The following is a 144,179-nucleotide window of genomic DNA, read 5'->3' on the forward strand; positions in this document are numbered from 1 at the left end:
GCATTATTAACCCCAAGCTTCCATAAGTGGGTCAAAAATGGTCAGCATTTATTTCCTATGAATTTTTATGGGAACCTTTGCCTCTTATCAACCGTGAATATCTGTAATACATATTTTGTAGACCACAAAGAGTGTAACCTTTAAGAAGAAGTTACTGGTTCATCTTCAGTGATCAGGGGGAGGTTCAAACTTCTACAGTACATGCCAGACAAGCCCGTCAAGTATGACATAAAGATCAGATCAGAATCTGGGGGAAACATTGTCAGATTCAAAAAGACAAGATGCAACATTATCACAGACAACTTTTTCTGCAGTGTGTCTCTTGCGCATTGTCTTCTGGAGACACTGTTGTGGAGACTCTACTATAGAACAAGGCAGACATCCCTCCTATGATGAGGGTTAGGGTTAGCTTGGATTCAGCGGCAGCATTACCATGGTCAGCTATGTCAAAAAGAAAGGAATAGCTGCTGTACTTCTGAGCACGATGTATCACAACAAATGGTAGATGAAATACCAGAAAGGAAAAAATAACATCCTACAACAAGACCAAAGGATGTAGACACCATGGACCAGATGGTTTACACTTACACCTGCAAGTGTAAAACATAGAGGAGGCCTTTGATGCTGTGGTACATCTTGGCATTGCCACCTTGAATGCCTACACCTTTCACAGCTCACCACCCTGAACTCAAAAACAGTATCACCAGTACATGATAGGTCTTCCTCACTGAGCTCTCAAAAGAGGGTTGCCAAACCACATATGATCCTGATCCAAACCAACCCTGATCATGAACCAATGGGAAGGTACGTGGTGACCAAAGACACAACTCAGCCACAGGAAAAAGCAGACAGGACAGACTAAAGACAGCAAGATTTCAGATCCAAGTAATCAAGCTCGTAAAGTAGGCAGCCGGTGTGGGAAATGCAATGTATATGTGAGCGGGGATTACAGCCAGATACAGGTAGTTTGTCACAATTCCATACAGCGAGGAGACAAGGCACGAAAAGAGAGAGGAAGTTTTTGTTTCACACACATGCATATACTCTCTCTCTCATACACATGCACACAATATGAATGTTGACATTTTTCTATTGGTGTTGTGTAATTTTTTCTTTCCTAATTTTGTTTTCAAAATGTTAAAAGTATTAAAAAAGTGAAAAATATTAAATATTTAAAAGATTAAATATAAAATATATTATATAAATATAATACAAAATATAATACAAATGATTATTCTTAAGCAAAATGACAAAAGTAGCATAAAAACTCATGGGTCATTTTTGACCCACTTATTGGAAGAGTGTAGGTGTCACGGACCCGGTTCCGGGGACTCGGGGTCCGTGAACAGTGTGGACCATTATTATTATTATTATTATTATTATTATTATTATTATTATTATTATTATTATTGTATTGGATGTATGTTTGCTGCACTGCGCTCTTGTGTTCCATGCTGGTGTGTGTACGGGTGGGTGTCTGCGGGTGTGGCTGAAGGATGATGGACAGCCACCTGCAGGCCTGATGGGCGTGGCCCTGCCGGCTGCCGGTCATGCCTAGGTTCTCACACACCTGCTCGTCGGGAGAGCTACTTAACAGTGCGATTGAGCTTCCTCTGGTGCAGGATTGTTGAGTTAGACTCCATGTCAGTGTTTAAAGTGCTGTTCAGTGTATGCCTGCTGGAGTTGGTGCCATAACGGCTATGTCTGTTGTTTTTCCTCAGGAGGACAGCGGAACACAGGACTGCAAGACACACGGGGGTGCGAAGGCACAGGGTCAGAGAGCACGAGATACCGGCACTTAGGAGAAGACACGTCACGGGAGTCGAGGGAGCACTTTGGAGATTTATTGTGTGGTGTACATTTACCTCACTGTAAATAAACCCACTGCTCATTCCACTAAGTCCAGCGTTTGGGTCCTTTCTCCAACATCCCCCACGGTCTGCCAGCCAGACCGTGACAGTAGGGTTCAGTCACTCATGCATTTAAGGCAGAGGTGTTGAACTCCAGGCCTCGAAGGCCAGTGTCCTGCAGGTTTTAGATATCACCCTGTTTCAGCACACCTGAATCAAATGATTAGATCATTATCAGGCTTCTGGAGAACTTCAAGACATGTTGAGGAGGTAACTTAGCCGTTTAAATCAGCTGTGTTGGATCAAGGACTCATCTAAAACATGCAGGACCTCGATGCCTGGAGCTTGAAACTGTGATTTAAGGGGTTAATATGATGTGGTCTGACGGATGACATATTTGTAGTACAACTGATCAGACCGGTTGCCTGCGACAAGTTGTGAAAATGAGCTTGGAGTAATAAACCATGTTTATAACTTTTTAGAATCAGGTTTTAAGACACAAACCTGATTCTATTCTAATTTAATTTATCTTACATATAGAGTTTCTCTGTCTGTAGACAGAGAGAGTTTTACAAATGCATTTCACTGCTCAGTGCTCGATTTATTAATACTGAAACTTATCAAAAGCACACTCAAAAGTGCTTCTGGCAATTAGGACAGACTGCTTTGTCTTGATTCTAATGCTAGATATTTTATGTAGATAGTTTTTGCAGTGTAAATTTGGTCAGAGTCAAATGTGAGGAATTAATGTCAATTTGTGTTTTCCTTTGCAACATGTGCTAAAGCTAGACAATGATTTGTTAATTTTATCAGGTAATATGATTTCCAGCCAAAATGTTCTGCAGCTTCAATAATATACCAGTGGGGGTAGTCCCCCCCCCCCCCCCTTTCAGTGCAGCTCATCTTCTCTAGAGCCAAAGAAAGTGAATTCTGCTGACCATATTTTAAGTTTGAACCACTTCTTATCCAGCTTTTGACAAGTGTGGTGAGAGCATGATGATACCTCACAGAGTAAGTTCAGGGAAATCCACTATGTTTAGCTTAACGGTGGATTTTCTGCACAGCAATGCTCGTGGGCAATTCCCCCCCCCCCCATTCTCATCTTTTAAACTGGTGGAATTTAAATAGAGTTTAATCATTTAAAAATGCAACATTTGCAAAAGAAACAACACATTCTGTTGAAAAAATGGACCACGTTAGTCAAAGTGAATGATTCAAGGAATTATTCCCATTAACTTTCAATTAATTTTCAGTAGACCCAACGATATTTCAGCACTGATACACACCTAGAAACATTTACCACTGGTGATGATGGTTTCGAATTGCTTTTTATATTAATTAACTCCATACAAAGTTCACTATTTCTTCACACAGGTTTTTAAGGTATCTAAATAATCAAACCTTTTAACAGCATTGCACTGTACGTGTAGCTGCTATATATGTTCCAGTCATTTCTCAGTTAAAAAAAAGGTTGACGTTCTTTTTAAACCCCAGAAATGTTTTTTTTTCACTTGTAAGCAACACAAACAACAAATGGTACACAGGCAGACTCATAGTGCACATATACTGCATTTACTATAATAACATAAACAACCATCTCCATGTCAAGCTGTCTCCATCGCTGTAATAAGATTCAATTATTTGCCCTCTTGCATGAGCACACAGGAAAACACATGGTCTATTTCTCCTCTGTGCTTTCTTTCATTCAAAGCGACACACACAAACACACACAAACAGAAAGTCTTTGCTAATAGTCAGCTGCTTCCAGTCTGTTTATAATGAGAATCTTTTGTTTTGGCTTGTTCCTCTCTGTGCGGGAAGGGAGGGGCGGGGTCCCCTCAACCTTGACCGGGTGCCTCAGTGCTGCTTTTCAGTTTTGAATAGATAGGAATAGATTACATTCTTCATGGGTATTGAACGGTGGTGAACACAGTATCAGTAGATCATGTGTGGTCTTGTGACAGAAATCATTCTGAATCAGTTTGCAAAGCAAATAATGTTTGCTGGTTAAGAACTGCAATTTATATAATAGATGACAATAAATCTGGAAGAATAGGCTGAAACTCACAGATTAGAAACCAAAATTGTTTTTCTTGTTCTCTTTGGAAGAAAATCTTAATTTATTTTACCCTTCATTCCAAACACAATAAAAGTTCAAACAGATTCATTAAAATATATCCATAGGTGCCAAAATTTTAGCTTAATTCTGTATGCATCTTGAGGTTTGATAACTATGTAAAACATAGTGATACAACCTTAGTGAATCACATAAACAGGCTCAAAGTGAGATGTGTTGTTTCTTATTTAGGATTAATATCTTTCAGATGATTAAACCAGCATTAATCAAGCAACATATTGTGTGTTACATCAGTACTGCAATGATTTTCAAATTGAACTTCAAGCTATTTTAATCTTATAAATCTTCTTTCGGGTCATTGCCGTAATTCTGACAATCACTGTATGTATAAGTAATTCCTGCTGCATTGAGATACACTTAGAGAAAAGGTAAACAGGTTTATATTCTACCCACCAATTCCTTTTCAGGACAAACCTAACTGAAGCTGAAGAGTCAGATATTTTTTTAATGATCTAGAGGGAATTAAATAAAAACTAATATGTAAATATTATTAGGTTTTCCATACATTTATTAAGTCGATAGAAATCTTCATATGTCCCTGCTGGAAAAATAGCCAAATGTGCTGTTAATATTGTTTTTTTTTTTACTGTTGTTTGTTTTCAGGCAACCAATCATATATAACATGGAGTGATTACCCCTCCCAAAACAGAGGAAGTTTCTAATATAGTTAATGTTAGGAAAGTGCATATTTTACCCCAGTCAGGATAATTCCTAAACATCCACAGCCAGCTGGTTTGTAAAAGCTAAACACACAGAGTAAAGAAAATTAAAGTAAATTCAGTTCAATTTTACTTATACAGCACCAAATCACAGCACAACAGCTGCCTCAAGGCGCTATATAAATTCTTCAGAAAAAGAAACTTAAAAGTCGAAAAATAATATGAAACTAGTAAGAAATTATTGATAACAAATGGGCATAAAACCCTGGTCTCTAAAAAGATGAAAGTCTTGTGGATCATGTGTAATTCAATTCAGTTCAGTTCAGTTCAATTCAATTCAATTTTATTTATACAGCGCCAAATCACAACAACAGTCCCCTTAAGGTGCTTTATAACGTAAGGTCGACTCTACAACAATTTCTTGGTTCTAACGTTTGGAGCTGTGATGGAAAGGCGCAGCTTGGCTTCTGATATTCCAGCCAACATATGATTTAAAGTGTGTATATGATGGGGACTGCTTTCTTGGTGTGGTCATGTGTAAAAATCATTTCATGCACAGAGTAGCAACAGCTTAACTCATAAAATATCAAGTGACCCAGTAGTAAACAAGCATCACAGCCACTGAATAATGCCCACAGAGCCAATATGAACTACTGCTTCAATTTTTCTTCAATTTGAATCAATTTGTCCTTGTTGCTCCTTCGGGTAAAAAAGAAGGATGCGAGGCGAGGGTGTAGAGGGTGAGGGAGGTGGTAAGGGTGCTCAACAAACACTCTGAAATCCTTGAGCACACTCCCAGAAGCAGCAAGGGACTACACAGAGAAAAGACGGAAGACATTCATCGGCAGGAAACTCCACAAAAATCTGCTTCTGTTTACTGTCTCTGTAATAATCCGGAAAAGGCCCCAATTAAAAATTTTACAAGGGAAAAAACAATAACAACACCTTGCAAAGGTCCAGAGGCAAATCCCACACTAACCTTAACCCCAAATGCTTGATTAACACTCACTCAGGAACATGTCTTAGAAATAACCTACGTTTTCCTCCTCAAAAGGGAAAATAAATCCACAAATGACCCTAAAAATATTTCGAGGATCCCATAACACGAGTAATACCTGGATCTCAAACACACACTTCCTCACACATTGCATTCATTCAGGTGCACACATATAGAGCTGTATGCATCACTTAAATATGCAGCGACAAGCATGAATGTGAGCATAGAGTAGAAAATCCTAAAATCTAAGCATACACTGAGAGGCACATATATACATACAAATATAGTAGTATATAAATCTACATACATTCAAATTGATGCAATTAATACAAAAAATTTTTTTTTTTACATGGGACTTAAACATTTTCATCATAGTTCTCTGATGAAGATGAGTTAAGGACACGCAATCACCATGCATTAATCAAACCGTATCCAAGGTTGCACGCACTACACGCTGGTAATAACTTAAAAGAATTTTCCAGTTCACACCAAAGTTTGAGAAAAAGTCCTGGAGGTACAACAAATAACAGAATTCTATGAATTCTTCCAATAAAAAAAGAGTGGGCCGCTGCTGCTAACAGCTTCAGAGGTATGTCTGTTTTTAGTGTTAGTTCAGAGAAATAGGGCAGTGACACACCATCAACTGCTTTGTAAATGTCAAATTAAATTAAAGTACAAATCGTCTTGTTTTCCAAACAGAAAAGCACTTTGTCACATGTGCACTAACAAATGCCCCTAGTAAATGTGAGCCCACAAGTGCACTTCTTGCAAAACGCACACAATGACAGAGACATATCCACATATAGAAATATTCAGCTGCATGGATTTCGGCCAGCTTCTACATGCAGGGACACTTATCTCAAGTGATAAAAGTGCAGCAATTTTCTATGAAATCTCCCACCATTTTCTAAGAGTAAAATGGTCCAATTTTCTACTTTTCACATCACAGCTGTTTCTGAAAACCACCCACAGCCCTTCGGCTTTGCTATACATCAATTCGCATGTTTATCTTGTAAAAATACAAAGGTATTGCTACATGTATAGCTTTCAAGATGATGCATGATAGTGATCAATTTGCATATAATTTATATTAATGAGGCTTAGTGTGAGTGCTGATAGCATTTTTATGTTTTCAAAGTTTTGATGAATGAATTAAGCCTTACTTGTAGTATTAGGTGTATATACAGCTGAGGGCTAACAGGCCAAAGTATGCCAGCGCACTTATAGGTAGAGACTCGATTTTACTCTCAGGGGACATGTAAATCAGTACAACTCAACAAGGACCCACACGGAGCTTTGTAGGGATCTGTGTGCTGACAAAGAAAAAGTGAGTGTAACACTAAACTATGGCACAGAAAAGAAATGGAGCAGCAAGAAGCGAGCTTGTACCGCTGTTATATAATTAATATGTCAAGCATAGAACCCAGAGGCCAAAAATAGTGTTTCTGCCCAGCCTGGGGAGTTGTGGCGCAGGGGCGTTATATGAGATGGGAGGAAAGGTCCAAGGCCCAATATAACGGTGGTCTAATAGTGCCAGTCAAGAATTTGTGACATTGAGCAGCCACGTGCAGTGTGTAATCCCTGACACAGTTGGCGGTGCTTTGCTGACATGACATCCAGAGTCAAGAACTGGGAGAAAAGTGCTGATCTGTTCATGCAGTTTCCTCTTGATAGATGAAGTCAAAAGACTTTCTGATGGAACCTTCATTTGTCACCTGCTGTGCATTTTATATAATCATCTGGATGACAAAAATCTTGGCTACAAATTATGGCAGAGTAAAACTTTTTTTTAAAGAAGACAAACCATGGGGCAATATTAAATTACAGCTAGCAGTGCTGGACTCAGCTCTCTCATAGTTGGAAGTCCAAACAATGATTTGAAAAAGAATAAGTCATGTCAGGAATGTCATGATGATCTGAGCCCTAAAGGGTTGTTGGTGTGATTTACATTTTGGTTATCTTGTAGAAAACACAAAGAGCCCTGAACACCACATCTTTGCCTCTTTGTGGAACACAAGGTTGCTTCAAGTTTGACCAAAAAAAAAAAAGCATTTGAAATCCAGAAATAAATTCATTTGAGATCTCAGAGGTGAACAGATAAATAGTTTCTTACACTATTCAGTGAGAGAATGACAGTCACTTTACTCCAACTACATGTAAAACATTCAGCTGAGTGAAAACCAAATAAAATATCACCAAAGTAGATATTTAATAATAAATATTTTCTATACTCTCACAGTTTCCTCTGTTGTGTTGTCTATCTTGCCAGCAAATTATTTTCTCTGTCTTTGATTTTCTTTCTTTTCTTATTTCCTTACCTTGCAGCCTTCTATCTGTCATGGCTCTATGTGTTCCTTTAAATTTCCACTAATTTGCACTTATCATAACACAGCACTCACTCACTGGCAGCTGAAAAGAGCATCAGCTTAATTCCAGTAATGCAAATGTAAAATGCTTTCAGCCGGGTTTATGGAGCATGTGGAATCTTTACCCAGGAGAAAACACTGTAAAATCAACTGTATCCGGTGTGTGACTTATCTCCAGATCAGATCAATGCCCCCCCACTTCAGTCAGCGAGCAAACCAGATTACAAATGAATGAGTAGATGTCAGGAGAGATCATTGTTTGGCTAATCATCTGTCAAGAACTGACATTGATTGAGTTGTCTTTCTCCTTGATTAGGCATGACCCATTTCTACCCCAACCCCCACTTCCTGTCTGCACATACAGTACATCCATACATGTATACACAGACTGTAAAATCAGGGGCATTTACATTAGCATATCCCACAAACCCCTCACAGTCATACACATAGATGCAAACACAAAGAGACATACACATTGGTGCAGAAATACGAGTAAGCGCACCAACACACATACTCAGAAGCATGGGCATTCGACTGGCGATGTACACTTGCAAACCCAACCACCCGCATAAAAAAGGACACACTGGACACACAGATAAGACACCAGTTGTCACGGTGACACCATTCACTCACTTTGTGATGCAATTCCCTGGTCCTCACAGAGTTGAAAAACGGCATCAATCAAACTGCAACATCCAAAACGCCTGGGAGGAAATTCATTCAAACTGTGCTCGACCCCTCTCTCAAGTCTCTAAAAGGCAGTTTACCAAGCCAGTGCCGTCACACAATATTTGGACAGTGGTTGCCAACAGCCACACTGACACACTGCTATGTTAGAGGCCAGGAGACATGTAGGAGGAAGTCAAGAGCATTTCCATGAATGTCTGAAAAATCTTTTTAAATGGTGAAATGGGTTATTTGGTGCTTCTGTTTTTACAAAGACAGATTTGAATGGAAGTCGGTTTGAAACGTTCTCCCAAACTTGTCTTTGTTCATCTTCACACATCTAATTTCATCACTTTTGTGTATTCCAGTGAGTGCGATCAGTGTTTCCAAGGACAGGCCTGAAAGTGTTCCCCTGATTATTTTGAAACTGCAAAGGCTCACAAAAGACTCATAGTTCTTGGAAAGTAACCAAAAGCTAAAGTATTGCCCCCAGATATGCTTAGGTGACACATTTTATAGCCTCATTTTAGGTTTACTGAGCCCATTACATGTCATTCTGTTTTTCAGAGCACTGCTATGTATGGTTATCGTCATAGATCATGGGATAACACAATCCAGAACGTGAAAATGTGTAAGTTAGAAGAAAGAAGTGCACATATGGCCACTTTTCTTCTCACAAAGCATATAGTGTGTATAATGTGATTGTATTTCAATGCGCGTTTATTCTGTACTGGTTCCACTCAAATGGCAATATACAGTGGAACCCCAACTTACGAATACCCCATTTAACTAAAAATTCAAGTTGCGAAGGCACTTAACGGCAATATTTCTGCCTGTGTTACGGCAAAATGCCCGCGTAACAAAATCTGCTGGCTCTGATTGGCTTAACCCAGAATGCCCACAATGTCTTCCGAATCATGTGACAACCCCCTTGGCTTTCGTACTTACGTTTTGCTGTTCCACTTCAAGAACGTATTGTTGTTGCAGTTAACAATTAGCCTATAGCCTATCGTTCACTCAAAAGGCGCGATGGGTGCTTTGACTTACGAAGATTTTCGACTTAAAGACCCGTGGGAACGAATTAATTTCGTAAGTCGGGGTTCCACTGTACTACATTTCCACAGATCTCTCTAATGTTAACATACGCACTTTGCTTTTCTCTTCCCACACAGAAAAATACTTTCTGATTTAACGGCAACAAGAAAAATGTCATTGTCTACAACCTTCCGAAACTGTTACAAATAGAGGCAAGTTAAAAAAGGGGGTAAAAGTTTTCTTTGTAGATAAATAGCCTAATGATCAGTAAACTGCCCACTGGGACTCTGAGGTTTAGTACTCTAACAATATAGTAAAAGATACCTTTCAAGACTGCTTGCAACTCATGTAGTGAAGACAGAAATCAGTAAATCACAGGGAACCAGACTCACTATTAGAATAATGAATCAAAACAGGAATCCAAAACTTACACTAACACTCAGAGTAACAATAAAACCTCAATAGAAACCTAAAGTCAAAGAATTAAAACATCATCAAACATGAAACCATCATATATGATTTATGTTTTCATTTGTTTGTGCTGCAGCATTTGTTTATTTTCATTGACAAAAACCAAACAAACAAACAAAAAAGCGTCAAATATTTCTTGTCATATGCATACTGTTAAAATGGTAGGTGCATATATTAAACATGTAGAATGTTTTAATTTACTAGGTCAGCATGTGTGTAAGTAATAAGTTCACATACTCATAGTAGTAATATTAAACATGGTCATCTCAGACTCACAGCACTAGCTGTGAGCATAGCAGCCTCATCCATCTGTTGTTCAAATCTTATGACTGAAGGGTACAGCCAACATGAAAGCTGAGTCAAAGGAAGAGGATAGGCAGCTACGGGCTGAACAGTGGGTTGCACCAAAGTGCAGGATCACATAAATGAGAACTATTTTTGATGTCTGAATTACACAGAGATACTTTGGCAGAGTCTAGGAATAAAAATGGTTGAAAATTAACAATAACTATACAGAGCATGAAGTCCTTCCATAACAGTGTAATGATTATATACACATAATTATGTGATGGGATACTGGAAGTAACAATTTGGATATTTGCTGACTTAATTCCACAGTTTTATTTATTCTCCACTTTAAAAATGTTTAGCAGCTTTCACTATGTTAATGCTAAACTAAGCTAATACTAAGTCATCATTTTTGTATTAGATTTAAAAACGAAACCATTCTATCGCATAAAAGGTAATTTGGTACTGAACCTGACTGGACGCTGACTTACTTAAACCTGAACCATTGTGAAGCTCTTAAACATCCCAGAGACCGTTTCCTGCATTATCAGCTTAATATGATGGGCACTTTACTTACAGTGTTTATACTTGTTTCTGAATCTCACTGTCAAATATTCACTACTAATTTGTGGTGACCTTAATACTATTTTATTTTCAATGAAGAATCTTCAGTATATTGAAGTTAAGCTACCCCGTGGCTACAACTGCTGAGGTTATCTTACAAACTTGGATTTAGAATCTGGTCCTACCTTTATTTTAGTGTTCTGCAAACATCAGGTATTTGCATCCAGCAACAAATATTTGTATGCTCTGTATCTCTTTGTGCTTTTTCTGTGTCATTTTTTCTGTTGTGAAGATAGCTGACTTGTTAGAGTCATTTAATTTTTATTTATAAATGCTTCACACAACTACCAAGTAACAGTTAACTAACAACTAGTAACTTCCTAAATTCACCATAAATTACTCTATAAAATAAGAATTTTTAAAACTTCCATTAATACACTCACAGATGATGAGCTCATATCTTCATCCTTCTATATTTAAATGTGCATCTAAATACTTTGTTAATCACTCATGTAGACTTTATAAATGATACCATGAAGACTTCATATAAATGAGTTTATTAATCAAGCATAAACATTTATATTTGCATATATAAATTGCATTTAAGCACTTACCTTATTAAATTATCCAGGTCTGCATCTCCATGTTTTTTTTCAACGATTGCAATCTTGTTCTGGCAAAAAGTGCAGTTTTTTACTTTAAACAAACGTGCTCGCCAAATTTCATACAGAAGTTGAAAAAAAAAAACTCAGAAAGTTTATCCCTTTAATTCTTTACCTTTAGGAAAGGATGAAAGGAGTTGATATGTTATCGTAAAATAGTTGATCTTAGATGGTTTAATGCACCATCACTATAATAAGCTCAGGTCTTTGGAGATACAAAAATCCCACAGAGAACTCAAGAGCCGGTCCCAGACTATCATCTATGATTCATCTGGGTAACCAAATGTCAGGTTTATCTTCGATGTACATGAGTGTTGGTCGGGAAATGCTTCTTATCTGCCATTGCTGGTGTTTTTCTCCTCGGTGCAGAGTAACACTCCGTGGGTGCCTGAGGGGAAAAAAATGGGCAGAGGTCACTTTTGTAGTTGGAAGTGTTGTGTTCAAGGACACTTGAGCAGGAAAGCTGCTGGCTCTTATCAATTTCTGAATGAAGCCTCTGTGTTAAATACAAAGATGCATTGTGGTTAATGTGCTGAGCGAGTTTCATGACCCGTTAGTTTTTAAAAGAAGATTAGAACACGCTTCTATATCAAAGATACTCGAAAAGGTGGTGAAATGAATGGATATTTCCTGCAAAATGATTCTCTCCCACATGACCAGGGCTTGTTCTGAGTGTACACGTTGCTGCAGATGCATGTGCTGAAGTTAGAAAGTCACTTTCAGTTTTAGCTTTGTTGTGATATGATAGGACTTTTAATCTGTGGTGAAACAAAGCTCAATATCTCTCTGTCTTTACTTCAAGGCTGACTATGTACTGTACCAGTATTGCTTCTGTAAGCATTGGGTTTGGCTTTGGGACCAGCAATTTATCATCTTTGACTGATGATGACAAACCTTCTTTTAAAGTACTTGTTTGTGTTGCAGTATAGAGTTGCAGAGCAGGCAACTTTACACTGAAAGAATTATTGGCACAAACCATTTAGTTTGACTAAATTTGAAAAGACATTTGACTGATAATACGTACACTTAACAAAGTAAAACAGTATTGAGTTTGTCTTCATGCATGATCTGAATATTATTACCATTAGAAATTAGATTCATTATGCAAATTGCAAATGTTACTGTTCCTCTAAAGAGTGAATTTCCCATGCTGATACAAATATCTCAGAGTGATGCTTCATTTTATATTATATTTACATCAGAACCCCTCAGTTGCCATAGATTCAGCACCCTGGACAGCGATTTTGATGGTCACCATCTAAAAGTTGTTTTTTGTCCAACATGTGTTTTTCTGGACTGTTTTGATTGCTGAGAGACTGTTTGTAGATTTAGTAGCAGCAGTTGTAGTAAAGTAGTGAATAAATAATCAGTCAGTAACATTTTATTGTTTAGTTCGTTGTGGTGGAGCTAGTTTAATTTACTCCATAACCTACAGGTTTGTGTTCACAAAGGAAACCAAAAAGCATCTGAGATTTTTGATTGAAGCTGTATAGACAAAGAGGATATTATTATATGCTATTTATTTACTTTTTTTATATTTTAAAAACAAGACAGCAAGTCTGTGAATTGCTGGTTTAAAATACAGCTCTCACACAAAATCCTGCCAAATAGGAAAACTGAAAGTTGACTGTTGATTCTCTCAGCAGCTCTCACTTGCAAGATCTGGAACTGGTTGCAGGAATATATAAGATAAGCTTTGCAACTCTTTAAAGAAGCAGACACTGAGAAATCTTTATGCTCTGTACTGCAGCAAATCAGCATCTAAATCACCTGCTGTGTAGTCAAATATTTAAGGCTAGTCAATTTCTAAACTATTATTTGATGAAAGAAGTGTGTCATCTTGTGCCACCCACTGGATATTGTAACTGGAGAATATTAGGATATTCACTGTGCAGTGCTCAATGTGGATGCTTGATACTTGCTCTCCAAATAGCTTTAAATATATCCACTGAGTGCAGTGGTTGAGTATTCTGGCCTGTGGTGTAACAGCTCAATGGTCTGACTTCCGTCTGCCCTGCTGCTCTATATCAAGTGTTGAAACACTTGTCTAAATGATAAATGATAGCTGTGAGAGAACTACATGTGAGTAAAGTATGGGTGTGTTTCACAAACCTTTACTCTCAATGAGTGATGCTGGCCAGCTGCCTACACTTGCATTCAGACTGTCAGTGTGGGTTTGCACAAAATCTAATACTGCCTCTGCCAAAGTGCTACAAAACTAATGGATGATGTCTGAAAGTGATACAAGTCAAATTGCTGTTGGCAGACATGCAATAGAAAGAAATAAGCTAGAGTGATGCTTGTATTTGATGCTTCAAAAGGCTTAGAGGCCTAAATGTTTCTATTGAAACTGGCAGAGGTTGATTTCAGTGGTTACAGTAGATAGTCCTTCAGAAAAATCTGAAGATGCATGTTTTACCCTCCCAAATTGCTCAGTCATCACTCATGGGGTGGATCCAAACATTGATTTAATTTTACTTTGTATAAAAATTCTCCAGCAGTATTGCCTACACTATATCTTATATAGACAGGCTTTTTAAAAGGAAGTAATGCATATGATGTTGGATACGGCGTCTTTGTTTCTTCTGACTGATTATCTTATTCGGTAAAACATACTTTACCTTTAACAGAGAACTATAACAAGCTGATACAGAATATGTTAGGGCAGAATGAAATGGAGTAATTTTTAATGTTACATAATAGAAAAATAGCATCCTGTAAAAGGTTAAACTGTTCTACCAGACATGAATATTGATCATCTTGCCCTTTTACTTTTTGGTGAATTATAATTAAAATGAAGCTTTTGTTGTTATTGTATGTTTATCCTAGACTAATTTAATTGCAAGCTGAGGCTGTGCGGCTGCCATTTTTAAAAAATTAACCTCCTCCTCATCAGATAAATATTTCATTAAGCATTTATTCAACCTTATATTACACACTAAGAAAGGTTAAAGTTGAACTAAGACATTGTTTTAGAGTAAAACAGTTTCCCAGTATAACCCCTGACTATAACTGATGTCATTGTTTGTCATATTGTTTTCATTTAGCTTTATTTAAGCTGTTTGATTTCAGGTTGTATTTAATTTTTTGGATTCTGTAACAAATTAACCGATTCTTTTCATTTAGAAACCAATGAAAAGTGACCACAAGCAACAAGAAAGAAAGGTACATTTACATTTTGATAGAATAACTCACTTTTATTTTAGTATATAAGCCAATGGAAAATGTAATGATCCATTCAGGAAAAGTGTGCTTGTACAATCACACACCCTGTGGCTACACATCAACTCATCCTGTGCACTCACTCAGTGCTGCTGTGCACATATTGAACTCCATTTTTTTCACAGGTCAGCACATAGGTTGATACAGCAGAATAAGGCTGTTTCAAAGTGTTGCCATTTTTTGATCCACCTCCTCCTAATCCCCCCTGAGAGCGGACTAGCTGTAACATGGACCATTAGCTAAAGAATGTTGAACATAACCACACCGGTTGTGCCAGGCCAGTCAAATCAAATAACTCCTTTTACAAGCACTGCTTCACAATACGCTCCTTCTTTCAGGCTCACCGCCAGGCTCATGTTGATTCTGTTGGAGCCTTGAGAATGGGGCCACGTTAGACTTGATTTATGCAGTCTTATTGGAATTCCTTTACGACCGAGTGGTGCGCATGAAAAAGGATGAATTCCTCATGAGGGAGTTCTTGACTGATAAGGGGCTATTTGCGATAAAGATCAAGGAGGGCCTGCTGATGATCACGGTGATGTGAGGGAGTCCAACTGGAAAGAGCGGGACGTTACGCAAGACTCAAGAGGTGATGTCTGTCAGAAAGCCATAAAGAGTTTACCCAGAGGGGTGAGGAGCTGCAAGAAGAGCAAGACAAAGCAAGAGGAATAGAGAACAGCCTTGCACCTCGGTAGCTGAGAAATTTGGTTTTAAATTATGGATATCAGTTTAATAATGGCATTATGCAATATGATTGTTTAAAGACTAATGTTACAGCAATGATGTACTGGTGGAAGTACACTTTTTAAAAAAAAATCTTTGAGTAGTTAGCAACAAGTCTTTCAAGTGTTCTTCTTAGTATTTGTAATCACAGTTAATTAAATTTGTAATTAACTAGAATCCCAACATTCTCAAACTCATTTCAAGTATCCAATTGACTGTGCTTACCTCACTATCAGATGCAGCAACAGTGAAACACGGTGGAGTCCAGAATAGAGACTGACAACCAAAAACCACATTTAGCAAGATAATGATACTCAACTGAAGATGAATGCTAATCTCAGTTGGTGTCGTATGCTAGTTTAAAAAAAAATGTTGTGGGTTTGCAGCTTGTTGCTACTTTGCAAAAAATGCTATTGTTTAAGATTTAAACCATTTTAGGGAGTTTAACTGGTCTTTAAGAGGCAGTATTTGGAAATGTGTTAATATATTTTACATTTCTGTTGTCAGTGACAGTCGACGTAATTTAATAAAGGTGACATCTCTTTAAAATTTAGATACTGTCCATCACATATCTAACTTCTTTGTTAAATGTATAGTACCTTGAAACTAGTGGTTTGGAAAAAAATTATACTCAACTGCTTGTGATCGGAGATGAAGATCCAAATATTATATTTTTTGAAATAAATCGGTTGGTACACAGCTAATTATGCCAGGAGGAATGTTGAAAGAGTCGAGACACAGACAGCACATAGATGATCTGGTTGAGAGAGGAGAAGACGAAACGTGTTTCTTAACTTTCATACTTCAGTTACTACACTTTGTTAGCGACTCTAAAATCTTCTGCAGGAAAGTTTATAATGTAACTAGCTTAAGCCTTTACAGCACACTCATTTAAATACTTGGAAATGTTTAATTTCAGCCTGAGGGTATTATAAGCCTTATTTGTTGTTATCGTTTGTTTTGAAATTTTTGTTTATGTTTTTTCATATGTTGCAAATGAAAGTCAATTAAGTTACCATATGGCGGGATTTGAAGTTACGAGTTGATTACTTTCCACATTTGCACAACTGCTGGGATCTGCTAGTATGAAGAGTGATGTAAATTTCATGATCAGATGGGACGTCCGGATGCCTAGGTGGCGGATTTAAAAAAAAGTGAATTGATTACTCGCCCCTTGGGTCTCCAGCTGTCCCTGTCCATATGCATATCTGAGTATATTCAAGACTTTAAGGTTAGGGTTAGTGTTGGAGCTTTGATGACATGATGTTGCTATGTGTGAAGTAGCCTTATCTTCATTGACCAACTGATAGAAATCTGGTTTAGCAGCATCACAGAGAGGGAAGAGAGGTCAATTTGCCTGTGCACTGGCAAAATAGAGTTTCTTGCTGTGATAAAAGGTTTAAACAACGCATGCAATCTGTTGTTCATTCATAAAATGAATGAATACATAAATAAACTATTAGCTACTTAACAATGGCATTGTCACTGGTGTTCAAGGTGTATCCTAGCAAATACTCGCTGTCTACCAAGTCCATTAACACTGATCTATGACTCATTTAAGCATAAAAACACACTTAACTCAAGAAATGATCCACTGTTGTTCCTGCATCTCAGGAAAAGAACAAATGACAAATTCTGTGTTTCTGACAACCTGTTGCAAAAACACATGATTTATTCACCTTTCTTTAGTTGAATACAGAAAAATGCCAAAGTTAATCATTTGAAGGGCACAAAAAAGAGTCCCCTTGCACCAGTAAGGTGATTCCCAAAGTGCTATTAGCCAAAAACTTGCCATATCTGCATATGGTATATAGTATATCTTTAATAATCATCAGAAAGAGTCTCATTGGAAGGATGACTGTCAAATATGGAAGCAGGGAGAAAAGGCTGAGATATGCTAAATTAAACAAGAACTGGACTTAAAATCAGTCACAACAGGGCTTATGCGATGGTATGTTTTGGCGTATACGCTGTTTTTCTATTCATTTTTCAAAACATTTCAATAAATTCCTTTGACTGTTATAGTTATAAACTCTCCAATCCCTTCAATCCTGCGCATTAACTGTTGTTTTAAAAAGTTTTTACTGAAATGACTCAAAAAAGATTTATAACCAACTTCACTTCACTGAAGTGTTGCCAAGCCAGTGAATCCTTTATTTTGTCCTTTAACTGTCTGCCGAGTTTTCAGTAAAATCCTTCTGTAAACTGGCATCTCGCCAAAATAGTCATTATTCCCACAGACCAGCTGGTGTCTGTGATCCCTACAGCCAATGTATGTACTGACAGAAAAAGTTAGTTTTAAATTTGTATTAATTTTCTTAACACAATAAGCAGTTACTTTTTGGGGGGTAAAAAATGCCCCCCAAAACACAGTGTTACAATTTCACCGTGTAAGTCGTGATTTAAAAAAAAAAAAAAAGCAAGCGCACTATATTCTCCATACACACAAAACACAGTTTCATGGTCTCTTCTGGCTATAAATAACAAACATCACCCACAGATGTAGCTCTGGGGATTTACCCTGCTGTCACATGTCAAAATAAATATGTTGGTGAAACTCACCTGTAGCCACAAAGTGTTTATTCAGCTGTATGCCTGTCTGAGAAAATAGTGACATAACAGTCAGTGAGAGTCATGTTAAAGTGTTGACACTGGGGTTGTTACTGCCACATATTTCCTCTCCCTCTCCATTGTGTGTTATCTGATAAAGACAAAACACCATAAAATAACAGAGTTAGAGCTGCTCTAGAGCCATAAGAATTATCTGAATTATACTGAGATAAATGTTTTTTCATATCAACACGTAGTTCTCTGAAAATAGCATGCTTTTCAAATCTGACTGAAAGTCTAGCAATGCATATCAAGAGATTTAAAAAAAAAGAAAAAAGTCTGGATTATCTACCCTACCCTACTGCGACAATGCAACACACAGCAGTGCATCAAACTAAGCCTGATTGAGCCCCATGAGTACACGTCTTGCCACCAGAAGTCTGCTGTCCCTGTTTTACTCCAAGAACAAGGTTTTTCTAAGTGAGGTATGTTGTTTCTTGCCGAAGATCCCATTTCAAGGGTTTTATTAGAGGAATACTCAAATGAGAAGAGCCTCTCTGGAGGGTTTTCTGAGAAGATCTGAGGTATAAGCCAGACCAGACTATTATTTTGCTGGAAGAACAGATATAATGCATTCTTCCCACCAACCAATCACATACAGATGCTTGGCCAGCACCAACTTTCATCATGTTTTAGTCCCTGGGTGCTACTTAAATGTGATTTTTCAACATTCAGGGTACTGCATAAGAATATTGTTTTACTAGAATGTGTTTCTTGATAAGACAGAGAGTACACTTAATCACATGGCGATCAAGTACATTATAGGAGTTCCACTTTTTACCATATGTACTATTTTTAATGTATTTTTTCCCTATTTTCCCAGCAAAATAAAAGAAATGAGGGGTGGTTTAAGACTTTTGCACAGTATTGTACTTTTTGGCATGCAAGTAATCCCACTGTCACACCTGTGGTCTGTGACTGGTGGTGCATTTGCATTTGCACACAGCAGGGTTAGAACTTGGCAGCCTCGAAGAAACATGAAATTTGATTTTGTTTGGATGTAATCATAGTCTTGGTCGTACACACAGACACATACATACACACTTTTTATGACCTTCATATGATTGATGTTTGAATAAAGTTAATCATTTAAGCAAATTCTGTATCTTGCACATCTTTAAATACTATGATTAATGTATATCTTCATCAATAACGGTAGCAGATCCTGAAAACTCAGCATTCAGTGTTACTGTTTCAGTCTTTGTGTGGTTTGTTGGTCCATCACTTTGGACTAGACTGAACTATGTCAACAGTTAATGGAAGAAAGTCATCAATGAATGACTCCTTAATACTAGGTGTTGTTATCTGTGTCACCAAGAGATATAAATTTGCGGATAACCATATTAGTTTTTTAGACAGACAGGGTCACATTAATAGAACGTGACACATTCTGAACAGACATTCAGCCCTTCTAATGATGAAAAGGATAACTGTGGTATTCTCTGGCTCTCAGTTTTAGTTTTTTCAAATCCAGCTGAAAGAAAATGCTTAACTAATGGCACCCTGTCAAGTTTTGAAGTCTCCCTGACAAACAGACCTTCCAGTAAATATCACACCTTCAGCCAAAGAAAAGAAACTAATTACTTGTATAGAGATTTTCTGTAAATAAAAGCTACTCTCTGGGGGAAAATACTCTTTGCTAGGCTTTTTTTCTTCGGTAGTCTTCAGTGTCTTGTATGCTGAGTCACAATTTGTGGCAACACAGATGGCTAACAAGGCAACAAACAGATGTCATCATTTTAAAGTGAACTTAGAAATTAAAGTGAGAGCACGATTCACAGTAAAATAAATATTAAATTCGACAAGGCAAGGCACTCTACCCAGATCTGTGCTTTAAATGAACAAAAATGAGATGAGAGATTGATTTTTACCCTTTGAAATGGCGTGTCAGTCTGTAAATCTCTTTCTGCTGCTTTGAACACACCATCATTGGAACATGATGTAATATTTCAATCAATAAATCAGGGCTTTGCTATACTTTTGGGATCTTGATCTAGCCTCACCTTTTTTGTTTTCATTAAAATGTTACTTAAGCCATTAGATATTACATCAAGTACAGAACAGAGGATGCAAACGAAAGCCAGTCTCGCTGAAGATCCAGACTTTGGAAAAACACCTGCAGCCTCTTGATTAAAGAAATGTTTTTGAGTCTGTGAAGGTTCACAAGGAGCTTGGAAAGAAAAGCGGTCGCTTCTTAAATATTTTTGAGGCTTAAAAGGTCAGCGCATTGCTGAGGATAATTTATCATTCGATTTTTTAAAAATAATATTAATCAACATTTAACTATTTCATCAGTTACCTCTTTGATTCATGTTTTGCAACACTATTAAAGCTAGATATTGTATTTATCTAGACATCAAATTACTATTGCTGAGAACAGAAGCATTGATCACTCTGCTGTCAATGATATTATGGTATTATATAAAAACATTTTTTGTAAGACATTGCGCATATTGGAAATAATAAACGAAGAGACTCAAAATAGTGTGTTATTATTGAGGGAGGACCCAATTGTAGACAGGGAAGCAGACAGGACTAAGGTTAAACAAAAAGCTGGTAAACATGAATACAAAAATCAAGCAAAGGGGAACAGGAGCGACACAAAACTGAAACCTAAACTGTGAAAACTAAACTATGATAAATGTGACAGACATAAACATGATTCTGCCCAGGAACATGCAAGAAACTGTGATGAGGAATAACGAGAACAAGAAACATGAATACGACCTGAGCAGAATCATGAAATACATGGGACTTGACGTGACGGAGGTAACCTGACAAAGACTGAACGAAAACACAGATTAATACACACAGGAGGTGATCGGGGGAAGTGGAACCACAAGGGGAAACAGCTGACTCAAATAGTCATGACGCCACAGGGAAAAGTAAAACTAAGCACAATGAACATAGAAAGACTTTCAAAATAAAACAGGAAACATGGAGAGACATGATCTGAGTGACATGGGACAGAGAGAGGGAGAGAGGGACACAGAGGAGAGAGACAGATGGGAAACCTACATAGACGAGGAAGCACAGAAAACCAAGACTAGACTAATAATAATAATAATAATAATTATAATAATATTAGAACTTAACGTTATCTCATAAGTAACAGAATATAACTCAACTCTACCCTTAACTTAAGAATAGCACATGATTTTAATATAATATTAACAAAAGAAATCAACAATACAAAATAACACAAAACGCTGGGTCACAGATCCAGCCCCTGACAGTTACAGTCAAATGAAGCAGATGTGGACGTGCCAAAATCTGTAGATCTTTGAGTTGCACTTAAGAAGGCTCAAAAATCAAATCAGTCCCCGTAGCACTTTATGTTAAAAAGCTGAATTTTACAGCAGAATTAAACCATTTAGAGAGAAGTAGAAAAAATGATTTTGGTCTTTTATAGCTAATTCCCACCAGATGGTAATTTTGTCACTGCTTTAAATTACATGAAGGTCTAAAGCAGGGGTCCCCAATCCCAGTCCACGAGGGCCGGTGTCCCTGCAGGTTTTAGATGTGTCCTTGATCCATGACAGCTGATTTAAATTGATAAATTACCTTCTCAACATGTCTTGAAGTTCTCCAGAGGCCTGGTAATGAACTAGTCATGCGATTCAGGTGTGTTGACCCAAGGTGAGATCTAAAACCTGCAGGGACACTGGCCCTCGTGGACTGGGATTGGGGACCCCTGGTCTAAAAGTTAAGTAATATTATGAGAGGAACTGCTTTAAATGACTGGTAAGTAGTGGCCTAGTTGGTGGAATATGATTGTATTATTTAACAGATATTATGGCATGCTATGCTGTGTTAGCTAATAATTATCCAAGAAAAAAATGCCCAGAATGCTGAAAGTAAGATTGCTGTAGCAACATCCCTTTTTTATATACAATCTGTGACTATTTTACAGAAAGCTGGGGTTCAGTGACACTGCATGAGAACAAATAATTTCCCTCTCTTGATACCAGATGAGAGCAACGTGTAACTGCAGTCATAAAATCATAGAAGAAGATTAATCATGTCTAATCAGAGTGAGCCTAAAAAAATCTAACTAATGGGTCCCAGATGAAAACTACAGTAAAAAGATTTAAGTTTTAAGTTTAAAGAGAAAAATCAAATCAATTAAAAGTTAAAACGTGAATCAAACTAAGACCAATTTCTGTCATAATTACAAGAAAATTGGCTTTCACCTGGTAACACAGCTCAAACTAATGCAGCAATAGATCACGAACCAGGAAAAACACACATTTATGCCACAGATCGAGTCATTAAATATTTTCCAAAAGATGTCGTATGAAAGAAATCACTGAGGTAATGCATTATGAATATTTTCAGTATACTTTAGTACACTATATTTGAAAAATAGCTGATCTTTGCATGCCTATTCAAGAGCAGCTGAATGCTTTTCTAAAATAACAAACATAGTTCAATGCCCAGCCTTGGCAAGGGGCTATGTGATGTCTATGCTTCTTCCTTTTTCCTCTGGTCCTTTTCCCACTGGCTGTGTTTATGAGAGACTCGTCAAAATGGATTCTTCCACATCTATTTGCAGTATTTACAGGGCAAATCCCGTTGAAACCAGGCATGGAAGCCCAGCACTCGAGTAGCTTGGATGTACCGGCTGATACAAAAATCTTCCATTCATTTTACAGTGAAAAAACAACAACAAACAGAACTACGAGGAAAACAGGGGAAGGGAGGTTGAGAAATTAGAACAGAACAACATACATAATTTACTTTTCCACGAGTGTGCACTGAACGAGCACGCAGCACTGGCTTCAGGTGCAATAGTAACTTGGGACTGAAGGTTTTTTTAACGCTCCATGTTGTATAACATTGAGCAATGATAAAAGTGCATTATAATAAGATGCATCTGTCCTCAAAATGAAGATTAATAAGACAAAGAAATGCTCTAGGAGATGAATGTTTTCTTGATGGAGTAGATTTTAGCATTTTTCCCCCCTCGCAGCCTACTTAAAATTCAGTGTCAAACGGCGCTGCTATTGGCCTATAATTACAACATCAGTCATTATTGATCATTGTCACTTTAATAAACAGCTCTCAACATTTCGAGGAATTTTCCCAAGATAAAACACGCAGCAACAAAGCTGGCCTCTTTGCATTCATCTTGAGGACATGCAGCGAACAGAACTGGCCAAAATAAGGAGCCGTGGCTTTCAGAGCTCTCTAGAATCAACATTCAAATGGTGTTTTTAGAGAAAGGGAGTGCGTAATGTTTGCTTGGCCTCAAGATAGCGCTTCAAGGATACACTACTTTTGTTTGCATTGTTTTGTTGATATGTGTGCGTGAAATAGCTGGCGGGGGAAATGTCAGTGTCATTCCATTATGTATCAAGGCAAAACACTGAAGGATATGAATTCCAGCCTGAAAAAGAAAGGGGAAAAAAATGATTGTGTGCATTCTGCTGTAAGTGCGTGCGCTCATGTTTTGGAATACACAGAAGGGCAAAAGGTTTTTCTGTGCCTCGGTTCTAAGTCTGTCGGTAATTACAGCATCAGTACGTAATAGACACAAGCATGCGAAAGCAAGTTATAGTTTCCAAATCTCACCGAATACGTGTGTTGAGCGATTTGTTTTACAGCAGTAAATTCCTGGTGCCGTGGTTGCTATGAAACTCTGTTGGTTGTCCAAGAGAGACAGAGAATACTGATTTTAGATCTTTTTTTTATGTGTGTGTTATTCTACATTCTCTCTTTTGTGCACTGATGTGGCCGATTCTCTGACATTTTTAAATACTGACTGATAATTGGCAAAATTCTTGCTTTTGTTTACGATATCATCACGTGTGACTGACTGGAGCTCTTGTACGATGAACAATAAAGGTTACAAAACATTTAAAGACAAGTTTAAAGCATTTTTTTATAAAAGGAAGGAAATGTGCGAGTCTGTTTGTTTATCACTAAACTCCCTTTGAGATGAGAGGAAAGCAGTGAACAGCTGCTGCTGGGACTCCTGCTGGGTGACGTTGGTGTTCTCTTTATTTGAATCTCCAGTCCTACCAGCATATGCACAGTGCTACTCCTACCCTTTGGAGGACATCAAAAATAAATACACGAATAAATAAATGACTCAGATAAATTAATTTTCAATTAGAGATATCAAAATTATTTTAAAAAATAGATAAATTCATAAATCGTTAGTTTGAAACTGTGGTGTAATGTTTTCTTTGTATCTCCCCGGTTCCCCGTGGGTACTCCTTCCTCCTACAGTCCAAAGACATGCTTGTTAGGTTAATTGGTGATTCTAAATTGAGTGCAGCTAGGTACAAATGCGAGATTGTCTGTCTCTCTGTATTAACCTTGTGATTGACTGGTGCCTTGTACATGGTGTACCCCATCTCTCGCCCAGTGTCAGCTGGGATAGGCTCTAGTCCCCACTGTAACGCTGAATTAGGAAAGCGATTAAGAAAGTGGAGGAATGACCTTTCTCTTTGCTTTCTCCATTCATTTAACACAAATTCATTATAAAATTTTAGGGTTATCCTTCAAAAGGTGTCATGTGGTCTACTCATGTGGCTTGCCTTCAGCTGGGAAATACCATTGAAGTGAGGCTCTTAGAATCAAGGGGACTATTTATTTTTCATGAAAAGGCTCTGTGTGTTGCAGATTGACGTACATGGACACCAGGATTTGGCCTTTTATCAATCTTGTAATAGAGGGATTCATACAAGCATGGTACAGTGGTTACCACTGCTGCCTCACGGTAAGAAGGTTCCTGGTTCAAACCTGCTGGCTGGGGATTTCCTGTGTGGAGACTGCAGATTTTCTCTGTGACTGCATGGGCTGTCTCTGGGAAATCTGGCTTTCTTTCACCTAAGAAAGGCATGCATGTTCACCTGTTGATTCCAAATTATGACCATGAATTATTCTGTGTTTGTCTTGTGATGGACTGGCTACAGTTACTTAGTGTACCTTCTCAGTCTTGTGACAGCTGGGATAGTTTCCAGCCTCACACCAATGGGACAAGAAGAGAAGGAAATAAAGGAATAGATGAATATAAAAAGGCAAAAGCAAATGAAAGCTAACACCAATTTATGTAGCATTTTATGTCTAAATTGAAGCCTCCATTTATCATTAATATTAAATTTGAGGATCTTACGGCTTATTTTTTTGTTCATTCATTTCTTTTCATTCCTTTCATTATGGGCTTCCAGTAATGTGTATCTTCACATTTGTGGCCGAGGTCTCTTCTCCCTTAAGGTTGTGTGTGTATCCTTGTATGATGTGGACACAGGTGGAGCCCTGTGACTGGTTAATTCAATAAGATTGTTACATCTGGTTTGAACCATCCAGAAGCAATATTTTGGAACAGTGAAAGTGTCATTTTACTAGTGTATGAGCCATTTATTCCATTGGCATCAATTTTAAGAAGATTATGTGGATGGATGATCAGATATTAAAGTTAGTTTTGCTCCTTGTCATTGTTTTCATTGTTTCACTGAAAACAGTGGAAGCAGTAGCAGAAACTGCAGCCACCACCCTGACCACTACTGTCACTGCTTTTAAGGCCATGTATTATGTTCTGCTAAAATGCTGCAGACTCACAACCAAGTAGACAATTTACTTTATTGAAATGAGATATTTAGTCCATTCATACCATACCTGTCCAGCAACTATTTGCCCCTAAATAAGTTAAACAGGAATAGGAAAAGAGAAAAGAGGTTCCTCTGATGGCTGGAACTGGCAATGAGCCATCAGTTAGATCAAGATATACATCCTGCTGCTCATGGGCCAGTAAAGGAGGAGCAATGAGGCAGCAGTGGAGACAAAGACAGAGGCAGCCAGCCAGGGGGAGATGGAGGCTGAGCCAACAAAACACAGGACGTCTGATGATGCAGCTCTTTCAGTTTCCAGAAAAAAGACGTATAAAAGGCTCTTTCTGAAAAACTGCTGATTTGTGAGAAACTTTCAGAGTGCCTTTGACAGTGTGTTTCCACGTTTCAATACTTTTTCTGGCAATATTGCACTTGAGCTTTAATCAAAAGCAGTAGTGTTATGTTTGTTCTCACTTTAAAAAAACAAAAATAAAAAAACAAATAGGTAACAAATGTTCTCATTTGTTAACTTTCAGGAACTTGTTAGTCACTTGAAAAACTCAGGAAAGATCCTGGCATGGAGGTCCACAAGCGCTACACAGAGCTTTGCATACCCACATCTACATATTGTCTATTGTCCATGCAAGCATGTTGTCAGAAACATGCAATCAACTAGTAATCTTGATGTTCATGCTGATTTTCTGCTATAGCTTAGTCCCTGTCCTGGAAAGTCATGGAAAGTCATAATATACAAAGAACTACTTTGTAATGAGCGTTATTGCAGAAAATTCCCGAGGAACCCACCCGAGGGATTAATAAAGTTTTATCTAATTTCTAAAATGTTTTCGTGTTTTTTGTTTTTGAGTCTGGAAATAAGATTACGGTCATCAAGTTTGAAGAACTGCCTACAAGTATCAGCATACTATCTCCATAGTGTTTTCCTTAGCTGAATTACCAAAATCCCTATCTCTGCACAACCAATAAGCAAAATAAGTGAACATCACTGCAGATCTAAATATCCCACATATGAAATGCAACAACAGCGGTGGTGAATGATGATGCCGTGGTTTGCACTGTTACCTAACAGCAACCAGGTACTTGGTTCAAAATTGCAAGCCAGCTGCAGCTCTTCTGAAATGTACATGCATGTATTCCAGTTTCTTTCCAAAGTCCATAAACATGGATGCAAGGTTAACTGATGATTTTAAAATGGTCTGTGAGTGTGAATGTGAGTGGAAGTAATTGTTTGTCTGTCTGTCTCAGTGACCTGAGCAGAATGTATCCTGCCTCTCACCAGTTACAGCTGGGATCGGTTGGAGCCCCACTGAGACAGTGAACTGGACAGTAGCTAAGAAAACTGATGGATGGTTAAACAGGTAATACTGTATGTTACGTTACTACGATATGTGCAGATATATGTAATATGATTACAGTATTGGTTTACTTATTTACTCTGAACACTGCTATCGACGGCATGTTAACATTTGTTTGATATAATTTCTTTATAATTACAAACCTTCAATTACTTAATTTTCCAAACGCTACCAAACACGATTATATGGTTGAAGCAAATACTATGTTTTTGGACTTTTTTGGCCTAGTTTACTTATCATTGTAGTGATTTGTGTTTCTTGGTCTTTGTTTGGTATTGTTTAGTTTCCTTGTACTTTCTAGTTTAATCATTTAATTCTAATTTCTAGTTACCTGTTCGTTTTGTTCCCCTTTGTGTCCTGGTTGTCTTGGTCTCATCTGTGTTCTCCTCAGCCCATCTTGTCTCATTGCTCTCTCACTGTCCCTCACTTTATGTCTCTGTGTTGTATTTCCTGTTTTATTTTGGTAGTCCTGGTCTTGCGTGCATTGTGTTTACTTTTGCGTCACCCCATCTCGTTATGTTTGATTTGTTTCTCCTGTGTTCCCACCTGCTGCCCTTCCCCTCGTAATCCTGTTTAAATCTTCAACCTGCTGTCTCCCTGGGTAAAGTACTAGAGGTAATTTCCTAGTTGTTTATTTCTAGTTTCTGAGTTTTTGTTGGTTAGTGCTTTTGTGTTTGAGGATTTTGTTTTTTCTTCTTTTTGCTACAGCAATAAAGCTGCCTCTTGGAGTTTATTCCCCTGTCTCTGAGTCCTGTGTTTGGGTCCTGCCTTGCCTGCCATACAGCACCATCATAACAGGTATGGTATTTAACTGCTATAGACCAAAATGTTGAATCACTCTCCATGCCGCAGTTTTTTAAATACATGAATCAGCTAGCTGAAATGTCTTAATATGCTTGGATTGCAAGTCATTCTTGGACTCCAAGAATGATAAAGCCTTGAGAAGAGTATGCAGATTCAAAGAAAAGTGATATTTAAGAGATGATCATACATCACTGACTGACTCAGGCTCACAAACATGCCAACAGATCTCCTAGGTTACACACTGCCTGTAGATGAACAGAGTAGAATAAATTTGCACTTGAAGGAGGCTACCTCTGCTGTGGCGTTTATAGGCTAGCAAAATTTCATCTCACTTTTTAGTCTAAAAGTATGGGAACAAGCTAACTGTGCACATCTTACATCTGTATCATGCAGTTTTGACTCAGATGGCAGAAAAATTACCCTGCTTCCATGCATTTATATATATTTTTTCTTTCATGTGAAAGATGTGCCTCTAATTCTTGTGTGACTTGGCAATTGGTAGCTACTCTCAAACTGGAGCTCCATCATTTCAAGGGGCGCTTTGAGGGTGCTTATCTCTAGTATTACAATTTGCTGAATATCCCCCATTGATAATAATGTAATCTGAGATCATTAAATGTGACTTTTTTTTTTTTTAAGGACAGTAATGTGTGGACTTTAAAGTGACTTGAGGAAGAGCATCAAATGCAAGCTATGTAACGAAGTGAGATTAAAATCTCCTGGGCAAAGACCGTACTCACACATACTCGGGTGCAAAATCATTCCTTATTTTTTAAAAATGCAGCAGGTTAAGCTAACATTTAATAAGCTGAAACAATGCAATGAATTAAGTGTAAATTGATTCTTCAGGTCCAACAGCAAATGCTTATAGGAGCAGGTCAGGAATCAGAGGGGACCACATGCAGGATTACAAGCTAGATCAAATAACAAAAAGCAAGGCTTAGTTTCAGCTAATGCAAAATCCAAAAACGTACACTAACAAAATGAACACGAAGCAGGCATCCAAATAACAAGCATGAGTTACCTAAATTTTACACAGGTGTACAGACAGGGCATACTGATAGAGAGGTTTAAACAACAGATGAGAACAAAGGTAGAGCAGACAATCACAAAGGAAAGAAGACAAACCAGGAAGTAAAAATCAAAGATGCACAACCAGGGATGAGAATTGATAAGAATTTATGATCAGTTCAATTCAGTTTATTTATATAGGGCCAAATCACAACAGTTGCCTCAAGATGCTTTATGTTGTAAGGTAAAGACCCAACAAAAACCCCCAACAGTCACATGACCCCCTATGAGCACGCGCTTTGGTGACAGTGGGAAGGAAAAACTCTCTTTTAATAGAAAACGAAAAAAAAAAAAAAACCTCCAGCAGAGGGGAGGGGCGTCCATCTACCTAGTCAAGTCCTAGACATGCTATGGAAGAGAGCCAGAGATGAAGAATAACTAATAATTAAATGCAGAGAGGTGTATAAACACACACTGAATGAAAAAGGTGGCTGAAGAAGAAACAATGCATCATGGGAGTCCCCAGCCTACACCTTTTGCCGTATAACTAAGGGAGGATTTAGGGTCACATGATCCAACCCTGGCCAAATGCTTTATCAAAAAGCAAAGTTTTAAGTCAAATTTTAATAGTAGAGATGGTGTCTGTCTCGTGAATCCAAACTGGAAGCTGGTTCCTCAGAAGAAGGGCCTGAAAGCTGAACGCTCTGCCTCCCATTCTACGCATATTATCGATATTACTTATCGATTCAGCTCCTTATTGCTTCACATTGGGTTCTCATTCACTCTCGTTTGAGAGTCATCACCATATTTAAGCAGCATACGAAAAACATTAATTCGTGTAAATTAATTGCATTCTGTGTGGTCAAATGTTTGTGCATTTTAGAGTTATTTCCCCTTTTTGTTGTGTTCAGTGTTGGGATCATTACTCAAAATTAATGTATTATACACAACCTTTTTTAAAGTAATTCATTACATTACTTAATTAGTCCCTGGAGTAAGTAATTAGTTATACAAATCTTTGCATTACTTTCAGGTTTCTCCGTAAAATGACGTGAAATGCACTTTCTCATAATTACCATTAACTATATAACAGATAGGTTACAGTCCCACGCACCAATACAAATCTGTATTTTAATGAGAACATGCATGTGATCTTCTTTTAGTATTTAAGTATAAACACAAAGCCCACAGCACAAAGCAGAGATGAAAACCAGCACAAAGTGACTTCTACTGTAGAAAAATGGTCGGATAGAAACAGAGGCAGTAGCCTCACTGCTCATCACTGTCTTTGTTACCTGTTCCAGGTCTGGCTGCTGGGCTGGGGTTAGCGTTCACTTAGCTTTAACCTTACTCTGGCTTGCTGGCTAGCTTAGCATTAGCATGCTGTCAGTCCCAGTGCTTGAAAAGAGCCAAAGTTGTGTTAGCCGCATAGTGCTTTTTTTTTTCCTCCCCTGTATCTCTCCTGTTTCCACTTTACCATTACTCTCTTGTCTGTTCATGCAATTAAATATAATAAAATGTCCATATCCATGCTGTAGACTGTAGGCTGCGCCACCAATTACTTTCTCCAGCACACATACCTAAAACAGCTGATTGAAGCGCATTTGGAACCAATAAGCAGAATTGATATGCAAGCAGACTAACATTGCCAAGGAATTGAACTCTATTCACATCCCTAACACAACAAAAACAATTATCACAGTGCATCAAATTGTGAAGACTAAACATGATACCAGAAAAGACACATACATACATACATACAGAGGGAGAAATAATAGTGTTAGAAACACAAGAAAGACACTACCCGATCAAAACAGGAATCAAAATTCAATGAAAATTAGACCATAACATCTATATGTGTGACACAAAACTTGGTTTTATCTCAGCCTGTTTCTGCCCTGCAAAGATAAACCACTCTTTTAATTAATGGCAGTTTAGAAATGTTGTTTAAAAACAGGCCAGCCATGTATTACAGCAGGACAGAGGTTGAATAACATGATAAGAGACGGCCTAATAATCATGTCAGAAGTCTTGACATTCACCTATTTATAGTTCAAAAATTAAAGTCACCAGTTGGAGAGGAAAAAAAGTAACGATAGTGGTAAAACTAAGGTGCAAAAACAAAAAATGGCTGCTGTGTCATTAATTAACTCGGACTATATCCTCTTACCTTGCAGTCCTCATAAAGTGCACATTGTGACCTACAAGCAAATCAGCACTCGTATGCTGGATCAAGTTTTAGTTTAGTCATGAAAATTCTCTGATCAAATTTGCAATTAATCAAATGACCACAAGGCATTGAAAGCAAACTCTGGCCTTATAAAGACAAGGTCACTGTGTGTCCCTGGGAATTTGCATTTCCGTGTACAAAGGCCAGTCATCAATGTGCAGCTATGACGGCAGTGTTTGCATTGTACTGTAGTCTTCATATACAGGCTTCCAACAGTATAAGATTTATTGTCAAGAAGCAACAAAGAAATAATAAACAAACGCAAATTTCCCTGCTTTTTGTGCAAAGTTTAAATGAAGTCAAAATGCTAGTCTTGAGCTATGCAGGAAATTTTCTCATACGTAGACAAAGTCATTATCCATGTAAGTAACTTAACTATTGCCTCACCTGCAAAAATTGAAGTATCTAATTAGCTATTCTTGGTGCAAATCATGATTATCACATTTGTTCCTGAAGTGTTTTCCTACCGTTAGAAAGCAAAGTGAAGTAGCAACTGCCGAGCAAAGAGTAAATGGAGATAGATTGTTACACAGTGTGATAACAGCATCATTATCCTCTGCAACAAATATAGAAAACATCATCTGAGCACAGGCTTGTTTGAATTATTTCCAAGTTGCAAAGTGCTTTGAGGACTGAGATGTGATACCTCGGCATCATTCCTGCTGTTCAGTTTGCAGAAATGCATAGAGGCCCTACTGCATGTACAAATGCAGATTGTTTTTCTTTTTTAGAATATGATGCTGCTTGAAGTAAAATGTCTCACAGGAAATGTTTTAGTGAGTATGTATTAATATCTGCATAGAAATGATCGGTGCACATGAGTGTGCGAATACTTGTCTTTGTTTTAGCTCGTGTTTTTGCTTTTTGACTGACCTAATCGCTTACTGTATCAAAAAATGTTGATTATTTGTCACAACCTACCTGCATCATGGACTAAAATACTTTTGGTTGAAAACCAGGTAAATAGTTATTATATGCGCTCCTCAGAGATGAAATGATGGCTTTTTGGGAAAGTTACTTTTTATGCTCCCGACAAGCTGTCAGCATGTAGCTGCTAACCCTCAGATAGAAAGGAAAATCTGCCAACAAACCTCACCTGGGTGGCCTTTAATATCAGTGAAGAAACAGGAAACTCAAACAAGAGGAGTCATGCTGTAAAAGATCAAATTCAGACATGAATACAGCGGGAGATGAATGACTTTAGGTCCATTAGAAGTTCAGTTCAAAAGTGAAATTTCTGAAATGTAAAGAATGAATTTCTGTGCAGTTACAGTATATAAATTTGAACTTTAAACAGTTCAGAGACCTGGAAGTTAACAGAAATACAAACTCAGTTTTAGTATTTGTGTATAGAATAGAATAGAATTCAACTTTATTGTCATTGCACATGCACAGGTACAGGGCAACGAAATGCAGTATTCAGCTTGCCATCTTTTTTTGCTTGTGGACATTGTTGACATTATGAAAAAATGCAGTCAACCAGTTTCAGTCAGCAAAGTTCAGTTTCAGTTCATCCACACTGTATGTCTCTGTGTTTATGTCAGGACTCTGGAAGAGCAAACTTGAGTCTAGCTAGCTTTTCTACTGGGTAAAATATTCTTCAGCTGGGCTTGTTTGAGTTTCCACCCTAAATTTCCAGACTTCATAGTTTTTGATTCTATCAATAAAACAAGTTAGTCACACCATTGTATAAGCAGCAGCACCCAGTCATTTGAAAAAGTCTTAATGTGGTGTGTTTGACTTTCTCCATATAAATTTTCTATGAAAAAATCCATGCAGGTTGAATTTGAAGTCATCTGAAAATAACACACTTATCGTAAAAACTGCTGTCATTCTCTGCATGTTCTTCTTCAAATTTAATCTTATTTTTTTGATAGGAAAAAAAAACTTTTTATGAGCTCACACTCATCTCGTGCCCACACTCTTTGCTTCAAATTGTCTAAGAAGTGGGTTGTACCTGATAAAACGATACTTGCTCCTGTTGACCCATACTTCTTTTGATCCTACCCATAACTCTGCAGTCCAATTTGCTGCTGTCCTTTCTAGGACTCCATGTGCACACACTGTTCTCTGCCACAGTTCCTTTTTTGTAACTTTAACAATATTCGGTTGAATGGAAGGCTTTTTACTGATCGGGCACATGACTTTCTACTTTGAGCTCATTCCACGTCTTTTTGCAGTTGTTTTTCAGTAACAAGAAGAGCATTCGGACAGTGTGTCTTCATCAAAGACCGATGTCCCTTTTTCGCAGTGTTTCATGAAATTCTGTTTGGTTTTTTTTGGGATCTGTGTAGATGCGTAGATCACATACACACTGACTTTTTCAATCCATTCTCTTCCACTTATACTTGAGGCTTGAGGGGGGTGCTGGAGCCCATCCCATCTACCATACCGCAAGAGGCAGGGTAGACACTGGACAGGCTGCCAATCTGATTCAGGGTAACAGGAAGAGATAGACTACCATTCACATTCAGACCTATGGGCAATTTGGAATCGCCAATTAACCTGTCCCCGGTAACTGCATGTCATTGGACTGTGGAAGGTACCTGAAGAGAACCCACGGAACATGGGGGGAACACGCACTCCACATAGAACTCCACACAGAAAGGGCCTGACCAGATGGAGTCGAACTCTGAAACTTGTGCTGCCCACTGATTTATTTCACAATAAAATGTTTTGTTTATAATTATGCATACTATGCAGTTCTAAGTCTGTTCTTTGAATCAAACAGCAGTATATCCAACCTTTTGTTTTTCCTCTGACAGGAAAAAAAAAGGTATGAACCCTTTTTTTTTTATTCTTTATGCTTTGGGCTTCTTGGTGAGGTTGAAGCAACATGAAATGTAAACCTCATCTATAATAAAACCAAAATATGGGAGCGGGTATTCTAACAGCAAGATGTGTTTTTAAAAAACACTCGTTCCAGCTGCATCCTCAGATGGATAGAGGCGTACTGATATTCTTCCAGCACAATTTATAAACCCCTTTTCTATTCTCATTGCTTTCTCCCACCTTGAATAGCTATTTTGATAAGAAAAACGTCCTCCATAAATCATCTCTTTAGAAACTTATCATCGATCTAACAGGAAGGCTCTCTGATGATCTTCATTTGTTAGTGATCAATGCCAACAGTAACCTTTGACCTCCGGTGCTTCATCAAAACTCCAGCGAACTGCCTTCCACAGATCGAAGCAAGTGTATTGATCTTCACAACGCATCCTCCACAGCCTTGTTCCTGTCATATTGATTTTACCCGTTTACAAGTTTTCATCTGTAAAAGAACTTTTACATTAGCATTCATGATCTTCGGATGTTGGTGTTGTCACAGTTCCTCCTCTCCCACACCATCAGATGTCACATTATAATGAAGCCACAGATTCTTTATAGGGCACCTTTGGTTTGTCTGCTGTTGTTTGGCAGCTATGAAAATGTTCTCTCCCTAATTAGGCTCAGCAGCAAAAGACATTTTCCCCCATATCTTGCCAATTATCTCACATTCAGAGTCAAATGTGTGTTTGCTTAAGCAAGTATTTGCACAAAGTTCTATCATTACGCTGCTTTGCTGATATGAGTTCCATATCAGTCATTATAAGTAAAAGCACTGATTGAATGGAAATTGCATTTCAGTCATTACTTGACTATATTAAGACCTTTTGGCTCTGTTAACTAATCAGTGAATTGCTCATTTGAATTGCAGATGACGCGGTCTCTCAGTGCACTTTTACAGTGAGTGAGCAGACCTGAGACTGAATGAGGTCTCATTATATTTGACTTTATACTGACACACACACATACACAAATACTAAATCCTGATATTCCCAGTTTCTTTCATTAGCTTAATTTGCTGTATGATATTATTGTTTGCTTGTTTTGTTTCATTTGAAATTCATTTGAAAGGCATGAGAGCCGTCACTTGTTTAAGCTCTCGCCTTTCTTTTCGTTAGGCAAAAAGGTGTCGCCGTGTTACAAGACACTGATGATGTACAGCTGACAGTTTTGACACCAAACCAGGAATGCTTGTCATTAACCTGCATCTTCACGGAAGACTGCAGATGCTGCAATATGTTGCACACAGCTGTGATTGGATTGTGTATTATTTGCAAGGATGCATGACTTATGAAAGTTTGACTTTGGGTTGCTACAGTAACGACATGCACTCACAATGAGCTGCGATTCCTTTTTTCCCTCCAGTTATAAACATGGACAGAAGTTGGCATTAACCCTCTTAATCACTAAGTCATGTGCAATTGCACGTTGTCAATAATTTGTTGATTGTCATATCAACCATAATTCCACTATGTAAAACTTTTGTAGTATCAAAAGACAATTTTAAGTTGCGTCCTTGTAAATTTGCTTATTGAAGAGACTGTAAATGTATCTTTTTTTTTTTCCCCTTGCCAGTTAGATCCGTTACAAACACTTGTGCCCAGCTATGTCAGACATCATAACAATCAAGTAAAGTCAGATGAACTGGATATAATGCTGCAACAATCAACATTAATATTTTCTAATGTTGCCTGCACCCGCTAGCCCTGTAGTCGTATTTCTCTGGATTTGCATCATGTTTCATAAAATATGCACCTCTTTCTGGCCAAGCTTTACTGTACCACAAAACAGCGAGATGAACAAACACATACACATAAACCTCCTGCCCTAGCACATGCATGTACACAGTCAACATGACAGGATTGCTGGTGTTTGTCTTGTTAGGGTGGAGAAATGAGCAGCGATAAGGAGCTGTGATCCCCCTGTTTGTTTATGTCTCTATCGCAGCAACCTGACAGCAGTCATACTCTTCAAACAAAGACAGATGGCTTCTAGGAAAGTCGGGAAAACTCTGTCTCCCCCACTCTTTCCTGTATCCCTCGATCTATCTATAGTACTATCTCTCCTCCCATATTTCAGTGCTTTCTGTTTGAATACTTCTGCAAGAAGAGACACTTAACTATAATCTGTCATTTCCTGGAAATCTACCAGTTCCACGTATTGCAATGGAAAACTGAGCTGTTTTTAGGATAAGAATGAAATGAAAACATTTTTAAAAATACTAAAATAAATCGGGGTTTACCGGGAACTCTTAAAGGGTACAGGCCTACCATGAAGTCATCTTTAGCATGAATTCAAAACTTGTTTAAATTTATATTCATTTTTTAATTTACTGGTCCTCCAACCACCATTATAATTATAATGGCTACCCACCAAGTAATGAAACAAAGCTGCTAATCACAATAAGCTGTTTACATCTTGTTATTCTGTTTACAGTTTCTTGATAACTTCATGTAATACAGGAGGAAAATGTAGATTCTGCTAAATTAAGCTATTACAGCATCCTTTATATGAAATCGTCAGCTTTCAGTTTCTTTATAGACAGTTATCGACTGGCACAACATCAAACCTTTATTCAGTGCAGCACAGTACCCTCACTCAAATGGAGTTGCTGATTATGAAGTCAGCTTCGTAACAATGCTTTAAAAACATTATTTGTTACTCAGCTGTGTTCATTTTTACTACTCCAGATTGACTTTACTGGCTCCGAGGCCATTTTTCTTTCTGTTTTATGAACTATTCTATTCATCAGATTGCCTCTTTTCTTTTCACTGTAAAAGACTGAAAACTTCTGCCTCGCTGCGGCTGTGAAAAACTTGCATGACATTTTATGGTTAACGGTCTGTGGGAATTTTTGTCTTTTTTTTTCCCCCCTTGGATTAGAGAAAATCTTTGTGATGAATTAATTTTTACAGCTGTGCCGACTTCGAGACTTTCCATAACCGTTTGAATATTCCATTGAAACATCCACCTACTTTATTTCTATGTGGCAGACTGAAAACTTTACCCTGTCTGCTTCCCTTCCTCTTACATTTACTGATGTCTGCAAAAGTCAGCAGAAATATGAGTTCTCAGTCTAAAAACTTATTCTTGATCCTTAATAAGTGGAGTATTGCCTCTTCTTTCTGACTCCACAGTTTTTCCTTAAACCGTTCAATCTTGCCTGACAGTTGAGAGAAAGAGTCACTTCCTCCACACTGTGAATGATCACGGTCTGAAAACCTGTCATCAGTTTGGCTCCTTCCATAGGTTCACTTACACACTTTACTGTTTGGAGTCAACAGGGACGCTGAATTCCGACGAGACCAGGTAAGGTGGTTTGGGTGAGTATAGACAAGACGCTGGCTCCCTTGTCTCTCTGAAAGGCAGTGGAGCGGCCACTTCTATCTCACACACTAGCAATCTTTCACCCAGCTATCTCATACCTTTCATTTTAGGGTTTATGAACTTTCATGCATGCAAGAGCAACCACAGACACGTGGGAAATAGGAAAGTGAAAGCACCCACTGCCATTTGTGTGCCAGCTCCTTTCAATTTAGATGATTTCATGCTTTTACAGGTACAAAGTACCTGGGAGCATTTACTTAGATTCTATATATTTACATTTACTGTAATTTAGTACATTTTAGAGCTTCTATTGCTTCATTTATCTATATGTTCTTTGAGTTACTCCACCAGTACATTCCAAGAAAAATCATTATATGGTGCTTAGTTGTTTCTCACAATATAAAATGTATGTATTTATATATTACAATAAACATCTCATCATCTATGTCACTTTTTTTCCAAAAGCGCTTTTTCATCTGAATGACACAGTGGATCATTAATAATCTTAGCCATTAGAAATACCAAATTATTATGATGTGAACTGCTTAGTAGGAGGCAGACTCAACTAACACAAGAGACCAGGTAGAAATCTTCAATCTGAGGTTACACCCAGAGATGAGGTGGTGTGTATATATAGATCAACAAAAGTGATGAGGGCTGGTGAAAAGTAAAGATGAGTACCTGATTATAGCGCTTATGCAACAATCAGCTAATTTTGGTTTTTAATATGAAGAGAGGAAGAAGACAGCTGAGCAGTCGGAACCTTATGTGGAGTAGAGATATGAACATTAGTTTTATTTGTGAGGTAAAATGCAAACTGTGTCCAGAACAGAAACCTTTCACTGGATGCATGGATGAACGGATGGATGGATTTCTTGTTTTGTAATTTGTTTTCCAAGGTTTTTGTTTCCTTGCTTGACAGAGCAGAGTGTGGGTGATGAGATGCAGTAGGGCTTTAGGTTGGACTTGAACCCAAGCCAGAGCATCTGCAAGCCAGCTAATTGAGTGAGCCTTCCTTGGTTGCTCCCTTTAAAGTTTGTCTCTACATATACTTGAAGGATATTTCTGATTTATCACAGGTTTATTTTTGTGGAACTGGTTTTTAGTTGTATTGTTAAATGCTAAAAGCAGTGAACTCTGCAATGTTACAACATCCAAACCAGCAGGATGATTCCAAGAGTTATGCCAGGAACAGCAGCAATTCTTAGTGGGGACACAGAGGTCATTGTTGTCATGTTATAAATAATAAAATAAATAAATCATATGAATTTAAGTGACCAGAAACTTAATACCAAATGATAATAAAGTGATATAGTATAACATATTTATAAAAGTAACACATTAATAAGATTAAATTTAAAAAAAAAACTTTTGTTTTTTCATTTTAAGAATTCTTGTTATCTGTTCCACTCACCACTGCCTTGCTCTTTTCACATCTTTCCCTTTTTTCCGCTTTCTTTTTCTTTTTTATCCCAGAAGGAGAACTGCTCTTGTCACTTGTAAACATTTGCACATTAACAGTGCTGTGGTCTAAAGTTTGTCAGCCCCTGGGAGCCCCCCCGCTGGCCTGGGGGCCCAAGCCGTTGCCTGCCTTGCCTGGTGGCAAGCAGTGCCTCTGCCGGGAATGATAATATATTTTAATCACATTATCCGAACCATTTCCTTCAGAAGTAAAGCTGACAGGGAGAGAGAGACAGCACCTAAAATGTTGGACCAAATTTCCTTTTTTATATGCCCCGTATATGATATCACAACTACAGTATGTATGTCCACTGCATTCAAAGCTGACTTAAGGCGTCATCCTGTAAGCTTTATGGATATATTGAGAGCTGGGTATGACTCTGGTCAGATGCAGCACTTGGAACTATTATGAAAGAAATTCTCTAAATTATTGTGAAAGAAATCTTACTGACAGAACACCACGAGGTAAAAAAAAAAAAAAGATCACCTTTTAACTCACTCAATACTTGTACCTACTTTTTCAGAGAAAAGATCTCTTTCCATAAACAGCCTCCAGATATAAAGAGACAAATACATGCACAGTGGTTTACACAACACAATGCACAAGAAATATGGAAGTTTAATTGGAATTCATTTTTCCTGTTTTGGGTTTCCAAACATGCTTAATGATAATGATAATGATTGTTATTTTGTTCATTATTTATAGTTTTAAATGCATATGCATATGCGCATACACCCACAGATGAATGCACACACTGCATTTCAAAATCCAATTAAGCTGGGGCTGTGGGATCTCAGGCTTACATGCCAAATGGCTTTGAGTGTCTGCACATCATCCACCGTGTGAGACAGCTGACAAGATTATGGCCATGAGCGGTGCATTTGTCGTTCGGCCTGATGATAGCATATTATTAGCATGGTAAAAGAGTGCAAATGTGTCCTCCACTATGTGATGGCTGGTGTCACCCATGAAATGAACAATGTGGAAAAGCTTTTTGCGTGTGGTTGATGTGTCAGTGATTTATGTGTTTGCACATTTGTGCATAAATAAGTACACCTCCGTGTGTGTGTGTGTGTGTGTGTGTGTCTGTGCTTGGATTTTATCTGTCTGCTTGCCCCTATGTGACTATGAATGTACATTATAAAAATAAAATTAGATAAAAACTGGCCCTCCTTTTGTGCAGAAAGATTTTAAATGAAGAAAAGGATGAAGAAAAAAATATCATGTGGTTGTTTCAAGGCGTGTTTTGAGCTAAATCATCCAAAACCAAAGAGAAAAAAACTAAAAGCAGCCTCAGTTTTCTATTTTACTTACCACCCTAAACAGCTGTCAGGCTTGCCATGCTGCAGCCTCCTCACTTAACGCTGGCTTGATTTGTCTTTCAGAGCAATATATGAATGTCCGCTAAATTGCAGCTGGGCTTCTGTTTTCCCTGCTGCCAAGTTGTTATGAGAAATGTTTTTTGGCTTGGATTTTTTTTTCTTCAGCTAGGTATTGCAGTTCCCTGTAGATACCACAATAGCCATCTTGGAGTCTAGCATCCCATTTCTAAAATATACTCCTTAAAAAAAGCGTGAAAACACATCAGATCTCATTACTTTCATATATTGTTTTAGTAAGTATCCAAAACATACAAGTTTCATTATATAATTTTTCAAGGGATCTTATATCTGTTTTCACTCTTATATGCTTTTCATACAAGTTTCACACAAGACAGATACAAACTTTATAATTTTTATATATTTCTTTTCCATATGGGATGGACTAGGCAATGGGTTAGGAACAAAAGGATGTCACATTGTTTGAGGGAAATTAAAATTATTAACGTTCAGTGGAGTGAATTAAAAAACACCCCAAAACTCTAGTTAGGCTAGTGTCATTGCAAAGTGTCATTATAAATGTAATTGCAGCTATCAAAAGGGTGCTTAGTAGTTTTTATGTTTGGGCATGTTCCCAATGAGATGGTGAATGATGCTTTGATGATCTCCAAATTCTGGACTAAGGCATCGAGAAGCTTCTGGACAATCTGAGGTGCAAACTGGTGGTGTCAGATGGTCCGAAACATGATGTCTTGTAAGTGTTCTGAGGGATTTAGGTCAGGTGAGCATGGGGGCCTCCAGGAACTGACTGCATACTCCTGCCACATGAGGTTGCATCTCATTGCTGTGCACCAGGAGGAACCCAAGACTGACAGTGGGTCCAGAGATTTCATCATACCTAATGGCAGTAAGGAGTGCCATGATGTAGCCTGTAGAGATCTGTGCATCCCTCCAGACTGTTACTGACCCACCAAACCACAATGCTGAACAATGTTACAGACACCATAACCTTCTCTACAGCTTCTCCAGACCCTTTCATGTCTGTTGCATGTGCTCAGGCTGAACCTGCTCTCATCTGTAAACAGCACAGGGTGGCAATGGTGGCCTGGACAATTCTAGTATTCGGTGGCAGATGACAGTCGGGCTCTATGGTGCTGGGCAGTGAGCACAGGGCCCACTAAAGCATGTCAGGCCCTCAGGTGACCCTCATGAAGTCTTCAAGTTTGAGTTATCCTGCTCTCTGATTAAAATGTGTTGCTTTAAATTTTTTGTGCAATGTATATATAGATTAAACAAAGTGTGTAATATCAGCAGAAGACACAGAAGGAGAAGTTATATTCAACTTCTATACTTAACACTTTATGTATGAACATTATACTGCTGATTCATCAGAATCTGAAAACCAAATTAAAGACAGAGAATATGATGCAGCCACTTAAATGTGTGGAAAGCGAACTGCTGATATTACTACAAAATATTACCAGCTTGCTGATATTAAGTTTTAACTTGACTTCTTTTAACTAATGTTTCTTTACTGGACCCTGAGACAGAAGGTCTCCATTCTCCCATAAACTTGCTGTGACTAATAGTTTATCTGAGTGCAAATGCAATAAACCTCACCTCCCACCTTTTTCTGTAACAGTTGGAATCAGGTCTAGGTTGTCGCTCTAAGTTAAATGCTTCAGACGGAGACTTATTGTAGCATTAATACGCACTGTATTTATCTGTGTCAAGACAAAAGGCAAAAATATTAAAAATTTAACAATGAAAGCATAAAAGTAGTCAACTAGGGATTGTTCCACAACAGGAGAATGCCTTTAAAACCCGTGTGTGTGTGTGTGTGTGTGTGTGTGTGTGTGTGTGTGTGTGTGCTTACTATGTAGCTTTCTACTTTTCCCTCGTGGAGTCACTTTGTAGTTTTTCTTTTCTTTTCTTTTTTTTTATCCACCATAGTGTGCTCCTCTTGCCAATTAGCTGACACTTGTTTTATTATTCCTTTTCAAAACCTCAATCCTAAAAAGTGAAAGAGAGAAAGGAGATAAAAAAAACAAACCTCAGCTTGTCGTTACACCAGAGCATCGCCTCTGCACCTTGTACCCCCAGTTGCAAAACCTCAGGAGGTTCGCTCAGAATAGCTCAATGATCAAAAGGCATGAAAATGACATGTTGTTTACACTGTTTTGGTATGGAATTTTGGAGCACGCGGGGGGGGGGGGGTTCCAAATATTTGGATTGTCTGGAGTGGGAAACATATCAAAAAGTGTCATGGTTTCATGCACAATCAAGTTTTTCTCTCTATGTGTTTGTCACTCAGGCTTGTGTTTTATATGCTGAATGGCCTAGGGTTAATAATTTGCCAGGCCAAACAACTGTATCACAATTTTTGACCCTGTAGGAATAGTAAGGTACTGTTCTTATGGAAAAACGGTTATAAATTCACAAGGCCACATTTTCCAATTGCATTCTCTCTAGCAGGTTTCTACTAAATTAAGGTAATGCAGTTTCACATTCTCATGCTTGTAACTTGTGCTTGGGCTAAGTGGTAACAATATCCATAGCTCAGTTTTTGATAGCAAAAAGTCAAGATTCTGTATTATCTTTCAAAGTAAACTAATGATGAAAAATACCTGTGAAATCTGAAATGTTTCTATAGCATATGTTTAAAGAAATAAAAATGTAGAAATGTAAACTGGTGGCAGCAATTGTAGATGAGGTTGAATTTGGCACCGTGAAAATCAACATTTTCATTTAATAGAACCTAACCAAAACAGAAGTAGACACAAAAGTGGTCTCAGATGAGACTCATACTTCAATTTTTAATTGTTCCCAATCTAAGTGTTCCTAATTAGAAATGTTCATTTGATTTGGTAATTTTCGATGATAAGGACTAATGGCCATTATGTTTAATTGAAAGACTTGGTGTTGTTTTAATGTTAGTGTAAGTGGGTCATAAAATATATATTGTTATAATTACACATATTTGCCTGTCTTTGCTAGATGCTGTAAATGTGTAGTACATGTGTGCCACATGTGTTATAGGCACAGTCTATGCTAGCATGAATAGATAATTCTAGCTAGCTTGGAAATTGGTGGGTTGAGCTAACCCCCTTCCCTACTGTTTGTATTTGGTTGTAGGAGCAGGCAATTTAATTACTTGGAGGTCTTTCTTTCTTTTAACTTTCATTGTCAGGTATGTCAGATTTTTTATTTTATTTTATTTTATGTCGAATATGTTCCATGTAAGTTTGTACTTTATGTTTAATGTAAAAATAAATGCGCCAGTTTCTACAATTCCTCTGTGGGAGAGGAGCCGGTGCGGGCAAGTTAATTACTTGGAGGTCTTTCTTTCTTTTACCATTCATTGTCAGACACAACGCAGGAACACACCGGTTACATTAGCGCATGAACGTGAATAGTTTACTGCTAAACAACATCCACAAAAAGTTCCCACAGCGGTGGAAATGTGACACTCAGTGAGACCTAGCATTTTGAAATATGACACTGGAATCTGAAACCTTTCCGATGTAGGACAGAAAACCTTCCAGTGCAGCACATCAAGACTAACTTTAGCAACTAAGGCTGCTTGCAAAACACTTACTTTAGCTTCCTGACTGTTTACACTCAAAAGTAGTCACTGAAACCTGCTGCTTTAATTCTAAGAACAAGTGGCCACTTAATATTGTTGAAATACCAAAGCTGGATTAATGGCACTAAGCCTGCAATAAGAGGTAAACAATAAATAGCTTTCAGCAGTTCAGCAAAATTAATCCTCTTTAAGAATTGTCCAAAACGAATATGGTCCATATTCACCGTGGTTTACGGCCCATTTCTTATTCAGAACATGGCTTGAAACATAACTGTAGCAAAGCCTATATCTGCATCAGTGTTAATCTGCTAAACTAAACTCCATCATATCGTTTAAAATATAGCCTATCCATTTTCCATCCATTGTTGGATTGTGTACTGTTTATATTTTTATACTCTTCAAAATGTTGCAAAACATGTCTAAGATCAAATTAGTTGATGACCAACGTTAATCTCTAATCACTAAAAAATGACCTCATGAAAGCAAATTCTTACTAAACTCCACCCTTCCTTGTCTCTCAGTGTTGGTATCTGTTGTACAGTCAACGTGGGGGACGCAGCAATGACCTAAAGAGTTGTGGGGTAAACATAAGTTAAGCCGGGCCAATGTTTACATGTAGCTCTGTGGTTTGTTGCAATGTGAGTCCCCTGGGAGTCCTGAGAACAGCCAAGCCAAAGTATAAACAAGAAGTGAGGGGATCTTGGTAAAATAAGCTGATAAACTCAGGTCACATCCTTCCCCCTTTTGTTATCTGGAGTAAGGAAGATGCCTCTTTTTGAAGTGTAGTATCTGAGCATATAAACTATATAAGCACTTGAATTTAATGCTTAACTCAAAAAAGGTAAAAGTGCAAAAATTATAGGTAGCCCATTATAGGCGTAGCATGTAAAAGATAGATGAATAAAAGGATAATAATTTATTCAAAAAAAACTATTAGGGAATATCAAAGAGATGAATAGGGATTTGAGCCTGCAGGACCCACTAATGGAAAATAATGACATTGCAATATGATCCCATCATAACTCAAAATAGAGGTCTCATGTGCTCCAGTGTTTGCAAATCATGAAAACATGAACTTCAGATTGGATTTTAGAAACTTTTTCCATTATCTTCTTTTCATGTAGAAACTTAGCAGCTTCTTAAAAGAACTCCATTTAAGTTTTCTGTAATGTTGTCATTTAAATCAATGTGTTGAATCTCTCTGGTGTTAGACAATCAAGCTTTCAGTATGTTAGGCACTATCTGCTGAGTCATGAGTGTGAATATATCAATACACATGTAGGTTATCTATTAGACTTGCTATGAGTTTGGTAATGTATTTTGTTATATGTTGAACTGTGCCATATTACACTGTAATTAACCTGTGAAAAGCTTAAAAGCTGCTGGTATGACATATGATACACACGGAAAGTGGGATGCTATTTATACACAAAGCTATCTAATCAAGCTCCGATTTTATTTGAGATTCAGAAAAAAAAATTGTTGGTGTATGTACAAATTACTGCAACAATTCAGACCATACTTTGTCTTAGTAAGGTGAAAACATGTTGTTATGACCCGCTGTATCTGCCAACAACGTGTTCAGTACCTCAACAGTATACAGTGACTCATCACTTTTATTTTCTAACACAACAAGCGTTGTTATAAATTAATGTGCAAATGTTCTTTGTCAAAACTGAACACAAAAAGAATGTGGAAAACTAAATATTTACAAAATTATTATCTTACTGTTATCCTTTTCAAAGGTACACAATGTATCGTCTAAAATTTAATAATATAGTTAGCATTACTAGCTTTTGTATGAAACAAATTCATGAAATAAACTCAAACACAGATTACAGCTTAGTCTAAGCCTCCATGACATCACTAAGTAGTTTGTGGACTGTCATTTTAGTCTTGAGTTTAGCGTTAGGGTCATCACCATCATAGTATTATGTAACTGGAAGTATTCGTATTTGAAGGCACGCTAAGATCGCAGCTAAAGCTAGCAAACTTGTTTAGCTAGGTGCAGTGCACAGAATCAGATACCTGGTAATTAATGCTAAGTAACATTCAAATAAAATACTATAATAAGAGACTAGATTAATGAGGTAATACCTATCCTACAAGGTAGGGACCTAATTGCCACACCTTTAATAATGTAGAACTTTAAGCCTTAAAACATGTGTGAGTTATCAAAGGCTACAGGAAGATTAGCTTGAGACATTGAAAATACTTCTTTCTACCCGCCTGTAAACAAGTTCATTTCTGATGTAATGGTGAGCATTTTATCATTGGCATCTATGGGAAATTACTCACTTTTGGCACCAACCTCGAGTGGCTATAAAAGAAGCTGCAAACGTTGTTTCCTTTTTCAGTTTATCATCATCCTAATATTTTTTTAACGAAGATAAGCTGATGTAAATTGTGGATGCAGCATTACTGCTACATTCACTTGACTGTTTTGTTAAGCCAATTCCAGCAGTCACTGTGACTAAATAAGCCTCTAAATTTTCACCAAAGAAATCTAACTGTGAGAAAAATTATTAAGTAAGCAAGTGAGTGAATCATGCAGTAACAAGTTCCATCCTTTCAGTGGAGAGAACAGATGGTTGTGGTAATGTTGAATTACTGCAGAGCAGAGGGACATAGACACTGACCTCAATAGATACTAACACCTGTAACCATGGTAACTGTTCACAAAGCTGGTGACATCAGAAGCAGTTTTTAAACAAGGAATTAAAATGTCACTCAAACTCGAATTGATTTGAAAAACAAAAATAATAAAATAAACCTTTTCAACAGAAAACTGTAATTTAGCCTAAATGGCCACCAGGTGCTAAAATGAATGCAGCTGTTAACTATCTGTTAGGTTCATTTAACATCATCCATGTGCAGAGTAAATCACATACATGTACCTGTTAATCAGCTCCTTTTCATTCAACTCTCTTTACCTGAGGTCACTAGAGACACCATGGAAAGAATGTACAGCATGGAATATGGTAAACTAGGAAGCGAGTGCAGTAAAGTACTGGTATTCTGGAGAGCTGGCCATTGTTAACTCTGATAATAAAAATCTCATAACACAACTGTGTCAAACCACCAAGGGCAGTGAAACTTACAAAGCAGTTGTTATCTGTGTTTTGACCAACCTTTTATGTGTGTTTTAGGTATCTGTTATGTATTGTGCATATGTAACTTTGGACAACCGAAGTAGCTTTTTCAGCTTTCCAACATTGGTGTTACTGATTATTTTACAATCATTTAAAAAAAGCAGAACAAAAATTTCATTTGTGACACATGCATTAACGTACTGTATCCATGCCAAGCTGGCTGCTGTGTTATAATAAGTATCAATGAACTACAGTATATCCTCTCCACTATAGTGTCTTATCATAGTTTATGCATCTTTATATCATGGTAAAGAAGTATAAAAAATGTAATCAGCACAGTCAAGTTCTTTGTCTCCATTATCGCCTATATCAGCACACTCTGTAATGCATCCCTGCTAAATTATTTTCAATATCTACTATTACTAGTTATCTGTTGATTTCTGTTTGCAGGACAAGTCATAATGATTTGAGTTGCTATTATTTTGCAATTATTAACTTTTTAAAAACGAGCCTAACTTTACAGACTGGAGGTTGGCTTGTAATTGGATTTTTAGAGTGATGTTCTTGTATGTGATTGTGTGCGTTGGCGAATTAGGAGTTGTGACAGTTCACATCTGTCTCTCTACCTCTATCTCTTTTTCACACACTCTCAAACACACACACACACACGTCCTCTGTTTCTATATGTGTCCATGAGCACAGGGTCTATACTGTGTGTGTTCGTGCAAGTTTAATATGTGTATATGTGTGTACACAGGCAAGAGATTTTTTATTTTTTTTTGTATATCCAGGGCACATTGTCTGGACAGGGAAAATGAGAATGGATGGGATTGTAATTACTGAATGGAGATATCCACACAGTGTGAAATTAGAAAAGGCTGGGCGAAAACCTCCCACGGGCACAGCCAGTAAAGAGAGAGAAGTTGTCATGGTGATAGGTGAATTCAAACAGGGCTTTGCAAACCTTCGGGGAAAGAGGTGCGAGTGCATACGAGCGAGTTGTTCCTTTGTATGTGTGTGTTGGGTTGCGGTGGTTATTTGGGGTGTGTTTATGGATTCCTTTTGTGAACAAGGAGAAAAAAAGTTGCTGCGACCTTGATGAAGACACGCAAAATGTGATGTTTTCAATTTTTCTACATTCGGACTCACAGTAAGCTTTACCTGAACTGAGCGTGCAGTGTGTTACTTACACAGTTTAGGATTTGAACTGGGATGCAGGGCACATATTATGCTTACTTATCAAAAACTCACCTTTAGAGGTTTAAAAGCTGAGCGACTGACTTTACCCTGAATTAGTAAAACTATGGATGCGCTTCCCTTTGTTGCCTTCCTTTTTTAATGTGCTGAAAAACTGAATTCTAGTGGTTGTTAAGCGGAATAAGCACGTAGATATGCTGTAAATGAATTCATTGTTTTGCTCAAAGACATTCACGGTTACTTTAAGGACACAACAGCACCCTGCTGCCAAACAGGGTGCAACAGCTCTGTCTTCAAGGACACAGTCTGTTGCCAAAACACTGTGTACACTCTTTAAAAAAAGAAAAACTGTATTTTCAGTACAGTGCCGTATCCTTAAAACTATGACATGTTTGCATCTATTTTGCTGCAGTGAAAGCTGGCAAAGAATAGCTTCCACTTCTTGAGCTTCTCCCAGAATTCTTAAATTCCAGGCAGTAGTTTGGCTTTAGAGACAAAACAAAGCATTTAAACAACCATTAAATTCGTATTTTTGTTTATTTAAAAAGCAAGTTGAGTACTGCCTTCTACAAAAGTGGAACCTATAACCTTGTTGAAGATGTTTTATTAATTTTGTTTGTAGTCAAACATTTCATAGCTGTTCTGCGTTGCTGGCAGGCATTAAACATGAATGAATACCATTGCTGTGGATTCAGTTTGTTTCTAAAGAATCATATTCCATAAAGCATTGCACATTGTTCACTGTGTAAATGTGTATCTTATATTGTTCAAACATATTTGTTTTTATGCATTTTACCACTGCTATTTACTGAATACTGCTCTTGAAATTAGTCTGGGGAAAAAATTATGTCATCATTGACCATACGGAAGGGCTGGAAGTAATTACAATGAGGATTTTAATTTAATTCATAGTCTAGGACTCTCTCTGGGACAATTTTAGATATTTCTTAATTAAAAACTGGGCAACATTTTATAATATGATACAATGTGATATTTTAAACACTGACATTTACCAGTTTCCATTAATTATTTATTCCTTTTTTAAAATCCTTTTGTGATCATGTAATTGATAAACTTCCAAGCAGATTACTGTGACAAATACTTGTTTCAATTTTAATATAGATTGCACAGATGAATATCACACTACCAAACAAATTAGGGGCTCACTTTTTACAAAACAGCTGAAAAACATTTGTCTTCTCTTCATTTTCAGATAAAAGGTGGTAACCAAAAAATAGGAAATTCTCAAATAACAGCATGCGTTGTTGTATATTTGGGTAAATGAATGCAATAAGGTAAATAACTTAAAAGAGAGGAGCAATTAGTCTCTTTTTTTTATATATATATCCTGAAAAGGTTGAAATAAAAAAAACAGAACAATTAAATCACACAACATCCCTCTTCACCTCTCAAAAATAGCTCTCATTCACAGATTCATTGATGCAGCTGCTAATCACGCTTTCACGTTGCATTGTTTCACAGAAGAATCCCAATACTTACTTTGTTTTTTGCGTCTTTAGGTCAGGTGAAAGGATTTTAAAACAACACAGGAGCAGATAAATAAACACCAAGTGCTTGTTCTATATTAACATTATGTAATATATTCAGAAATAAAATGACAGGCTGATGATAGAAGCATTAAAGGTTCGGTTCACTAACAAGCTAGCATTGTGGGTATGTGGCCATGGTGGTATGTTGGAGAAGATACCAGTGTGGGATGCGCTGAAAGCACTGAAACCAAGCCATCTATTTCACATGCCACGACTGTATTACGTAACCAGAAGCAGGAGACAGGGAGGAGTAGATTCCTTTGTCATAGTTCAAAGTGCACAGTGAAAAGATAATGGCCTCCTTTTATCAGTAGGCCATAGTAATGAGCTTGTTCATCACTTACGGGAGGAGAGCGTAGGGGAAGGGAAGGATGGGTGGGAGGTCAGAGGGTTGGCGGGTGGTTGCATGGAGTGGGGGCTGAGGAATGCCCATCCATCAGGCGCCATACCCAGAGTCTGGCTAGAGACCCAGCCCCCTCAAACCTCCAGACCTGTTCATCACCGTCTGTACAAGTGAAGAGAAAACTACCACATTATATATGGAGGAACAAAAGTGCCATAATGGTATTGCTTTCAACAAATATGTAGTCTGTTCTCTTTTTTTCAAATAAAAAAACAGCCCCAAATATAATAAATTCACGAAATTGTGACATGGGATCTATTCAGTAGAGTTTTAAAACACTCAACTTAAAAAAACCTTCTAGACTAATGTTTTTTAAGTGGACATGCCTGTATTACATATTTTAGAGACTGCTCTGAGGGCACTCTTCACCTTTGCAATGTAGAAAATTGAGTTTCCTAAAGTAGAATTTTAATACAAACCACTCTTTCTGCCTAAGTTAACCAAACAATGAATAAAACAAAAGCAAACAGAGAATGAAAATGAAACTTAAGTTTACATGTAGCATGAAAAAAGCCTTGAAAACATTTGTCTTGAGTTCCACATGGAACAAGTTTTTGTCAGGCTGTTTTCACTTTCATAAGGAATTTTGTAGTGTTTTTAAAAAACATAAAAGCTTATGTTGATAAGCATTGATTTTTTTTCATTGATTCATTCATTGTTTGATATATTTGTCCTGGCCGTCTTCCACCCATCCATCCATCCATCCATCCATTTGCTTATCTAATTCAGGGTCGTGGGGTGGTTTGGCGCCTATCCCAGCTGTCATAGGATGGAAGGCAGGGTAAAGCCCAATGACAGCTAGGATACGGATACAGCAAGTGGTGGTAAGAAGGTTATGGTTTTGAGTCCGCTACCCAACCATGGTAGTAAGTTACTAGCCGTAAGTGTGAATCTTATCTGTCATCATCACAGGCTATGTATCTGTAGTAACATACAAACTACTTTGTGTACTATTGTTGTCATTGTACCTGACAGTCAGTTTCCTAGTCCTCCAGTCTTCCAACTCTAATTTCCCAAAGCAGAGTAATATGGTGAAGATATTAGATTGATTTGTTTTCATATATATCAGTAAAGACAAATTTTGTAAGCAGATTTTGAGCAGGAATCTTGCAGACATCTACATCTACTTGTCACAACATCAGTTTCAGTGCAGCAAACCTGTTTGCTGGGTATTCAGAGCTTAAGGACACTCCCAATGGATTTCGTCACTTGAAGGACAGTCCAGACTATCCAGTCCTGTTTAAACCTGATCATAAGATCAAACAGGTTTACTGCCATGCAGGAGATTTGTGTTAAATACTGAATGTATATATATATTGCTTCATTTAGTTGTCCTGACTTGCTTGTGTATGTCTTTTGCTTTTTCTGCACATCATGTTCACTGATGTGCCCTTAGGAGTTACTGATGTCATATTCTAATGAAAGCATCCAGCACAAATAATCATAATCAGTTCAGCCTTCCAAAAGACTCTCTAATTAGCAACATGATTTAATCAAAGTATCAGCCAAAAAGAGTATTTACTACATAATGTTTTTTTAAAGAGTGAATAGTTTCAGCAATGAACACAACAAAATAACCGAACAAACCTTGTATGTTGATTTTTGCTTAAGTCTATTAATGTAACTCTTATTAAATCAATGGATTTCCATTAAAATTTCTTGCAAGTGTCATACAAAATAAGAAAGACTTGGTCTCAGCTCTTTGTCTGATTATTACAACCAGATGAAAGGTTTCCAGGTGGCAAAGACTTGACAGACTACCATCCCAATGTGGGGTCGCTGACCTCCACTTTCCTTCTGGTTCAAGAAGCAACCCCCCTCAGCCCCACAGGACATACAGCTTGTAGCTTAGAAGAGGGGGAGGAATATGCATGGATGTGTATGTATACATATGTGCATGAGGTGAAGCCTTGCTCTAGGGAAGAGCTTGTTCTCCTGGTTGACCTTGAATATTCTCATTCATTTCACTGATAGCTGTGAATATGAATGCATCCTTGACTGCACTTTGCTAAGGTTGAAACTAACCGCAACTAACCTGCCTGATCTAACCTGATACAGGTTCTGTAAGGTGCATAAATTTGGTGTTAAATAAATATTTATCAGATCCTTAAAATTCCCAGTAGGTATTGAGAGTGAACATAAGAAGCATCTGAGTGCACAGTTAATGACTCTAAATCTAAAAGGAGTATATGTGCTCATTTAGAGAAATCTGGCCTTGAATTACTAAAGTCTGCTTTGCAAATCGTCTCACTAATAAATGTAATTTGTATGTCTCTTTATTCTTTGCATTCACTGTATTTTGTTATGGTTTATTGCTGAGAACCAAAGCAAGTGTAGCGCAGAGTTTGAAGTATTTTACATTAAGATTTCAGGTAACATTAAATGACATTTGATGGCTATTAGTTCAGTTCAGTTCAATTTTATTTATATATACTATTGAATATTTATATATTCAATATCGCACTCAATAACGCTCTGCTCCAGCATTCTGCCATCAAAAGAACACTGTTTACTTGTTGCCTGTATAAAAGAAACCACATGCCCTCTAATGTTAACATTCATCCATTTTATATTTCAGTTTAACAGCCATGTATGATTGATGTAGCAGTCCATTTTAGCACACTGTAAATCCTACCAGTTATCCTCCTTACCCCACAGTGAAAAGCATGTCCACCAGTGACAGTCTAAGCTGAATATTATTCAAGTGTCGACATGAACCCATGGCAAGGTTACATTAGAGTCAAGCACCTTTAAAGTGCTCGACTCAAACCTTACATTTGTTTTAACATTGGTTGAGTCCTCGAGTACAGCTCCAAAAATGGCTGCTGTGAAGTGTAGTGTTTAAATAAATGTATGCATCACTGTAATCATTTTGAATTTGAGGCCCAGGCAAGTGACATTATTATTATTAATAACAAGCAGTAATGTGGAAATGAGATAATAATGATTAGAAGATTGAGATTTATTGACATGTGGTTTTGGTATCTAGTTTGAGCAAATGAACTGTTATGATAATTGTGTATTAAAAACATCTTTAAAAGAAATCACATTTCTTTGCATAACCAGGAAAAAAAATCATTAGATACAGCTGTAGGCTAAATTCTACCTAGAGTCATGTATTGAAAGATTTAAGGTTATCCTCTCACACTGGTGCTGGTTTTAACTAACTGCTAAGCCTGTCCCTGAGCCTGGTTCTGCCAGAAGATTTACTCCCGTTAAAAGACATTTTTTCCATCCCACTGTTGCCAAAGCGCTTGTTCATTGAGTGTTATCTAACTGTTAGGGTTTGGGGCTCTTTATGTTTTCTCTGTATTATTATTGTACAATATAAAGTGCCTTAATGTCAACATTTTGATAACCCTCAGGGTCAAGCATGACTTTGGATCAGTGGTTGGCATATTATACTGAGAAAACTGCAAGCAGCAGTACCAGTGACCAAGACACTGGCCAATTCCCAATAGGCACTTTTGCAATAGACTAACCGAGGTACCAGAGCTAAATTACTGCAGGACTAGATACCAGAGTGACACGTTGTTGTGGTTAGTCTGGAAATTCAGGTTAGTGGGAAACTGGGGTCAGGTCGTTTGCCATACACAACTGTGGATTCTTTTAGGCTAATTCTAATGTTATTGGGGGTTGTTTGTAGTAAAATAGGTAACCATGTGGTTGCCATATGGAAGAATAACATTTACCATAAATAACCACATAGTTTTGGATGATTATTCACATTTTATAGTATGGAGTTACGCTGGGGGGGGGGGGGGGTTGGGCTCATTATTAAAATCCTAGTGCTTAGTTGTCGCTTACTCCGAATGCCAGTGGCAGAACAGCTGCTGTGTTGAAGTGTAGAGGTGCTTAAAAACCACCAAATTCACTCTCTCAGATTTTTATTGCTTGTTTTTTTTTTTTCTTTACTTGGATAATGTTTCTGTGGTTCCGGAGGCCTGGTGTAAAACTGAACAGTTAAAGCTGTCATGTCATGGACAAGTTTAAGGGTTATTAATTCAGTTCAATGAATATTTTGCACAGAGACCTGTGGATTTACTGCAGGTCTTATCTTCTGTCATTTTCCCACTATTGACAGTGTGTTGCTTGTTCCGGCTCACTTATGCTTTCATATTCAGTTAGAGTTCTTCTCATTCAAAAATTCTTATGTCCTCTTATCTCGTCAATCGTTTTCTGACTACCGTCCATGGGCCAATCAATCTAAATATCCTTCAGGCATATTTTTGCTCACTCAACCACTCCCCCATCACCACATAGATCTTTAGATTGTTCTGGGAAACTTACCACCAGTGTCTACATTCCAGACAATATTATCCTTTATCTTCATTTTCAGCCTGTGTCTAGCTGTGACCTCACCCATGAGTCTGATTGTTACAAGCTCAACCCTGGGATTCAGTTTAAAGTTACTGAATAATGTTGAAAAAAACTGCCCATTATCACAGCTCTGGTGCAAATATCCTTAACAAGTAAATGGAAAGGGCTGGTTACCTTCCATTTTACATTTCCATACATTTTTCTCAAGTATACACAAGTTCCCCTGCAGGGAAAATTATGCACTTTCTCCACTAAATTGACCAGCCCAACATACCATGCTTGTCTTTAATAGCACACACAGCGGGAAGTCTGATATATCTGGAGAAAGAAAATAAGGCCAATCTGAGTCTGTCGCAGTTATGCATATTTAATTAATTCAATTTTTTTTCATCTCGACCACAAAAACAATTCCATCAGTCTTGGAAACGGCAAACTATTGAAATTTGGCCTTGTGGCCTTGACGTTGTATCTATTAATATCAGGATTAAAAAAATAATCATTCTTTATTTAATCTTCACAGTTTTGTTTCATTTGAATAAAAAAACTTATTTTATGGTGTTATACAGCTTTTGTTGTGGTGATTTGAACTGGAATACCAATAAATATATCTTTAAAATGAAAGGAAGAAATAATAAAACAACCTCTTGAGAGTCCTTCAATTATTTAGGGGCTTTGGGGCATGGAGCATGGCAGGCTCGGTGGAGCAGTGTTAAAGCTGAGGCACTTTGTGCTTGCAATCGGAGATGAAGAGGCTATTTGTCTGTGTAGTGTGCAAAGCTCTTATCAGGGATTTGTTTGTGGCACAACTTAATTTGCATAAATTTCTTGGAGTGTAAGATGAAAACTCTGCGCTCTTGGCTGGAGCAGGAGGAACAGATTGCCCTCACAATGCACATTCCTTCAAACAACTCAAATCGTTGTTCTAATGTGGAACTTAGATTAAGCTTTTCATCTCAATGGTCTGACCATTAAATATTTCTCCTTTTCTCCAAATTTTCACATGCAACAAGTATCCTGGCTGCTTATCTATCAAGTATTGAATCGTGAAGACTATTTGAAGTTTATTACAATTCCTATTTGTTACAGCTTATGACTAACAGCGTTTATGCCCTATGTTAACATTGTACTCAGGGATTGCTGAGATCTGAGAACATGATGACATGTAAGTGAGTCCTATACCCTCACTGAGCACAAAATGTTTATTTGACATTCCTACATTTAAATCAGTAACAAAAAACTAGTGATCTGGGATGTGTAACAACATTTTATTAAAACTATCTCTTTAATTTGTATTTATTTATTTATTTATTTATTTTTTACAAATTACAGCAAAATCATGTCAAGTATTACCAGTAAAATGTATGCAAACATAACTTTCCTCATTTTGGTCAGAGATATCAAGCTGGCCTATTAATGAAGTCGAGGTCCCAGTCTAGTTGGCCTTTGTGTGCTACTTGTTTGAAGTATTCTTTATACATACATCATTGCCCTGCTAAACTTGCAATTAAAAGATGTGCCTGCTGATATTCTGTGTGTTACGGATATGTGAATCTAAAGCCTGGCATATCTGCTTGTGTGATGTGAAAATTATTCCAGGGCCTTAATGCTCCATCAATTCCCAAAATAAAACAAGGACTGAAGGAAAGTTGGGAGTAAGATCTAGTGAAGAGTTTACGTATAATGCCAATGATGCCTGCAACCTACAGAGAGATCTTTGGGCTAACGTAAGCACAGCATCACATGCAAAGTTTAAGAGTGACAGGTAAATGGTTTTTAATAAAAGGTGCACATTGAATGGTTGTGGTAAAGCAAGAAAACTGCAGCTACTACCTGAATGAAAATGTTGCTGTATGGGTATAATTATTTTCTACCAAAAGAATTATGATCCTATATTGAAATATACGTGGGCCATTCATCTTGTCTGAAGCACTGAAATATTGGTGTCCGGGACACTGTGAGCCAAAAGCCATGCACTGTGAAGTTTTAAAAGCTTTTGCAAAGGTGTGTGTGTGTGTGTGTGTGTGTGTGTGTACACACACACACACACACACACACACACACACACACACACACACACACACACACACACACACACACACATATATTATATATATATATATATGTTATTAGGCTGTAGAGCATTACAGTGGCTGTTTTTGGATTCAGATCTATTCAAAAAAACACAGGACACAGTACTGTGGCATGCTGAAAAGATGAGCACATAGACGATTGGATGTGGAAAAAGTATAGTCAGAGAGTTGATAATACAACAAGCAGATTGTTCTCCAAAGCTATTTAAAGCACATGAATGAGCCCTGGGTGACTGGTTCCTTCATTTCCATGAACACATACACACTAATAGTGTGTATGTGTTCATGGAAAGGCTGTAGGCACCTTCCCACATATATCCGCACTGCTACCCTAAAGGCTCACTGACCACTAGTGTTTATTTTTCTGTCTCTGAAAATGGTCCCAAACAGATTTACCTGTGCAATGTTTGCTAAAAACTACCCAGTTAGGGATGAAACAAACACCATGCAATGTTTTTGCTTAGGTTTGACAACCACTGGAATAAGAATTCAAATTTTAATGTAAAAAGTTTTTAAAAAGCGCTTATCCTGGTTATAGTCACGGAAACCCTGCCAGTGTGACCCTGGTGCGATAGTTCACCTGGATATTCACTGCTGAATATCCAGTAAACGCTTTCTTTCTGATAATGATAATAATAATAATGGAAGACAAAAAACACACGTGTAGAACCAATAGTCTTTTTATCCATTTTCCAATAAAAAATACATTCATACAGAAACTATTTTACAAAACAATTTCAAATGAAAAAATTTCATTATGCCATAAAATGAACAAAAATAGAGCCTCATATTTTCCATGTTTATCCAATAAAGATTCTCTAGCTAAAGATAGGGCATCTTTGCAGGTCAAGTTGGGGAAAAAATGACATGGCAAATAAAAAAAACGTAATACTTAGTGAACACCAGAATTCAAAATTATTACAATTCAAGTGTCCAGAACAATTCACGTCTGAAAGTACTTGTTTTCTTCTTTTTTTTCTCTATTAAACATGATAGGCCACGGGTCTAGGCGATACTGATGTCATTTTAAAATGTACATTTTTTTTTCTGACTTTATTATTTTTTTTCCCAAAAATCAAAACAAAGATGTTACAGAAGCAAATGAAAGGAGTATGGAGTGCATCTATTTTACAATAATTCTTTAGCCTTTTATCGTTCACATTTGGAAACAACACACTGCACTTGTTTTTGGTCCCACACCTGTTCAAAATAGAAGCTTCCTTACAAAATTCTCGTAGTTTACAATGTAACATGTCTTTGTGTTTCTCAGTGTAAAAACAAAAATAACATTGCAGACAAATGAATGTTCAACAGGTTCACCGGAGACGTGTTGAGTTTTAACAAGGCTACCTGTGATGTTGACAAAGTGAGACATTAAGTAACTGATGAATGAATGAATGTTCTTTCTAAAATGTTCCATCTGTCATAATTTTTGTGTATAATAAAGCGGCGCCAAAATATTTCTACAAGTGGAGAAAGTGGCCATGAGATTATCCACTTGTGCGCTCATCTGATTTTTTTTTGTTTCAGCTCACTGAGAAGTGTGACGAAGTCATGTTACCCATGTTGAAACATGAACATAGTGAAGTTGGTACAAACAGCTTGTCCTTGTCTCAGCTTAGGTTACCAGCACAGACCTCTAGCTCTGAAACACAGCTCAGCTGAACTGGTTGGACTGGTTTTTTGTACCGTAAAGTCAGATTGTGGGCTGTTAAAACTAGAACTGAGTAAAGACACTGACTCACCTTGGAGGTGAGACTTCCCGAAACATCCAATATCAAACCACTCTCGTGACTGAGAATGTGGTCATTAGCCTACTTTAAATGAGTCATCCTTTGCTTTTGAGAGTATATGCTTGACATAATGGACCCAATGTAAATGTTGCCTTTGCAGTAAATCTTGATTTGCCACTCTCGGTGGCTGACCACACAACATTTCATGAGAACGTGCTTCCAAGACTCTGTACCTTTGACAGCAAGTTACAGTTAATCTGAAGTGCATCCACGCAATCGTATACTACATAGTAGTAAATCAATATAAAAGTGAATTGCTTTTCCAAGTTCTCCACAATTCTGTCTCAGATCTGGATAATTTTGAAGACTATGATTTAGTTCTGAAATATCTATGATATATTTAACACAGACGTGTAAATGGCAGTCATTATGAAGCTGATATAGTTACTTTTGTTTTAATATTCAAGAGTTTAGAGGAGTTTGTCGCAAGGGAAAAGGGCAAAAGGTGCAACTGTATGGATCAGAGCCTTTATAAAGCTATTCAATAACGCACAACTGCATTCGCAATGGTCATTTGGTGTATGTGTGTATGTATAACAGAGTGATCTATTCAACAGGACAAGGCCACTTACATAAGGCATCGGTAAGGTCAACAGTGCATTTACAGACAGAACAAAAGAGAAAAGCAAAAGTGAAGAAAAAGGAAGAAAAATCCCACAATCAAAATATTTGCAAACAGTGGTATCCCCAACTTATAAAGAGAATGAAAGAAAAATATGGCAAAACAAAATGACTGCCTTATGTGTTTTGTACAATACTATGATACTGAGTATTATGAAGGTAGCTGCTCTTGAATGGAATTTTGTTGTCCTATAAGGTGAGCAACACATCCCCAGATCCCATGCAACTTCTGATATAATGGCAATAACTGTGCACAATTGTTGTTGTTTTTGTTTTTTTCCTTTTAAGATACAAAGCTTACACAGTGGAAAACAAAATGAGCTTTATAGCGTGTATGTTTTGAGACAGGCTACGTAATACATTGCACATTTAATAGCTGCACTAAACAAAACAACCTCCCATTTTTAGACAGGGAGCTGTAGTTTCACCTCCAGGCAGAAAGGGGGCAATCTCTATCCAATCAGCCCCACTAAACTACCCCCCTACTCCTCTCCACAGCTGACAGAATCAGTCATGACAGACAGAACTTTTTGCTTGCATTCATTCTTAGAGAGACAACACATAACCCTCCCTCAAAAAGAAAAATAAACCTCCCGAGTATAACATCACCCTTGCTATGTCATTCACTCGCAGTTCCACAATGCAAGCTCCATCCACTCCATAAAGCCAGCACAGGCATCCAGTTGCAGGCACTCACAGTCCCCATGCGCACAGGCAAACACACTGTCAGTGGAGGAATGGCACCCCAACCCCTGGAGTCCCAAATTTCTCCAGGAATAAAGCGTTGAACACCATACAGAAGAGTCTCTTCCCATCTTCTCCAGCCTAGATCTTTCCCATATTGGAGTCTCTTTTTGCCCTCCTGCTCCTCCATAAAAGCCTTTCAAGAGCAATCACCACAGCGAGGTGTTGGAGGCACTAAGTATGGTGCAAATAATAGCCTGCGTTGCTTCATGTTTTTCCACTGACTGGAACACGACGGTGCCCCTGTTAACGCTCCCAGGACACACCGGCCTCGCTGATCTCCACAGGTCAGGACAATTAACCCGAATCATCCCTCAGAGCTCTCAACATGAAGACCATCTTAGATGTGCCTCTTCATGTGCAGCGCCAGGTGGTCAGAACGGGAGAAACACCTAAGAAGAGAAGAAAAACATCAGATCCAGCCACTAAACTGAAGAACTAAACAAATGACTATAACTTGTTGAAGGTAATAAGTTGCTTATATTAACAACTAACTAGGCTACAATGACTAAGTAAAATGCTTCTAAATTCAACTGAATCAGTTAATAGACCAAAAAAACCCCGAAACACTGTAATAAACAAAGCTATCACTTCGGCTGCAGGAGATGAAGGGAAAGGAAATGAAAAATCTCATTTTTAATTGAAGGAGAATGTTCACACATCCATCCGAGACGCTAATCAACACAAGAACCCTGGGGTGGTTTGTTAACATGTGAAACCAGTGAAACAAACAATATAAAGCTTCTTTTTCACCCACCAAAGATGCTTGTTGGATTCCATTTAGATTAAAGTACCTATGGCTATGCAGCCAATTTTATTCTGCTTGTTTGGTATTGGATACTATTCTTACTCTCTGTGCTATATAACATGAACACGTGATAGATTGAAAGAATGGGCTCATGCCTCCCCCTTCCACCTAGTCCCTTATCCCAGTCTGTATAGGTTTGGCTGATGTTTTAAATAGCGCCCTGGTAGAAGAGACCCAAACTTCACGCTGTTCAGTCTCATCACACTCCTCCCATCCATTGTACTCAACTCTTTTTATCCACCCCCTTGACCTCAACCATTTTCATCCTTAACCTTCATTCATCCCTCCCACTAGCATGTCATTTTGATAAACTAATTTGCTGCTTTCTTTGTCAGTAAAGAAATGCTTGGCACTCAAAATATAAAGAAGGGGAGTAGTTCTTATGAAGAGGGGTTAAATTAATTTACAGCACTTTGTTTTGAGAGGCATTTGCTATTGTAACAAAAAAAAAATGTGACTAATCATGGTGACATATGACAATAAAAACCATCTCACCTGTCGCAGTGACTGCATTTAAATGGCTTTGCTCCAGTGTGCTTCCTGAAGTGTCTGGTGAGTTCATCGCTTCGTGCAAAGCGCCACTCGCAGCCTTCCCATGAACACCTGTAAGGCTTCTCGCCTACAAGAATGAACGTAAAGAAAAGCAAAATATTAAAGCCAGCCATGTCATTTTTCATCTGAGTTCAGAACCTTGCATTTACTTAGCTATTCAAGCAGCCTCTGCAGGTTTACCAGAGAGTTAAGAATTTCTAAATCATAATATGAATATTTTAAACTACAATTTCTCAGATATACAGCCAATATTTACAGTACAGGAGGTAAAATAAATATGATCCTGTGCAGGTGGTTAGCAGATTAGGCTGACTACTGTAAGATGAATAGAAAAACAACCTCGTGCCTTGTGGGCCTCAAGAGCTGTGGTATGCAGCTGTAAGAAGCTGTTAGAGTAGAAGGCTTATGTAACAGGGGGCGAGCTACATGAAAAAAATAGAGACTGTTCCTAATGGTCCTACAGACCATTAACCATCATTAACCATGTGGCTAACGTGGCTGGAGAACGATGCTAGGAATGTGACTTCCTCTGCTAATGGAGGGCCAAGCTGTAAACAGCCTGGCAGAGGTCAAAGGTGACAAGGGAAACTGCTCACATTTGAGCCTCTAACAAAACAGTGCAAATGTCAGATTCCCATAATGTTTCACTCTCTCTCTCTCTCTCTCTCTTTTTTGGGAAGTTGTATGCAAATGAGCGAGTTTCGGAAGCTTTTCCCATGGTGAAATCTGAGAACTGTTGATTTGTTTTCAGGATCCACATCCTCTGGGTGCTACTCGGCCACAAAAGAACATCCCTCCCCTTCGCGTCTCTCTCCCTCTCTCACGCACTCCCCGCCTCCCTTTGCCCTGCATGAAGTCACGTTCCTCTGTGTGAATTAGGTCATAGTTGAGGGCATTCCTCCTGACAAACTATTCAAAGTATGTGGGAGTATTTTTTTCAGAACTTTGAGCAATAACTCAGCGCTTCAGCTCGGCTATCGTCACTTTTGAAAGGCTCACTGTCAGGCCAGTTTACCTGTGTGTGTCCGCTGGTGTGCTTTGAGGTGCGAGCTCTTGGTGTACACCTTCCTGCATCCGTTGAAGTGACACCTGTGCACACGCCTCCTCCCGTCAGGTGATGCCTCCCCGCTGGTCAGACCTGACCTTTCCAGGCTCCTCTCCATGCCCCCAGCCCTTATTTTCCCTGTTGAATGCATCACTGTCTGTATCCCAATCCACGTCTGGGCTACAGAGCCCTCCTTGCCGAGCTCAGGTGAGGATGGTGGTGTGCTGATGATGCCAGAGGCCACGTCATCGCCGTTGTCGGCCAGAATATCAGTTAAAGAGCTGGAGGTGAAGTCGAGGGTAGGGGAGAGCTCCTCTGAGCTGTCCGAGGCCTCGCTGCTGGCATCGGAGTTGAAACCACCAGCATCATGGTTCTGGCTATCCTGATTGTCTTCCTCCTCCTTAATGTGGGTGATCTTTGGGTCCGACTCACTTGACTTGTCCCCGCAGGCAAGCAGCAGCTTGCTCCACAAGTCTTCCTGGGTCTCAAATTTAAGGTCTGTGGCTGAGACGTAAGGCTCGCTCTGGAGGTATCTCTCCAGCTCGAGACATGTCTGTGTAGATGAAAGACAAGATAGAAATGAGTTCAATGGAGCACAGAGCCAAAGGCGTGTAACAGAACTCTTACATTCAACCTGAAAGTCCTTAAAACCACCAAAAAAGACCATTTGTTTTTACAGGAAACACAAGACTCCGGTATTCTCCTCTGCACTGTATTTATTCTAAGCAGCAGCAAAAAAGGGGGTATGCTGTGACACTGTAACATCACCAGCCCTGTTTCTTCTCTGCCTGCAGGAATGAAGTAAGACACAATGTCCTATGCAGAGGATAGTCAAGTACACTCTAAGTGTGTTCTCTGAGCCCATATCAGGGAGGATTACAAGCACCACATTTCCTTCTGAGAGACTGCAAGAACAAGGTGCTCTTACCCACGAACGCAGGCATGGTTTGAATGTGTGTAGGTGTGTGCAGAGGTTGGTCATGAAATTTACATATGCTACAGAGCCCCCCATTGGGTTAGGGAAGTGCTTGTAGATCTTTTAAATCTATCAATTATTCAACATAATGTGGATTTAATAATGCATTTGGAGGCATTGCTAGAAATAACATAGCACACCAGGGACTGAGTGGAGGGAGGTCTGGTTCATGGGGGTTCATAAAAAGCCTGGCATGAATACTGCAACAGCCACTGTGGATTGTGGGCCTGTTTTCTGTGAAAAGGAAGTGAGAGAGCACTTCCTTAACCCTCTGCAGTCAGCAAGCACAGGCCAGATACGAAGGCCACAAACAGGCCTGTGCAGTTTCCTAATGAAGCAAATATAAAATTACAGCCAAATGTTATTATAACAGAACTGACTGGAACAGTGGCAGCCAAAGCTTGAGGAAACCTGGATCCAAGAGGTCATGGGACAAATACATTTTTCGGACTTTTTCCAAACTCCTCCTAAAACGATTTATTCCCTTAGAGAGAAATTGACATTTTCCTAGTTGCTTGGAAGTTTATAGGGTCAAAATGAAAATGAAACTATCCGAGAGGGGACTATCCCTCTTTGGCTGATCTGGTTACAGGCAGCACAAGCATCACTTGACAAAACGCTAAAATAAAGGAAGAACGACAAATCTCACCAACAACATTTTTAAAATATTATAATAATACCATACTGAATAAATAAAGCTTATCTAGAGATGGAGGATGAGATGGAATAAAATTAAACCACAGGTACCAGGCAGCAACTACAAACACCTTTCGTGTGTGTATGTATATATATATATATATATATATATATATATATTCTAAAAGAGGACTATCATGGGAAAATCTTCGTGTCTTGGGAATGAAAAAGAAGGCATTGACTTCATATGTTTCTTGTCAGCAGTGCTGGATAAATCCCAGGCGAGCTTTAAATGCCTGAGAGGGCGACTTGGAATGAAGCCCGGCCATATCTGATAGACGGGGAGACAGCGAAGACTGAAGAGTAAGGCCAATTCATTTCCCAATCTGAGCAAGAAGCGACTTGTACCCTTCCCGTCACTACCAGTGTAAAACTCCACTGTTTTGTCAACCAGGCGGCCGCCTGGTCGAGCAACGGTTCAATAGAAACCAGCCTCTCTCTTATTCTCTCTCTTTCTGACAGTCTGTCACTCTCATTTGTATGTGTGGGTCCGTGTGACAGCAAGAGGGAGTGAGCGGCAGGCAGAGAGAAAGTCAGGAGGAGGAGATACGCGCAAAGGCGCACGGCTCGCCATTCACTCGCTAAATCTGCAACACGGCGTGTTTTTCATTTATCACAAACCGATGTGCCTGTATAACCTGCATGCCTGAGTCCACAATACGAGCAAACCACCACTGAACAACTGTGCGCGCGCCGTAGCACCAGAAAATACTGTAAAAGTACAACTAATTTAAAGCATATTTTATGAAATGCGCCAAAAAACTAAAGAAGACACGTAATAAGTCTGCATTTTTACAAACATACTAAAAAAATACTGATCTGTCACGAGGGGAACTTGCACCATTTCCCCTATAACCGGAGGCAAACCAAGTTTTGAGAAATAAATTTATATTAGCTGCATTACTGAATCAAACGCGCGCTCACATTACATGAAACTACTCTGACATTTGCCAGTCGGCGCGCAGCTGTCACTTAAAACAAGTTTCTGGAAATTACGCACTCTGCTGGCACTTCACACATGAGCCTGTGGCACTATCTGTCAAACTGAGGAATCGAGTGTTTGGAATCAGTCGTCAGCCTACCTGCTGCCAATACTCTTCCAGAGATGGTAAAGCTGAAAAGTATCCAGTGTCGTGCACAATTTGGAGCTCCTGGAAGATGCTACACATAGGGATGACATCCATTTCACTCCTGAGATTTAGCCACAAGGATAAGCGAATTCAAGCTTGTGAGGAAACGAAGCCTGATGTGTTCAGAGAGAAGCTGGAGTCTTAGCTGTATTTGCATGTATACTAGTCTGGAGTCGTGCACTTCCAGTGGAGGTTTTGAGCGTGAGCGCACAACACCGAACTCTGCAAAAGTCCGTCAGCGCACTGTAAACTTCCCCCCCGATTCAAAATTACAGGCAAACCCACCCCCATGTGATTACATTACGTTACGGCACGTCTACCAATGGGCTTGCAGGAACTTTACAAAGGCCTACCAGACCACTTCCGACCAATAACGAGCGAGAGCAGAGTCATCCTGTGTGCCGTGATTGGTGCAGAGCTAGAAGCCTCTCTGGCTCCCATTGGACTAAATCAGCGCTATTTTTAGAACCGTATATAAGCGAGACTCTTGTCTTACCACAACGAGGAAGTTGAGTTTTCTACTGATTCGACTCTGAGCGTCAGCCGCTCCGGATCAGCGGCAGGAGAAGCGTCCGTCTCTAAATAGACATGGCTATCTTTATTTCCTCACACACGCACTAGTTACTCTCGTTCTCTTGGCGAGTTGCGCTATGAATCATACGAGCGTAAGTCTGTAAAGAAAATTGCTCTCCTGCCTGTAAAACGCAAGTTCATGACAACAATATTCAGACGCGTCTGCAGACTCGGGGGGGATCATCAAGAACCTGATCAATTTCTGTGCTCTGTGAAACAAATGTGATAGACTTCATCTTTTCATGGCTGCCCAGAGATCCATGAGCATTATTATGAGTCTCTCTGTGACAGTGTAGACAATTTAATAAGCTATTAAGTTATAATAGAGTTGCCATAAAGATGATTATTCACATAATGCTGTGCGGGTTATTGTAGTGGCAGCAGCTTGAGGCATAGCGTGAGGGACAGGTTAGATTTTGCTGGGAATGATGCACATTGGCAGGCGCTGTGTGCGGATGTGTGCGTTTTAATGTCAGTCACCTGTGGCTCTCTTAAGAGCGTACTGCTTTTGCAGGAAAAAAGTGTATGACTGTAGTTGCTTGTAAAACCGCATCAACTTATTTCCTCTAGAAGGGGGAAAGTAGAACAGGTTAAAAACAGTGTTGCCACCCATGGTGCATGGTGAGAGTTCCTAATGCAAGACGGCAATATACCTCTACTCTAAAATGACACGTTATAAATACATTCTGGCACACTCCCAGAAATATATTTACCTCTTTCACTCCTTTGAATGTAAATTGCTTTGCTTTCCCACATCTCTCCTCCCAGAGATCAAAGAAACATGAATATTAATCTGTGTTAATACATGTACAAGTTGGTATATGATGAGATTTATGTCCTCCTTGTGTGCTATGCTTCATGCTTTATTATGTTGTTTGCATAAAAACTCAGTTCATTAAAAAAAGTCCCACAGGTGATAATTTCCACGTTTTGAAATACAGTTGATAGAAACTATAGCTTGTGCAAGAATTTGACTTTTATTTTGTTAAGTAGGGAGTCAGATTCCTCATATCCTGTCAGCAAATAAGGTTAACTGATACTTAAATCACTTTGAATGTGTCCTCTATCACTCCAAACACTATGACTAACACTGAGCTATCATTAAGATTATGAGTGCCTAGAATACTGTATACAGTAAATTTGAGCAAAAATTCATACTGAATTACATAAGATGCGAGATTAAGTTAAAGTTAAGCAGAACAACAGTGGCATTGACAAGTTAAAGGCAGGCGATGTGACAAACAACATGTTTGGAACAGAGTGCCATTGTCTGGCACATCGGCCCGGTCGAGCGCCTCCACAGCGGAGTCTCTTTTGTTGAGCTCTCGGCTGTGGCCACATTTGCAGCACTCAGCAGCATCACATTTTCGCATGAGTCTGTGGGTTTTATGGACAGATAAGACTAGGATGGGTGCTCTGTCATGACATACATGACTAAAGGGAAGCATCACTGCAAAACTTTCAGGCTGTAAATTGGGACAACAGAATTTACAATGTTACAAACCATAAAGTCAGAACACTCTGATTATTATTACATAATTTTATAACATTATATGTTTTTATGCGTATATGAAAAATGAAGTTAGAGAATGGGAGACTGACCTCTTAAATATTAAGTGATGAGAAACTATGGCCCATTTCTTTACCCTCAGCTCAAATATACCAAGATGTTTAAAATGTGCACGATAAAAGTTACAAGAAGGTTTCCACACAACAGAGGCATTTACAATGCTGTGAAAAAAGTATTTGCCCCCTTCGTGAGTCCTTATTTTTTGCATATTTGCCACATAACATAAAAGGCTATATGTGATAAAGTAATTACCCCCTAATTGCTCCCCAAACTCATTGACTTGATGTGCCACCCTTGACAGCAAGAACTGCAATAAAATGTGTGTTGTAACTGGCAATGAATCTTTCACTTTTTCTGCAGATGGATTTTGACCCACTCTTCTTTGCAAAATTGTTTTAATTCAACCACATTGAGGGGTTTTCAAGCATGAACAGCCTGTTTAAAGCCATGCCAAATCATACACACATCCAGCTAATCCAAGTAGTTTGAGCTTTAGGGTGCAAATTAATAGCCAGAAATTCTCCTTTAGGATTTTCTGTTAGACAACAGAATCAATATGGCAAGGTTCCGAAGCAGCAGAACAGCCCCAAACCATCACACTACCATCATGATATTTGACTCTAGCACAAGGTTCTTTTGATGAAATGCTGTTTCTGGACTCAAACCTTCCAAAAAGTTCAACTTTTGTCTCATCAGTCCACCTGATTTATGTCAATGACTTGTTTCCAATCTGTTCTTGAGTTTCTTTACATTAGTTTGTTTAGCCTGCTTTAATTTATCAGGTTGTGTTTAAGTGATTTACTGATTGAGCAGGTCTGGCAGTGATCAGTGAAATAATGAAATTGAGCTCAGCTTCCCAGAAAATTAGGTTAATCATAGTTAATTCAAGATTTTATTTCAAGTAATTGAAACAATTACTTTTTCCACATACAGCCAAGTAGGTTTGGCTAGCTTTATTCCCTTAATACCGTGAACAAAATCCCATTTAAAAAAATAAATAAATAAAAATCCTTGTCTAAAATAAACACTTGTTTGATGGTGTGGAACATGTAAGTGTGAGAAATACGCAAATGATACGAAAGAGGAAGGTTTCAAATACATTTTCACAGCACTGTATATAAAATGGAATTAATCAAAGCTAAGCTACCACAGAATAAAAATGTAACACTTGTAAGCAGTTTGTGGCTGTCTGGATGAAGGTGCAAAGACACATCTGAACGCAATTTTCTTAAAAAGCTAACAGTGCCTAGCTTGATGCTAATGATGCTATGCATTGAAGAGAATGCTAATTGGCTGGAAAGTTTGCCTGAACAGGGAAAGAAACAATAACAGAGGTCACTGTGAGGAACAAGAGTAAAAAATAGATTATTGGACATGAGTAGTGTACCAGAGGATGAAATTGTAATGATGATGTTATGAAGAAAATAGAGAAGCAAGAAAAGCATATATCTCTAAGGAATAGAGAGATGATTAAACTTGTGTATTAACATCATATTTAATGTAAGTGATGGTAGGGAAATACCAGTACCTTAGAGCAGTGGTGCCCAAACCCTGGGCCACGTACTGGTCCGTGAGTCATTTGGTACCAGGCTGCAAGAGTTGAGGCTCGGGTGTGAGATTTATGGTTTTCAGGGTTTTTATCGTTAACTCGGTTTCCCTGGGTCTTTTCCCGTGTTGTAGTTGTGTGTCTTATTTTGAAATAAATAGTTACACGTTACCATAGCGACCAGAGAGCATTAAGGGGCAGAGAGGAGGATGTTACTCTCAATGTTGTTGACGCATTTCAGGAGGATGCTGCTAGTGAAGTTACACAATTACACAGTGAATTCGCGTTAATTATTATCTTTACAAAATACCACAGTTTTTGTCTTTGTCATATCATTTTATTTTGTTGTATTTATCCACGACACCTTAAGGCCAGTCCGTGAAAATATTGTCTGACATTAAACCGGTCCGTGGCGCAAAAAAGGTTAGGGACCGCTTACTTGGAGTATGTATCTGTGACCTGATTTATACTACTTAGGTACTATATATTAACTGGTATTACATATGGTTTCTGTTTTGTTTTACCAAGGATGCACAGTTTGTTTTTAATATGCTGCTGTAAGCAACTTCTCTCTGTTAAATACAGCTTGGACCCGCTGTTTCCATCAGCAGCACAGCATAAGCAGATTTTGTCTGCAGACTGAATATATTCATGTATCATTTGCATGTAGCATGAAAAAGGGATACAAATTATGTTAGAAATGCATTTTCATTGAGGGGAAATTATTATTATTTTCATTTGACTTGCATTAGTTATTGCAGTTGTGGCTTGTATGGAGCATGTTTTTCCCTTTATTGTACATTGACAATAAAGAGCTATTCTATTCTGTTGTCCCAAGAATGCAGTACAGTCACAACGTTTTAAAGTGACACTTTTGCTGTCATAAAAAACAAACAAAAAAAGCACTTCCTGCATGAAGTCTATATTTATCGTCTCTGTAGATATGTCATCAAATCAGATTCCTGCCAATTTTTTGTTCTGTGTGGTGGACGCTGATGCAAAGAAAACGAGTCATATAATTACAGTTGCCATGAGTTATCTTGGCTGCAGTGCACGTGGGATGCTGATCTGTGTTAGGATGAATCCATAGCAACAAAATATTGGGCATAAACAGCATGCAGGCAAGCAGCACAGATACTATCACGCCATCTATCCTGTGTGTATTTGAATATTTATCTGTCCTATGTCTCAACACTTCATATACAATGGCTTTCCTACCCGACACTGGGCAGGTTTGCAATTACGTAAACGATGCAAACAATACTGGTTCAGAAACGATTTATCAAAAATATCACATCACATGTAAAACAAAGGGTTTTCCATTTTTTCAGTCTACACCATAATTATTATTTTATTTTACACATAATTTTATTGACAATAAGACATGCTGCCATTTCTTTTAACACAGCTAACAGCTAAGAACACAACTTTGTATTCATACCACATGCTGCAAACTGAATAAGCAGCCAGTACATGACACAGGCCACAAAGTCAGGTCTTTTTTAAAAGTCTAACCATAGACAATGACAGGAATCAAGCAGAGAAAACAACCCATTGCCTGTTTTGCATCCACTACACACAATTGAAATCCTGCATTTGGAAAGCATGCCAAAAAGTGGTCACTCACTTTTAATTAGCTGTCCTAAAATTCTATGCACAGCAGATAATGGCCAGTTCTTAATTTGCAAACAGCGTCTGGTGCCTGATTAGAAATCCATGGCTGCAATTAGGCTAAAAAGTTTTGTTGTTGCCATTAGGAAAGAAAAGTCAGATAGCATAATAACAAATGACAATGATTTAGAAGCCGCACATGTTGTGTCTGCGGTTTTGATTGATAGTCTCACAAATGTATGCCATTTAGTGGAATTACAATTTGGATGCATGAGAGACTTGATTTTGCTAACACATTTAGTGTGTAGCACCCCAACTGCCTTTTACTTGAGTCTAATCAAAATGCAAAGATATTCATAGTGAAAGAAAAGTACAGTATGTAAAAGCAGGGAGCAGGCACAATAAGCAAAAGTCTGTGGAGTGACTGCAGCAAAACAAGCAGAGTTAATTTAATTGGTTCATTACATCACATGTCCTATTGATCTTGGGTTTTGATGCACTGTGGATGAATCAGAATCATAAGACCTCTGTCATTAAAGGGAGTGGAATTCTGTTTCACAGTTGCTGTGTTTAGAAGAGAAAAATATCTCATGGGAGTACTGCTGTAAATCCTGAGGAGATAGAACAGACATGCTCTTCCCTTTTTCAACACCTGCTCTTAAAGTGCTTTTGAACAAGCTTTTCAGTTCCCAGCAGTCCAACATTACAATGTAGGTGTAATGTTGGACCTCCCCCCAACACACACACACAAACAACAGCATCAAGAAATCAAAACAAAAAAAACTTTGTTAATTTAGGTCTGGGGAAGGGTTTAGGTTAACATAGGGGATTCCCATTGTCATGGCAACATTAATAAACATCCTGATCAGGTTATGAAACAGTGCACGGTCTTTTCATTTTTAAACAGGAAGCAAACAGTACTTCTTCATCATTATGGCTACACAATAACAAACATGCGTTTGAGGTTAGGGAGACCTCATGATGGAAAAAGAACCAAAAAAAAACCAACTGTGTGTCATTCGGAAGGTGAAAAAATGTTCATTCGTTGTTTTTGTTGACTCATTCATCCTCTCTAAACTTCTGCATGTACTGACTCAATGGCTTTATAACAACATAACCTCACTTCCCCCTTTTCTTCTCACAATGAAACTGAAAAATGAGGTAAATAAATCATCCTGTGAAACTTAAAGGCCAGATGGCCCTCTTACGAGTTCTGGGTCTACCCTCGTGGCCACCCACTAGTTGAGCGCTCCTGGAAACCCTCCAAAGGAAGGAGTCCAGGAGACATCCTGGTGAGAAGCCCAAATCACCTCAGCTGTCGCCCAAAGTGAAGGAAAATCCTCACCTTATTTCTAAAGCTGAGCCTAACCATCCTAAAAATGCATCTGACTTAGCTCTCTTTACATCACAATGGTCTGGGACATTACACAAATGACACAATATGGTTTTACAATAATAATACAAGGTATAATAAATAAACACACACCCAAGTGTAATAAAATGTGAGCAACAATGACAGAGATTTTCATGGTGAAATAATTCTGCTTCAGCTATGTCCACCTGTCAGCTGTACATAAGGTGAGCCATGACTCTGCATTATCTCATTCAAGGATCACGTCACATGTTCTTCTCATACATCGAGGTCAGATTTAAATGACTACAGTATGTTAACCATTTCTTGGAACGTCTGATTTAATTCAAGAAACCCAGGGGAGCATTAAAACAATGATCTGAGAGAAGACGTGATGAAAAGGGTGCTGGAAAGACTCAGATAAATGTATAGGGACGGTGAGTGCCTATATGTCTTGCATGGCATATATGAAAAGCTTTTAAGTGAGAAAAAGTGCGATGTTGTCAAGTGTTGGTAAATTTGTTGCTGGTGACATCATTTTTAAAAGGGACAAGCGAGAGCTCCAAACACTTTGCCAACCATTAGGAGTCCTGTGTGGAGTCCCAAAGCATTTTGAAAACAAATTAGTGCAGTTGATGCTGACCTGAAAGACGGTAGTGTCCGACGAATTGCAATACACTCAGCCTTCTACAAGCTTGGGAAAAACAGAAGTGGTGTAGCAAATGTATTGATGTGCTAATTAGTGTGTGATGTCATTTGGAAACCTTGTATGACTTGACTGAGCAGTGAACAGCTTCTTTTGTTTTTGTTAAAAGAATAGGCCACATGTGCCCTTGGGCAACCATAATGCATAGCTTGGCGGCTGAGAAATAAAACGTCCTGCACTCCATGTCATGATCATCTGAGTGGCATAAAACGAACGTTAAGTTGTAAAGCATGTTTTCACTGACATATATAAGACTTGTGGTAACACATAGCATGAACCAGTTTAACTAAACTGAACTGAATTTAATTCAAGTCACGTCAGTTTTATTTATATTTTGAGAGTTCACACCATCAGTAAGCTCAAGATGCTAAATGTTGTACAGTATACTGGTTAAGCAAGCGTTAAGCAAGGGTAAGGAGAAAAGACATCACTAGCAGGATCTGCCTTAGAGAAAAGAGATAACAAAAACCAGAGCAGAGAGATACAACAAATGAGATAAAACACAAAATTAGAGAGTCGATAAAAGTTAATGATGCTTAATAAAGGTGTAAAAACACACCGGGAGTGAAAAGGTGGAAGTGGAGAATAAGTGCTGAGTGCATTATGTGAGGTCTTCCAGCAGCCTGAGCTTTTAGCAACATAACTAAGGGTTCAGTGTCAACTAACTCTAAGCTTTTTCAAAAAATTAAAGTTCTTGTGTGTGTGTGTGTAAACAGACACAAAGCTTTATTTTAATGAACAATACACATTGTTTCAGGTTGTGCCATGTCAAAGAACAAAACACAGCAAAAAACATGGCACCTCTGAAGCAGCAATGCGACTTAATACAGTTATGCTATGCGAGGATTAAGAACTGATGTTAACTCTCTACAGTGAAATTTATCTGCAAATGCCTGCAAACTGCAGGTTAGAGTTTTCTACTGCATTTTTTTCTATTAATTTCTATTAAATGTTGCAATGTCGATCATTCTGATTACAGTGATTACATCACAGTTAGATGCACTTATGGAGAACCCGTCCCTTGTGCTTGCCTATATAATTCTCTTCAGTGTGTGCAACTAATAATTTATGGACTGTAATCTTGTTCTACTCTCTTGTATTTATAGAGAAGATGATGCAGATAGTAATCCTGTAGGGCTCTAGCTCAACTAAAATGGAATCATGCATTTGCTGTAACAGGAGTGTTGACCTGTGTACAAAACTGTTCGCTGGTGCATGAATGCACTTATTCCAGTCTCTGTCGGTGAATGCATTCATGCATACGTTTGTTTGTGTGTGCGTGCGTGTGTGTGTGTTTGTGCATATCTGAATTTGTGTGTTTGTGTGCACACACCTGTAATCAAAGGGCCATTTACAGGAATAGCTGATGGCAGCCAGAGTGCTGAGGAGGAAACAGCAACAGCTGACTGTGAGTCATCTTCATCTCATGACCGGTTACTCCATAGAAACACAATCCTTCACTTTACCTTGACCAATATGCTGTGAAGTGTGCAGAATTTCTGTGGTTTGGTCTCTTGCGAAAAGCATCCTCTAGTTGAACACTGTACTTTTGTTGTAGATTTGATAGAGCAGCAGGGTGATCAAATGGCAAAAAGACTAACCAGGAGCCAAAGTGTCACAAGTTTGTTCCCTGTATGCATTACAAATGTGGTTGTCAAAGACATTTTCCTTTGCAGAAAAAAAAATCATATAATTTAGTTGTTTGCATTGTTTTAGTTGTACATATGTGCCTGAATTTTAGGGAGCTGGGTGTATCTTCTTGCTGAAATAAAGTGAAACTGAAGAATTCAGCATCTCTGAACAAAAAGAAGCATCCCTTCCACACGATCAGCTAAATGTGTGTGATGTAAAAAATGTAAAAGATAAAGTATTGATTTCAGTTTAGAGGAGCACAGCCCTTATCAATGAGCGCTGAGGTCAGTTGTTTTAGCTTTTGCTTTAGCTCTGGAGATTTATCACCTCTGTTGAATTGTAGCAGGAGTGAGATAAATTGAACGCTGATCCTTGGTGGAATAAGACAGCAGCTTCACCCAGAGAAAAATGTGAGATATGAATCGATGAATTTAACTCTTGCGTGTGATTGATGGTCTAAAATTAAAACAACGACTTATTATTGAATAGTAACCTCAACTTTTGGTTGTGATTGAATAAAACCGAAGAACACACCTGTTGATTATCATATATTGGCACTGAGAACAATCTCTTCAGATGTTTTCAAGCTGTCGACAGATTATTATCACATGCTGTCAAAAACCCTCCGTTGTCCTTTCACTGCTTTTCTACATCATATTAACCAGTGGACAGCTATAATAACACTAGTTAAGTGCATGTTGCGCCATAATGAAGCTACATTTCCACAGTATAGTGCCACAGATTTCAAAGATGGGCGCAGTTTGGTTCCTCATCTCCATTACCAGTCCAGCACTTAGCGAGGGGCTTGAATTAATGAGTCGAATCATCAGAATCTCTACCTGACAAAGCAGAAAAAAAGATGAGAGCTGGTTTTAAAATGACTAAACAGTGCCTTGGGAATTTACGACTGAATCATATGAATGAGATATGCATAGGGCCTGTTAATCCCGGTAACGTAATAAAAAAAAATGCAGTTTTTCCATAATGGCTTATATTGTACTGCACCATTGCTTTTCTTGTTAAAGGAATTATGTTAATGGTTCGGACACTTGGAGATACATTAGTTTAGCAACTTAAACCTAAGTAAGTCCTTACAAGATACTTTTGCACAATACCACAATTTTAAAATGACACTTAGATGAAATGAGACATTCAGTGCTGTGAAAAAGTAAAGAAACGTTTCTTTTCACACTTTTCAGCTCAACAGACAAATCTTAATATTAGACAAAGACGACCAGAGTAAATGCAAACCGCAGCTGATGATTTTTCATTTATTAAGGGAAAAAGTGTATTTTCCCATTATGTCTGGGATAAAAGTGACAGAGCATTTCATAAAAAGAACGTCAAACATGGTGGTGTTAGCGTGATGGTTTGGGATTGCTTAGCCGCTTCAGGACCTCTACGATTTGCCATAATTGATGAAATCATGAGTTCTGTTCCCTACTGGAAAATCCTGAAGGAGAATGTCCAGCCATTAGTCCCCACCCTGAAGCTCAAGCTCACTCGGGTTATGCAGCAGGACAGTGCTCTGAAACAAGCAGCAAGTCCACCTTTGCATGGTTAGAAAAGAGCAACCAACAGAAATTAAGGTTTTGGAGTGTCCTCACCTGACCTTAAATAGGCTGATCCAGTGTGGCCAAATTAAAATAACTGCAAAGAGTTATTACTCATTGCTATTTACCAGCATATAGCACCTGTGACGGCATTTCCACTTGGAATCAGAGCTAAAAATGATTTGTAGGTCACAAAAACTTGCACGTACTGTCCAAGTAGCACACATCCTGTTGCTCATGAGAGGAAGGAAGCAGCCGTATCCCCTGTCAATGTGAAATGCAAAGGACACGAACAAATAGTGGAGGATATGGCAGCGATCTGGAGACACTGGATAGTGTGGAAAGATACTCAATGAAAGGAACACATGCCAGTTGGTTGACTTTTGTCCCAGTTTTGTCAAATTTGTTTTTATTGGATATATTTACTTTGAGTCTCATATTTCCTTGTGAAATGAGGTATTGGAGTATGCTGCTTAAACACACCTCAAATAAGGCAAAAGTAATCATCAGTTTAAGAGCCCCACTTTTGTTCTATATGCGGAGTCTACAGAAGCAGTGCATTCAAGCTGCTGAGTTTTATTTAAACCTTTGTTTATGCAAGGAAGTCTGGCTGACCATTGATGTTCCTTTTTTTGAAACTCATTCATTCATGCCAGGCAGCCACATAACAGTGCTTTAACTCAACTACATTCAGCGGGATTGAACAGAACCACCTCGTCTTTCACATTCAACTCCAAGTCCAACAGGCTCGAGGAGTGTACATCATGGGAGACTTTCCTTCTGCCCTCATCCTCCCACGCAGCCCTGCCCCAGCAGCTGCGAATGTGATGATGGGAGGGAATGACCCCAGAGGACCTTGCACGACCCATCCCTATTCAGATTTCTACTGCGCCTGCCATCCCATAATGAAAACAAACAGGAATGTGACCCCTTCCTTCCCACTGTAACCTAGATTTCCCACTCTAAAGGTTATCCCCCACCCAAAGGTATTCCATATCCTGTCTAAATGCCTTTTATGCAAAGCAAAACAGATCTTGTGAGGAAAATAAGCACCAAAAGATAAAAAAAAAATCAAAAAGAAAAGTATTTTATTTTGTTGATAACAATGTGATCACAATAAAAAACATAAATGTCCTTTGCTTACCTATAACGTCATTTGCAGTATGACTGAATCATTTGGTAGCAACATGGCATCTCCACAATGTCGTGGAGTCCCTTGACAATGTGCAAATATTGAAAAGCTGCCTTGTAGCAGTGGCAAAAAAGAAACAGATCCTCTGTCATATTCAAAATATATGTAAATGAAGCCATCCACACAGTTACCCCCATTCATTTACTCTTTGCTTCCTGACTTCCCCAGTGTGTTGCATATAGGTTTTTCTTAAAATATATATAGATGTTGGGATGGCAAAGCATGAAGATGCCAGTTTTTAAAGTTCAAGCATCTCTCTCTCGTGGTTGTTGAGGAAGAGGACTAATAGCTGACAGACTACTCCTTCTGAAAACGTGTTTGCACCACAATTTAATTGATTCTCTTTTTTTTTTTTTTTTTTTTTTTTTTTTTAAATTGCAAAAACACTTACACAGCTTAGCTCAAGGGAATAAATGAAAGAGTTAACCGTTAGGTCCTTAACAGTGCTGGATTCCCTTGACGAGGTTTAAAGGCCTTTTATAGACTCACTAGTGATTTTGATGTCTTTGCAGTTTCAAATATGTGATTTTTACCCTTCTTTTCAATTTTAATTATGAATACCTTTTGAAGCCTTGTCAGATAGTGATATACTTTTAAAATAGAAGCTAAGCTTTGCTCAGGAGATTTCCTCAACGTTCTCAGTTATGCAACGTTTTATGCTGACTTGGCGTTTCCTATTAAAAGCCCTGATCACTGAAAATCCTCCTGGTGGTATTTCCTCCTTATCTCCTAAAATGTAGACATAATGATCCTAGATCAGCCATGCTGTTTTATAAAGAAGAAGGTTATTTATCTTATGTGACACTGATGAGTATTGCTATGAGTTTTGCCAGATCACCAAGCTCTCTGAGCAACCTCCTTGCAACTTATAATCTAAACAGAATATTCACGAATACTGCAGAGTGAAGTTGGCAATCCATTTAACTGGGAATTCCCCCCCCCGAGTCCGCTGTAAATGCATGCTTTCCCCATTCAGAGCAGTTGCACTCTTCTGGTCACGTGTTGTTACTGTATGAATCACTCTGCTGCAAACACTGAATGAGAGAACTCAGTAGGAATAACAGTCCTGTATTTACACAAGCTGTGGGTTATAATGCCAGGGTAATCTTGGGCATTTGTGAGTCACTCTGTCCTTAAACATGTAGTTGCTGTAGCCACACGGGTAACTAGGCAATCATGTCGGTTTCTCGGAGCCCTGTGTGACTCACCCCAGTCAGGTTCGGCGAAGTCTGAGTGCATCTCGTGTCTTGAGGAAAGCAGTGTGGCATTCCGAAGTAATGGACTCTATATTGGGCTCAGGGGATTGTGTGTGTGTGTGTGTGTGTTTCTCAGTATGTGGGCTGGTATGTCAATGCAATTACAGATGGGAGCATTTTGTGTGCATGTCTTTTTGTGTGTGTTTGATCGCTTGCAAGAATGGTAACCAATTTGTGTTTGTTTGTGCCACCCTGGTTCACGCTGACAATGAACGCTGTGATCATAGGCTTGTGTGTAGGTTGTTCTCTCTGTGTGTGTGTGTGTGTGTGTGTGTGTGTGTGTGTGTGTGTGTGTGTGTGTGTGTGTGTGTGTGTGTGTGTGTGTGTGTGTGTGGCCAGTGTATACTGGGGCAACCAGTGTGGCAGCAGGGCACTCCCCAGAGCCACTCAGTCCAACAAACAAGCTCTGCTGTGTTTCAGCTACTTTAGGACACCACAGCAATGACCCAGCTGAACCATCGCTACACAATGGGGAAAATGTGAATGGAATATAAAATACCACCAATATTTCAATTTTATTAGATGAATTTACACAGTATCACCACTGTTTTGAATTAAAACCCAAAACATTCATGTCTTGGTTTTGGTATCTTGACAAAGATCTCAAGAAAAAAAGGGGAAAATTAGAAGCTTTATGCATCTCTACTTCCAAATAGTTGATATGTAATTTCCACTTCCAAAGTATCATTTACTATCTTTTAAATTTATATGTGAATATAGTTGACAAGGTATGCAGTACCTTTTCTAAAGAAAAAATCCATATGACCTTTCCTTGTAATGCTTCTGCCCTGTGGTGTACTACGATTGCTGATGTAAAAGTTTTGCGTGTTTCTTCCACTTTGCCTGCAGCGCACTGAGCTTGTATGTCACAGCAGGAGTCAAGTTGGATTGTGCAGAACTTTATGAATGACAAGCCAGAGCTTTGAAAATACAGGTGCCTACGTACAAAGCTTTACTATATGAAAAAGGTTAAACATATGTCTATATATTCACAGAACTTATCGAGATTACATTTTTCAAGATGAGAAATAGTTTATTTGAATTTATTACCACATTAGTAATCGTGCATATGAATTGTTTCAAATGAAACCACTGAGTCACTGAGGTGTTTCATTTTGCTCCTTTGATCAAGAATTAAACATTCATGGCAATTCACATTAAATTCACATTAAAGGGCTTCAATAAGTGTTAATTAGTATTGAGTAACATTTACCTTGTTAATCACCCCAAAGCCATGCGTCCACAGTGGAAAATTCATTTTCCGACTCCTGTGGTTGTGTCATGCAGTGTTACCCACAATGCAGCATGACGACAGTGCCAAAGGCTTACCGGGGCAGTCTGTCACTCTGTCCCAATTCCGGGTCCACTCCGAAACCTCCACTCATGTTTTTCTCACACATTCAAAAGTGTCAAACGCTCGAGATGACACGTTTCAACACCTACTGGGTTCATCTCACTTTCTTTTACATCTGGAGGACAAAGTGTTTTTGCCTTTATTCAACCCCTACTTCTTTTTAATTTTGTCACCAATAATTTATGCGTGTTTTTGCAACCTCTCGCAGCGCACAATTAAATCACACTGACAGAAGTGCCGTTTATTCCAGGCTTGAATGAATCTTGGCTAAAAACAAAGAAAAGAGCAGGCGCCACGGAATCTGCCTCTAGTTCATTTATAACCAGTCAACAGTTACAGAGACTGGCACTTTGAGGCATTAAATCATTTTGCAGGGAATACAGACTTTCATAAAAAAAAGTGTGTGAGCAGCATGTGGTGGATGAAAGGTGCCAGGCTGGATCAGCACAGGACAGAGTGACACCGGTGGTGGGCTAATGACACAAGCCTCAAGCTGTTCTTGCACCTGCCATAGATCTGCCTCATTCACATGACATTAACATTGAGGAAAGGGGCCGTGTCAAACACACATAAATACACAAAGCCGGTCATGCAGATACAGCGATGGAGAATGAAAGCACACACTCTTAACATCCACAGACTGTTGATTGCTCACGGTCAAACAGAAACAAACAAATAAGCCATTATCCTTGAGAGCCCAATTAGGCAGTAAATGAGAGCGCTGACTTGTTCGTGGTAGAGAGCAATGCACACATGACTGAGCGGCATGATCTGGCAAGTGTGAAGCATTAAGGAAACTTTTAAATGTCACTCTCTTTTTGTTGTTGTTATAAAGTAATGGCAAATGAATTACCTCAAAGCAAATTTCATGTCAAGTCATCATCCAGGCTGCATCATACTTCCTACTCCTCAAATTAGTCTTTAATTAAAAATAACATCTGTAAATTGCCACTTTTATTAGCTCTCTCTTTATTTTTAACTAACAACCTACATAATCTGTTTTACCTTTTTAAACCACATCCTTTCTGTAATGCAATAATATAGTGCATTAGCATACTATATTGAGGAATCACATTACAGTCATATTACCATGTTGCAGTTGTTACTTATGTTACAAAGGCTAGTCAATCATGCACAATATGCAGATAAAAAGTTCCACACCAGTTATAATTAGCTGCATCCAGGGAGGAGTTAATTGGTGGAACAGTTTACAACTTTTGAGGAGGGGAGATGTGGACATTATTATTTTTTTTTGTACAACTTGAAAGGATGAGAATGTGGTGGCAAACTGTAAACTGCATCGGAGACAGAATCAACTCCTCTGCCGCTAACACGTAGGCTCTTTTCAAGCATCTGCACAGACAGCATGCTAACACAAAACTAACAAAGTACCCAGCATGATATTCAAGCTGAGTGTACGGCAACTGAAGACAAGCACTGCGGCCTCCATTTGTGCTTGTACCTGTCTTGACAGTAAAATCGCTGTGGCAGTAAAGTGCTTTTTGGGCTTGTTTTCAGCATAGCTGTGGCTTTGTGTTAACAGTTAAACAGCAAAAGAAAAAGCTTGTGTTTGTCCTCATTAGCATAGGAATTTGTGCCAGTGTGGGGGTCTGTAGCCTCAGGTCTGTATAGTAGACTGGTAATTATCTTACAGTGCTTTCCATGCTATATTATAGAGTATTGCAAAACTGTGAGAGATGTGTAACAAATTACTCTCTCCAGGGAGTAATTAGGGAATGTAAGGCATCACTTAAAAAAAAAATATTCCACGGGAGCTGCTGCCATTGATTTTGAGTCCAGTTCATGCGTAATTTGGCATACATCAGCCTTTTCTCCTTCTTTATCTTCTATAAGAATGGCTTTTTAACAGCTACCCTTCCACTGAGACTATTTCTGATGATGCCTCAGTGAACAGCAGATGTATCAGTTGAAGACTCAGAAGATCTCTCAGGTCTTGTGTCAGGTCTTTGCTTATATATATATATTTTAATTTGTTACAGACATGACTTTCAGATACTTTTGATCTGTTGTAGATATATGCATTTCTCCTTTTTTCAACAAAGCGAAGACTCACTTGTCCAGTTTAGTTAGATTTTTAAAGGACACGCTGCACAATACACCTAAATCATTTTAATTTCTTTAGAACTCCTGCTCGAGACTGGGTTTTTGCCAAAATATAAGCAAATGAGGGGTGGCTCAGGACTTTTGCACATTACTATGTTCCACTGGCGACTATGCTTCAAGTCATATTTGTGAGCTTTGTGTCCTTCCCTTTATCTGACTTCACTGTATTGGCTGATTATGTTCATTTTCCCTCCTTTCTTACTTTCACCTTTACACACTAGGAACAGACAGAGGTGCAAGGCACCACTTTTTCTAATGCTGAATGAAATGTCACTTCTTTTATGCCTCTTTGAAAAATCTTGTCCTCCTGGAATCATGAGCTGGAGTTGTGTGTTCAGGTTTTCCCCATTTAGTCGCAGTGAAAACCAGACTTGCCCATATGAAGGCTTTCTTCTTGGAATCTGAGTGAGAGGCCTGTTTTCTTTGAAATCTATGTACGAGAAAATCTGCGTACAAGCTCAGACAACATCAATTATGCACTACATAACACTACATAAGGCTTGAGAGTTCATTGTTAATTAGCTTATTCATACAAAGACTACATATATATATTCAGAAACTGTGGTAAGCGAATGAATAGTTAATCCACAAGAAAATTTGTGAATAGTTTCCATTTTGTTTCTAATGCCAGGTTCAGCTCTTCCACATACTGGAATGACAACCGAAACATTTGACTACAGTTGTTGAGCTAGCTGCCACAAATATTCAACATGTCGTCAACATATAGCGACAGCTATTGCCAGTGCCATTTGTCAGATTCCATTGACACTGCAGAGATGCATGCAAAGTGTCCTTTTGGTATGCTGAAAGATTCCTGTCCTGTTTAAAGATAGATGTTTGGAACTGGTTTTGACATAATCACAGATCCCACTTGCAGCTTTGTGTTTTGCACCTTATCTGGCCTTCATTTCATTTCCCCTGTATTCTTGCTTTCATTTTTACACACTGGGAACAGGCCAAGCTACCACTTTAAATTAAAAGTTCCCTTTTTAATTCTGCTTTGCAACTGTACATCCTCCAGAAATCAGGAACTGGCTATTTTGGTATTCCCTATTTAGTCACTGTCAAAACCAGACTTGCCCATTTGATGTTTTCTTGGAATCTGAATGAAAGGCCTTTTTTCCTTGAAATCCATCTGAGAAGAAACACACACACACACACACACACACACACACATGCAGAGCGTATTTGCAAATCACCAGATAAGTAGGAGTCTATAGTAAATGAGCTTAAAAATGGACTAAAAGGTTTAAAATTGTAGATAATCAAAACTCAGGTGATATAAAGACCCCTCTCCTTTTTATCTCAACATGCAGTTTGTAAGTAAAACCGTCGTACTTGCTACACTGTCACTGTGCTGGCATATCTCAGTCCCCAGGCAGTATATACAACGTCTACTGAGGTGTTTCGCTGCAATTTATGGGAGTTTGTAGAACTGGGATCCATCATACATCTGCTGGTTTCCCGCTTGAGCTGTTTAATCTGTTCCATGAGAAAATCTCTGTCGTCGTAGTAGTCTGGCAAGCCCAGCCAAATTTTGGCAGAGCTTCCTGAGGACAAAGTTACGTAACACTCCTTCTTTCTTTTTGTCACTCTCTGTCTCAGTTCCTTTTAATCTGTTTTTCTCTTTCTGGTATTGGCAGTTATTCTGCACCTTACTTACTTGCGAGACATTTCAAAGGTCTGAGCTCTTTCTCTCTTTTTCCCCATCTTTCCTTCTTTTTTTTCTCGTCTTACTTAGGTTTTCTGTTTATTCGATCAGGCTGGATCTTTAAGACTGAACCAGGAGGCTGTAGCACACACACACACACAAACACAGACATTGCTCCAGAGTCTTACTTCAGCAAAATGTCTCAAGCCCGGACTCCAAGCGCCAAGCAAGCAGTTTCTCAATATTTTGCAGAACACAACACAGCATTACATAACAGGAGGCGGCTCATTCATTCACTCCCTCACACATGCCACATGTATTTTTAATTTGCTCCCCCTATTTCTTCTTATAGCTATGTGTCCTTATGTGTTCCAACAGCCACACTGCAGGAGGATATGAAAGCCTTACTGCAATCTTGAGGTTTGTCTTTGCAGGTTTTTGTTTTGCTGAAACCTTTGAATTTCACCTTAAATAATTTCATACACAGAATCCAATAGTCTTGATAGAGTAGTATGAAGTGGTAATCGAAATAGTTATGGAAAACTTAAGATCACCAAATAGGAGCATTACCATCTCTGTCTTTTCCCAGACTAACTGACAGTTAAATAACATTTCCAAATAAATTAAAGCCGCTTTCAAACCAGTGTTATTGTTATAATTCAAGTCATTTGTTCCAAAACAACTACTCTGTGGGTGCAGCAATCCAATATTTACCTCATTATCTCTCACATTTCCTTCACGGACGGCGATATTACCCTGCTGTGTTGTGGCAGAAGACTCGGCTTCGTGGGGTGTAAGCTTGAATTTTATGAGTGAAGGTATAAAAGTTAATGAGGTAAATATAATATATCTGCTCTATAGTGTGCAATAGTATCTACAGCGTATTTCAGAGTGTTATATGCTGTTTTCCTGTATAAAATAATAATTCGGGAGAGGGTTGAAAGGAAAGTATGTGGGATAACTTGCATCCATATGCGACAAGTAAGAGGAAAGACACTGAATTTTATTTTAGGGTACATCTTGATATCATACCCAGGATCTGATCTCCACAGGGGCCACCCATGATAAAGTGAGCTGCGTGGTGCTGTGGAAAATGTGGAACCCAATGAAAAAATATTATCATACAGTTTCTATTTGTGGTTTTCATCTATCAACAGAAAAATAGACCTTGCAATTACATTTTCCACATCTTTTTTTTTTAGTTTACAGTAAGTAAGATGAGTTGGGTAAATAAGACCTATTTAGTGGAGCGATCTGTCAACACTGGATGGAAAGTTAAACAGCTTGATAATATAGTACATCTAAAATTGGGATTTCTGTTATTTTCACATTTGTTGATTATGTGGCCACTATTGCCATAGTTGATTCTTTTTGTATTGTTCAGATACAACTCAATAAGACCTCTGTTTTGTTCTTTTTTTAATAAAAATCTTTTTAAGTAACAGCTGACAGCGAGACAAGTTGCAATCCTAGAAAAATCCTAGTAATTCTTTGAGAAGTAATTAAATTCCATTTTCTCTGCTGTTATTGGGACACAAGTATAAATCATACAGTTGATGATTTTGAATTTGTATGTTTGCTCACTTACAAAGAAATCAACAGTCTCTGTTTTTATGGCACTTTCATTTTAATGGAGAGAGGCAGAATATCAACCAAAAATCCAGAAACATTATACATTACATTGCAAGTGAATGAATGAGTATTCTCTCAATGAAAACATGATTTAGTTCTTGGTGAGAAACCCTTGTTGGCAAGCACAAAGACAAAATGTTTCTTGTAGTTGATCACCTAGATTTCAGACATTTCAGAAGGGATTTTAATAATAATAATAATAATAATAATGGATTGCATTTATATAGCGCTTTTCAAGAACCTCAAAGCGCTGTACAATTCCACTATTTATTCACTCTTACATTCACACACTGGTGAAAGAGGCGAAGCAGCGCTACGGGAGGAAACTAGAGTCACAACTCCAACAGAGTGACTCTAGGAGCCTGTGGCGGGGACTAAGGACAATAACGGACTATAAAGCACCAACAACCGGTATGACGAACGCGGCCGTGACTCTGGCAGACGAGCTGAACACTTTCTATGCTCGCTTCGAGGCTGCAGCTAAGGTCTCCAACAATGCTAGTGTTGGCGGCGCTAACGGCTGCAGACAGGAAGATACTGCCAGCACCAGAAACGTGCTCGTCATCTCCGAGCATGAAGTAAGGAGAGCCTTCAAAAGAGTGAACACCAGGAAAGCAGCAGGACCAGACGGCATCCCAGGTCGTATCCTAAGAGACTGCGCATACCAGCTAGCTCCTGTGTTCACTGAGATATTCAACATCTCTTTATCTCAGTCGGTGATCCCCACATGCTTCAAAGAGTCCATCATTGTTCCTGTCCCGAAGAAACCCCACCCTGCTTCTCTCAATGACTATCGCCCTGTAGCCCTCACCTCAGTAGTGATGAAGTGCTTTGAACACCTGGTCAGAGACTTCATCATTTCTTCACTACCAGACACACTGGACCCACTACAGTTCGCTTACCGTCCAAATCGTTCCACAGACGATGCCATCTCTCATCTCCTCCACACATCACTCACTCACTTGGACACTAGAAGGGGGAATTATGTTAAAATGCTCTTCATAGACTACAGCTCTGCATTTAACACCATAATTCCCTCCACACTCACCACCAAGCTGGAGCATCTGGGACTCAGCTCATCTATGTGTCAGTGGATCTCCAACTTCCTAACTGGCAGACCACAGGCAGTAAGGATGGGCGGACATGTCTCAGCCTCCACCACTCTCAGCACTGGAGCCCCCCAGGGGTGGGTTCTGAGCCCCCTGCTGTACTCCACTACCAGCTCCACCACCATCATCAAGTTTGCTGACGACACCGTCGTGGTGGGCCTGATCTCTGATAACAACGAGACGGCCTACCTGAAGGAGATTAGGAATCTGGAGAACTGGTGCCAGAGGAACAACCTCCTTCTAAACGTCAGTAAGACAAAGGAGCTGATAGTGGACTTCAGCACTAAGCAGGAGAGGAACTACCAGACCCCCGTCATCAACGAGTGCCCAGTGGAGAGAGTGGACAGCTTCAAATACCTCGGAGTTCACATCACGCAGGACCTGTCATGGTCCTGTCACATCAACACTGTGGTGAAAAAGGCCCGACAGCGTCTCTACCACCTCAGACGCTTGAGAGACTTCCAACTGCCCTCCAAGGTGCTCAGGAACTTTTACTTGTGCACCATAGAGAGCATCTTGGCGGGAAACATCTTAACCTGGTTCGGGAACAGCACCATGCAGGACAGACGAGCTCTACAGAGGGTTGTGCGGTCAGCTGAGCGCACCATCCGCTCCGAGCTCCCTGACCTGCACTCAATCTACAGCAGGCGGTGCTGGACCAAGGCCAGGAAGATCGTGAAGGACCTCAGCCATCCCAACAACAGACTGTTCTCTCTGTTGAGGTCAGGAAAGCGATTCCGCTCCCTGAAGACCAACACAGAGAGACTGAGGAGGAGCTTCTTCCCGCAGGCGATACGGTCTCTCAATCACACCACCACACAGTACTGACCCACACATATGGTTCTTACACACACACTGGACTTTCTGGAAATTGTTTTTGCACACATTGTTTTTTTGCACAACACTGGTCACTATATTCTTCATTTCCGGTTAATACTTGTACAGCTGCTGTTATTGTGTATATATTTATTTATATTTAGATTTCTTCATACATTCTTATATAGTTCCATATTGTGTATTTTGTTGTACAGTTATTTTATTTTCAACTCTAATTTATATATTTTATCTTATTCCTTCCCAGTTAAATTTACCCTTCATTCTAATTTGTGTTGTACAGTTATTTCATTTTTAACCTTAATTTATATTTTATTCCTTCTTAGTTAAATTTACCCTTTTTAATTTTTCATATTTATTTCCTATCTTATTCATAGCCTTTTCCTTTTTTGTTTTCTTTAGGTCACGAGCAGTTGTCCAAGCATTTCACTACATATCGTACTGTGTATGACTGTGTACGTGACGAATAAAATTTGAATTTGAATTTGGTGGAGGCAGCTACAGTTGTAGCCACAGCTGCCCTGGGACAGACTGACAGAAGCGAGGCTGCCATATCGCGCCATCGGCCCCTCTGGCCAACACCAGTAGGCGGTAGGGTAAAGTGTCTTGCCCAATGGGCTCGAACCGGCAACCTTACGGTTACAAGACGAACTGCCAACTTTTGAGCCACGATTGCCCCTCTTTCTGTAAAGAGGTTTGGGCTCAACCTCTTTACAGAAAGAGGAATCTCTCTGAATCCTTTGGGTTTCTTGGCAAGTTCAAGCTTCAGCTCCTTCCATAGATGGGAGTGTTGTCTGGACACTGGCTAGGCCACTCAGTGACCTTAATGTGCTTCTTCTATAGCCAGTCATTCGTGGTATGTTTTAGGTAATTGTCAGTGTTGAAAAGGTTACTTTTAAAATGTATTACACTAAAGATTACAGAATACATGGCCCAAAATGTAGTTTGTAGCATATTCTGTTAAGTTACTAAATGTGAGTACAGTATTCTGAACTTGATACTTTGGATTACTTGATATATTGTCATGTTTTTTACAACTACATGAATGTGCTATTGCTGTGTGATTTATTGCTATTACTGTAGGCTACTTGCCACCAAGCTAACATTGTTAGCTGGCGTTAGCTGAGGTTAGTTCATAGACTGCAGACTGTTTGACTTGATGGATAGCATTAACAACCTGCTAGCTGCAAATAATCATGTGCAGCTCTGAAAGCAATACCAACTAGATTTTTTAATCTTACTATAAAATGAGTCACAGTAGGATGGACATTAGGTAAGGCTGCACTTTTTGCAATAAGACCAACATTAGCTTTTAGAAAAAGAACTGACTTCCAGATGTTTCTTTAGGTTGGAGGCGGAGTCTTTTGAAGCTGAGAGCAGCTTGGTTGCTGGCAAACAGAGTTTGCATTGCACGGTCAGATTTTGCTCATCCCTTTCTTCTTTAAATGTGAAGCGATGTCAGAATTTCCAAGTAAGAAATGCATTCCTGCCCGTGCACTGCTGGCTCTTTTGGCTCCGGGTCCATTGTGTAGCTGACGCCATCAACATTAACAAGATGCTTACATTAGAGCCTCTTATTGCATTTTTTGTTTGGGTTTCCAGCACTGCATGGAATTACCAAAATTAGAGAGGGGATAGCCTAACGTATGAAACAGGAAAAGACTGCTGTGCAATCCATTTATTTCAACAAAGTAACTATATTCTAATTATCACCTATTTAAATGTTAACTGTAACGGAATACAGTTAGGGGAGACCGGGGATAGTTGTAACGTGGGTCAGTTGTAACACTTCCAATTTCTCCAATCAGGGCTAAGTTTCAAATGATGTGACTCATCCTGTGCATGCCCAATTCAGTTCTGCTGTCACATGTGAAAAATCAGCACATTTTGTCAAACACAGACAATTTAACATGAAAAAAAGTAATTTGTATGCCAAAACGTAAGTTTTTCTACTTTATTTCAGTTTCTAATAGCATTATTTGCTTTTCAGTTAAACTCATCAAAATTAAATTGTGTTATTTGTATGTCTATGGGGATATATTCTGTGTAGGTCTTTAGTGCTAATGTTTTAGCCGTTGGCTGTAATGTTAGCTAGTTCATGGCTATAGGAGTCTGGGTCAGTTGTAACAGCAACAGTCTGGGTTAGTTGTAACAATAATGCAGATGTTACAACTTACCACACTATTACTTTAACTTATATTAAACAAGTTGGGGCAACAACATCAGCAGAGAGAGGTTCACTGGTCACATTTGTATATGTGGTTAATGCCATTGGCAACACAATTCCTCCACTGTTTGTGTTCCCACACATACATTATGCAGGCCACTGTGTCAGAAATGGACGAGTAGGAAGTACTGGTAGTGGAAATAAGTCAGGATGGGTGCAAGAAACAGATTTCCTCATCTTTCTGAAGCACTTTGCAAACCACACCAAGGTAAGCCATGATAAAAAGTAATGGAATTGCGATGCTGGTGAACAACTACATTTTTTCAGCTTCATTGTTATGTTCAAAATTGGTGCAAGAGTTGTAGGTTATAATGCCCACTGAGCCAATGAGGCCAAACTCAAGGAAGACCAATCAAAATTAATGAAATATTCAGTTGCAGAAAATTCCATAACTTGTCTTTTTTGGGGGGTTGGAATATGTTCAAAAGCTAGATTTCTGCATTCTGTCACACACACACACAGCTACATAAATGGCTCTAAGTGCATTCATGTGTTGAATAAACAAAGATTATATGTTAATGCTTTGTTAGTACCCTTATTTCATTGTGTTACATTTCACCCCAGGATATGTTACAACTAACCCAGACTATGGGGTTAATTGTAACATTTCACTCTTTGTGTTTGAGACCATACCATGCAATGGGTAATTGTGCTGAAGAGAAAATAGCTGCACTATTTAATAGCCGAGACATGTAAATACTTTGCATTACATTTTGAATCCACTACCTTAAAAAAGCTCCAATTTACAGACAGAAATGTCAAAAATGTTACAACTATCCCCGGTCTCCCCTACTCACGCTTTGTATTTTAAATATGTAACGCTGGTACATGCATTCCGTTACTCACCAACACTGTCCATCTTATATATTCTGGCTGAGAGAAGGAGGTCTCAGATTTTATGGTACACGACCCCTCACTGCAGCGAAGTTGTCCTCTGCCTTTAGCAGAGAAACAGCCCAAGGCATAATGTTTCTACCTCCATGTTTGATTGTGGGAATGGTGTTCTTTGCTTTTCTCTTCCTCCAAAAACAGCAGATCAATTTGATACCAAATAACTCAGTGTTGGTTTCATCACACAACACTTTCTCCCAAGCACTGTCTGAATCATTGAGATGCTCGAGCCTAAACAAACCTATACATGTGTCTTCTTGAGCAGGGGGACCTTGCAGGTGCTACAAAATTTCACTCCATTATGGCATAATGTGTTAGAAAGCTTTGCCAAGCTTCTTGCTGATGGTTTTGTAGCCCATTCCAACCTTGTGTAGGTCTATAATCTTGTCTCTATCATTGTTTGACAGCTCTTTGATCTAGCCCATGGTGGTAAAGAGGTTGGAAACTTTAGAAACTCATCTTCTAGACAGGTGTGCTCTGTAATGAGTTAACATCAGAATTATCTGTGCTTGATTGATGATTAAATGTAATTTGTGTGTCAGATCGGGAACCTAGCCAATCTGTGTGAGCCAGACTTCTGGCTGGGTTGTAAGGGATCAAATAATTATTTCACTCAATGACATGCAAATCAATTTATAACGTATGCAACATAAACATATTTTTAGTTAATATTCTGTTCCTCCTCGTTAAAATAACAATAATAACCATATAAATTACAGACTCTCTACAAGTGAACAAACTTAGAAATTCAGCACGGGATCAAATAATTATTTCCTCCATTGCAGACTTCAAGGCTATAAGGCTATAAGACATAAGGCTAATGACTTACACAAGCGACCTCATTAGCACTCACAGTAGTGACAGGAGGGTGGGGAAAAGATGTTGCATTAAGGCCCAACTACTGCATCATTCTCTAGCCAAAACACAATCAGTAACTGCAACATACATTCCCGAGCATTCAGAAAAGAAACTGTTTCGAGAGCTGTTAACTTGGCCTTTTGCAAAAAATTACAACTTTTTAATGAGTAGCAAGATAACGTGTAATACATACTTCAAATAACTAAAAGTAACAGTAAAAAGTAGAGTTCTTTTTGTGTGGCTTATGTATAACTGGATTGTCATTTTCTGCTCTGACATGCATGCAGAAACAAAATTACACATGCAGTCCCTCCCACAATGGAAAAAAAGGTATTACTGGCACATGAGTCTTGTTTCGCCAAAGCCAAAACAAACACACCAAAGAAACCTCCCGCCTTTCTCACCCAACAATACACAGCATCTAAATGTCATCGCTAAGGCAGTCCAGGCCTTTATTTGGATTGATGTGTGACGATGTTCCCACTGTGATACACCATCCGTTGGTGAGGGGCCAGGGAGTTTGCATGGACAGTCGCCCACTGCGAGGTCCATCTGTGTGGGAGATGCTGCAGAGCTTGGCCCCCTCGCCTGTGGAGGAGATGGATCTCTTACAGGTGCCTCTGCCAGCATGGATCAATTAGGAATCAGATGCACACATGCACAGAAAACATGCACAAGTGCACACCCACTCAATTACACCAAGACATGCACAAAAATAAAATATACATAATTGCTGTTCCTCTCCTTTTGAATGTGTGGGTTTTCTGCTCTCCTCCATATGGAAAACCCAGATTTTCGTTTTCGGTAAAACAATTCCATAACTCTTGACTTTACAGAAAGACATCCGCAGGGCACTAATTATCTTATTATGATTCATTTCAACTCATTATGCTGATGGAATTCATGGAACACAAAAGGTTCGAAGGTTAATTAATAATTATACAAAACCCCCCACATTAAATAAACGTGGGAAATTTTACATAGCTAAAGAAGCACACATGCAGAGACAGAACAATACTTGATATTGCATGAGCAATTTTTTTCTGTTAAATTTTGCTGCTTTTAAATAAAGATGGCTATTTTTTGAAGGTTAGTGTCCTTTTAAGTAATGATAAGCCATTTGTAGTTCAGAAAGTTGAGAAACTGAGGTATGTTTCTTTGCATGGATTGCACAAGTATATGGGTCCCTGCAAATCCAGTAAGATATTGCCTTGACAATTTACATTTTAGTTGGAAGGGTTGGCTCATGCTGATGGAACTATAGAAAAACAATTGTGCGCATGAATTATTATTATTTTTCCTAAACTAAATTGAAGTAAGGTACAAATAAGTAGCTATGAAGCGCTATATAGCATACAGACTAAGTCAGCTACTAGCTTGCAAGGATAGCTTATCTAAACAGTGAGCCCAAAACAGGGGCAAAAGGAATAAAACTCACTTTACTGACTTCCATGTGTCAAGTTGCAAGAAACAATTTGTTTTTCCATAACAGTGAATGTGTAGATAAAATCACGCTTTACTAACCAGTTCAAAATAACAACATTAAAAGTGATGATATGCAATTGTTATCAGTTAATTCAGCTATCGCACCATGCTGGCCATCTAAGTTTAGCATAAAGCTTTTTGATAAGATGGTGTCAGTAGGTGAAAAATTCAGGGGATCACCAAAAGGGATTTTTGTACATGAATGAAGGTACATGCAAAGTTCACATCAAACCATTGACATGTAGTTTCAGGTTTGCTATCTTTATCTGACCATTTATTTATTTATAGCAAGAAGGTGGTTTAAAGAAGTCACAATGTCCTCTAAAGACACAGCAGTTACTACATACATACTTTCATTAAGACGTTGCTCAGACAACTTAGATTTAAGGAGGGGATTCTCTGAATTGGGAAAAACAAAATGTTCCACCGCTGAAACTTGTGGTTTTGTGACAACATCACTCTCCTCTGCAGTTCGTCTACACTTGCCCTGAACAAGACTTTTCCATGAATAGGTTCTACTGTGAAAGCTTCTACCTGGAAGAGCTGAATACCTTGCTAAAGCATTCCATAGCTGTGGTAAACAGGGAAGTACTAAGAATTCATATTCAGATTATCAGAAAAAGTTCCAAGAATCCAGCAGACATGTGAGTAGAACACCTAAACTTGTCAATTAGCATAATTACTGTGTGATCATAAAAAAGGAAGAGCAAGAGCACGTTATTGTCAAACATGCTAAAATAAGATGGTACAGAGACATCCGAAGAAGTCATTCAAAATTAATGCCTATGCTAAGCCTGGGTGGAGTTGGTCCCGTAGTAAGGTAAACACTGTTCTCATGAGCACCCAAACTGTTCAGTCACGTCACTGCAGTGGTATGTCATGCATATCCAAACACCTGTGATTCTATGCTTTGAACGGTGACAGGCATGTGTATTTAGCAATCAGGTCTGATAAACAAGGCATTTCTGCTGCGAGACAAACCATGAAGTTTCTCATACCTATGACTCACTCCTGCCGTGTTGCCTAACAGACAGTTTTGCTTGCTTAATCTCATGCCAGATTTTGTGACGAGAAATCAAAGTTATCTCAGTAGAACATAAGCCTGTGAATAGCTAATCAGTGCTGGCAAAAAGCAAGCGAGTTAGTTAAATTATTATTGACCTCCTAACTTCGCTAACATCTTCTTGGCTACAGCAGCACTCACATAGGATGTATCAGTGGCTAAGAAGTCATGCTTAAATCCCTTGTTTGCCTGAATTGGGTGTTTCTTTGATGTTATTTTTAGTGTTCTATTGTGATTACCTGAGCGAAAACATATCTTAGTTTTTTTCGAATCAAAGAAAAATGACCCATAGTGCTGAAAGTTTCAGAAGACAGTGAACATAAGCAAAACATTTTTAAGCACAACTCTCAAACTCTCGCTCTACTACTTCAACTGCCTGCAGAGACATTACCTCAGCCTGAGGCTACTTGACAGCATTTAACTGACAAGTTTTAGGCCAGGAACCTATATTCACCTGTCACTCACAGAAAGCTCTGCAAAATGCTGAGTAAATGTAAAACCGATTCCATTGTTATATTATTATACATTTACACATTTTACTTTGAAATAAAATGTATTTGTGTATTAATATCTGGTTAGTAATTTAGCAATTTTGAAAAAAAGCACATTATAAAATGTTTTAAGATTGAACATTCCCTTTATTTTTACAGTTGAACCATACAGCATTTAAGACATTTTTCTAAAGTCATTTAACTGCTTAAGCTAAATAGCCTCACCACTTTTCTGGGGGGAAATTGTGAGCAATTTTGTAAAGCCCTATATTTTCCCGTAAAAGACCTACTAAACATTTTTAGACAGATAAAGTCTGTCTTATCCAAATCATACTTTATTCCTTGGTAGGGTAATTCCCTGTTTGCTTACACTACATGAGACATGCAGACCAAACTGGACCAGACATGCCCTTTATAAGAATTAGAATGATTATATCATGCACATGCTGGCTGGCAGGTGTACAGCTACAATAAAGTGTTACAGATTTATTTTTCCCATGGCCTGATTCCAGCTTCTGTTATTAACAATGGTGTAATGTGGGTCTGTCTGCCTGTGCCTGCTTGTTCCTGAGAAACTCTAGAGGAGGTGTTGCTGTGGGGAAGAAAAGTACATTGCATGAGCTAACATGCCACAGCTTCTCTGACATGCATGAGATTTGGCTTACTCAATCTGCCGTTCCTCCTTTTGTTAACAAAGTTCAATGTTACACTCAGAAAAATTATGGTTCTTAAATGGTTCTTCAGATGTCTTCATGGTTCTTTAAAGAACCATCATACGTCAAAGAACCTTTTTATTTTGTGGATGGTTCTTCAGCTATTACAAATGGTTCTTTAAAGAACAAAAGGTTCTTCATCCTTAGCAATCTAAGTTTGATGGTGTAAATGGCATAAATATTTATTCACTATAATGAGGCTGTGAATTATACTGTGTGTTTTCTTTGTGTGCATGTGTGTGCAAAGGGGGAGGGCGGGATACCTGGCAATTACCCTTTAAGAGAAGATGGTAGGAAACTGAATATTCAAATAAAAGTTAGAAATATTTGTAAACAGTAGACACAATACACACATTCAAGTACTGTACTTTAGTTTTAAATTTTAATAAAGCATTACTATTTTCTACTCCAAGGCATTACTTTTGAGATTATTATATATTTTTGAAAATATAGCATAATGATAATACTAGTTATTGTAAACTTTACAAACCACCCAGCAGTATGTAAAGTCAAATTATAAAATACAAGTAAATAACAATTGCAGAACAGAATGTCAGTGTAATGGACACAGACTTCGTTTTGACAAAGCGCACTGCTTAGGTAAATGATCTGAGTAGTTGTTCATCACTGAGCAATTTGTTGATATGTGTTTCGAGCCAAATAAATGACAGGGAGAGAGAGTGACGTCAGAACACGTCATACTATAACCTCCCGGGAGCGGACGGAGGGGGTCAGTCGTTGGGATGCGCATGCGCAGACAGAGTGTGCTAGCGGCGGGCCTTGACCTTTCGGGAAAAAAAACTCACGGACGGTGACAGCGAAACGGATAACAGTCTTCAGTACCTGCTGGACTTTGAAGCTGTGGATTCTGGGACTGTTAGAAAAGGTAAAACATTTCCATTAAAACCTTATTACTGTTTTGTTTTTGTTACTCGTCATTGTAGCTTGCTGTTAATGTTGTGCTAACAGTAGTGCTTAGCTAGATACGTTAGCCGTTGACGTCAGCGCAATTTAGTATCCAACTGTTTTCCTAACAAAACCACTGTTATAATTAAGTGAAGGTGCTCCCAGCTAATTTGAACCTTTGGCTTCTAAAATATGTGGTTCAATTGCGTGCTGCGTACATAACCTAATGTCAGCTAGACCGAAATTAAAATTTAATATATTGTTAAAGTCACTAAAATGGCGCCTGAAGCCTGTTGTGACGTGAGCTCTGTGTCTGCTCTAGAAACTCTGAAATTCTGTAGATCTGAGCCGTACATTAAATACTCACATGAACCTCTACTTTGAATTCTGTATGAGCTGTATAAAATGCAGCTATGCATAAGTGTTTTGAATGAATAATTAGATTAGATAACTCTTTATTGTCTAATCGAATTATATAGAAATGAATAGAAATGTGACATGAGAAGGTGTGTCTTTGACTGTTCCTGCATAACTTAGTTTCGAACTAGTTGACAAGTTATGCGCCGGTCATTTGATGTTTCCAAGATAGATGTTCTTTTGTAATATAGTTAATTTTTTTGTATATTTCATTTATCCACCATCATACATACAAGCTAAGAAGAGGTCGTTATACTAACAAGAGGTATCAACGCTGGGCCAAAGTTCAGCACATGGTTAAAGTTTGTAATCCAGCCAGGGTGTAAATATCACTCAGCAGCCAGAGCTGAAGCAGGTAGCATCAACACATAAATCTACTCTACCCGGCTTAAATCACAAGAGCACCTCTGACCAAAAAGCTGTAGATTTTTCTTGTTTGCACAAATTAATCCAGATTCACATTAATTGTGTTCACAGCGCCAACAAAATGAGGAAGAGGAGGGGGAGAAACACAATTAGGTTGAATTACAATTGGATGGAAGGCGAGGACAAGGAGAAGGAAGCTTAGGATGAGGAGGAAGAGAAGCAGCAGGAGCATCTTTAGGGGTCCCTATGATGTCATTGAGGTTTGTTTCATTAATATGGTCCTCTCACAAAGAAAGATGACTTGTTTTAGTTCACGTACTTCCTGTATTAAATAGTGATGTGCAAAATGTTGTGAAAAACCATAGAGCAGGCACGTATAGTGCATCTGCAGGTAAATGAACATCAAATCTCTAAGACAGACTGAAATCTGTATATTTATCACCCTTATGATAAAACCCACGTCAGCCATTGGTTTATGGACTTTGTATTTTTTTAGCCTCAGCATCTGCTTTATTGCTGTTGCTATGTTGGGACCATATTAGGATGAGGGATCAGAATCTGGAGTCATGCACACTATTGTTTCATTTAGTGTGTATCCATAAGATTCGTACAGCAGATCCAAGTTGTGCCTTGAAAACAGGAAAGTCGTCTGCATAGAGGAGAACTGTAATAGCAGGCTTGTACAAAGTGAGGCTTTGTGCACTCGTTTTACTTCTGTCACCCTGTTTTGATGCAGAATTCATTTGAAATCAGGCAAGAACTGGACTTATTTTTTATAATGTGTTCTTGTGAATTGATTGTGTATCGCATATGTTTGATTTGACTTTCTGCAAGACAACAGTCGTCCACTGGCCAAAAAAGTTTTCCAAATACCTCCACGTGATCTAGCCTGGATTTAGAAAAGAATAGCAAAAAATCTGCACCTCCTGCTTCAGATGCAATTTGTGTTTCTGTGTTCAGAGGCAGCGGCGAGAGGGGAGACCTCGGCTCATCCAGCTGGAGAGCCTGACCAGGAGGAGTCGAACATTAACTCAGCTCTTCCAGGGCACCCTGCAGACTCGGCTGCTGGCATCGGCGAGGGATGACGTGAACGCCAAACTGGAGTCCATCACAGGTCAACTGCAGGTATGCGAGTCAGACCTTCTGAGGAGGGTTTCACTTTTCTCTCTTCTTTATACCGTATTTTCACGACCATAAGGCGCACTGTGCTAAAAGGCGCAGTCTCAGTTATGTGTGCCCTTACTGTATTTAACACACACATAAGGCGCACTGGACCATAGGGCGCATACAAGTACCGTATGCGTATTTAAAAATAAAGCGGGAGCAAACGTGAATTCGGTACCTTACTCACATTTCTATTGCCGGTAATCGTCATCATCAACAACACACAAGCATACAAGTGTGCGTATTTAAAAATAAAGCAGGAGCAAAACAAAGTTTGGTACTCACATTTTTATCATCAATTAAACCCATCGAAGTCCTCATCCTCTGTGTCTGAATTGAACAGCTGCGCTAAATCTCCATCAAACATGCCAGGTTCACTGTCTTCACCGTCAGAGTCACTTTCCGTGCCGTGCGGCTCCTCGGAAACGATGCCGGCTTTTGCGAAAGCTCGAACAACAGTGCCAGCAGACATGTTAGCCCAAGCATCTACAATCCATTGGCAAATTGTGGCGTAACTCGCCCGGCGCTGCCTTCCACTCTTAGTGAAACTGTGGTCTCCACCGGTCATCCATCGCTCCCAGGCCGCTCGCAGCCTTACTTTGAACGGGCGGTTCACACCGATGTCCAGCGGTTGGAGTTCCTTTGTCAGGCCTCCCAGAATGACAGCAAGCTCACAGTTCATTTGCTTCACAAGTTTTTTCACATCGGCTGTGAGATGGGCACGCATAGTCACAGATCAACAGCGATGGTGATGCGTGGAAAAAACCACCTGGTCTCCTTACATACACCTCCCTCAGCCACTCTTTCATCATTTCCTCATCCATCCAGCCCTTTTCATTTGCCTTAATGATGATTTCTGCTGGAAACTTCTCTTTAGGCAAAGTCTTTCGCTTAAAAATCACCATAGGCGGCAGTTTCTGTCCATTAGCATGGCAGCCAAGCACAACAGTAAAAGAAGACTTTTCATACCCCGTTGTGCGTATCGCTACCGTGCTGGTCCCCTTCTTCTCCACAGTGTGACTCACCGGGATGTCAAAAGTGAGCGGGACCTCGTCCATGTTTGTGATGTGGCTGGGCTGGATGTTTTTGTCGCCGATGTGTTTGCTGCAGTAGGAGCGGAAGATGGCCAGCTTTTCCTTATAATCCGCTGGAAGTTGCTGCGCTATCGTAGTCCTGGTCCGGATGGAAAAATGGCACCGTTTCATAAAACGAAAGCACCAAGACGGACCTCCTTGGAAATGTTCAATGTTCATCTCTTCAGCTAGTGAAACTGCTTTTAGCCGAATGGTGACCGTCGAAACGCTTCTCCCGCTCGCTCTTTGCTCGATGATTCACCGCTCGAGTCTTTCCTCCAACTCGGGCCACCTCGCCTTATGTCCGCGGAAACTCAGCTGCGTTTTCTTGACCTGCCATAGCTTGTTTTCCAGCTTCCTCCATTTGCGAACCATCGATTCGTTTATCTTAAATTCTCTCGCCGCTGCTCGATTTCCATGTTCCTCCGCGTAGCTGATGGCCTTCAGTTTAAACTGTGCTTCGTAAGCGTGTCTCTTTGCCATTTTCAGGGTTGTTAAAACAACGATGTCCTGCATAATGCACATACCTGTTCTTTTATACAGGTATGTGCGATTGTCCCGGTATATACGATCAACGCCCACACTTCACCCTTTAACGTTCTCATGGTGTTCTCTACTACGTCCTCCTTACAACACATAGGGCGCACTGCGCTATAGGGCGCGCCGCACTTTTTGAAGAAAATCTAAGACTTTTAAGTGCGCCTTATGGTCGTGAAAATACGGTAATTGACTCTTTTCTCTCTCTTTCAGCTCCTTGTCTCAGAGTGGGAGGGATTTGAAGCACAAAGGGAGGAGCTTGTCGTTTGGTTGGCTGATATGGATGTCCGCCTGAGTGAGGTTGACCAGCTGACAGGAAACACCAGTGAAAAACTGAAACAACTGCAGGTGTGGGCTTGTTTTGATATGACATATGTTTGATATGAAACATACGTCAGAGACATTGTCCTAAACTGGACTAACAAAGGACCATGAGTACAACATGAAACGTACATTACATGGTGTAATGCTAAAGTTCATTGATCATTTTAATCATAAACTTGTTGAAATATTTTTACTGAACATGCAAACATCTGCTGATGAAAATGTGTTGATTTATTGGTCTGTTATGAAGCTATTGCTATTTCTAATGTGTTTTATCACTTTCTGATGTTTTATTAATTAAACAATACATGTATTATTTGTTGTGTTATCTGTAGATATAGTATTTATATATATATATTTATTTATAGTATAGCAAATATATTTAATTATTACTGTTTAAAACACTAATATGTGACATGTATTAGTAGTGATGTTGTGCTGAGGGTTAAAATGCCTTTTTGTCTTTTGGTATACTACAAAATGACAATAAACCATTAATATATGTCTATGCTGTGCTCGTATTTATTTTACCCTACTCAAATTCAATTTATGATGCATTTTATTTTGAAAGATTTAAAATGGTTTTTTAAAGAACCACTCAAAAAAGGTTCTTTAAAATGGTTCTTTTAAAGAACCATTTGAAGGATCTTTTTAAAAATGGTTCTTTAAAGAACCATTTTTAAAAAGGTTCTTTGAAAAACCATTAAAGGTGCCCCAAAGAACCATTTCTTGATGGTTCTTTGGGGCACCTTTAAAGGTTCTTCAATGAACCACTGAAAGAAATGGTTCTTCAAAGAACCATTGTTTGAAAGGTTCTTTGTGGCACCAAAAAAGGTTCTTCTATGGCATCAGTCTAAAGAACCACTTTTGGTTCCAGTTGGCACCTTTATTTTTCTGAGTGTATGCTTGGCCCGTAGTGGAATCATTTAACCTGCAGACTGCATAATTGTTCCATTTTTTCCAAATTAGTTGCACTTAAATTCAATTTGGAGTACTATCAAAGTGTTTCTAATTTCATAGCTGATTAATGTAATGCTACATGCAGTGCACTATGAATATCTGTATGGTGGGGGCCTCGTATAATGGTCAAAAACACTTTATTCTTTTTGGCTGTGTAACAGATGAGAAAGCGAGTTAGGAAACAGAGGCTATAGTTATTAGCTATAGTACAGAAACTACATTTGTTGCGACTTAATTTAGTGTTTATGAATGTTAATTTGTGTTTTTTATAGTGAAATCCAATATTATGTGCAGTCAGGGGCTTGGCAAGTTGTAAGTCAGAAAGTGAAGAAGCTACCATATTGTAAGTATTATTTCTGATAGGTGATCAGTTGGCGTTAGATTTAGGAGAACAATAACTTGCATGCACTCAAGTGTACCTAGTATCTAGTGTGCACGGTGTACTAATGCAAAGGTCTGAGATACAGTATACGAGTGCAACAACAATCCAAAACCCATATAATATTATACGAGGCTAAATGACTATGTAATAATTAATGAATACAAAATATTATGCTTTGAATATTTCAGACGTCAAGCTCTTAGCCAGCGAACCTCTCATGAAAATTGAAGGCATCTAAACAATACCTCTTCATCAGCATCTCGACAAATTAATGCTTTGGGTACATTTATGATCAGCTATAAGGGGAAAAAAGAAGCAGATCATTTGCACTGTGTGAAACAAATCTATTTCTCCCTTCAGGGCTTTCCCTGGCTTTGATTATGTAAACTGGTTCTCTTGTGCAGACTTGTGAGGTGATCCAATTCATGTAAAGAGTGCTGCAGGCTCTTCTAATGGTGCTGTCAGTGCTTCTCCATGTCCTGCAACCTACATTTCCACAGCACATGCATGTACATAGTCATATTTTTAATTTTCCTTTTTTTCCCCAACTTCCCTGCATCTGTCTATGACTATTTGCATAGCTTCCACATTTTTTTACTACTAGTGGAAGGATGAATTTCAATAAAAATTAAGAGCAAAACAACTGTAATGTAAATAAGAGATTTTTTATATTTCCCTTAGCCTGAATGGATGTTAGAAAACATGGGATCTTTTAAGTGAACAATTAAAAAAGAAATATATATAAGATAATAAACGAGAGGGTAATGGTAAGGAAAGTCATTGGTTCATATACCTCATCACCTCTCCTAGGATAGGCCCAATACACTTCGCCTAGGAGGTCCTCATCACAGCAGATACACCAGTCACACCAGTCTTTCTGTCACTCTCCTGCTCTACTCACCCCTCACTCATGAACAAGACCCTGAGCTTCACTTGGTGCTCCAACTTGCCCCCGGTCTGCAGCGGGCAGTCTTCCTATTTTTGGGAACCACAGCCACAGATTTGGAGATCTCACTTCTCATCTCAACTCAGACTCAGCTGCAAGCCACCCCAGTTCAAGCTGGAAGTCATGAATCAACAGAACCAATTCTGTTCAATTCAATGTAATTTTTATACAGCACCAAAACACAATAATCGTTGCCTCAAAGTGCTTTATATTGCAAGGTAGACCCTACAATAATACATATAAAATCACATCATATACAAAAAGCAGAGATGACATCATGAACCCTAAACAAGAAATTCTTATTCTTATCATATATTTTTTTTTTTTCATTTGTCCAATACTGTTCATAAATATTATGAACAGTATTAGTGACAAATGGTAGCCCTGTCTGTCCAGTCTGACTTACTGTACTACTGGCAGTGTGAAGCAAGCTCCCACTATGGCTTTACAGGGACCAGCTATTTCTGAAACCAACAACAGCTAGTTAGACACTGCAGGCAATGAATTTACCTCATGCTGTTGCTACCTTCCTGCGTGTGATACAGGAACAAAGGTAACACCTTTGTTGAGTAGACCTTCCTGAGCTGAGTCCTGCACAGTCACATCAGCGGACGTGTTTCCTTTACTCCTTGGAGGGTAATTGCCTTATCAACACTCATTTTCATATGAGCCATGACCAGGTCGTGCCCTGACTGGGATCCAAAAGCATTTGTGTTTTTAAATAAGCACTAATCTAAGCAAAAAATAAAAGAAGAAGAAGAAGAAAACTATGGAGTCACACAATTAGGAATTGAATGACCGACAAAGTCATAAAAAACCCACCTGTGACAAAATAATATGCCTCTGGGGTCTTTGCAGACCCCAGATAGTAGGATGAGTTTTTTTAGAATGAAGTTTAACTTGAATTTTACTTTTTACTTTTTTAGTTGGCAAACAATGAATATGGATTCAGCATCTACCTCCATTTCTTCAGAAGTTATCAATATGAAAAGCTCATCTCTATTGGCAGAAATCTGAATCTGGAATGCCACAATATCTGATCAGGGCTTCCTGGGCAGAAAGCTCATGTACTGAGAAGACCTTATGGAAATGTTAATATCATTAAGATAAAAAAGTATCAGACAACCTATATGTTCTAAAGAGTAAAACAGACTTTCAGTGTTAGCAATGCATATTTAAGATATGTGAATATTTTATAACAGTAAAAGAGTTGATGCTGTTGAATAGACTGAACCTGTGATTCTGCCATAAACCCACAATGCATCAGCTGATAGTCATGTTTGCTTTTGGCTTAGGAAGTTGCTGGCAGTGATTAGACAGTGAACACTGAGCCTATGCACAATGAAAACTCTGTGTCTGTCACAAAATTAGAAAGTACACGTTGAATTGATATCATTAAACACACCAGCATATCTCTCAGACGCATTAATACATTATTTACATTCTAGAAGGAACTTGAATTTCCAGTCAAAGCACTGACATAAATGTCTTGATGCATGCTCAAAGCGAGGAAATCAAGAAAATCGATTTGTTTATAAGGATGCAGTATTTTCAGTTGCTGAAGCCAGGAACTCAGAGATGTTGTAGGTAACAAAACTGCTGACAATGTGTCTCGGGATGGCTGTAGCTCAGGAGGTAGCACCTCATCCAGTAACTGGAAGGTTGGTGGTTCAATCCGTGGTTGCTGGCCAATTAATTGGTGATATGTGTGAATGTAAGATAGAAATCAGTCAGTGGCAGAAACATAACAAAACCATGGATGGTGTGAAATTTGAGTGCTCAAGTAGAATGGAAAAGGTATATACAAGAACCAGTCCATTTACCATAGGTAGACTGTATTTATTGAGGTAAATACCTACAGACTAGGTGTAACTTGCACAGGGTAATCTCTGGCAGGATGTTCAATCAATAGTGATGTGTGATTCATAAACGAGCCAGCAGTAAGAGATAATTTTTTGTAGCGAACAGCAAAAGCCCACTCCCATCAAAAGCGGGCATTGGGCAACGCAGTGCTTTAAATCTCCTCATCCTCAAAGACAGACTAGGATCATACCTTTATGTAAAAGCCAGGGAGAGTAATGATACAGAGCGACAGAGGGGGGCTATAAATGCAAGTGGGTCGAAAAAAAGTGAAATAACAAGCAAAAACAGAAAAGGACCTGCATGTCAATGATATTGGTGACTGAAAAGCTCAGAGTAGAACTTGTAAAATAAGGAGCTGTCTGAAGCTAAACCCATTTCTATTTTAATTTTTCTTTTCTGCCCATATGGAAAATATATATATATAAATCTTATAAAGTTTGTATCTGTCTTGTGTGAAACTTGTATGAAAAGCATATAAGAGTGAAAACAGATTTAAGAGCCCTTGAAAAATTATATAATGAAACTTGTATGTTTTGGATACTTACTAAAACAATGTATGAAAGTAATGAGAAAGTGGCCACTTTCATGAGTAAATCATGTAATCCTTATATGATTTACTCATGAAAGTGGCCACTTTCATGAGTAATCACATATAAGTTTTTACTATTTCTTTTCCATATGGGTGGAGAACAAAAAATGTTAAACTTTTGATCAGGCCTTAATCTCATGTATGTTCACCCTAGTAGTAAGTGCATAAAAATATGGCCTTCCAACACACAAACCATTCATAATTGCTAAATTAGGGTAAAATAAAAAGCCTCTGAATGAGGAGCCATTTGAGAGCCATAAAAGCTGAATCTCTACCGGTCAATAATCAGCTGAATGATTCAACTGTACTGTTTATAAGGTTAGGTCAATCTGCAGTTACCTAAGACTGAAGAAGTCACTTGGATGAGTAATGAAATGTTCCTCAAACTGAAAATGCTGCGTCAACTTTTTGGCACTGACACAAAAACATTTATTGGAAAGGAATAGCTCACCGTCCAGATAAAACTTTGTCATGCAAATCACAGTAAGTTCCTTGATGAAATGATATCACCAAGAAACCACCAAAGGGAAGTAGCATTTCAAAGCAATATACGCTGTTAAGACTTTCAGCAAGGAAAAAAAGCAAAGAAAAGTGAAGCCAGTTTCTAATGAACAATTTGTGTTTAGTTTACCAAATGAGATGAAATTAAAAGTAATGTGTCCTCATATGTGTCATTATATTTCTTAGTTTAAAGTGTTGATGTCAGTTCTCTATTCGAAAGATGTATTATTGCATCATAAATATAGAGTTATATGTATTGTTTCTGTCTTATCTGCAAAGATTCAAACTGAAGGCTTTTTTTTTTCAATTCATAAAATATTTGGCTATTAAAAAGCTTTTATTTCCATAAAAATACTTGATTTTTACTCTTGTATTTGAGTTTTACCATTTATAATTCTGGGACTGGCTGCTTGTTATTATTATTTTGGTCTTGGTCTTGTTATTAGACCAAGACAGACTTTTAATTCATTTGAAAGCCTGATGCTTAGCCTTGTCCACCCCAGCTGTAATTGAATTATTTTTTATTTAAGAGGTATGACTTAGAGTTAGCCATAGTGGGTAGAATTTGAAGATTCACATCTTTAATATTACCAACAAAATGTTAAACAGCAACACATGCTCCACCACTACTCACCAGAACTGTATCATTTAGAATTTGAAAGATGTTATAATTACATAGAATTGTAGACAAAGACCCTTTGAATTTAAAGAGGCTCTTCAAATCTGAAAGCAAAAAAGGTGATCATCCTTTTTTATTAACACACGTGACATGTTACCTACATGATTCTTCCTGTCTCCAGAGATGTTGCTGCTGCAATCCAGCTATCATGATTAGTGCAAATCAAAAGAATTGTGTTTGCTTGTATTTTTGACGTGTCTGTTAACATACTTAATATACACTTCTTTACAGTATACTGTAATTCCTTGGAATCGAAAATATAACTGAACTTTGAATAAACATCGTAATTCTTGAGAAACTGTTTTGTGCACTGTCCCACATTATCAGAATTTAGCAAGAATCCAAGAGTACCCCACCCCTTTGGCCCTGCGGGTAACAAAATAACATGTTCAGACACATCTCAGCGTAACCATTATGCGATCCACTCAGCTTATGCGACGCAGGGAACCACAAAACAACATCAAATACCTTTTCCCATGACACCATCAAAACCTTTTTATAATTAATTTCAGGCATCGCTGCAATCATATACAGTACAAGCACCGTGTTTGACAATTTCCTGGCACTTCAGAGGGACAGAAGAAACATCGATAGGATTTCACTCAAATTACCACATGCAGGATTTTCATCTTTGGCAAGAACATGGTGATCCAGCGTTCTATCAACATCATGGTTCAAATTACTGTCATTGGGTAGCAATTAGATTTATTGGTTTAGATACCAGCACCAAAAGTGGCATTATGCTTTGAAAACAAAGGGCAGTGAAAGCTTGGAAAACCTGAACTGAGGACTCTGAACATGTAAAAAATGGTTTAATGATAAGTTTGTTTTTTCTGAAAGAAATATACCTTATTTTAGGATAACGACCAACTGTCATTGGGTTTTCCATCTTGTACATTCTCCCATGCACAATGGTTCTGTCTGTCAGTCTCTGTCACAAACATGCTATACTCACTATTACTGTCATTTAGTCCCAAGGGCATTTCTGGCTTCTTCCACTGGTGCTGGGAACTCTCCCTCCACCCCCTCCAGCTCATTAATGAATGAACTGTCATGTAGGTTTACTGTGGGACTCGTCATCCCAAGAGATGGCATGTGGGAGAACTTTTAATAATTAATACAGCGTGGTGTTTAGAGGAAGAATGTATTTTTATTTAGACAAACATCTCTTGGCACAGGACATAAAAATTTATGGATTAATGTTCAAAAGAAGTACATAGTGTTGCAAACAGTGTGGCTAACATGTTGCAATGCTTGTAAGTTTTTTGAAGATGTTTATACTGTTATTATTATGAATGAATAATAATAAGGCTTAAGGCGTCTTCATTTAATATAAGTAACTTCAGTTCGGCAATCTTTATTCTTTTGCTTATCCTACTTATCACAGCTGCTGACCTTTAATCATTACTTAAAAGATGAGCATGAATCCAAAGCATTTTTGTCAGTGATCATCTCTTCTGATTTCCCAAGTGAACTCAAAATGTTACTGGAAATACGCCAATGGATTTAAATCAAACTGCATACTGCTTAATGCTAAACCATAATATTGCATTTATTACAGCACATTGTTTGTAGGAGAAGAGTCCATGCGCTGAACTGGCCTGCCTGCCTGCAGTTTTAGACCTGCCACCAACTAAAAATATTTGGTGCATCATGAATTGAAAAATCTGACAAAGACATTTATCAGTCTGGAAATGATAATAAAGTCATTTTTAAGGATCTGAGACTTCTCCGACCCATGGTGAGATCCAAATGGAAATGTTCCTACAAATGGACTCAACAATTCAACCAGGAGGTCACAAAAGAATCCAGAACATTAAAAAAACTACAGTAATCATTTGCCTCAGTTCGTGTTCACAATTCAATAATGAGACAAAATGGACAAAAATACAAAAATGTTTTAGGGAGCAATACTTTTTCAGATAGGATCAGGTAGGTTTTTTTAAATCATGTTTAAAAAACTGAATTTTACATTTACTTGGGTTACCTTTGTCTAATAATAAAATCTGTTAGATGATCAGAAATGTGTGAGAAATATGCAAAACCAAAAAAAAGTAATCGGGAAGAGGGCAAATACTTTTTCACAGCATTGTACCAACAGCTAAAGCTTCAGCTAAATAAGGAAAGCAAATGTCATGGTTACTAATAATCATGTTGGGACAGCTAGTTAATCTAGTTCGTCAAGGAGCTAAATCTAAGTACATTCCTGTTTTTCTGTTGAACTGACAGCATTGCCTCTGCACTGGTTCACAGGTGGTTCAGTTATAACTTTAACAGGGCAGGTCAAGGCTTGTTGATGGCAAAACACTGAGTGCAAGTGCAAACTTTATGCACAGGAGTTAAACAGTGGGTGCATATTTTTAATACAAAACACATATGCACAGAAATAAATCTCAAACATTCTCCAGTCGTTTTTTTGGAAGTGCAGAAAAATGTTTGTATCCAGTTTCAGGGAGTTGAATATATGTATGCACTGGCTTTAAAAATGGTTGCACCAGCACTTGGCATTTGTTGCCTTTGACTTTCATTCTGTGCCTCTTGAACCTTTCAAGCACAAGCCAAAAAAACTGGTTGCATGGCTCAGGTCAATGAGGCCTAATTCCTGCTTCTGAGAAATGTTTGAATAACTAAAACACCTTCATAATTCTTGAGTAGCTTTGTAATGTAGTGTGTCAGAAATAGAACATTAAAGTCATTGTATTATGTTGTGTATAAAACATACATATTTAATAATGGCGCCCCCCCCCCCCCCCCCAAAAAAAAAAAAATAGATAAATTAATATGAAACAGCAAATACGGCAAACACAAACTGACAGACCCTCAAAGGGCGTGATGAAAGGCCCCTAAAAAAAGGTAAATTTTATTAAGTCTGCACTGTCACTGCGGAGCAGATTAAAGTGGAGGAACAAAATATGCAATTAAGTCCATGAATGTGCTGCAGATACAAAGCCTTCTATATTCTGTTATGAGGTGATGTTTCTAAGGCTTTGGGGATTTCTATCATTTTCTTATTATTGTTTTTGTTGTTTACTTTTTTATGTCTCATATAATGTGCCAACAAATGCAGTCTCAGCTTCACTGAGACCATCATTTTTTTTCATTGTTTGAGAACTTCCTTTGGTTTATTTCCATCAAAATCTAATTAAACTCTAAAATGTTCACAGTTTGTCGTGTTTATGTTTAAGCACTATTTTATTCTGTTTTTTTGTCACTCAATCTTTCACTGCTTGACACGCAGGCAGCTGTGTGATAATATTATTCAGAAGCTCTTTCACTTCCTTTGTATAGAGTTTTTAAACCTTTCAGTCAGGCTCTTTAATTTTCCTTCTCATTGTCTAATTACCTCTTTTCCCATCATATCTTTGCCATCTCCATTTGGTCCATCCTTTACTTTGCGTCTGTCTAGTCTGTTTCCTTTCTCACAGTCTCTGTCCTTCCTTCTGTCTCTTTTGGAGATCTATGCTCACTTGATTTAGTGGGGTATATTAAGTGAACAGAAAGTGATGTAGCAATGCTACAAGACTCTTCTGCCACTACTTCAAGGGAGAAATCCTCAAAGTCACTGGCAAATGGCTCCTAAAAAGGACTGTTCAGTTTTACCAACACAGTCTTTCTATAAAGTGAATAATTAAACAGAAATGCCACCTGATAAAACAATGGTTACATTGCACGGACTTCATTTTCCCCTTTATTCAACATACATTGTTTTCTAAGCCTATGAGATGTTTACTATCTCTCCAACTCTTTACATGAATATATTTATTCATAATTAGATTTTCCTCATTGAAAATAAATATATGTAGCCCAAAGACATGTTTTATTAAACTTACTGTACATTAACCTGCTCTCATACTGACAGTGTGCTTCAGACTCCCCTGTACACATTTAAAAACAGGTGATGCAGTCATTTAACCCTATAATGCCTTTTGTATCATATTTGATACATGAGTTTCTGAGACCTCTATCTCATCAACATGATCAATACTTGCCATAATTTCAAAATGTTATGGACAAAACTCCTTTTTTGTCTAAAATTGACATTGTTTTTAACAAGAAGTTGCCAAAAACGCCCAATGTACCAAATACGATACAAAAAATATATAATCAAAATATATCATACACAGCATGATATAGCAAAAAGAAATTTGTGAATTTTGTTATAAGGGTTAATAAACATCTCAGTTTCAAAAAAATCTGAATTTTCTGGCTATTTTTTGATGGGTTGGGTCTAACAAGGTTAAAGAGTCAAATTTCCATATTACTGAAACGATGTCGAGCTTAAATTTGCATTTCTATCCTGGAAATTCAAAATTTCTGCAGTATTCAAAAAATTAAATATGACCTAATCAAGATTAGGATTAGCTCGCAGTTAAACATTCCAATATTAATTTTAACCCCAAACAGAAACGGAAACCCTTTTTCCAATCCACACATGTCAAAAGTAAATTGTTTTGGAAGGTTTGTATAAAATAATTCACATGACAAGTAGAATATTGAATTTTTATGCAATAGTGTAGCCACAGCCTCCTGGGTTGAAATATTTCACATAATCTTATGTAATTCAAACTAAAGCTTACTAGGAAAAGATATCAAAACATGACTTAACACTATTTTTGGACTGACCACGTTACCCAGTTTCACACAGGCTCAGTAGAGGAAGGAGCATCAGAATTGCGACTGCATCTCAGCAAGTCTCAGCGGAGCTTCATACATGTCATCATGCATTGCACAACACACCACAGTCTTAGTGCATAATTTAATATTTTGATCCATTTAAGCACAATGTTCTCTCTATCAATTGTCAAGAGTCCACCAACAGACTAACCACCTCGGACATTTAAGGTGGCACCCGTACGCTCATGTTGCCACGTTCAATCTAAAGGCCTGTGATATGTTTATTGAATTATATATCTTCTCGGTCTCGTTTAGAGTCGCCTTTGTCACCACAGGCGATCGATAACCTGGCGCTGCCGAGGCTAACAAGGGGCTTCGTCTGCTGCGGCCAGCACTCCTGCCTGTCACCAGACGGTATTTATTACGTGCTTTGTTTTAACATCCATTCAGTATGAGTGGAAATCAATTTTTCATTTAGACCTAATTGTCTCTGTGCAATGGCAGCTCAAGGCTCTACGGCCCTGAGCCTCGACTCCCTTTGGTGTTACCATGGCCCAGGCCCACCCTACCTTCCACACAGCTGTATTTTACACCTAATTACACATGTCTGAGGCCTACGGCGAGGAGTACGAGGCTTTGGGGAATTGTTCCTGCAAAGACAGGCCAAAGGGACTCACTGTTGGTATCTCTCTGGTAGGGATTTAGTCATGCTTACAGTAACTGCAGTACAAAGAAAGAGACTCAGTGACCCAGACTCACTCTGCCTGTGTTGTTTTACGTCACTGTTGTGAGTTTTGAGGAACTGCACAGCTTAATGGATACATGATGAAACTTCCAGAGAACCTGGAGTTAGACTGAGGACAATGGAAACAGGATTTCATTCCCCTGCTAACCCAAAATGCTTAAACTGGATCCTGTTAAGTACAAATAACTGCTATGTTGCATCCATGTGTTTTTTTTTTTTTTACCCTGAGTCACACTAATGTCCTTCAGCTGTTGCTGCTTTGTTAATGTGGAAGTGGATAAAGCAACTAACTGTGAAGATTCAAATCCAAAAACAGCAATTAAAAACCCATATTTAGCATGGCTTGTTAGTGAGTAGCTTTTACTCTTTGGACCAACTTTTCTCCATTATCCCAATGTTGCATTTCCTTTCATGTAGGGCAGCAAAGAAATTGCATGTTTTTTGGAATTGGAAATTATTTTTTATTTTCTAACTTGAGCGTCTCAGCATCTAGTTTGAAGTTGCTGCAGCTGCTTCTCACCCACTCTTCTCACAAACTTCCCACAGTAATGGAGCTATAATCATACACACACAAAAAGGAGAAGAGGAAAAACATTCAAGAATTGGCTGCTAGTAGAGGTATCACACATCTCAGATTTCAGCTTCTCTCATCAGCTAAGCATGAATATAGTGTATGTTAATGCTTCTAGTCAAATCAGAAATCTTGGGCTGATGCTTTGCTTGATTTAGCTTGGTTAGTAAATGTCGAATCACATGTAATATTCTCTTGCTTTACAGTGCCTAGTAAATGAATATATCCCTTGTTTTCTTTTGTTGTTTTTCTTAGTTTTCTTTCTGATGTTACGTACAATGCCTTATTTTCCAAATGTATCTATGGCAGTGAACTGTCATAGTGAATCAGTATACTTTTGTAATCATCAGCACCGCACCTAAAGGAACAGTTGCTTTTCTCCATTTCATTCCTAGTTCTGATGTTTTACTGTGGTTGTGATCAACACCGAACATAAGTGTACGGCAAAGGGAGAGTTAAATTAAACTGGCTGAAGTGTTACTACCTTGGAGCAACTGTGGTAGAAAATCAGTTGCTCTTTTATAGCTACATGGCAATAATGAGAAAAATGTACAGGAATTTTCAAATTCTGTCAAGGAGACCTCAATTTTAATTTTATTTATACAGCGCCAAATCACAACAACAGTCGCCTCAAGGAACTTTATATTGTAAGGTAGACCCTACAATAACACATACAGAGAAAATCCCAACAATCATATGACCCACTATGAGCAAGCATTTTGGCAACAGTGGGAAGGAAAAACTCCCTTTTAACAGGAAGAAACCTCCAACAGAATCAGGCTCAGGTGCCGGTCTCGGCCATATGCTGAGACCTAAGAATAGAATATAAAAAGGAGGTTTTAAAAAACAAACACATATATGAAATTATACTTAAGCTTTCTGGGTAGGAAACAACATCAGTAAACATGGGAAGAAGGTGCTGTATTCTGGGCTAGAGAACATGGAGAATTTGTTGGAATCTGATAGCTGTTAGCCCATCCTGCCCTTTAAACATCTATAGTACTTTACTACATCCCAAAATTCAAAGCATAGATGGTTGCGGGACCTTTTTTTGGCTCAAACTTGAAACAAACACCTGGTAGTTGGTTCAGATCACAATCGCATCATAAATGAACCACTTGGAACCGTACGAAGACCACCTCCTCCAAAGAATCTTGGTACGATTGTTTTAGTCCACACCTGAGTGTGATTACTGTGTTCACATCTGCACAAATGAACTGCACCAAGGGGAAACACCAACTGAATGACATCTGTATGAGTCAGAGGGAAAAACAACAAAAAAAACCACAGTAATCATATTTGGAGAGTTTTTTTTTAAATCTCTGCAGTATATTAAAATTACCATAAACTGTTTGTGATTGACAGGTCAAATGTTGCTCCATTACACTACTGCTGCTGTCTTGCAAAATATCACATGCTGACTTCGGTTTCCCTTGTTTATCAGAGCAAAAGCATTGGCTACTGAGGTTGAAAATAAGTATCATAACCTTTTTCTGTTAAGTCTGCATTTAGTCATAACATAAGCTTTACATTTAAACTAAGTTCCTGATAATAATGAGACCATAAAGAGACAGCATAAAAATAGCTGGTGTAAAGTTTGGCTGTAGTGACATTCGAATCAGTCATGTTCAACAGAAACAAATGTATTCAGTCTTTTCTAAGCCTAACAGAGGTTTGATCTGTTTGCTGTGTAGCAATGTTTTTTGACTTTGTTGCTGCTTAGGTTGTTTTTCTATTCCTAGTACAGTGGCAGATGTGATAGGTGCATAGGTACATCTGCACAGGATCTGTTTCACTACTGCAAGACTTCTGTAAACAATTCCTATTTGGGATACTGCAGACACTTACAGCTTCTCAGCATATACAACACAGTGTCTATAAAAGGACTTGCACAGCATCTACAGTATGCACACTTAATACATGGAACTTAAGTGTTCATCTCAAAAGCACGTGAAGACATTCATTATTCGCTCCTTCTACCTTTTGATATTGAATCAAATTTTCTGTTTTGTATTACAATTTAATGAACATCTTTCATGGAAGCTTTTGCTCCAGTGGATCTGTCCCCCTACAATGCTGATAAAACTCTTATGTCTTCAAACTGCTCTGATGTACATCATATCTGTAGTGCTCTTTCTGGTGCTTGCTGGTATTCAGCTCTCTTCTTAACATAGCTTCAACAACTCTTTCCCATAGATGCATGTTTTTTGTCATCAACTTTATCCATATATAGTTACTACAGCTCCTTTTAGCCTCCAAGACTGTGTTAAACAATTTGTTTACAAAGGATACTGCCCTATCTCCAAACCATCTGTATATCTCCACAGGTATGGACGAACTTCCTTCCCATTCTTCATCCATTCATAGCAGAAGTCACGTCCTCCTTTCTAATCCTCTGCTCTTCCTGAGTCACTGTCCTCCATCCATCTTCCTCTGTTTCTCATTTTCTACATTCATGAGCTCCTCAAAGTACTCCTTCCAACTTATCAACTCAATGTCTGCAGTCATTAGTACATTTATGTCTCTATCTTTAATCATTCTAAACTGCTGCACATCCTTTCCAGCTTGATCGATTTTAACTACCCAGTCCATATAAATTCCTTTCCTTCTTTAGTGTCCAGTCTTACATACAACTCTCTATAAGCCCTAAACCATAAATGTGATCAAATATGTAAACACATATTTCCAAAAACAACCAAACTACAATGTTATGCCCCAAAAAGTTTATTCTGTTCATCTGGACGTGGCGTTTTCAGTGGGAGAAACGTTTCGTCACTCATCCAAGTGACTTCTTCAGTCTCGAGAGTGTTATGTGTCAAACAATATTGCACCATTACTTTTAGTTTAACTTCTGTGGAAGTTGGTCTTTCCTTTTCAGAGTTAATAACAAACAGCTTTCAAGGGGAAAGTAACACACACACACACACACACACACACACACACACACACACACACACACACACACACACACACACACACACACACTCTTGCAGTCTACCAGGGAAACTGAAAAACACTATCTGTACTGTTACTGGAAATGAATGCATAGCTGGATGAGATCAGCAGTTCTTGCTAAGCTTAGGGGGGGATCTCTGCCTAACACTCCTTCCTGGATGCCAGACTGAGTTCAGCCACAGCAGCTGATAGGAAGCTGAGTCACTGAGCAGCAGATGCTGGCTGGATAGAGTAAGTAATGCAGGGTCAGGGCATTGCTGAGTGTAAATTGTGAAGGGTTTTGTTTATGCACCCCAGAGAGGCTCAGACAGAGCTGGGAGTTGATATGTGCTATTGTAGGCCAGATCCATTAGACATACGCAGTTGACTTTTTTAGTGTTTCAACAAAACTCTAGGATGCCATGCAGCATATGTGTAAAGAATCTTGCATACAGCATTAAACTACATAAAAACATATGGTTTTTCAGAGGTAATTTGCAATCCAAGAAAAAGCAATTCTTTGAATAGTAATCAAATTCCATTTTCTCTACTGTTATTGGGACACAAGTATAAATCATACAGTAGGGATTTTAAGTTTGTATGTTTGCTGACTTACAAAGACACGAACAGTCTCTATTTTTATTGCACTTTCATATTAATGGCAGAGGCAGAATATCTACCAAAAATCCAGAAACATTATACATTACATTGCAAGTGAATGGATGAGTATTCTCCCAACTCAAAACAGGATTTAGTTCTTGGTGAGAAACCCTTGTTGGCAAGCACAAAGACTAAATGTTTCTTGTAGTTGGTCACTAGATTTGCACACATTTCAGAAGGGATTTTAGCCCAAACCTCTTTACAGAAAGAGGAATCTCTCTGAATCCTTTGGGTTTCTTGGCAAGTTCAAGCTTCAGCTCCTTCCACTGATAGGATTGTTGTCTGGAGACCGGCTAGGCCACTCAGTGACCGTAATATGCTTCTTCTTTAGCCAGTCGTTGGTGGTAAGTTTTAGGTCTTTGTCAATGTTGAGAAGGTTGCTTTTAAAATGTATTCCACTAAAGATTACAGAATACATGGCCCAAAATGTAGTTTGTAGCGTATTCTGCTAAGTTACTCAATGTGAGTACAGTATTCTGAATACTTTGGATTACTTGATATATTGTCATGCTTTTTACAACTACATGAATGTACTATTGCTGCGTGATTTATTACTATTACTGAAGGCTACTCGCCACCAAGCTAACATTGTTAGCTGGCGTTAGCTGAGGTTAGTTCATAAACTGCAGACTGTTAGACTTGAAGGATAGCATTAACAACCTGCTAGCTGCAAATAATCATGTGCAGCTCTGAAAGCAATACCAACTAGATTTTTAAATCTTAATATATAATGAGTAACAGTAGGGTGGACATGAGGTACGGCTGCATTTTTTGCAGTGATCTCGTAAAGAAAACTATTTTTGTATCAGCAATATGTTTTTTTCTATCTGCTTTCAGAACTGCACATGATTATTTGCAGGTTGTAATGCAGCCTTCAGTAATAGTAATAAATCACACAGCAACAGCACATCGAAGACACTGAAGTGTCACAAAACCCAGGTAGCTGCCCCAACTAAAACAACATAGCTGCAGTAGGCTAACATTAGCTTTTAAAAAAAAAGAACTTACTTCCAGATGTTTCTTTAGGTTGGAGGTGGAGTCTTTTGAAGCTGAGAGCAGCTTGGTTGCTTGCAAACAGAGTTTGCATTGCACAGTCAGATTTTGCCCATCCCTTTGTTCTTTAAATGTGAAGTGATGTCAGAATTTCCAAGTAAATGAACTGTAAATGTAAACCCCAAAACATCCATTTATTTGCCTTGAGTTCCACAAAATAAACAATCTATCCTACAACAATCATAACCATAGTCACAATACTAAATTTAGATCTTTGATAAAGGATTTGTACACAAAAATGGAGCCTTCAAACCTAACAGATGGCTAGTGGTTGTAAAGGGGATTTATACTTCTGAGGGAGAACCTTAAATTGATACTAAATGATAATATTTGGCACACAAACTCATAATTTCTTATCACTATCAAGTTTCTGTTTTTAAAACCATCTCTAGGGGATTTTAGGGATCATATATTATAACGTGCCATCTCCCTAAACTAAGTGATTTTTTTTAAAGCCTGAAGTATATGTTTTACCACAAATTTTCATGGAAATACATTCATACCAGTTTGAGATATCTTGCTGACAGACAAATGAGTGTTAGCCGAATGTCCTTTGTGCAAAATTGGATTCTCAGGTGGACGCAAGTGATACCTGTTCTCCATCTATTCAAAATACACAGTTGAAAGGAAGGGGCTTTGTGACAGTGTATGAGGGGAAAAAAATTTATCTCATTGGAAGTGAATACAGTAAATATCTTCTATGTTTATAGATGTAGATTTCATGCTAGGTGGAAATATAAATTCTGGTAGATATAGTCTGGATATGAGATGGATGCTGACTGCTTCAATCTTCTGGGACCAGCAGTTGGTCCAAGTACTGGTGGGTGTCTAGATTATTTTGTCTGCATTGGCGGCTCTGACGTACAGCAAAGATGGTCAAAAAACACAGCTAGCATAGCAGAACATTGTATCATCACACATGTAAATAATGATAAGCTTTATGATAGATTGTAAAAATGACCAGTCAGCTTCTATCTGTTACCCTTATCTCTCTTAACATGACAAATAAGAAGTTCTAGAGTGATAAATATTGCTTGAATGTTGTTTTTGCTTGATAATATGATTTTCAGCACTTTAGAAAACTCTGCAGGAAGTGTTTAGTGTAGAAACAAATAACACATGTCAAACACCTGTGTTCGAGGGCTGGCTCTCCTGTAGTTAAAAAAAAAATATTCGCAAACATAACCCAGACATCAGGGAAACGTATCAAACCTCAACCTTTGACCTATTCAGAATATAAATTCACATTCTTGCCACAACCCTAAAACTCTCGATAAAAAGTCTTGATAGCAGATTAAAAATAATTAAAGTCTCAAACTATCTGTTCAACACATACCAGCAATGAACCATTGCTATATGATGTAATGCAGTGCAATACATTCACTTTCTAATTAAGAGTGAATTGGTCTCATGGTAGCAGCATAAAATAATGTGTTTGGAAATCAGCAGCAGTCTGATAACAGCAGCTGAAGGGAGATCACTTTATATCTTTTATGTCGATAGACTCGTAAAATTCTAACTCTGTAAGCTCCTGTACATTGTCTAAATGAACATAAACATATGTTTATGTTACTTAATGTAAAACCGAATCCGAATTCTGTTTTGTATTTGCTTTCAATGAATTTAGAACATATACATGTGTACCTTTTTTCCTTGCAGTGAACTTGCTTCTAAAAAAAACAGTGCCACTTTATCAGAGACCAAAAATAATATTCTGTATTGCCTTTAAAGTGGGAATCCCAGCAGGCTTTGCATCATGTGACCCATCCAATGAAACTTTGACATGATTAACTCATCCGTCATGATGTCATGCAGTCGGCCACTGAATTTACACACCTAAAGACCCTGTACTCTATAAAAATCTGTGGGCTTCACAATGTTTTACACACACACACACACACACACACACACACACACACACACACACACACACACACACACACACGAAGTAGAAAATTGCAATAGACTTCCTACAAGAATTCACACACAAGCAGGCACAAAAATCACTCTAGGACTGAAGCTAAATACACACACATGCAGAAGCAGCATGGTGATGTCACTGCACAGACTTCATTTCCAGTGGCTTTAAATCCCCTCCAGTCCAAGTGGAAATGACTGAACATGGAGGAGCCTAAGTGGCTTTGTCAAATTGGAGCAGGGAGCAATATGAGCAGAACAACACTCCACTTAACAATATTCAGCAGCCCAGGATTATTACAGTAATGTGCCTGTAAAAAGCCACTGGATATTACCTGCTTATTATGATGTGTCTAGCAGCTGACACAAGTGTTACTGCATAGCAGGGAACCAGCAGTTCTCTATATAGTTTAAAATGCCAAAGCTCTTTTTAAGGATAAAAATATGTTTAAGAAACATGTTCTTAAAATTTACAGTTGTTTTTTCTAATGCGTCAGGTCATTTCGATATTTTTCTTTTTTTGCCACATTAGGTACACTACCTCATGTCTACCTAAAGATGCTTTGACTCAAGAACAAAACTCGTTTTCAATCTATGTCTGCAATATCAAAAGCTAAAAATGAAAATGTAAATATAAAAAACAAGTAATGTTCCATTATTAAAAGAAACAAAGTAGGCCAAACTGGAGAGACGGAGAGAAAGACCTAGGTCTAGAAAGGTTTTAACAATATTATTTTCTCCCTGCCTTCACAATATTATCATAAACAAGATGGTATTACCCAGTAATGTTTCACTGACAATCTATTCTCTTGGATTGATTGGAGAAAAACAGGACTAAATGCCTATATATCCACTTTTTGATTAAGCACGTAAAAGTGGGTCATGTAATCAGTCATTCCACTGCTACGTCAAGAATGCCCGATTTAATACGTTCTCTTGGATATTGACAAACTGTAATATGAACATCCGAAATTCTACATGGTGCAATGTCTGCAAAATCTCATTACGGTCTCATGTTTCGCTTGGCCTCCCCTCCTCCCTGCTGGAGTACAAAGACAAGAGGGTAATGCCAATAAGAACGAGATAAATTGGGCTACAAAGAGGGGGGAAAAAAATTAATCCATGTGTCCATTAACCCTAAGAAGGGGGGAGGGTGGGTTTACTTTATTTATTTTTTATTTTTCTTTGTCGAGTGTGAGTGCTGAGCCAGACGGCAGGTCATTATCCGTATGCTGCCGAAGCTAATTTCTCCCAACTCAGCCAGGCGAACCTCATCCTCCTCACTGTCCTTTAGAAAGGTTATAACTACAGGACCTTATGAATGCTACTCTTGACCTCACACGATCTCAAATTGTTCATAAAAGTTCAGTAAGCAATTATTGCTAAAACTTTTGCTAGGTTTTTAAAGTGAGGGTCTTTAAAATTTTTATTAGCTTGTTATAGTCACCTTTAGCAAAGATAGAACACAAAAATAAAGGTAGCTGCTGCGCTTTTATAGAATAGTCCATTAATTTTTTTCCATGTATTTGGGGTTGCCCAAAACAAATGTAAGAAGTAGAATAAGTTTAGTTTCCTGGCTCATCAACATTACAAGCAACCAGTAGTCAAGGGGGGCAAAAATGAGCACCTAGATGAAAGATGGAACAATTTCTCTGTCTCTGCAATGATAGTCTTTGTATCACTTATACGAACATCAAATTAAATTCTATAATTTTAAGTAATATCATTTTTTTCAGATTGCCTCCAACATCTTTAAAATCTTCCACATACTGTTTGACTGCCATTTATTATAGCACTGGTTGTGTTTCAGGTGCATTTTATTTGTAATTCAAAAGAGAGTAATCAAAGCACATAACCTTGAAATAAAGAGGCAATTTAGGAAAGTAAAACATCTCTTATTTGCAAGTGTGGCATGTGGGGTATTGAAAGCTACTTAATTAAACTTGAATTTAAAGTACAACTCTGAAACATCAAATAAGACTAAGTTCTCTTCACCAAGAATAAATTAGTTTCCTTTCATGTAGTTTGCATTTTGCAAATTTTGCTGTCACAGTTATGAGTGTTTTGTGGAACAAAAAAAAGCAAAAAGTTAGAAATGTAATTAAACATACATTTAAAGACTCATTGCTTTTTCCACAAGCTGGAAATGAAAGAGTATATAACTTTATTTTAGAGTGCAACTTAATGCAATTAACCAAAACAGCTAGTAAATTGTACAATATGTCTCGAACACCAGTGAATGTGACTGGAAAAAAGAACCAGGCTTCGGATAGATGAGCTGCTCACGAAAATGAGAGGCTAAAGCCTGCTAAGCAATGTCCATAGAGTGTCTTCTAATATATATTGCTTCTAGCTTTCCTTGATATGACTCCCCTGACAATGGCAATGAAAATGGGCTACAGTGAGCAAACAGATCAGCCTACATCAAACATACCCTCATATATTACAGACATAAAAAGTCATTATCCTCAGTGGAAATCGATAGCCGACGTGGTCAAGATGAAGAGACCCCGTGTGGTTTTCGGGGTCAGCTTACAAAGGAACACGACTGCAAATGATATCATTTTTCTATCATTAACTGGCCCCCAGGTCGATGACCATGTTTAAAACTGAGGGATAACGTTACTTATAATGTCTAGTAATGAATGGTGCCCTGGCTGGGATGTGTTCAACATTGATTGAACATGTGGACTGGTGAGGAAATCAGCAAGGCTGAGGTTAATACACCATTGTTTCCATAGTATAGCTGCAATATTGAGGTGTGGGCAGACCTCCTATATGCTGGAGTGTTTTATTTGGAGATCTTATTAAAGGACTGTGTTATTGTTTGTCCAGACTAGCAGTGTTTGTCTACAGTCTAGCAGAAGCATTGCCTATACTTCCAAAGGGAATCAAAACTGCACTTTCTTTACTGTGATACTCTGCAGACGATTAAAACTAAGCATATATTGATATATATTGATGGTATTTTTACCTAATGACCTGATAAAATGAAAACTACTATTGTTGTAGTTCTGCTTTTCTTACGGCTGAAGCATAACTATCAATAATTACATACACATACAATTTACATATGCATATGCAAAAAAATCCCCAAACATTTCCTCTTCATGCAATTGTTACATTGTTCAGACTGGCTGTTTGTGTGTGAGTAACTATGTCATCAAATAACAATTTCTGCAAAGGCTGCTAAATATCCCCATTTGAGTCGCTAGTGACTTAGCCAACATCAACGTCTACTAATTATAGACTTAACAACAGCAATACATGGTGTGAAATAACTGACATGTTCTCCTAAATCAGTTTCTTTTTAAAACTATTTTGTGTCTGAAAGTCCTTTACAAGCTTATTACTAAATGCAGTATACTAATAAATACCTTGGGGTCATCTTATAATTTTTGGTCAGTATGACATGAAATGCAAAGGATTCCAATTGAATTTGGCATACTGCATACTACTACATACTACAGATTAATGTGTACAATTGTCTAATAAATCAATTTTTCGTGTGTTATAGCACTGCTTCTAATGATGGAAGGGAGATACTTGCCCCGCCTGCGACCCTGAAATGGATATGTGGAAAGCATGGATGGCTGGCTCTTGCAAAACAAATTGAAGTAAGGTAATATTGTCTTATTCAAAGATTGCCTGAAAACATTGAACATGGCAGTTTAGTTAAGTTTAGTACAGGCTAAACTTCTTGGTTGCAGTACTTGGTGAAATTGGTCAATTGTTCACAAGCTTTACAATGTCTGACAGGAAATCAGTCTTATGGCTTGTGAAATATCTGCTTACATCTTGTTGAATTAAACTGGCTAAATCCACAATGATCTGTGTTGCAGCACAGGTCAGCTGATCACAACATGTACACACACACACACAAAATGTCGCTTATTTCATTGTTTGCTCCATGCTGCACCACTACACTCAGCTGTTTCATCTTCCACAATGCTAAATAATAAAAAACTCTAAATTTTATTCTGTTGTTTTTTGTGTAATGAGTTAAGTTACTCCTCAAATTAAATCAACTTTAATTTCTGCTCAAATAAACAATCAGGAGAAAGTTGAAAATAAATGCTTTGTGAGGTGGATACTTTCTGGCACATTTAGTTGGAAGAACAAAGAAAATAACAGTGAGTTATAATGAGTCTGTGTGATGGCCATAATCATCTAGAACCATATTATTGTGTTTCATTATGCTACTAATAGTACTAAATAAAAGTTGTCATTTGTCAAATTTTGATACACTATGATACTTCTTCTAGTGTTCTTTATGAAGAAATTTACCATCTAATCTTCATTATGGCTCTGTCACCAGTAAATCCCCCCCAACATGCACGAGCTCAGACACTAGCACACATACACATATCAAGGAAAGCTACTGTGCCTGTGGCTGGAGGCCCATATCCGGCCATCTTTTAGACACAATGCTTCCATTGCTTCAGTGGAACTGTTCAAAAGAGGCAGAAGGGGAAAAATAACAAGTCAAGGAATGACTTACTGCACGTCGCCTTGTGTCGTGGTGCTCACTGCTCCATTCATGTGGAGTGCCTATCATCTACAAAATCACATCCAAACAGCTTTATGACAGCAAACGGTTTTGAAGATATATTTCATCAAAATGAGAAGGTTGGAAGATCCCATTTTTGGAAATTTAAACTGTTTGTTTTGGTATTTAGAGCATATGTTGAGTATAACTCAGATCTGCACAGATGGGACCTCAAATACAATGCTGTGAAAAAGTGTTTGCCCCCTTCCTGATTACCTATTTTATTGTGTTTGTCACGCTTAAATGTTTCAGATTATCAAACAAATTAAATTAGATAAATTAGATAAAGATCACACAAGTAAACACAAAATGCAGTTCCTAAATAAAGGTGTTTATTATTAAGGGGGGAAAAAATCCAAACCTACATCACCCAGTGTAAAAAATTGAGTGCCTCCTATACCTAATAACTGTTTCAGCCACCCTTAGCAGCAACAACTACAATCAAGCGTTTGTGTCACACTTTTTCAGCGCTGTGGAGGAATTGTGGCCCACTCATCTTTGCAGAATTGTTATAATTCAGGCAAATCTGAGGGTTTTTGAGTATGTCCCTTTAAGGTTGTGCCACAGCATCTCAATCTGATTCAGGTCAGGACTTTGACCAGGCCACTCCAAAGTCTTCATTTTGTATTTCTTGAGCCATTCAGAGGTGGACTTGCTGGTGTCTTTTGGATCATTGTCCTGCTGCAGAACCAAAGTGTGCTTCAGCTTAAGGTCACAAACAGATGGCCGGACATTCTCCTTCAGGATGTTTTGGTAGACAGCACAATTCTTGGTTCCATTTACCACAGCAGGTCTTCCAGGTCCTGAGGCAGAAAAAACATCCCCAGACCATCACACTACCACCACCAAATTTTACTGTTGGTTTGATGGTCCTTTTCTGAAATACTGTGTTACTTTTTATACCAGAGGTTTGGGACACATACTTTCCAAAAACTTTAACTTTTATCTTGTCAGTCCACGGAGTATTTTTCCAAAAGTCTCGGTGTTATCAAGATACTTTCTGGCAATCGTGAGATGAGCCTTTATGTGGCTTTTTTTGCCCAATCTCTTTCTTATTGTTAAATTATAAACTTTGATCTGACTTGAGACATGTGAATCCTCCAGTTTTTAATTTGTCTGGGTTCTTTTTGTGCCCTCCTAGATCAGTAGTTGCTATGCTCTTGGAGAAATTTTGGCTGGTCAGTCAATCCTGGTGTTACACCCCGGCCTAGGCAACCGGAGTGCAACACGAAAAAAATAAAAAATAAAGAAAAAAAAAAAAACACACAAAAAAAACCCCCCACTAAAGCTCACCACCAAAATCCCAAAACGAAAGTATCGACAAATCTATTTACAGCTATTTACAACAAACTATTTATTTACAACAAAACACCAAACTATTTACAACACGGGGGAGATCGCGACCATGACACACTGAAACACAGGGTTTAAATACCTACAGGGAGCAATCAGGAAAATGGACAGCAAGAGGGAAACTGAGCTGGGGCAACTCAGAACTGACGAGACAGGGAAACGTTAACTGAAAACACTAAGATAACACAGAGTTTCAAAGTAAAACAGGAAACACATAACAGTCACGCCAAAAACAACACACTGACAACACCGAAACGTAACAGTTCCCCCCACCCAAAAATCAAACATTTAACACCAAGTGAAAAGTTTGATCCAGACAGACGAAGCCGATGAAGGCTGGAGCGGTCCCACTGACCCTCCAGCAGACGACGAAGGCTGGAGCGGTCCCACGGACCCTCCAGCGAAGGCGGATGAAGGCTGGAGCGGTCCCACTGACCCTCCAGCAGACGACGAAGTCTGGGGCGGCCCCACGGACCCTCCCCTCAGCGAAGGCAGACGAAGCTGATGAAGGCTGGAGCGGTCCCACTGACCCTCCAGCAGACGACGATGGCTGGAGCGGTCCCTCGGACCCTCCAGCGAAGGCGGATGAAGGCTGGAGCGGTCCCACGGAAAACACTAAGATAACACAGACTTTCAAAGTAAAACAGGAAACACATAACAATCACGCCAAAAACAACACACTGACAACACCGAAACGTAACACTGGGAAATGTCACCACTGTTCCAAGTTTCTCCATTTGTGTTTAATGGTTCACTGAAGGCTTCAAAGCCTTTAGGAATCACTTTTTAACCCTTTCCAGACTGATGAATGTCAGACAGGTTCCATTTAAGTGATTTCTTGATTCAACAGGTCTGCTAATAATCATGCTTGTGTGTTTAGTGGAACTGAACTCAGCTTTCCAAACAATTTGATTAATCACAGTTAATTCATGATTTCACAAGAGGGGCAATTACTTTTTCCACACATGGAAAAAGTAGGTAAGTAGGTTTGCATAAATTCTCTATTGCCTTAAGAAATAAATTTGGTTTGAACAAAGTGGAAAGCAGGACTGATACAGAACAGTGTGTTGTCCAGAAATTTTTTCACAGATACAGTCCACTGACTGTGGACATGAAAAGCCAATGAATCTTCCAAATTCACATACATGTAGCAGCACAGCAGCGTCATAGTTTTGCATTAATTTCAGCGCTGGTTTTGAGCCAAATGTCTTTGGAGTTTGACCATCTATGTAGTCTGTGTGTGTTTTGTGGAGTAAAACATGTTCTAAAACATTTTGTTGGTGGTGTGGCAGAACAGGGTATGATTGACAGTGCTATGAACCATGTGGTCTTTTTACAATCGAACAGAGAGGTGTATATCTGCAAAACACATGTTTTAGTCTGTGTTCGACTCCGTTTATGACTGGGTCTTGTCTCCAACCATGTTATTGACATTCATAATTTCAACTTTCAAGTGCAGTCAGAGTGAGAAGGTCAGATCTTTTGGGAACCACTTACATACAGTTTTTATGTGCTTTCTATTAGCCGAGTATAGACTTGTGGGAATGAAAACAGTCTATCTCAATTCGAGGCCAGTTTGATGCCTCAAAACACAAATTACTCCTTGTAAGTTTTGGATGATTTCTAGTCTCAGGGAAATTAATTCAGAACAGTTTTTTTTTCTGGTAACACTTTATAATACATCCAACAACCAAGGCCATTATTCCTGTCCAGTTAAATTGAATCTCAGTGTATTTTACATTTTACAATTTAATAATTGTAGAAATTATCTACAAACACTTCAAAGTGGGTACACTAAAATAAGGGGGTAATAAGTAAGTAATTGAAAGCATTACATAACTTTATATATTTTTCTTAATAGCTACCATTATAGATCAACAGACACAGCGATGAGACTGTGAGAATTTTGGCTATCCAGAGGGTGGTGGTAGTAAATATACATTTCAAAACAACCAAATAAGGTGCTTCAGACATCTGATTACAATGCATCGTGGTCACCTTCTTTTGGGAGGTTTCCAAGCACATCCAGCTGGGAGAAGACCCCGGGAAAGATCCAGAACTCACTGAAGAGATAAAGTATCCCTCCCCGCCCGGGGAAAGGGATGTCTGGAATACCCAGTGTAACTTTCTGCCACCACAACCCAGTTGTGGATAAGTGGAAAAAAATTGATGGATGGATGGATGGATGGATGGTGTGAGCTCAAACCACCTATTAGCCTTAGTACAGCCTTGAAGAGCCTTTAGTGCTGTTGACAACTCTTAGTCGTGTTAGTTCATGAAGGAAAATCCACAGACGGTTATGCTAGTGGATCGTTGTGTTACCACTGCCAAATAGTCATGCATATCACAGTTCATCGGACTGAATTTGTGTGTTACATGCTTTTTCTGCTATCACATAGGCCTAAGACTGGTCTGTGCAAGAGATCAAATCACATTTGCAGCAACTTAAAGGAAACAAACTTAACACTAAACAGCTCAGAGGTTGTTTGAACTGCATTATGTACATAAGGACTGGACGCACACTCAAAAAATATCCAAATTTGTAAGATCCTAACAACAAGTTGTCAACAAGATTTCTTGGTCTCTGCATTCCACACACACAGACACACCCACACACACACACTCACACACACAGGGCTCATTCAAAAGAATCCATTTAACTGCCTTGTGTCTCTCATACACATTGTTTTGTCTATACGTGTCATCCAGTTCAGAGGATGCATTCTTACAGGAAGACACAGCAAGGCTTTACAAAGCAGCCCTGCTCCTCCCCCCCCTTCTCACATCCTTCTTTCCTTGCTCAGACATACGCAAGAGGTCAGCGATTAATTTTGGCTCAAAGCTATTTAAAGCTTTTAAAGTCAGTACTAAAATTTTAGGATCAATACAAAAACATAACGGGGAGCAAGGGTAAGGTGGCTGTAGCAGAGGGTTTTATTGCCATGTCTCCCGATTTCTGCAATAATTTGTACAGCACTGCTATGCACCAGTTGGAGACATAGCAGAAGTCTTATGGCGTTCTGCACACAGCCTCCAACAGTCCATCCATCTGCTTTATGTAGACTTTAAATCTGTGCAAAGGAAAAAGCAAAAACATCAGATTATCAAAAGGTTTACAAAAGTTTACATAAAACTACATTTATATGCACTTTTACACTTTCTTGGGATGTAACATTCTAATGGTAATTATTTTGTATTGAACTGCAGAGTCTGTCATCTTATGAAATAAATCAGTCCAGAAATGTAAATGACTTCCATTTTCTGTCTTGGAACATATCTGACACATGACACAAGCATTTCATTCACGCCTCATTGCTTCCATCCACATTACATCCTTTTGTCAGTGAAACGGTCATACTGTGCAGCTGTAACCCTCCTCTTTTCCCTAAAAGGGCCTGTACAATTTCAGGCAGTGCTCACACAAGAATGCACCCACCATTCTAAATGAAATCATTCTTACTCCTCCAGTCTGTGATCCAGTTAACAACCCAGCTCTGCCAGGGAAAAGACAGAAAGAGATAAGAAAGACAGAGAAGAAGAGAAATAGGAATAAAAGTCTGAGATGCCCTTTGCACCCAGCCCTCCCCAAGCTTCCAAAGATCCCTTTTCAAAGAGTTGCAAGCTATGCTGTGAATCAGTAACAATTGGAACATTCACAAACACTGCTCTGCTGCCATTTCCTTCCACTAAGATCTATGATATGCCAAGCATGCCCTCTGAGAGTTACCAGTAGCCAAGCAAGAAATCCCCCCACCATCTCTTCCCCAAGCAGAGAGAACACCCCTGGAGTGCTGAGAAATTGCTCCTGCTGTGTCCCTTCAAATGCGTGTGAATTCCAAATAATGTTCTACAGCCAAATAGGAGTTGGCACGGTGCCGTGGTGAAGGCCTCAAGAGGGACTCACTCCCACGGAGAACAGGGAAGGGAAGAGATAGTTAGGAGGAAGGCGTGGAAAGTCCAGTTTGAAAAGGAAAACTTTAAAATGAACCTGAAAACAGAACACATGAGTTTTCTGGCGTGGCTTTGAATTTACTCATTCTAGCTGGTATCCTTCTGATTCCTAAAACATCTTGATATATCCTATATATATAAAATTGTGTGTGCGTGTGTGAGAGCATTATGTGTGTAAAGAATTTGGCCTCAGTAGGAAAGCTGGACATTGAATCAGCCACATGTATGAGATGATATACTTCCACACGAAAGTTTAAACAGGGTTTGAGGTCAGAGTGAAAACTATAGTAAGTACAGCCTCCATATAGGATACATTAGTTGCTTTACCTCAGATTTGTCAAATGTAATGAACATGATCTGGCGTTTTAGGAGTCTTTAATTAGTTTTCATCTTGTATACTAACGAATGGGTTAACCTTATATCACTTCAACAACAGCTAAAAATGTGTGTTTTCCGCTGACATAGGCTTACTTTAATTATTTCGTGAATTATGAGGTTCAACAGTTTAGTTGCTGCTTACAGGCTTTCCACTGCCCAGAATGTCGGCTCATTTTTTAACCATGTTTGATATTTTCATTGATGCCCTTGCAAAACAATAGCCTGGATAAAAGATTATCGACCAAAAAAAAGTTTTATTCCATGTGCATTATGCAAAACAAACAGTCATTTTATACTGGGTAAGTCTACATCTTTGTTTGATTCCTTGAACTTCTATATGGTTTATCTCACAAAAGTTGAATAAAGTTTTCAGAGTAGCAGAACAGCGCTTACAATAGCTAGGGGGAATCCCTGGAGGAGAGATGCGAAGGCCATGTTAGATAACTACTGGCATGCAAACCAGGAGCAGGAGTTCACTGGCGCTTTCTGTTGGTTGGAAATAGCATACCCAAATCAGAACCCAGACTGTGTGTTTAAACAGAAGTTGTTTTTTCTCTTTGGTTTAAAGCAGCGGGGAGCAGCAGAAGCAGTAACTATAAGCTCATGTGTAGCTTGTGTTACTGATCTTGTGTGACAGGATTTCAGTGACTCTCTGCCTGGCAGTGCATGCCGTCATTCCAACAAAATACAGTTTCATACGGTCGCAGCTTTATTGCTTTACTGCTTATTTAAAATGTTTTTGGTTCCTGTGTTTGTAATTTTTGTCAATTTTATGTCATTTTCAACTGATTATAGCTTTAATTTGGAGGTTTGGTAAGTGGACTGGTTCGTATGTAGTGTTTCTCTAATCTACTTGAGCACTTAAAGAGCTTTTCATCATGCCTCATTCACACAATCAGTTTTCTGTGGTTTTTCTAACAACTCAGGGTTCAGTATCTTGCCCAAGGATACTTTGGCAGATTAGTAGAATGGAGTAGCTAGGGATTGAACCAACATCCTTTCTATTAGTAGATGACCTGTTCTACCTCCTGAGCTAAAGGCAAATTTTCACAATTCTATTTATTTACTTTGAGTTTGTAACTCTAGCTGTTGTACAGTACTTGTCACACCGTGAGACAGGCATGATTAAAAAAGCTCAGGTACACAAAAAGACTTAATATTATTTGGTTGGTGTCAGTAAAAGCAACTATTTAGCTAATGCCAAAATGTTCTCTTACTTATTTGTCATCACAATGAGTTCACGAATTAAAAAAGAAAAACGAATCTGACACACTCTTAATGCACTTGGGACTAAACATGAGCCTTCGAAAACATTACTCAAGGCCTCACTGCACAAGTATATGACCACATTTGTGAGTTTAGGACGTATGCAAAGCTTTGTTTGAATTTGGTTCAGCTTCGTTCTCGTATTTCAGTGAATATAATTTGGAACATGTTGCTGTTTTGAATGGTCTTTTTCCTTAAGGCAAGCTGCTAATATGAACCCCAATGTGCATGAAACAAGATACAACTGCTTTGGAAATTCAATAAACATGCTGTAATAAACCAACCATTGTATCCTTTATTCTTCAGGGTACTGTCTATCTGCCACAAAAGTTCCAATGTGCCCAAAACCATGTGATAGTATGGAAAAAACCTTTCCAACAGCAGCTGCACTGGTGATAAGAATATATTCCTTTGATAAAGTATCCCAGCACATAATGCCACAACTCAGTAAAAAAAATGTTTAAAAAAATTAATGTAATGTCTTTGTGTGTGCGTGTGTGTGCTCGTGTGTGTGTAATATTGGGGTCAAAAGTAAAACAGAAAATGAATCAATCATATTTACCTATTTTAGGCAGTGCTGCAACGTGGATGCTAAGTACAATCCTGAGCCATAGATCTTTAGATGAAGCAGCTTGGAAGGACAAAACAAACTCCACTCATGACAAATAGGACTCATACATTAACCGTAAGTTTATGCAGTGTCAACTTAGTAGAAACAGCCATACTAGCAGCTCAGCAGGGGAACAAATTGCTCATACATCTCTGGACAGTTTTTAAAAGAGTGGTCGATATTTTTTTTACCCTTATGTAGTACAATTGTGAATTTCTGTTTTTCCCTAACACAAAGTCATTTTTACTTCTCACACTTTTCTCAGTCATGCTTGATTATCCATCAGACCAGTGAGAGAGGAAGGGATTTTTTTTGGCGGGGGTGTTAATGGTTTTGTTGGCATCTATTGTGCAAGAAGAAAAGTTAAAGGGAAAACCAACATAAGGAGTCTTAGTATGGTGTTGTGCCACCATATGCCACGAGAACAGCTTTGATGGATTGCTTCTTAGACTCTAAAACACGGTTCTTGTGAAAGATATTGCTTCACATTGAGTGTATCTCACAGGTGACAGCAAACCTGGCAACCACAAAGACAAAAGCATATGATTTACATATTATTATCATTATTTATTTATGTGTTTTTTGAAATTCCATAACTTTTCTTGCCTTACACCTTTTTGCGAGATCATCCTGGAGAAGATCAGTTCTATCTTGATAAAAATATTCCATCCTATGATAAAGGTGATTATTAAGAACACTTTTGTACCACCATGCATTCAGATCACAATTCTGTTTGCAAAGCTGCCAGATACGACCAAAAAAAAGAGCAATTTTGTTAAGAAACATATATTTGCTTCCTGTCAAACATGTTTGACAGATGGCACATGAGGTAAGCCTAGCTTAGCATAAAGTCTGGAATGAAATCAAACAGATAGCTTGGCTTTGTGACTACATCCAATTTCACACATTCACTGCAGCACTGAAAATTTCTGGACATCACCCAACAGAGGTGAATGGGAGAAGGCAAATTCGTATCGATCAGGTCCATGAACATTGGCTGGTGTTTAACTTGCCAGCACCTTACTACAAACTCTGTGGGATTTACTGCTAGCAGGTCTCTAGCAAATGGGTGCCATGCTTGCTGTCACCTGCCCATATTCAGATATATCACTTGTCTAAATAACACTGAGTATTTCCAATATTGTTAATGTGTTTGAAGGAGACAGCTTCCTGCAGCTGTGGAAACGATCCCCGGCAGGTTATTTAAAAATTAATAAACATCTTTGTGGCTATTAGCAATTTTCATACGGATATGCAGGTGCTGGTTTGGGTCTTTTCACATGAAGCAGTATTCAAAATCTGCCACCATGCTCTGAGTTTAACTCATTTTGTTGTCCCTCAGATAATATTTTCAATTTTCTTTAAAAATAAGCACAATATCTTCCAAAAAAGCGATAAAGATAGAAAGAATGGGTAAACAATTCTATTTAACCATGACCGAATGGTCAGACCTGACCATGACTAACATGCTTTACCTGCTAAAACATAAGCATTATTTTTTATGTGAAAAGGCTGTTATGCGAGAAGTCTTTCATGACCTGTTTTTCAGAGGTTTACAGCATTTTTTTCTTGTCTTTTGAACAGATCTGACAGTCGATTACACTGAATTACACAGTAATTACATCCTTGCATTACATTGAGAATAAAAATTCTAACCTTAATTCACATGCTTCACTGTGTAGTTTTGCAGCTGCATAATTAGCTCTAAATTCAGCATTACAGCATGTTTGCCTTTGCTTGACATTACAACAACCTAAGGCAAGCCAAGTTTGCCAGTGAACCGAAAAGGAAAGTGGGCGGGAGGGTACAACTATAAGAGCTATAAGTGGGTCAAGTTGAGCCTGCTGGGGAGGTGTTCAGTTGGATTCCAGATGCGAATGTAGGGTGGTGGGAGTTCTTCTTACAGGGAAGGGTCAACCCTGCAGCATGTAGCCCCAAATCAATACCACATGTGGCCTGGAGAGAAGCCTCACTCCTAAAACCAGATGTGCACAGACTCAGGTGTCACTCACTTTTTGATCTGCTTCCCAATCTGACTCACTCTAATGATAACTATTTGCTCTGTTCCATCACACTCTTGCTGGGTAAACTGTCAGTCTGCCAGTGCCACCAGACACACTCCCAGCTTAATAAATAGAATGACTAATGGACATGTAACTTTTTTCAAATTGCCAAAAAGGCCTTTTTCCCATCTACAGTACTTTGAATATTGACTCCAACCGATGCTCAGCATGCACTCGCTTCCTGAAAAACCCCTGGGGCAAAGAATGGAATGCATTTCACATTTTCATTTATTTAATTTTATTTTTCAGTTGGTGTTGGGGGGTAATGAAAAAGCGCTCATAATAGTTAAAGACAAACAATTCTACAGATCTGCAACAACAAGTGTGAAGCATAATTGCTCTGCTGGCTTTGGTCATTCTTTGTGTAATTTGGTTAACTGCTGCAAACCTGGAAATGTTATGTAACTTTTGACCAAAAGCGCTCTCATTTTCTATATTTCATAGTTTATTTAATTGTCATTATGGATATTTCAAGTCAGTTCAACTCTAGTCCTAAAACACAGGCTCATAAACTCAACAGTCATCACTGTGAAGGGGTACGACTTTATTTTGAAGCTGTAGCTGTTCCAGATTCTATAGATTTATTTACATAAATTAAAAATACAAAGAAAAACGGAGTCTCCAATCAGTGTAATCACAGCAGGTTTTGGCAGGACGCTCATCTTTCAGATAAAAAGCATTTATATTCACATCTGTGGGAAGATTGTAACAAGAAGGCTTAGACATGCTCAAAAGTTTAAAATAGCAGAAACTGGTTTTACGATTGTATTGCTTAATTTACATGTATTTAAAAGTAGGTATTTTCTATATGCATCCATCTTTCAGTTTACTGCATGTCAGTCGTATGCTGTTATGCCTTGAGGTAATCTGGAGAAATTTCAAACTCTGCTCCCCAGAGCGCCTCCCGTACTTTGTATTGCTTTGATGGGCAGGTCTTGCTTACAATCAAGCTGTTCCCATGGCAGCTCAACAAGGTAGAGATGTGGTAACTGCACTAGTCACCAACTGTTTCTTCTTTAAATATTTCGCACCTAGTTTGGAATCTGTTTTGGTTCACTGTCCTGTTTTCCTAGAATGAAAATGAATCCATGGCATATGGCGTGGTAATGCCATATGCCATGGATGGACAGCACAAGAAAAATTATGTTCAATATCCCCATATTTTATGGCACAAATGTTCCTTCTTTTTGCGACAGATATAAACTTTTTCTGCTTTCTCACGCCTGTGTTTCATTGGCCACACTCAGATCTGGCTTTTTCTCTGCAATTTGCCTAGAGGGCCACCTCCACTTCTTCAGTGCTAATGTTAAGAGTGGTGTTTTGTAGCTTGCAGGAACCTGGTAAATGTCTGTTTCTCAAGGTAAGACTCTGATCACAATCACCTTCCACTTATGTTTCTATTCTGCTTGCAGCAGTTTTCTTAGTTTTGTGAAGAGAGTACAACTGCATATTTTTTTTCTATTTTGATAGCCCGCAAAGTGCTTTTGTTTTTTTTTTCAAATGTATTATTTTTTATCAGACAGAGTTCACAGCTATCCTAACATAACTGCAAGTAACATGTGAGTGTTTCCCATAATCAGCCTTACAACATAAATCTTGCAATACTAGGTAACTCTAATGTCTCCCTGAAACATGTTGCCATTGAACATTTCTCACCAGTTTGATGGGATCTTAATTTAAAATAAAAGTATTTTACATAAATGATAATATGAGTGACCCGGAACATTTATGTAAAACACTCTTCCTATCAGACAGACAGTTTTCTTTGGAATTTGATATGGGTAGCTCCATTTAGGATTTCTTTCATTACTTATCTTTTTTAGCCATGCTAGACTCATGGCTTTTGAAGCGAAACTATCATTTAGTCTATGTTTAGTCAGTTGATTAAATTATTTTGAGATTGATCAGATTAACATGAAGTATAATACATATATTGAAGTTTCCAACTTTATCTATCTCATCCAATTTGGCAATCCCTTTCTTCTTTTATGGTTGTTGTTTTTTTTTTTTTTGTACCTTTGCTCAATTGCACTGGCAGATTGCCCCCCTTCTCTAAGCTCTTCCCTAAAGCCCCAAGGCATAAATTGAGTGGAAATTTTCTTTTAGACAGCAGGGTAATGTAGGTCAGGTGAACATGTATGTGTGTGTGTGTGTGTGTGTGTGTGTGTGTGTGTGTGTGTGTGTGTGTGTTATGTAATAGATCTCCTGCAAGCTAACAGTTCAGGGATTTGACAGTTCTTGGCTGAGTTCCAGTCACTCACATTCATGTAGTTACATCTTCTTACCTCTCAGGCCCCAAACCCCAAACATCACCACCATTATAATTGTCTCTTTGTTGCACAAACACTTCATCATTCCACTAACCGTTCTTCTAAAAGAAAAAAAAGAAGAAGAAAACAAACAAGGAAAGCTACACAAAGATTGCTTTACAAAGGAATAGATTTACGGTTACACAAGCTTAAAATGGAACAGAGTTTTGGGGTCTGGCTCTTTTTTAAATTATGTCATTATGTAATATACATTTATAATTATTTATGAATCATTACTGTAGCTTGCCCTTGACAATAATACTTTACAAAAAAGTGCACTTTTTTTTATTTTGGATTTTCTCTAATCATTGCAAGGTCAAAGCGATCAAAAGCATAGATACAGTACAGGCTCAAATATACATACACTCCAAATAATTGTTGGTTAAATGTCCCTTAGCAGGTTTAATCTTAACCAGGCACTTTTGGTAGCCATCAACAAGCTTCTGGCATAATTGTACCTGGATATTTGACCACTGTGTAAATTGGTTCCTGCTCTAAAACCGTCCAATATGGCTGATTTAAAACAATTCTCCAAAGAAGAGTGAGCCAAAATTACTGTGTACGCAAATGCTTTCCTGCTGCCAAGTGTTATTAGGTTTTTTCACACTGGCCCACATGGGTCTGGATGCATTTTCCCCTTAATCAATGCACTGTACAAACTCAACATACAGTAAAAAAGATCCTGACGTCCTTGTTTTTTCCATAAATCCAGCATTTTGTACCATAAAATAAATAAATCTTGCAATTTACCATATTCTTGTTGTTATTGTCTGTATTATCTTTCTATTTTGTCAAGAAGAATACGTGTACACATACTTGGCCAATAAAGCTGATTCTGATTAGCCTCACCACCATCATCCCACACACACAAAATGACACACTGACTCAAGCCAGGACTTGAGCTATGATAAACATCAAACCACAGTAACTGCTTTGTATCCATCAAGTCATGCAGGTGAGGGGTTTCACCGATCAAAACAAAAGCTGAGGGCAGGAGACCCAGTGTCATCTTGGTAATACAGAATGGCTGATAATAAGTGCTAGAGCATGACATTGATAGATTTAAGTTCATGAATACGTTTTAAGATTTGCAAATGACATTTTAATTACAGCTTATTCCTTAATAGAGTTTTAGTTTACCATGTATTTGCCACATATTTGCCATCTTTTGTTTCTTATCAAATTCTAGTTGCCATTACTGAAAAAAAAATAAACAAAACAAAGAAAAAAAAACCTTCTTGAACCATCCAGTATTACCCTTTGATTTGGTAATAGTGTTGGTTTGTGCAAATCACTGCAATCTAGTTTCAAAATTTCACAAAATGCTTCTACTTAACAGATAAATAAAAGCGACATTTTAGCTGTTGTTTAATAGCGAACAAGATGTTCAAAAATGCCATGGGCGAAATGTAAAGTTGTCATCTTTACATTTCGGGCCGGTTTATGTCCGACAATATTTTCATGGACTGGCCTTTAAGGTGTCACGGATAAATACAACAAAATAAAACCAGTACCAAAAAAAGAAGATTTATTCATAACACACAGGAAAAGACCCAGGGAAACAGAGTTAACGCTAAAAATGATTTTAAAAAAATAGCGCTAAAAATCGATAAAATCCCCCTGAAAACCATCAATTTCACACCCGAGCCTCAACTCTCACGGCCCGGTACCAAAAGACTCAGGGACTGGTACTGGTCCATGACCTGGGGGTTGGGGACTGCAGGTCTAACTAATATGTGCATAAGTAGTCAGCATATGTTAACAATTTGTTTTCTCGCTTTTTATCTGTTGCTCCTGTTCGTGTATTCGATCATACATTATAGAAAAAGCAGGAATCTATATCCTGGAAACACAGAAAAACTAGCAGAAGCATTAAATGAGGTTAGCATACTTTACTAGCATGGTATATTTTAACCTAACCAAACAGCACATGAAAAATTATTTGTCAACAACATTCTAACAACGCTTGGCCTGATGGACGTTTTAAAGACACCTTCAATACCCAACTTGAATTGTAAGAAAATCAGTTCTCCTCAAAACCTAACCCTAGGAAGGCAGTTTATTTGCAACAGAAGATGAGGACTGTAAGTGAGTGCTTTAAAAGTTTCAATGTAAATGTGAAAAGTTCATTTCACAACAGACAAGCAATACAAATCTTTCTGATATACCCTGTGAAGAACTGTGCTTTGGCATTTATTGAATCTATAAATCCTGCTGTATTTATCCAGTGTTCATGCAGTAATTGTATAAGTGCTGCAATGTGTTTTTACAGTATGCGGAATTTGAAGCATGTGAAAGCCAGCTGTACATCTTTTAAGTCATGAGTGGAGGCAGGGATTACTTCACAGCACATTTTTCTTCAGTGGTAGCACATTCTTTTCTATCCCCAGCATGTGCTTTTGTTTCATAATAGACTCTCAAATGAAAACACAATTTGCTTTGTGGTGTTGATTTTAAGTGTGAGTATGGAAAGCATATGGCGCCACTGAAAGCCACTGTTCTCCCGCTCTTGTTTGTTTGGTCACATCCGCAATGAGGAATTCACAGATGGGACTTGTCGTTCAGAGTGACTAGCTTCTACATCTGCTGGTGAAGGGAATTTACATGCAGGAGAGCAAAACTATAAAAGAGCATCTTTTAGAAGTGGGCCACAGCTGAGTAGCTGGTGGAGAAAATTGCCACCGTCAAGCTGTCTGCTAACAAGACAGAAATCTGCATCTGAGGTGTTTAGCTGATGGTCTTATCTAGGGAGACTCTCAGGCAGGAGCTCAGTGTTTAGCTCAGTCATTTCATAGCATGTATTGGACAGACTGGCTGGTGTAAGAGTTTGAACTTGTAACCTCTTACATCCAGGGTGCTGATATGATGGAGAGACTCTGTTGTCATCTGCAAAATTATTTAAAATATATTTAATATAAATAGTCAGTAAAGAGTCCTTTTTTATTTCATCATGCTGGTCAAAAGTTTTGAAACAAAGAAGATGAAATTACCCAATCATTTCCATGTCTGCATTACAATCAAAACATAGATGTAATCATTTCTGACTGTCCTCAAACTAGCCCACACCCACCATAGACGAACACCACCAGCTCTTTGAAATGTCAGCTTCAAAGCTGATCTTTGTCCACCCTCTCTCCACACAGACAGCAGTGGTGGAGGGGCGCCTCCAACCAGATGTTGGCTAGGTCTAATGCCTGAGGTCAGAGGTTGTAGGCTGATACTGAGGGTCAGGGAGGTTTTGTCGGTAAGGAACGTATCAGCTGGAGACAAACAGACCGTGCCCTTCTCGGACCTTTCATGGTTTGAATTACTGCTGTCATGGTCCGGGCCTGGTAATTGAATTATGCCAACACTAATAAACATCAGGTGATTGATATTTTAAGGAGGTAATTTGTTGCCTGGTAATATTTCACTGATTGTGTTACGATTATGTGAGTGCATGAGTTAATGTCATTCTTATATATATCTTCTAAGGGATATCTCATAACATTAGGGCATTTTAGATGTTATCACGTACAATCTCTGTGACCATCACAGTCAACAAAAAAATATGACATTTCTATCCTTCTGTACTTATGCATTTTAAAGTCTTTACACTATATATGAAAATGTATATTCCTAACCCTTTACCCAAAATACTGAGTTAAAGAGATAAGCTTTGGCTCCAAGTTACCTTTGGCATTAACTGCTTTTAAAACTATTTGTTCTCTCTGCGTTAGCTCAGTATTGGCAAATTGTATTTTGCAAAATGTAATATTGTATTAGAAAAGATTTTAAAGGAGATAAATAAAAACAAAAATAGCAACAAATTCTGACCAGTCTCCACTTTTATAATATGAAAATGTTTGGTGTGTGGGAGAACTCATTTAGTCCTAGCTGCTATAAAAACACGCATAAGGTGAGCACATCCAGTAAATGCAATCCATTCAACTCAACACAGATCAGGTTATGGTGAAAACAGGAAGTTACAAACATGTAATGAGTCATGTTGATTACTGGCTCTGTGCCGTAATGAGCCAATCCGCAGTTTAATGCACTGTTAGTGACCATTGATTTAATTGTTTTGGTCAGTAAGAACTGCGGGAGAGAAGTGTTCAGAAGCTGGCTAAGGACAAAAACCTAAAGAGTTTAAATATACGGTACCAAAGTGTTATTGTGTCAAAATGTATAAACCATGCATGATGAAGAAACAGTTATGTGGTTGTGAAAGAGTAAATCAGATCTTAATCGTGTAAAGTTTACTCATTCATCACAAATAAAAGACAACAATTTCACAATGTGTTAGTTCATCTCTTCACATTTTCAAAGGACGTCCATATATGACTCACTGGGTGTCCACTGGAACACCCACTTTAACCCACACAGTGGTATTAGAAGTCTTTGGTAAGTAATACACAATGACCTGGGAGATTAAGTTTTCTGATACACACAAAAAATAATAATAATAAGTTTAGAGGCCTATTCCTGTACGTTCAGCATACATGCTTTGGGATGACAGTGACAGAGAAAAACCTGTTTGACATTCCAAGCGAAGGGCAGTAGAACTGAGAAGGACTAAGCTAGTGGAAATTTACTACAGTTTTGTTGTTGTCAGAGTTTGGAGTTGTTAGAGGAGGGGCGCTGGAAGATTATGGGGCAAACAAGAATCAGGGTGGGTTTTACTTTCTGTGAAATCTTTGGTATGACTTGCAGCTCTTCCCTGACTCATGTTGCTCAGGGCTTGTAGATATTATTGGTGTGTATGTTTGTACATGTATGTGCGTACGTGTGTTTGTGGGCACATGTGTCTGTGAAGAGCTTTGAGTGTGTTTTGTCAGTCTGTCAGTTTAAATTTCACAAAATACAAAGCTGATTTGCAGGAAACTTGGTAAGAAGTTGTAAAGGCCATTACCCACTACGCCATTACCCACACAAAATTCTGAAACTTTCGGTTGCAAACTTGTTGAGTAACGTACATACACACCAAAAGCATTGCATTTTTACAAAAAGTGTCCTTAAAAAACACACTGTGAGCAAAATGAAGTCGACATCAAGCAATGAAGAGCTGGTCCTGAGGTTTCTAAACAATGAAAAGTAAGAAACTGGGATTCTGAGGTCATCCAGTTCTCACAAAAAGGCCGGAGCATTTCATGGTTTGATCCAGAAGTTGAATCTGTATCACGGCTACTTTCATAATTATTTCAGATGTCAGTGGGGCAGTTAAAGCTCCTGTTGGCAGAGTTGAGACCACATCTGACAAGGCAGAGAAATCCTTTCAGATAGCCGATGGACCAGCAGCATCTAGCCGTGCATCTGAGGTAAAATGTTATTTTCACTATTATTATTCAGTACTGGTGCTGTTTTCAGCTATAATCAGATTTGTTGAAAAATGCAGTGGTCTGATTGACCAGATCTGTGTATTTGAAATGGAAAATATTGATAAAAAAATAATGCCAGAAATGTATCCAGCAAAATTACGTGGTCGGTGTGAATGGCTGCATTAAGAACTGAGTCCTTTGGATAAAACTGCAAGGTATATTTGTGTGTGTGTGTGTTTTGTACTTTTGCCTCCCTTTACAAAGTGATAGATGCGAGTTTAGATTTTTCAAATTGTGAGTGGCATGCAAAGTCACACAGATCTCAACTACAAGGCTGAGAATCCATTTACTTTGCAGTTTACACTAGATAATACTCCATAAACTCTCATAAGAATAGCTAAACCTCTTGTAGTCATCATAATCAAAAGCCAATGCTCACTCCATCCATCTTAGAACTCCATTCAAGCTAACAACATTACTATTCATCATCAGTATTCACACCTGTCCAAATCCATAACCTCATTGCCTGGAGGGAAGAAAGAAAGGGGAAAAAAAAGTCATCTCCATCTCACTGAGAAAGGAAGAAACCAATTCCCCTCTGCCTGCATCTCTTACATGCATTTGTCATACGTCAACCAGACAAGTGAACTCCCTCCTCTCCTTGCACGCAGCTCCTCTCTGACCCAGCTAGCTTTGTCCTGACTCATAAAGAGCGCTAAATGAAAACCATCCAACCCCCCTCCCCTTTTGTCACTCTTGTCTCTCTGCAACTGAAACTCATTTCCTCTACACAGTGTATCAGAGGGGGAAAAAAAAATACAATATCGAAGACAAAGTTGGCCTGACTGCCCCCCTCTGAGTAGCTAAGAAAAATAGTGTACGTTTCTCAAGGAATTCCCTGAATGTGGGAGTGGGCCTGCAGATGTTGGAGAACTGTCACCCCTTAAAACAACCCACTCCCCGATGTTGTCCTCCACCCATCCCACATTTCTCATTTGCTTCAGAGCTTTGGATTGTGAGTTCACAAACACATGCATGAATGCATACACGAACAAGACATACATGCAGACATCACTACATACAGACCACTAGTCCACCATACATTCAATCTCAGACTGTATATATGTGTTTAGATGAAATGTGCATTCTCTTTACTTTCTTTTTACCATACCACAGTCAAATACATGTACGCATATACACTCAAGTACACAAATACACAGTGTATCCTTCCGCTTGTCTACACAAGTGTAAACACACACAAAGTACTTGGACAACTAGTGCCTGGACCCTCTGTTTTTCCATTACGGAGCCTGGCAGTAGAACGGTTCAGCACTAGCAGAAACATTAGCAGCAGTGGGAGATGGAACTGATGGCTGAGCTCATAAAAGGGTACAGAGGACATGAGACAAGTTTGTGCTGATGCCCTAAACAAACAAACAATAAAAAAATAAAATTGTTCTTATGGTCATAGATGGTAAATGGACTGGTTCTTATATAGCGCTTTTCTACTCTATCTGAGCACTCAAAGCGCTTTATACAACTAATTCATTTACCCAATGCAGCCACAGCCAGGGTGGCTGTGGCTACAATGTAGCTTGCCATCACCAGTGTGTGAATGTGTGTGTGAATGGGTGGATGACTGGATATGTAAAGCGCTTTGGGGTCCTTAGGGACTAGTAAAGCGCTATATAAATACAGGCCATTTACCATTTACCAGGCCAATCACACCCATTCACACAAGCACTTTTTCTAAACTGTTAAATGCTTACTGTCTAACATTTATACACATTCACACTCCGATGGATGCATTGCAAAGGTGCATAAGAGGATACTCTCGAAACAGAAGTTTAAATTATATAAATATAATTTATAAACTCAGGAGCTATATGATCACACCTAAAAGGACATTTGTTATATTTAACATGTTCAAAATTCATGCTAATGAGGTCAAACTAACGCCACGATAATTAAATATTAAATGCCAAGACATATAAAAATAAATAAATAAAAATAAAAATCATAAGACATGAAATAACTTTAAAAAAAATGTCTATTTGTACCAAAACTTTACCTATTTCTGCCTATTTTGTTTTCTATTTTGCTTGTTTCTTTTGATTATTATAGTTTGATGTCAGAATCAGAATCAGAAAGGGGTTTATTGCCAAATGTTGAGCAGGTTTACAACATTAGGAAATTGCTGCGGTGCTTCAGTGCAAACATAGTGTCATAAATAGCACTTAAATAGACATGAAAAAATAAAAGTAGGGATAAGAATTAAAAGTGCTACGTAGAAAGATATGTGCATGAGCTATACATGAGATATATACATGAGAATAAGAATTAAGAGTGCTACGTAGAAAGATATATACATGAGTGCAGGTGGTGATCAGTGCCAAACATGGAATGATGCAGTGAACACAGCGTAGGGTCATGTGTTAGTAGCGGGAACAGTCATATGGTTATTGTTCATGTGTCCAACAGCAGAGGGGAAGAAACTGTTCTTATGGCGAGAGGTTCTGGTGCGAATGGACCGGAGCCTCCTGCCTGAGGGGAGCAGGTCAAACAGACTGTGTCCAGGGTGAGAAGGGTCAGCTGAGATCCGAGCTGCACGCCGCAATGTCCTGGAGGTGTACAGGTCCTGCAAAGATGGGAGTCTGCAGCCAATCACCTTCTCAGCAGAGCGCACAACACGCTGCAGTCTCTGTTTGTCCCTGATAGTGGCTCCAGCATACCACACGGTGATGGAGGAGGTGAGGATGGACTCGATGATTGCAGTGTAGAACTGCATCATCGTCCGTGTTGGCAGGTTGAATTTCTTCAGCTGCCTCAGGAAGTACATCCTCTGCTGGGCTTTCTTAATGACGGAGGTGATGGTGGGCTCCCACTTCAGGTCCTGGGTGATGGTGGTACCCAGGAAGCGGAATGAGTCCACAGAGGTGATGGGGGTGTCAGTCAGGATGATGGGGGGGAGTGGGGCTGTGTGCTTCCTGAAGTCCACAATAATCTCCACTGTCTTCTGGGCATTCAGCACCAGGTTGTTGTGGCTGCACCAGGACACCAGACGTTCAACCTCCCTCCTGTAGGCAGACTCATCCCCGTCCGAGATGAGTCCAATAACGGTGGTGTCATCTGCAAACTTGATTAGCTTGACAGACTGGTGGGTGGAGGTGCAGCAGTTGGTGTACAGGGAGAAGAGCAGAGGAGAAAGAACACAGCCCTGAGGGGAGCCGGTGCTGATGGTCCGGGAGTCCGAGACATTCTTTCCCAGCCTCACATGCTGCTTCCTGTCCGTCAGGAAGTCAGTGATCCACCAGCAGATGGGATCAGGCACATTCATCTGCACATGTCTTTTCATACTTAAAAAAAAAATGTGCCTCTAAAACAGATCCCAATTTCTTCTAGTTTAGGGTTTTTAATTCAGCTCCATGAAGCTGTTCAGTCATGGATAGTGTAAAATCACTATTTTATGAGGGAAGTTACAATGTGGAGCCTCAGCTTTATTGTGTTAAGTGGTGTATATGGCATCATTTCAGTCCTTTTCAGCGAATTAAATTCCAGTAGGGCATGCAACAGTGAGCTAGGGTTTCAAGAGGTTTTTGCATAGAGCAGTTAAGTGTAGCACAATTGAATCCAATTAGAAGGCATTTCTCTGCAGGTAATCAGTGCTTCAAAACCATACTTAGAAGGCTTTAATTATTTACTTAGTTTCCAGAATGAATGAGGATTGTGAGTTTCAGTTAACACATTTTTATGCTAAAGATATTTCAACTGTTCTTGAATTTGTAAGAACCATTAGTATAAATGAGAGGTAAATTTTGGTACTGCTGTGTTAGATTACTTTGCCATCTACTCACCTAATCCACTATAATTTCACTCTTGACTAGTGGTCCACTCTTTCTTAAACTATCCATGAAATAGAACAGAAATCTGAATTTTCAAACTAAAACCTGTCACTGGGTATTTTTAAATCGCACATTTTACACCAACGGGGAGAAGAAAAAAAAAGATTTCTGTTAACCCAGATCACAGCTGCACAGCCATTTCAGATAAAACACCAAAACAAAAATAATCTCAGAAGTGATTTATGTCTTATTACATAACCTGTCCTGACATTTTTGATTGGCCATTTGCTAAAGCCTCCCTAAACACACGATTTATAGAAACCAGGCTCAGATCCAACAGGCCGGCTGTCTCTCTAATCCCCCTCTCCCAGTTTTGTTTTGGACCAGACCAGACCAGAAACAGTTAGTACCATTGCAGATAATAAAAGACAGAACATCAGACTGCTTTCACTGCAGGCAACAAAAGTCAATAACCCTATATAAACACATGTTAGAGGCAGTCATAATTTGAGCTGTGCACTCAGTTACACTAGTTGGTGAATCGTTGTTTTTTGCAGATATGATGAAATTTGGACAATAACTGATAATAATGACATGAAATAAGATTCTCAGTCTTTGATAGGTTTTTTTTTTGTCACACCCCAATATGTGTGTCATTCCTAAAAATTCTAACAATATAATTCACAATATATGTTGGATGTTGTGTGTATACTGGTTTATTGCTACTTAATTTGTGCTTATACTTTTTTCTCTTATACGGTCAGATACATACATAATCTGCATATCTATCCGTGCAACTTTAACAATATGACAGCCTTCATTAGTTTTGCATTAGCATATACCCTTAGTAATAGTAATTTTTCCTAGCAATTATGTTATTTGGGTGGATGGATGGACTTTGATCAGCAATTATGAAGACTGCCTTGAAAGTTGTCACTCACTGTTACCCAAATGTATTTATATTTATGAGTATTTATATTTATGAGTATTTATATTTATGTGGCGTCAACAGGTGTAGTGATTGTATTCATGAATGTAGCTCCGCATGTATTCTGTTTGACTCTTCATATATTCATATTTCTATCTATAAACAGAGAAATGATCATTTTACAGCTTTACAGTGTTATTTAAAAAACAGGCTGGAGTTTCTTAGGTGAAAGTGAAGCAATTGTTC

At 38.5% G+C, this 144,179-nt stretch overlaps 1 protein-coding gene and 1 long non-coding RNA gene across 3 annotated transcripts; one reads left to right on the top strand and one right to left on the bottom strand.

The window, feature by feature from the left end:
• Positions 1-27,642: 27,642 nt before the first annotated feature.
• Positions 27,643-121,365, top strand: LOC113010524 (uncharacterized). 2 transcript variants are annotated; one of them, XR_003270362.1, is made up of 3 exons: positions 27,643-27,797; positions 27,891-27,980; positions 120,905-121,365. It is a non-coding gene; the product is annotated as an uncharacterized LOC113010524 (long non-coding RNA). The 2 variants fall into 2 exon arrangements; XR_003270361.1 differs by lacking the exon at positions 120,905-121,365 and adding an exon at positions 33,581-33,920 and having other exon boundaries at positions 27,649-27,797.
• On the bottom strand, positions 57,062-65,065 carry LOC113010523 (Krueppel-like factor 6). Its single transcript, XM_026149618.1, has 4 exons — positions 64,717-65,065; positions 61,933-62,515; positions 60,861-60,984; positions 57,062-59,949 (listed from the first exon to the last, which is right to left on the bottom strand). The coding sequence occupies exons 1-4, from the start codon at positions 64,816-64,818 to the stop codon at positions 59,898-59,900; spliced, it is 861 nt and encodes a 286-aa protein (XP_026005403.1). The 5' UTR covers positions 64,819-65,065; the 3' UTR covers positions 57,062-59,897.
• Positions 121,366-144,179: the final 22,814 nt, after the last annotated feature.

This window comes from Astatotilapia calliptera, chromosome 18 (assembly GCF_900246225.1).
Source record: "Astatotilapia calliptera chromosome 18, fAstCal1.2, whole genome shotgun sequence".
NCBI lineage: Eukaryota > Metazoa > Chordata > Actinopteri > Cichliformes > Cichlidae > Astatotilapia > Astatotilapia calliptera.

Bases quoted from the DNA above. Each gene is read 5' to 3' on its own strand.
- LOC113010523 (XM_026149618.1), bottom strand. From the start codon at position 64,818: ATGGATGTCATCCCTATGTGTAGCATCTTCCAGGAGCTCCAAATTGTG. The intron at 62,516-64,716 runs GTAGGCTGACGA...TCATCTACACAG, and splicing joins TGGAAGAGTATTGGCAGCAG to ACATGTCTCGAGCTGGAGAG. The intron at 60,985-61,932 runs GTAAACTGGCCT...TCATTCTTGTAG, and splicing joins ACACCAGCGGACACACACAG to GCGAGAAGCCTTACAGGTGT.